This window comes from Columba livia, chromosome 2, assembly GCF_036013475.1.
Source record: "Columba livia isolate bColLiv1 breed racing homer chromosome 2, bColLiv1.pat.W.v2, whole genome shotgun sequence".
NCBI lineage: Eukaryota > Metazoa > Chordata > Aves > Columbiformes > Columbidae > Columba > Columba livia.
The window spans coordinates 20235302-20357197 of NC_088603.1; the positions used below are offsets into that span (position 1 = coordinate 20235302).

The window sequence follows — 121896 nt, forward strand, 5'->3', positions numbered from 1 at the left end:
GTGTGCCATTCTGTGCATAGTCCTCTCCTCATGTTATTTGATCATACTTTGGTTTCTTGACAGTCTCTTCTACTTTGGAATTTGTAAATTCAGGCTCTTACTCATTTTGCTCCTCCTTTTCTGTCAGAAGCTGTGGGTATCTCCTACCCTTCTGCAGTCTGTGTGTGACAAAGACCATCTCTATGAGAGAGCAGAGCCTTCTGAGCCCCTACTTTGCTGTTATGTATTTTATAAATATATATATATCTAACACACTGTCTTGTAGTTGCTTAAATACACTTTGCCATCGTAATTTTATGATATTTATAAAGAACTTGCATTTCCACAGGTTTTTACAGAGATGGTTACATAACCAGGTAGTCCTACTGATTTCTATTAGCTATTTCAGCAGATGACAATCTCACTTTCAAGAATTCTGCTCTATAACTTAGTTGAGCTAAGCAGAGGCTGCAGCTCCAGGGATTTTTTTTAAACCACCTTTTAACAATTTTGATACAATTTTCTGATCAATGAGGATTACAATATGAAAATGCTATGCTCAACATTTTGGTTTCTGGCATCAGGTTCTGGTCTTTTTCTTCGGCATACTGTACCACTATTTTTATGATCATATTGTATCTATGTTTTTGTCAATTTGCTGTGAATTTGGCTTTCTCTTTTGAGTACTTATCTACATCTGTCTTTATACTGTTGTGTACTGATAAGGAAGCAAAATTACCCAGGTGGAAGATGCACAAACCCAGCCCCATCCTCATTCCAGGCATTCAGTGGTGAAGGATTTTGTGGCCCCATCTTAGTAGCCCATCTGGTTTGGAACAAGAACTCAGATCCTTGTTTAAAGTTATCTATCTATCTATCTATCTATCTATCTATCTATCTATCTATCTCTTTATAAAAATAACTTTTCTACAGAATGTACAGGGAATTTCAAAAAGACAGACCTGCCTCAATGTTGGATAGGTTGCATGGGACCCCAAGACTTGGCGTTACACTCTTGGTCCCCAAGCTCCCCAGACATTATACCCTACAACATATCTTGTGGGGATATGTCAAAGACTTGTGGTTTTGTACTGCCATGAGCAACTAATCTGGATGACCTCAAAAACAGAATCATGGCAGTGGTGACCTTAGTGGAAGAAGACACTTTGAGAGGTGTTTGATATGAATTCAACTCTCATCTCAATGTTGTCTGTACAGCAGGTGGAGGGAACATAAAGCATTTGTAAAAAGGTTACTAAAACTTGATAACTCATTAAAGTGTTTGTAAATTGTTGTGTAATAGTAACATGTTGCCATCATGAAATACACCACTTTGAAATTGGGTTCATCTTTTTGAAACACACTGTATACATGTACCCATAGATGTATGTATATGTGTATGCATAATGCATATGTAAATAATGTGAAGTATAGATCTTTTTCTTCCATATCTATATAAATACAGATATAAATATTGCTCAATTTTTCAACGTATTTTGGGCCAAAACTTCACCAGCTGTTACCTGCTTCCCTTACTTGGCATAGACTGCTGGCCTTTCCCCTGAGGAACCTGTTTTTCCACTTCTAACGGCTGCTGTTGTCTTAACCGGCCCAGGGAAGTGCACATCCCTGGCAAGATGTTCGAGGTTGGATTCAAGTCCTGGACATGTGGGGATCACTGGTGTTGTCTCTGAGAACACTTAATGAGGAAATCAGAGGGTTCAAACAGCCTGGAGAACAAAATGTCCAGCTGACAGCTCTTGGATTCGTTCATGTTTCTACAACCTGAAAGAAACAAGTTGTTGACAAAGAGACTGCTGGCTCTTAAGATGTGGTTTGGTCAGATGTTGGCCTACAAAGGTTGGCTCTTCACCGTTAGCTCAGACCACGTCTTCTGAGGCCTCCTGGTTTGGAACAGCAACTCATGTCACTCTCCAGAACAGCCATCAATGATATTGTTGAGATCCACAATGGTACTCATTTTGTTCCTTCCGGACCTATTCATAGAGAGGTCCTTGTATGCGATATTGACTCTCTCTTCAAATAGCTTCTGTTTGTGTCCTAGGGTTTACCAGTTTCCTTTGTATCATTAAGTGACTTGGCTGTTGATTTGTCAGCATTTACCTTTTTAATCTCCTCCAGAGGAGAAATTAGAGGACTCAACTCACAAGCTCTTCCTCATCTTCCCCGGGAGTCAAGAAAGCTTTCCCCTCTTTTGTTAAATATTCCTGGAGGAACTCCTAGCTCCATAAGCAAAACCACAAGGCGAAGATCACAGGCTCCTTATATACTGACCTGTCTTTTTGAAACAGGACAGAGTAAGGGAAGGAGCTTTATTTGGTGGGTTCTGCTTCTACAGGGTTCTCAAGGCACAAGAGGAGACTGACAGTCTCTCACTCATTTTTACTATTAGGGAGCTGTGTTATCACATTACTCATCCACACTAACATGGCCAGAGGAATTTTGTGTGGGCTTAGATTGACTTGTTCCTTGTATAGACCTAGCCCCTTCAATCCATCATTAATTTTAAAATCTTTCTTTGATTAATAAGGATACTTTATGTACCTTTAAAGAAGTCCACTGAATCATCTTGGTGAACATCCTCTGCCACCAGGCAGAGGTTGTTCCCTATGCCTTTGGTGTCCACAGAAAGGACCAGTCTTTCTGCCCTAGAGATGCTTGGTCTCTCTAGTTCTTGTTAGATGGCTTCTTGACTTTTCAGTTAGAGGAGTATGCCTTCCCAGAAATTTCTTTCATAACCATGGTCATCCAGTAAGTAAGACAATATATTCTTCAATAGCCTAAGGCAGTTTTTTCTCCAGTACTCCTAAGCTTTTGGTACAACTCCCTAAAACGCTGCTTTTAGTGCCAAGACCTCTTCGTGCTGAGCTTGCTTCCAGTCAGCCATAGGCAATGGCTCTCTGGATTACAGTTTACCTGGTTGGTGATACTCTGATAAACAACAGTGAAGATTTCAGCAGGTACGTGCAGCAAGCGTACTGATGCGTGATGATGATTTATAGGACAGGACTTTCTGGCTAGCTTGTTTGAAATGCTCCTGACAGCCATACCCATGTTGTGTCAAAAAGTGGAGGGTTTTCCACTGGGGTTCGCTGAATGTTTTTGAAACTCCGCAAAGATTCCTCCCATCGGGGGCTTGCTTCCCATTGACTTGTAAGATTGTCTTCACATCTTTGGTAGGACACTTTCCAAATCTTGTTCCATTCTTCGTTTCTCAAGTGAAATCAGCCTTGCACTTATTTCAGTCAGGAGAGCAAAAGTAGACGGTAGCCTTTATATATAGGCTCCTGTATACTACCTTTTGCAGAGTTCACCCTTTATACCCATCCTAAATACCTTCTTAAGTAGTGTCAGAATTCTCTGTTAGTTGGGAGAGTGACTTCGATCAGCTGTTCCTAAGCTACATGCTTCCAGGGCTGAGCTGCCTGGCATACCTTTGGTAGTGTGTCTCTTGCATCAATGCAAAAATCATCTGGCTAACTGTGCTTGGATATAGTTACACTAACAGTATGAGTGACATTCAACCACATATCTGAAAGAAAAAGAGTTACAGATAAGCTACCTTTCATATGTTACTTCTCTATTCAATTGTCCATTTCATTATGATCTGCTTTCTCTTTATATTTTTGCTTTCTGGACTTATGTTTTTCTTCAGTATTTGCTTTATCATCCAGTATCTGACATTTCCAGTACTAAAAGAGATAGAGTGCTTTACTTTAGAAATAGCTGCAAATGTTAACTTTTCTGAATTTTGTCTTGCCTTGGCTTGCAGTTCACATTAACCACAGCACAACTCATATGAGATGAGATTTTCTTGTTTACATTCAACACAATTAATTTCAAAAGTCTTGCTGAAACTTCAAATGTAGTATTACCTGTGTGTTATGTCCAACAGTAAATAGCATGCAGTCTTTTCATATTCAAAGTGATAATCCAGTCTTTGCACGTAGCAGTTTCCTGCAAAACTGCTATGATTTATTCTTTCTACCTCTTCTTTGCTTCTCTTCAGCTCTCATCTGCAGAATTTTGTGGAATTGTTCTAATTCTTACAAAGATAATGGATTTGCCCACAGGATGCTTTGGTCTATATTTTATTTCAAACCTTTGTGCAACCTTTTACGTGACTTCTTGCAAATCCACTCTGATTGCATTTTGTGGACTTTTCTATAGAATCTTCAGTTTTGGTTTGCAATTGCATTTCTTTATGGATTTATAGTTTAATACATATAAAGCATCACACATCTCCTTTTTGATTTCTTATAAGATACTGATACTTCTTCAGCTTTGCCTTCCTGCAACTGAAGAATGCTCTTCATTTTTTTAGTGCTGTGTAACAGCTGTCTTGTTCTTTCTCACCAGCACATAGGCTATTTGTCAAATCTGGTACACCTGACCAGCAGTATTTTTAGGCCGTTTTTTATATTCTTAGGAGAAAACAATACTCCACTTTGCTTCCATTTTCTAGTGTATTTCTGAAAAATTAGAGAAGTATTGTAGTTGTTACTGGTTTGTCTAAGATAACGTTTACTCACTGTATTTTCTTCTACTTGTGCATTTACCCCATTGCTGGTGCTACGTTGTCATCTAAAGTGGCAGTGAAACAGAACTCCAAATCAGGATGTAGAAGTACAACAAATCATTATTATAACTAAAGAGAAATTAATGCTGGGGAAGATCCACATGTTCTACTCCATCAGACGGAGAGCGCTGACCGAGTGTAGCAGGAACTACTTTAAACCAGAATGCTTCTTAAAGTGCCTTTTACAATGAGTGTTATTTCACGTTCATAGGTGTTATGTACTTAAAACTGTCTCTGAAGTTAAATGAGGAAGGAATTAAATGGTATACTTACACACCAAATTTAAAAGACCCAGGTTAATAATTGGCTTGTAATGCCTTACTATTTAGAAGTTCTTACATTCAGTTAAGTTATTCAGTGTTGTTTTTTATGGAGATATTCCAGAAAACTGCTTTCAGTTCTGGAATGACTGATCTCTTTTTAACTGAGTGAAACTTGGCAAGCCTCAGATCTCCAAGAAGCACAAAGAGTACAGGTACAATAATTTGCTATTAAAAAGATTTAATTAAATTCTGTATTTCTAAAAGCATTGTGGCTGAGAAACCACCATTTTGTTCTACTTATTGTTCAGGAAAAAGGCAAAACATAACCAGAAAACAATAAGATTCGATTTGCTCATTCTTCAGCTGCAAAATCTTTTTTTTCCAAAAATAAATCTTTATGCTGCTTCTCTCTCCTTCTAATGATTGTTTTGGTGACTTGCTGGTGAAAATGAAAACAGGAAGAAAGACAATAGTTTGCAAAGAGTCTTTTCACTTGGGAAATATTGCTTTATAGTAGCTGTAGTATAATCTGTCATAACTCCAAATATAACAGAGAAGTACAAAAAGAAAGCAACAATGCTAAGTGCCTCCCTGGGTATTTCATGGTAATTACAGCTTTCTGGCTGAGAGAGCTGATGGCTGAAGGCAATTTAGACATTTAAACTGACCAGTTTGATTTCTGTCCTTTTAGGTCAAGATCACTCTATTAACAGGCACATAGACTGATGCGTACCCAAGATTTTCTGGAGCGAGGTGCAGTTTCAGGAGACGGCCTTCAAAAATATAGGTAAAAGTGACAGAATTAACCATATGATAACCGAGGTGTACCTAAATGACAGCCAGAAGAGTATCGTGACCACCATCTACAGTTTACCTTGACTGCCATTGCTGTTTTGTACAGTTCTTAAAACGGAGGAGATGGTGTGTCTGGTTGTCCTATACATACTATTGCAAAATGTTCACCAAGTGTTCTTTTCCATGAGGAAAATATACTTTACGATGTAAATTAACACACTATTTTCTTCAGCAGTGAGCCATGGAGTGAAATTTTAGAAAGCTGACTACAACAGGATTTAACATTTTCTATAAAGACACACAGAAATTCCAGTTTAGGAGAGACCCATTGCTTCACTTATGCCTCTTTCCAGATCAGTTTTGTTTGCAGTATTCCCTTACTGTAAAAAGACTCCAGAGGTGACAGGATTTTGGTGCAGATAGGAAGCACCGTGGTTATGGAAGTGCCATCATTTTGGTGAATTTTAGTCCTGTGTCCAGTGGGAACAGGGAAAGCAGTGTGGAGAGCAGGGGCAGAGTCCGCTGGTGGGCCTGAGCACAGGGCTCAGCTGTGGCAGGTTAGCCTGCTTTTAATGGCAGAAAGGCCTAGGTTACATTTTTTAATACTCCTGGGAAACCAGACAACAATAATGGTCAGATATGTACCCAAGGGATAAGTAAAAATCATTCAACATCGAAACAGAGACTGAAAACCCACAATTAATCTTTTATGCAGAAAATCTCATTATTTTTTACCTCCAGTGCCTGAATGCATTTTTTTGTGTAAAACTTCAGCAAAATACTAGAACAGGATTGTTTCTATACCTGCCATGAGCTACAGCATCTGGAGAGCTCTTCCTCATCTCTGTCAGCCATTCAGAGGGCAGGTGGTCACAGACACATGTCCTGCTCCACTGACCTGCTCTGGCTTGTTCTTCATGGCCGGAGTACTCAATCCATTCTCAGCTGGACCTGCTGACAGAACAGGCTGGTTTTGCCCCAAAGTCCACAAGCTCTCCTGTACATTGACAGCAATTAGCCTCACGACCGCAGCTTATTCGGACATGCTTGGTTTGTCTGCTTCACCTGCCACATGTGTGATCTGCTGTGCCTGCAGTGGTGTGCACACGCAGCGCAGTTAACTGGGACCAGCCCGGCTTTGTACTGAGGATCTCCAGCCCTGCGTTTGATAGGACTGCAATCACTGATGCTTTGTGGCACATAAATTGTCTTTCACTGACATGCAAGTTGTGGGAGGGCAGCGTGTCCCCAGCAGGAGGTACTGCAGAGAGAATTCCTTCTGCCCTTTCCTCTAACATACTGCGAGAATAAATCACCTACTCAGCTCTTTGGTGCTTAAGTGATACCATGGAGTCCTTCACTGACCTGTAGACAGAGATAACAGCACTTTGATCTAGCATTGATTAAAACTGTTAGTCTGATGTTTGTCTACTGTTTCAGAATAATTATATTACAACAAAAATAAAGTTGAAAAGTAGAATTTGATTATAAAAGTAAATCTGGGATGAGTGAAATAAGGACAAGAGGACTGTTCTTTAACATTAATATTCAAGGATATCCTAAAGGCATGCAAGAGACTTTGACATCAAATTCCCTAATATTTGCAGAATATAAGAGAGTTTTGGAGCTTGCATTATGAGTCAAAAAATAAGAGAATATTTGTTTGGCCTCTGCAACACAAGTGAAACAAATTAGTGGATCTGTCATTCAACTATTATACCCATTAGCACAGCTGTTAAAGGTGGTTGCTTTTCCCAGATTTCACAGATAGTTTTGGTTTGGGGAGGGTTGCCATGCCATTGACAAGGTAGTAAATATAGTCCTTTTGTCATGTAATTTTTTACTACTCTGTGCTGAAAGTATGACTCATTCGTACAACACATAAAAGTGGATCCAGATAATGTCACTGCGCAAGTTTCTACTCTGTGCTCTGCAAGCTACCTTCCCAGCCTGTCAGTGACAAAGAATATATATCAGAAACATCCAGTAACTAAGTGATTTCTTTCTGTACGTGCCACATGGAGGAGAAGTCAATATTTATACCTCACACTTGATGGAATTCATTAAATATATTTTGCTAAATAACACTCTGTATTACATATTCCTTGTCTAATATTTGCCCATGAAGAAGTATTTGTTATGTGAATTGAATGCCTGGTTAAGAACTAAATGAGTACAACATATTTAATATTTATTTGGTAGCACAACACAGTAGACACAGGGGAGGTGAGAGAGAATGTAAATACAGGAGGAAGAAAAAGTTATTAAAAGGCACAGAGAGAAGATGAAATATTTCGACATGACAACAGTGATTCTGAGAAAAGTAAATAAGAAGACAAGCCCAGATCTTTGGATTTTAGAATTTAAAAGTGAAATATTTTCAGTAACAAATAATATTTAAAGAGGACTGTAAATGACTATGCACAGCAGACATGATTTTTCTAAAAATATATTGCTTCAGGAGAACTCCAGAGGTGATACGCTTCTCTAAATCTGGACCATTTGAGTTCTTCATGTTTAGGGTACCTTTAACCTTCAGTGAGAGGTTCTTAGTATGAGAAATCTTTATTTTTAATTTTCTGTTGTTTTAGTCTGTGATGTAGTGAGTGAAATTCATACCACGGAAAAATCTAATAACAACAACAAAAAAATCCCCACATTGTTGAGAGCTGTTAGTGCTCTGTTGAAGACTACTTACTGGGGAGGTTAGTTATGGAGAAATGGTACTGGCTAATGGGACTTGGTGAGAAATTATATTGCAGAATTTTGGCAAAGAAAGTGCTTTGGACAGTAATTTTTTTTTTCCCTGAAAATAACATTTCACACTTGTAATGAAAGTAACATGACCTGCTCTATTTTCTGAAATATATTTACTGAGAGCAAATGGAAGTCACAACTGTATAGGCAGGGGAAGGATTTTGGCCATTTATGTCATGATTTGAAAAAGCTCAAATATAATCTACCAGCAGCAAGATGCTGTGATACGCTTAACACTGAACTTTTGCTGTTATAAAAGTGACTGTAAGAAGTAAATAAATCTCTATTTGATATCATATAAATGTAAGAAAAGCTACATCAGATATTATAATGTTTGTTTTAGCAGATATGTGTTTGCCTGGCTGTGGGTAGGGTTTCAGAGGTGTCCTTTTAGTAAATACAATCATGGAATAATCCAACCTTATTTCCTTATATTGGTTTCTAGCTATGTACTTCTGCTGTGTAATTGTGATTATCCAATCCAAACTGGCCTTCCTAGGAATTTCTGTTTGGTATCTGCATAGACTGGAATTCCTCTGGCATCATCTGTTTTTTTTTTTCCTATCACAATTAAGTGCACTGTTATATTTAGTGTGGAATTTGAAGGGTTTAAAAAGGATATTTATGTGAAAGACGTGTTTACATACATCATGTTGATGGTCTTCACATGCTTAGTTCTGCTGTTTTGCACTGTGTAACAACAGTCTGCCAACTTTGTTAATGTAAGCCTGAAATGCGAAAAATACATCACTTGAAATTTAATTTCTTTATGTGAATAAAGCGTTTTGAACATCTTGAGCAAATGTCAAAGTTTTATCCTCAGTTTTGAACTGGACAGCAATTTACCACAAGCAAATTCTGTGGTACAGAAACACCAGTCTTGAGTAAATATTGTAGTTTACATTCATCTCTCACAGCTTGTAATTTACTCTCTGAAGGGACTCAATTGTTTTATTGAAGTGATACCTCAAAACTCAAATGTTGTCCATGATTAATTCCTACATATACTTGCTGTAATAAGCTCTTTCCCTCGTACTGTTGGCATGTCGTGCTTCTGATTGCACAGTAGCTCTGTGCATGGTCATAATTACATGTACTAATCTATTTTATGGTGATGTGGTTTTGGTTTTGGATTTGACTTTTTTTCGTCTCCAGCTTGGTGCTTAGGAGGGTATCTTAGCAAATATCACAAACACACATAACTGCGATTAGTTCTGTACTAACACATGGGATTGTATCATCTGAGATTTTCTCTCTTCATAACAATAAGCAAATTCTCTGATGATATTTAAACTCATTCTTTTCATTTGCCAAATCAAATTATTTTTTAAATTACTCCTAACATCAGCTCTGCTGTGGTAAGGAATACAAGGAAGGACCAAGAAGGAACAAAACATTGCTGAAAGAATTATGCAGGGAATTAAAAACAACTGAAATGGAATATAAATGTTAGGAGACTGGTTGCAGGTATCTCTGAATTACTATTGTTACCTTATTTAGCGCCTAGATGGTTCACATTTTTCCTGTACAAGACACAGCATAGTGCGGGACCTGACAGAGACACGGCGAAACCACACGCACACAGGGGAGCGAAGCAGCCCTCATGTAGCAGCCATCTTGTATCACCTCTTCATGGTCCTCTAGTTTGCTCTCCCAGCTCTTGTCTTAATGTTAGAGCAGGTAAAGTTGGCAAAAATGGTAAAGATATTCCTCTGAGGTATTTTAGGTCTGCACACTTTTTTTTTTTTAAATCACATCGGCAATTACTGTGTAGTAGAAAACAATCTTGGAAGGGTCATGCATCTATGAAACTGATATAAAATGTTCTCTCCGGATAAATAGTTCTTTGCCCCCTGGTGGTGAACTAATTTTGAAAGATACTACAAAACACTTTTAGGAAAATTTATTTGAAATTAAAGAGAGATACTAATTGCGTCAGTGAATACAGGTAAAAGTAAACTGCTAACCAATATGTAGTGTGTCAAATACAATTAAGGAAAAACCTGCTACGAACAAGCTCCATCAATCTTTGATAGTCACTGAAGAATAGAACAAAAGGAGTCAACATCATAGTTTGAAAACCTTCAACATTCCAAAATCACGTTTCTTATTTTGCTTTTTCTGGGGGAGGTTAACACAAATGTTTTGACAACACAGTGTAGCCTTGAGAGTCCCCAGTTTCCAGTGTTCTTACATTGTGGACTGTGGGAATTACATTCATCTGCATGGCATCTTTCAATATGCCGCTTTCTGGAAATCAGTAACGTAGTTCCACACAGTGAGAGCTCTCATTATGGGAAACTAGAATAACACTCCCTGGACGAAAACGTTAAAGGAGCTGTACATATTTCTAAAAGTTGTCTAGAGGTTTTTTCAGCTTGTGTATGCTGAGCATCTCCATATGTGAATGGAGTACCAGGATGTCGTTCTTGGTAATAACAGAATTGACATTGCAAGTCATACCCTTGCAGTTTAAGCCACAGATCATCTTGAAAGATGTCAAGAATACATTGTTTAAAAATATGGCATAAGCTTTCTCATCACTGATTTTGTTTTGTCTTTTAATTCTTGTGCCTCCTAAACGTCTGCATAAGACAGTGCTTGCTGATGTTCTTCTTTGGTAAAATACATATTGCAATACAATGAAAGACTACTGCTGTGTCATGCAGCAAACCATCATGCATTTATGCTGAAAAAAGGCCATTTATAATGATTAAGGCTTCCATATGTTGGCTTTATACAGCTGATATTCTGAAAATGAACTTGCTTTTCCTGTCCCACAGCCTGTGAGTCATCTTGTATGATGTCAATGTGGCTTCAGGTAGCACTTTGGTTTGGAAAATAGCATCACAGGGCATGGCATGTTCAGTAGTCAGGGATTATTCGGGTTTTGGCACTAACGATGTAACATGAGGAAATAGAGGATAAAAAAAAAAAAAAAAGAGGAGTAACATAGCTAAAAGAGATGACTGAGCTGCCCAGACCAGGCACAAATTAGCTGTTTCCTAAATAATATTCTTTCATGTCTGATGGACCGTAATAGCTTTCTGTTTTTAGCTCTGTTGCTTCTCTTTCCATTCCCACATTTCTTTCTCATTACTTTGACTTATGTCTGGCCTAAGGTAACAGCTGGTCTACACAAACGGCATATTCCTTACAAATCTTTCAGTGAGCAGGGTTGCTATAAAGGGACGCTGTCCCCGCTTCTTTTCCCACTGCCACGCTGGATGTTGCCTTCCCTCAGTCTCCATTCCTCTGCTTGTGTGGCTATGCTCTAAACTGCATTTGCAAAATGATCTGGCTTTAAAAAAGTCCCTTAAAAAGGCAATAACCAGACCACTTGCCTATCGGGGAGGAGCACTCCAGGACCCCTTGGAGCAAGGTTACTGCTGTCTCGCTCGCCGCTTTTGCAGGAGAACCCTCTCTTCCGCTGCAAGTCCTCAAACGTTCCTGCCAGCTGTGAAACAGAATTCCTCCCTCCGCTCTGCTTAGCCTCACTGCTTGGGAACAGCTTGCTTTCAGCTCTCCGGCTGCACTTATACAAAGGTTTTTTCCAATGGGAAAGCCAGTTTAAGCCAGGCAGTTTCCTGCCTGTGCCGCCCTCTTGTTCTTGCTCCTTCACCACAGTTCGCTGTCCCCTTGATTGTGCCGATGCAGCTGTTTGTGGGATGTGCTGTAAACCGGATCACTGAAATAACTCAGTTTTTGTGTGTATATGTAAATGTGTGCAAACAGCTTTGTAAAAAAAAAAAAAACAAAAACAAAACACAAAACACCAAAACCCCCCAAAACTGGATAATTTCAGTCATTTGATTTATAATGTGGCCCACAAAGAGTTGAATTAGCACAGTTGAGGAGGCAGCGAACAGCAGCACAGAGGTGGGAGCAAGCGCCTGGGCTGGGGGAAGGGCGCAGGAAACTCTTCAGCCAGCTTTGTTAGCAGAGAAAACTACTGCTAATACACAAAACCACGTAGAGCCACTAAACTAAACAGCCCGAATAGAAAACTGGAATAGCCTGCAGAATAGTCAGCCTCTCAAATGACTGGAGATAAGGCTTTATCTTTAGGAAGAAAAGGGGTGGTCCCTTAATAAGCTGTTTCCCCTCAATGTCATCTATTCGAGACATGGAAATCGCAGGGTGTTTAGTTATTCAGAATATGATCGTGTGAATCCTACTGGGCTTATGAAACACGTTGGCCTTTCAGTGCTGTTAAAAACGCTAATAACAACTGGTTCATGCCTCAGGCCGTGGGTGCTACTGTCAATTAGTGTCAGAAGAGAGATTTATTTAAACAAATTATTTCTGTATATGGTGCTTTCCCTCACGGTTTGCAAAGGAGAGCTTCGTGATTCAGTGATACCTGCCTGTGTGTGCGGGCAAACTTGGGGCAGAGAAAGAAAATGCCATCCTTGCCTTTATAGCTCTCCATATTAAAGTAAAGGAGCTGCCGAGCTGTGGACACTAAATACAGAATTCAAAACCTTTCTCTGATCCTCTAGCCATTTAACTGTCATGATTGAGTCACAGAAAAAAATACTAATACCTCCCAACGCGAGTAGTTTTAGACTGTAATGAAAAAGCCGTGCGTAATCCTCTACTTTCTCCTCTACATTTGCGTCAGAATTCTCAGTACTGAGATTTCAGTCGTCACCACTGTTCACCCAACTCACCCATCATGGCACGTGTCACTGGAAATTTCTCGTGTGTATCGTTGCAGGCTCACAGCAAAGGCAAGCCTTGCTGAATTTGATTATGTTTGGTTTGTATTCTAAAGCTTTCTCTGAAACCAGGAAAACAGACTTTTAATTTAACTGATTTATTTTGTATTGTGGAAGCCTAGTGTGACTTGGATTAATTGAAGTGTTGGAGAAGAGGGAAGGACTCCAATGACTCACCAAGAAAAAATAATGTCTCATGACTTTAAAGAGGAAACCAGAAAAATAAGATGATAATAACTCATCATTATTATAGTGGTACTTATGGAATTCTAATAGAATGTAAAGAATTTTCTTCCCAAAATGTCAGTATTTATTATTGGAGTACAGAATGATTTTAATGTAAACATTTAAACTAATCTAATAGCCTAGAGTTAAAAGAAAAGTCCTTTTTAGAAAATTTATATGTGGTATCAGGCCTTCCCTTCCATTGGTTTAAGGAGCAAAATAAAAATGAGTATTCAAATTTTCCACATTGTTAAAACCCATTGGACTTAAATGTGAGATATCTCTTAAACATGTATTTTAAATAATCATAATCCCATTATCATCAGTGCATTTTTCTCCTATTATTCTTCTTAAATTCACATTCCTCTTGAATGAAACTGTAATTTATCTGAAGAATTTCAAGATGTTTCTTTCAAAATTGCTATCATCAGCTGTTGTTCTCAACAGGACTGAAGCCACAAGACACCTGCAATTGGCAGTCAGTGTTAGGACAGTTATTCCTAGGCTCAGCAGAACGGAATAGATCACCTGCATCTATTGGGTTTTTTAAGGCTATTTTAACAGCTCCAGCAGGAGCTGCAGAGGTGGATTTTGAAATAACAAATGGTTCTCTTCGATGTTGATCATTGCACTAGATCAACCTAACTGAGGAGCTTAGAGGCTAAGGAGGCAAGATGCAGTAGATATGGAAAATACAGAATGACTGAGAAGGTAAGGAGGGTTTGGAAAGCGTCTATTAAGGGGAATGGACTGTTGTTAATCTCACATTGAAAAAAATCTTTAGCCTAGTTTAAAAATAATATTACCTTACTGAATTCTTCATTTGTTTCTGAGGGTAATTTGCTTATTTAAACCTTGTTCTACAACCATATGAGTAGGTAACTTTTGAATCCAAAGCTGGTATGTTTATGCAAAAAGGCTTGAAAGCAAGAACAACATAGATATGCCAAGCAACAAAGGGAATTTATGCTATAAATACTGGCGTGCAAACCAGTATTAAGAAAACAGATTAAGAAAATAAGGAAGAGGGAATTGATCTATATTAGGTGCAGTTACTCCAGCAAAACAAAGCAGCTGATAAATTAGCAAGTCCATGAATTTATCTTTACTTTGTCATTCTCTAAAAAAAAACGTTGTTTTTTGGCTCTGTGATCAAGTGAGAGAAGCATTTTTTTAAGATGATCAGAATGAACAGTTAAGCGCGCCTTTTTAAAAAGGGTGAGTTAAAGAGAGCCTACATCTGGCACTACTGGTTAAATTATCATTTCCTGGCAAATGGGTTTAGGTGTCTTTTCAGAAAACAGAGCCGGAGGCAGAATCATGACCCTAACAGCCCAGTGGGCATCCATGTGGGATATGGAAACATGAGTTTAAATATCAATCTAATTAATATTTAAATAGTTTGTACTGAAGGGAACAGTTTCAATAGACGAGAATACCTAAGACTACTCTATACTTTATGAGTTGGAAAATTGATAATGGTTACATTGATTCAAGTCCTTACTCTGAATTAAGCAGGGCGTACTTTAAAGGCACATCTTGCTATTCCCATAAGATATCCAAGGCAGTGCTTTACTGTAAAGAGATTTTGTAGATGGTGCCTGCCTCCTCTTAGGTGAATTTAGATGCATATAAGATTACCACCTGGGATTTTTTTGTGCTGGAAAAACTATTCTCTGGGCTTGATTCAGTTCATGGATACTTTTGGGGTGAATGAATCTGCCTGTTCTTAAGAGATGATTCTCACAGTGAGTTACTGACCAGGCCTTGCTTCAGCAGAGGTAAACAGATGGGCTGTCCCAAGGAGCCTGACCAGGGAAAAGTGAGTTAATGTTAATGATGTGTACTGTCGAGCCATTAAGTCTCCATCTAATTTCTCATCTGGCATTCACGCTTAACGTTAATTTAAGCAAGGACAGAATGAAAGGTCCAGGGAGAACATCTTAAAAATCGAGTTCAGGTTGACAGCATGGTGGAGTGATTTTAGGGCAGAACAGGTTACAGTAATCAAACGCGTCCTTGAAGAATTAATAAATTCAACGCATTTCTGAGAAGAAATCCAGCGCGCAGGGCCCCGGGGGCAGCGCCGCCCGCTCCGCCGCGGCGCTCGCCCTCCCGCGGGCACCGGCCACAGCCACCCCGGAATCGCCCCAGCGCTGCCCGCACCGAAGGCAGCGGAGTGCGGGGCGCCGGCTGCCGGCCCTCAGGACCTGGCTCCCTGGCCGAGTAAAGGCTGCTCAGGGCAGGGGCTCAGGGCGGGGGCCCAGGGCCCGCTCCCGGCCGCCGGGGAGCTCGGGAATTGCGCTCGGGGTCACCCGGGGTGCGGGGGGACCCGGGGAAGGGCGGGAGCGCGGGGGAAGGGCCGGCAGGCGGCGCGGGGCGAGCGCGCGCACCGCAGCGGCCGCGCGGGGACCGCTCGTGCCAGAGCGGCGCTGCCGCGCGCAACTCGCCCTTCCCCCGCAGCCCATCGACTGCGCGAGCGCCAGCGGTTGCCGAGGTACCTGACGTCACAGGCTGCAGAGGCGGTGATTGGCCAGGCGCAGAGCGCTGTCTCCCCCGCCGCGGGACGCGCGGCCGGCGGGGCCGGGCCTGTCTCTTTCCCCTCAGTGCGGAGCCGCCGCCGGGGCGTGCGCGGCCTCAGTGGTGCGTCTGCGGCCACGTCCTCGCTGCCGCCGGGCGGAGGTCATGGGCCGGCCGCGGCCCGCGCCGCGCCTCCGGCTGCTGCCGTTTCTGGCGCTGCTGGCGCTGCTGGCGCCCCGCGCCCGCGCCTGGGACAGCGGCGACCTGGAGCTCTTCGACCTGGTGGAGGAGGTGCCGCGGAACTTCTATGACTTCCTGGGGGTGCAGCAGGTGAGCGAGGGACCGGGCCCGCCGCCTGCCCGGCTCGGGCCCTGAGGCGCGCCGCCCCGCCGCCCCCCTGCCCCGGCCCCCTCCCGCGGGCACGGGCCTCGCCTGTCACCGCTGTCCCTGCCTGCACCGAACATGGCTGCGCTGCCGCCACCCGGCTGCTCCCGCGGCACCGGGCATGCCGCCGGCGCCGAGCCTCCCCCCCGGCGCTGGTAGCCGCCTCCTGCCCTGGCAGCCGTGCGGCGGCCAGGCTCTGCCGCTGCAGCCCGGGCTCACCCCGCGCCCCGGCTCCCGAGGCTCAGACACGGCTCCTGTCCCCTCCCCAGCCTCTTCCTTCTCTCTGCAGTAGCTCCACTCTCCTTCGGGTCCTTTTATATTTTTTTTGTCGTTCTGCTCCAACCATGAATCATCCCTCCAGCTCCCACGGTACCCTACTGCCTGTTGCTCTTCTGAATATATCCATTTTTCTCCAAATGTATCTATAGCTAGTCAAAAGTAGCTCGTGGTCTTCTCCTACTTCCCGTACCTATCCTGGATGTGGCTATTTCTCATCTTTCCCTCATTCTGCGTAGCTGCTTGGTTCCTTATCTTATTAAGACTGTGCATCACTGTGTGTTGTGGCTCCTGTATTCTTTCACATGTGCTATGTGGTAGACTGTGACCCTTTGCCATGGTAATGACTTTTAGGTTGTTATACTTGTTTACTTTCCATGTGTCTTGGTTATTGTGCATTGTTTACACCTCCCTTTGCTAGGCAACACTTAAGATTACCCTTAAAAAAGCATTTATTTTGCACCTTCAGGTAATTTTCATGCATGTGTAGTCAAAACAGGAACTCCTGTTCCGAACACTTTTATCCTATATTTCTTGTGTATGTATTGGATGTAGTTGCTGTTTTTGCTGCCACTTGGCACCTTCAACTTGTGTCACTTGTCCTGACTCCCACTTGATGGCCTTCCTCAGCTCTAGATGCTCTGCTCTGTGTGTGTGATCTTGCTTGGTCTCTCTTAATACATTTTAGCAATCTTCTTGTTGTTTCTTCCACTCAGTATTCCTCTCATCAGTAGTTAAATATGCAGTTCTTTATAATCTGTTACTTCACCCAGAGTCCCGCAAAGGACACTTTGTTCTTTCTTTGTCTCCTAGCACCTAAATGTTCTGGTGGGTGATCCTGTTATTTGAGTGGCTTCCCTGACAACGTTAAAGTTTCTGGTGTAGTTCTGGTAGTTTTTCAGACTAATAGCTGTATTTTCAGGTGCGTTTCATTAGAGCCACGTCTAAAAGAGAGGGAAGGTTTCGGCAGTATGTAAGAGTCCTGTTTTAGAAACTGCTGGCTGTGGTCGTTAATGATATTTGGGGGACTGTGAGTCAGTTTCATCTTTCTTTCTTTTACTCCTTAAGTATCTGTGGAAGCATACTATGGAATACCATAAAATACACAGCACAGCAAATACTGATACCCAAGTTTCACTTTCATGAGCCTAAAAATCTAGATGTTCATTCCTCAAAGGCAATTTTAGTGTTAGATAATGTAAGGATACAAAATTTTGTTCGTTTCACTTAGTGGTGCTCAGATCTGGTATGCCACTCTCTGTTAGTATCTTCCACAATCCCTTTTTTCTAGGGCAGAGTCTGTATCTTGCACAATAAGTTTAGAAAAATACAATATTACTTTTAGCAAGCAAATATTTTCCCAGTTCACACTTCCAGTCTTAATGGAGAACTTGAATCACTTTTAATATGTGAGCAGGGAAAAAGTTGGTGGAAGTACAACACAAATGAGAGGAATTTTGCTCGTTATAAGCATATGCTAGTAGCTTATAATGTAATTATACACAAGAATTGAGGTATAAATAGTATTAGACGATTTGCACATGCAGCAGAATATAACAGAATTACTGAGTACAGTAATAAAGCATACAATGTTGAAGTTGAGCTTCAATAGGAATTTGTAAGCATTGGAAGATGCTGTATAGGTTTACAGATTCTTCCACACTGTATCCTTGTCCCTGGTGCTTGCTTCTCCAGCTCTGACCTATACCTGAAGCTTCAAACCAGTTACTGAAGTGGGGTTCTGACTTGCAGTGACTCCTGCAGCTGTTCAAGTTACCATATGGAAGGGTAACTGATCTTGTAATGGGGTTAAGGGAAGTGCACAAATCTTGAGTGTGCTGTATCCTACCTGTGTCTTAACTCAAAGCTGCCTTCTACTATAATGTCTGTATGTGCTGTTTGCATGTTTCTTCAGGTTTACTGCTCTTTTTAAAAACTATGTCTTAATGGAGCTTACTGCCTATTTTGTATGTCACTGTTTTAGTTGGGATGCCTTTGGCTAGAATGCTCTGGTTAACTTATTGTAGTTCTGGTGCTAGTGGTTTTATTCCCTGTGCTTAGATGTTTCTCTTGGCCTTTTAGCACAAGAGGGTCAGAATGTGTGTGACAGTGGCCTTTGTGGCTGTGTTTTAACTGTGTCTGTGACTGTTTAGTAATCTTTAATTCATCAAAGTTTGCTTTCCCCTGTTGTGCCCCTCTGTATTCCTCTTGGCACTCATTGCCTTGTATCGTGTTCTGATAATCCCTTCTTCATTGTGTACTTCTAGAGGAGAAAGTATTTCTCCCTTATGCAAGATGTAACTCCTTTGTCTGAGATATGGATGCTCAACCATGTCTGTTAACAGTAGTATATCAGGGCTGCCAGATTTTTCCAAACGTGTCATCTTGTGTTTTGAAAAAATACATGGAATGACTCCAATGCCTCCTCAAGGCATTAAAGCAACTTAGGTTTTGATAGTAGAATTGTGGTACCAGCTGTTTGTTGAACCTCATACGCCATGTCAGAAGTTGATGTTGACCTCAACTGACAAGGTGCAGAAGGCATTCTGGAGAGTCCTGTAGCTCTCCGGCATCCTTTGATGAAGCCTCTGACTGCTGGATTTTTCCCTGGAATTGGAGAGAAATGATTTTTTGTTTTGTTTTGTTGCTAGTCTATGCCTATGCGAGTAAGGGTCTTGCGTTTTGTCTTTTTGAGGGCCCTGTGGAAGCCTCCTGGCACTGTCAGGTAGCTGTCATCCAGCATTGCCAGGGTGTTAGGTTTGAAACTGCTGTAGCATTTTCCAAGAGCAGTGACTGAGTTGGAGGATGATCTAATGAAAGCAGTTTTTGTTGTGAATGTGGAATGACTCGAAGAGAGTAAGGTTGTGACTGTTTTGGCTATTAGAATAACTGTCCTCAGAGCTTGACTTCAAGGAGGTGTTGGTTGAGAAATATGCAAATACTCACAGGATGGTTGAGATTGGAAGGAACCTCTGGAGGTCATTTTGTCCAACTCCCAAGTGTTAGGAATGAGCATCTAGATTAAGAAGTATCAGATATTTACACAAGAACAGTATGTATGTATTTGCTAATCCATCAGATGGAATAGAAGCTTAGCATCTAAAAGAAGTTTTGCATTGTTACCGTTGCTGTTCTGAACAATGTTGGAATTGTTCTACCTTCCTAGTTTTTTGATCTTAAATTGATTGTTCTTAAGTTCTCAAGAAGTTTGACCTAGCAGAATGCGGAGATAAGATAACCTCTGACTTGAGAAACCATTACATTTCCATGTCCTTCAAATGGTTACTGAAGTTGTGTCAAAATGAAGAAAATAGAATCATAAACTCTTGACAGATCAGACTAAATAGTATTAATCTAAAAACTTGGATGAAGCAGCAGAATTAAATCAGAGGCTATGCAAACTCAGTAATAAAACTACCCTGTTACCTGAGAATGAAAACATGTAAATGTGAAGTCAGCTTTTTGGAAAAATTCCAGGAAGATCTGGGGAGCTACAAGCTTGTGTGGCAGACAAGCAAACTGATCCAAGTTATTTTTATTATCTCTTACAGCCTTCAATAGCTGATACCTCCATCAATATGATATGCTCTGGATGAATCAGTTAGGCACCGGTTTGAACCTGTGGACTTCCTTGTCAAAATATGCTTTTGCTTATAACTGTTTATGTGGCCTCAAGGGAATTACCTGCTCCTGTACTCATTTTGGCTTGCAGTCAGGAAAGCACTACATGCCTCTGAACGTATTTTGAAACTTTTTGATATGGTTCTTCCATACCAGGGATCTGATCAGTAAATTTTTAGGAAACATTGTTTGTGAAGATGTGTTAAAATGCATGAGCTGTGTTGCTAGAATTGGCCTGTGCAGAGCAGTATGTTAGGTTTCAGTGAGGACCAAGGAATTTCTGAGTAAGGTTTTGGCTTCTACTGGAAATCAGATAAGGGAACAGGTTTGCATTGAAAATTGTGCTAAGCCTGTGCAGTGTGTGAAAGGAAACACAGAAAGTTTCTCCAAGTACCCTTTCAGGGAGCAGAAGAGGCTCTAGGAGCTGAAGTTGCTGAGGGAGAGTTAACACATGGGTAGGGTTTGCTAGCCAACACTGCAGATAAATAGAAAACCCCCGAAAAATATTGAGAGAGACGTTTTCTTCAGTATGAGCTTATGCCTTCCTTGTGGCACGTGAGATTTATTTTGAACCAGGCTCTAATCCATTAATTTGGCTTTACTGTAGAGAGCTAAGAGCGTTGTATCCATGTAATTGCTAGATGGTAGGTTTGCTAGATGATGCTGCAGCACAAAGTCAAAACTGCACATACAGAACCTGATTTTGGTCGTTTAGCCTGTGAGACACTGCTATGTTAGCAACTCCAAGAAAGCGCAAGGCGTGAAAACCAAGGAGTCAGATTTCTTTAGCTGTGGGAAGCTACAAACCCTCCAGATGAGCTGGATGTATTGGGCTAATAGGCTCCTTTCAAGAACACTGGAACAGAAGAGCTGTGTGTACCTTGGCAAATAGCAGGGTCTGACAGTCTGTAGAACGCAGTGTTTGGTGCTGAGGAACTGGTGTCCATACTGTTTGCATTTCAGGGATTTTTTTGTTGTTGGTGGTGGTGAACTAATTCCAGGTTGGCTGCATGGACTCAATGCCCGTTTTTGTTGAAGCATGCTGTCTGTGCTCCTGGTTTTACAACTTACAGTTCAGTTCTGTCCAAAAGAAATGTAGTTCATCCGCTCCAGGACTGCTTCATGATGCACAGTCAGTGGATACAATACGGAAATTGCGCTAAAAAATTGAGGTAGATGCACCTTTAAGACTATAGTTTATAGTAAATGGCTGAAGCTGAATTTTATGTCTTGGCATTGCCCTGTAAGAAGCTTTCCTGGAATAAGCCCCACGACAAATTGTGTGCTTTTATGGTATTACAAGGCATTATGGGAGACTTAAGAAAATTCTCGGTAGTAGGTATTTGTGTAGTTTTTTTTTATGCAAGTGTTTTGACTGATGACATGCAGTGCCTATATCACAGCAGTTCTAAAGTTGTGAATTCATATGTTATATAAGTAAAGTTCTTTGACATAGATTTGGGAACCTATTTTTCAGAAAGAATGGCAATCTCCAAAGCTGTCAATGTTATATTGTCTGGCACTGCTATAGTTTTGGCTTTGAATGGGCCACTGTATAGAAAAAAAAGAATCTAGATAAAGCTATTTTTGCTGTAAAGCTTTTTGGGAACTTTGAGTAGACAGAGCAGTCCCCTCAAGTAGGAAGAGTCACGTGAGGGAAAGCTGTATGTATTCAAGGAATACTCTCAAATCCTCAGCAAGAACAGCCTACTTGTACCGACACAGGTCTTCTGTCTCCACTGGCAGGCAGTGTGCATATAAGGAGGACAAGGAAGGGCAAATAATGAGAGATATCCCAGCAACTCAGCAATTTGTTTCTTCTTCCTAGTGACAACCTGGATCATACTCCAAAGACTTATTTTAGTTGTTCTTCTAACGCTTAAGGCAGTTATCCTCACTGCTGCTTTTTAAGGTTAACATATGTGGGTGCAGTGTTACTAAAATCCTGGAGTGTGCATCATCTGCAAATGTTTTAGGGAAAATCTGGGTTGATAATACTGCTTCAGTCTTCCAGGCTTTGGAAGTATTTGATCTAGTGAGACAGAGCTTCACACATATGCAATTATGACATCACTTTTTGAGATGATTGTGTCAAAACTATGAGCTGTAGGCTTTTCTTGCTTTGTTTGGTAAGATGATTTTGTCTTTGCATGACAAATAAGATATTCATTGTGACCTTTGACAGTATTGTGCCATGAAGTGACGTGAGCCATATAGCAGCTTGATACTCAGTAACTCCTCTTGGAGGAATCAAAGTTGTTGGGCTAGTGATTAAACATCGTGTCTAATAGTCTAAGCCTATTTCAAGATTGTTTTCTACTTCGTGTTCACAGTATTTGTTAAGCAGGTCTAGTAGTTTTGGAATGCATTAGATTTTAAGGCAATGTCAATCATAGCATCGGAGTTTTCAGTTGGAAAGATGAAATACGTTTCAACTTTCTTGCTCCAAACTGTCAAAAATAATTAAGTTCTGTGATACACCAACTAGGTGATAGAAGTCGCAGACCTTTATTTAGACAGTGAGGGATCATAATAATTTTTGAAACTGTACGTGTATTTAAGTGATGGATGAGGGAGTGGTTCTTCTAAATTGTTTTTTTTTGACTTCAGGAATTGGCTACTATTATGCAGTTACAGCCAAAAAAGCCCCCCGAAGTCCCCAAAGATACTAACAACATTGAGGCAGCGATAGACTTCATTGCAGTAGTTCAAACAAAAATAACATTAGAAAATCCAGATTTGTTTCTAGTGGCTTTAGCTGTAATCTCAGTATATTCAAGAAAAGTAATTGTGTGTTTTTCTCAGTATGTTATTGAGACATAATTCAGCATCCCTCATGGTTTTAAACTTCTGATTTGAGCCTGTTACTTATTAGTTATACAAGGAAGCAAGATTTCCAACAGTTCTGGAAATTCTGCTTTTCATAAAAAAAATATTAAATTGTGTGAAGTCATTGTTGAGATTATTCACTTGGATCCTATAGAACAAAGTTGTTCCGAGCTATTGCGTAGTTTAATTGCTCACGAGAGTCACTATAGAGAGCACTTATGGTAACTGCTCACATTTGTAACCAAGGATGGTGCAGGATATGCGTTGTCATGTGTGTGTTCTGGTTGTGTTTTGTTTTTTTTTCAACAGTGCTGAACTTACATTCTGTAAGTGCTCTGACATGTATCATGTGTGCGTAAGGTTCCCTAATGTTTTTGTTTACAGTTGCTACATTTAAAAATGATCAAGACATCTAAACTTGTAAAACTTGTATTTTCCATAAAAATGAGTTTTCTGTGTTGTTTCCTATTAAATTTCTGTTTGGATGTTGTCCAAGGAAATCCTGGGTTTTTTTGCTTTCATTGTTGGCTCTTTTCTTAATAACACAAAAGTGTTTCAGAATCTACCCTTATAAGTAGTTTTAAAGACATTTAACTTTCCCTGACAATTCATTCATGTAATATTTTCCCTATTTCTTTCAGATAATATTTTTCATATTTTTCTTCTTTCTTGCTATGTAGAAGGACATAAAGCAATAGGAAACTACCGTGTTTGGGAACCCAAGGGAACTAACAGCATGCAAAGTGCTGTGAAAAGGATAAAACAAGCAGTCTTTTTTTTTTTCCTGTCTGCAGCAGTAGTTTTTCAGCTGTTCCTCTCAATACTTCCAGCTTCACTAATCCTTTAAGAATGTATCCATAATAGCCTGATCTCCAAATAGGAGAAATAAAAAATGGGGTGTATTTCTTCCTAGAAGTTCTGTGTTTGGCCTGTAATTCATTGAAAGGAGTGACCAGTTTCTTGGTGAGGAATGGTAGGTGACGTGTGCTGATGGCCTCTGGTGTTTACACAAGGCTGTATGTTTTATGCTTGTTTCAAATTCATCTCCTTTGCTGAAGCTCTCATGGATGTGCCTGTGCTGGTATCTAAAACAATAATTAATCTAACATACACATAATTAATCTAACAAAAAGTTTCGTAAATGATTTCCTAGTGGGCTTTTAACTACTTGACTGCTACGGATTGTAGCTGTCATGTTTGTAAAGTTGAGTAAAGAAAAATCTTAGAGGCAGCCTTAATTTCATTCTGCTGAATGATAAATCTTTTATGTTCCATCTAGAGTCATTTTACAGTTAAGGTTAACACTGTTTTCTAATCAAATCTAGGGAAAACTATGGCTTTAAGGGAGATATTTGGAGGTATCTATGGTGCTATTTGAACTTTTAGTACTTGGTAAAATTTAAAAAATAAAATGAAAATTCAGCATGTAGAATGTTCCTTAGTTGGGTTTGTGCTCCTTGTGTTCTCAGCAGAACCAGTAACAAAGAGGATGTGGTGCTGTCACACAGTCAAGCCAGTAAGAATGAGAGTAGAAGTGATAACAAAGGGTTTTTCATCTATAATAATAAGTCTGATATTAAAATGAATAAAAGGAGAGGAAATTAACGTATATCTGAAGTGTTTTTGTTTTCCATGGCATCCTAGTGGGCTAACAGAATTCATGCAGTGTATCAAAACCTGCAGTTTTGCTTTTCATTTGCTTTTGCTTAGCTGTATGCTGTGCCTGTTAAAAGTTTGCTTCCCTCAGTTTTGGGTTCCTAAACAGTAGTATATATATATATATATATATATATATATATATATATATGTTTTGGTTAGTGGTGTTTTGTTGCTGTTGTTGTGGGTTTTTTTGTTTGTTTTGTTTTCACTACAGCTTAGAATTGTTGTTTTTCCCCAAATTATGAGGAGATTTGGGATTTCTGAGTTTCTTTAGCTTCTTGTTTGTTTGTTATCCTTGTTTAGATGTTACTAGCTCTGTATAATAGTGATTTGTAACCAATCTTATGTATGTGGTAATGTGTTGTACACATGGTTTACATTACAGTTATGTAAACAATAACAGTTTGAGTGTAACACTTTAAAATAGAGTTGTGTATTATGGGGTTCTTATCTGATGGATTGCTTAAGTGCAAATTTCTTAAATGACCTGGTTCACAGGCCTTACAAAACTGTTCATGATGTCAAGCAAACAAGTAGTGGAATGAGAAGAAAATTCGTAAGTGGTCCTTCAACTGTGCTAGGTCTGAAATTCTTTCTTCACAGTGTTAATCTGGAAAACAGAGCAAACGAGAAGATGCATAGGAGCTGTTGAAATAAAGTCACTGTTCAATCTTCCTCTGGCTAAAGAGGGAAGGAACAACTAGGGGAGACTGTCTTGCTTTTATACATGGGCTGCAATTCTGAAATGCTGCTGTCTCCAACACTGTAAAGTACTTCTGTTGAAGAAAGCATTCAGTGCTGATAAGGACATGAGAAACATGTGAAGTGGCCTTATTGCACTGATTTGGGGTGAATAGCCCCTTCTCCTTGAGGGGGCAATAATTGTTTTTACCCCTGAAAATATGGCAAATGATTCTGTAGTCTAGTTGATCAATGACTTATTAAATTTCAAACTGATTTTGACTGGCTTTTTTTATTTAATAATCACCATTTCATAGCCAGTGATTCCTATAATGTTCTTTTATGGGATAAAAATGCTGTAAAAGGAGAGCAGAAGAGCTGTATGACATTTGATTTTGTGACAGTTTATAATCATATTGGTAATTTCTTTACTGGATGTTGTGTCTAACAGTGGCTACTATGATGTTACAGTAGAAAAAAAAAGTGTGTAAAATTTCATCCTATGTAGAAGCTTCTTCCTACTTCCTATTAAGAATTATTTAAATTTTTATTAAATGGACAGGAAAATTTAGTCAATTCAAGCACTTCTTTCAGTTGATTAAAAATTTGAAATAAACTTGTTTTCCAACTTACGTCTACTTGTTTGTTAAATAGAAATTATTTCTTCTGTCAGTTTGTAACCTGTGTGGTACATAGTTTTTGTTCTACTGAATATTTTCATTCTAGCTCCAGTAGCTTTTCAACACTACAAGCTAACCTAGCAACATTCGAAACAAAATAGTGAATTTGAATGTTGGACTGTATCTGTTGAGATAGTATTTCAACAGTTAAAATACAGGTTGAGGGTGTCAGCTAGTCGGTTGTCTTTTGCAACTCACAATGGTGAAAGAACAATCCTCTTTTGTATGTAAGTTATGTACTATATTTAAAAATGAAGTATAACTGACTTACATTCATGTTCACTTACACAGTACAAAGTTCACATACTGGAGCACACCAGTAGACCATTTAGTTAATCTTTTTGGTCTTTCTGTTTTCTGGTTGAGTAATACTACTAATAGGTGTTTAACCAGAAAGCTGTGTTAATTTTTTTTGGAAAAAAAAGTCCAATCCTCTGTGTACCAGATAGAGACTAACCTATCACTGAGTTACTGACTTGCTAATTTCATCAGTCATGATGATTTATGCCTTTTGCACACTTATACTTACCTTTCTTACCTACAAATGGATATGATTTATAGACACTTTAATTTTCTGGTGGAGGCGCAGGCCACTAGTTAGTAAATGTAGATTTAAGGACAATAAATGAACCAGATCAGCAGCTTACTGGTTTCTGGGGCCCTGCAATTCATAGATTAAAAATCGCTGCCTATCCCTGTGTAGTTAGATATTCTTTTTATCACTGTCTCTGTGCAGTTAGATATTCTTTTGGTCATTGGAGATACCTACTTCTGTTTTATTTTTGAATTGTTATTTTTTCCTCCGTAGTGCCACGCAGTATGACTTCTGAAGAGGTTTTATTTTCTGAGTAAACATGTATCAGTTAAGAAATAATGTTTGTTTGTCTGTTTGTTTTTTAATGTTATTTGCAGTTGAGAGTACCAAACACCTTTTCCTTGTCTTGATTGCAAATGTTTAGTAATAGTCTAGTATTTTGTCTCCTGGTGCCTGTGAGGGCCTGCTTCGATTCCCTAGTCTTCTTGGTCTCCAGTTAGGGCACCGCTCCTTGGATGCCTTTGAGGACTACTGGTTGCTGTTAATGTGCTTTTGCTGATTTCTACCCTGGTTTCTTAATATTTATTTACTTCTGTATAATCCTTTCACTTCTTTGGTAAATAAAAATAATAAAGCCAGTGGCAATAGATGGTGTTACCTGGGGAGAGCATGTGAACCTGTCCATGTTTTGCAGTCCTTTTGCACCTCATTTGTACCTTTCAGCCGCCACAGTTTCTGATGAGTAACACTAAAAGGTTCATTCCTGGTGGTGCATTTCAGTCATCTGGTGCTGCACAGTCAGTTTGGAGAACTGTCAGCAATGTGTCTTGGATTGCTCAATGGTTTGTAATTGCCAGCTTCAAGCTCTGCTCTGTGTAGGCATGGTTTAAAGGTGACAGACTCTTACCTGTTTTTTTTCCAGATCGCTTGGTTTGGCATTTCCTTGCTAGTGTCTAGTATCTACCCAAAATGCATAGTGTCACGTAAGGACTGTGAGATTTCACTGCATGCTCTGCTCTTCAGGTTGTCTTTGCCAAGTACTGAATAAAGCCAGTCCCAGCACCGATCCCCCAGCAGGAGACCTTTCAGCTGCCTATTCTCTCCCTCAAAACTGACCATTAAACCTTGCTTTTTGTATCCTTTTAGTTTTCTATTTGTAAGACTGTTTCCTCTTCCTTGATAACCTTTGGTGTGGAACTTTGACAAAAACTTTTTAAAAATTGGAGTATACTGTCTCTGCCAGATCCCCTTTCTCTATCCTGATGTCCTCTGATGAGTGGGGTGGGTTTGTGAGGCACGGCTATGCAACATCTTTTCCAACAGACCATGTTTGCCCCTGTCTACAGTGACTTTATTTTTATAGCCCCTGCTGCTGTTAGTAAGGATGACGTCAGATTTTCTGCTCTGTAATTCTCTGTGTGTTGTGTGTGGGTGTTTTTGGTGTGTGTGTGTCTGTGTGGATGGGAATCACATTCGCAGCCTGCCAGCTCCCTGGTGGCAGTCTTTGCAGTTCTGGGTTACCTTCCTCACCTGCAGGTCTGCAGCTTTGTACATAAATTTTGTTCAGCAATCTCAGGTAAAAGCCATGGTCCTGGCAACTTCTTAACATCTAATTTGCCTGTTTGAAGCAATATGTCTGTATATTTATTTCAAGTTGAATTAGGTTCTTTTGACTGCAAAGAATGTGTTTGTATGGGAATCTCTTGAACATCTCCAACACGAAAGACTCATTAAATAAATTATTAAATTGCACAGCCATAGCTTTATTACTGAATGAAACTTTTTATAGTTTTGTCATCAAGCAGTCCATAGCTAGCATCCTTCTTTTGTTTACATTTAAAGAAGTAAAAGCATTTTGAAAGTCAAAGAAATTGGTTGGCTTGGACAAATACAAAAGTCTGTAGTAAGTTAGAAAGAAGTAGTAAATTATTTTTTTTAAGCCGTATTTTCCACAAATGCTACTGAACTGGCACAAAATCCACCACGTTGCCATTGTAGTTACTGTTCGTTAGGAGGAAGAAGAGCTGCTGTTATGCAGTTTTCCTGTTCTACTAACTGTTACATGTGTATGATTAAGCACATTTTCTTAGGAGTTCAGTCTTTTAACTGAGATATTCTGAATGACTTCAGGAATATATATATCATCTGCTCCTGGTCACTTTGCTTTACTGATGAGCATTAACTCTGCAACACCTCAGTCTTGGACAAGTTCTCTTTTCAGAAGGTAAAATGGAAGGCTTGGGTTTGGATTATTAGTGAAGATTTAAGCAGAGTCGGTTTAGGGTTTTTTCCCCTCCTTTCGACTTATGGTATCTTTACACCATAGTAATTCTATGGATTTATTAGTTCCTATTAAGGTTCTTACTGTGATCTACTGAAGTTTATAGTTTTGGAAACAATCAATTTTATGTTTTCTATCGAATGCTAGCATAGTGAGGAGAAACATGAGAGGGTTTTACAAAATGCCCTTGCTTCTAGAAGTTCTTAAAAGACAGAAACTTGTAAAACTAAATTTTGCAGCAGGGAACTTGTTTGAAATGCAAGAACTTAAAGTGAACATATTAAAGCTAAAAGTTGTATTGAATTTCAGTGCTTTAGTGCAGTTCTTTAGTGTACAATCTATTTTCCTTTTTCTGCTAAATAGAGTTGATCTATTTATTGTTCAGAGACTTGATAAACTCCTACTTGTGGGTACTATCTAAAGTAACAAAACCCTGTATCTAATCCTACCTGTTGCTTCTGTGCTGTGCATGTGCCTTGACTAACGCCAAGAGACGTGAATTTAGGGCAGACTTGGCTACTTGGTAACGACATTGCTGAAGTGACCTCGGAGAAATCAAGTTAGAGAACTCAAAGAAACAATAACTAGAAAAAGTGAAAGATGAGATCAGACTGCATTTTCTGGGAAGTCTAGGTTTGGAGGTACTACGGGTGCAGAGTTCAGATGGACAATTTCATAAGGGAGGTGTTGGTGATAAATATTTCTTAGTTTGAGAGACCTTGACAGTTGGATCTAGGACTGACTTGTGTAGGCTTCACTTTGTTATAGAGAGATAGCAATTAAAAGACATAGCTGCAATGAAACCTCATTTAGTATTGCAGCTGATTTTTATCACAGATGTCTTAGCTTTATCTTAATTTGTGGTAAAACCATAGTGTCTAATTCTATCGGTCTTAGAAGTTGTAAGTGTGAGTATACTGTATTTAAATCTGAAATGTTTAGGTAATACAACATTGTCCCTATAAAAGGGTTAGAGTTTGAGAGAAATGTGCTTGAAGTAAAAACCAATAGCCTAATAATAGAGAACTTTAATCCTGATGTTACATTTCCTATTTTAAACCATGATGTTTTAAAGATTTCAGTACAAAGCATCTGTTTGCATTCATTTTGTAGTGTTTGAAGTCTATAAAATTAATTGGGACACTATTTTTGTTTAAAAAGTGGTCTTGCATAGATTGTCATTTTTCATTGCAAAATGTAGACCTCTTGCAAATGTATTTGTGATTGTAAACACTGCTTAACATTCAATATGTATAGCCATATTTTCCTTCTAGGATATAATTTTGACTTTTATGTGTTTGCCTTCTTCAAAGTTCAGATTTTTAACAAGAAAAAAAATTTTTTTTAGAGAAAACTTTTCTGGTATTTAGAAAACTGTTAACAGGGGCATAGTATCTTCTTAAATTTCTGACCTAAAGAAAGCAGAAGGCTGTAAAATGTGCGTTTCTTCACTTCTGGAATATGTAAGATGCATACCCATAGCTTCTGTGCTCTTTTCTAACAGATTAACTCAAAGACACTGTCATTGAATTAACGGTATCCCATTATTATCAGGGTAGTGGTTATCCTGTCTGCTGTCATGAGATATGAGAGCCTGACATGACAGCTGGTTAGACGTGATCAGGTTGATACCATAGCCAGGAAGGACAGTACTGGACTAGGTTGGTTTCTGAAATTGATTTCTCAGTCAAGATAGAATTGTATCTTGATCAGATATTCAATATTTTACAGTCCAGCTAAGACAAATACACAGAGTATTTCCCATTCCAGTTGGAAGAGCAGAACTTGCTATTAGCATAAAAGCCCACCACCACCCCCAATTTACACAAGGGTTGCTTGTGGAGTCTGAGACTGTTTGGCTGCAAACCTTAAAGAGGTACAGTTGTTTCCATTCTTCACCTGAGTATCAGACACACAGGACAATTTTGTAAGATAATTATTTGGGTTATTCTTAAGGGGTAGTTTGCTCAAGCAGAGGTTCCTTTTGAACTCTCCCCTGGTAGGGGGTGGGTGGATAGAAAAAATCCACACACAAAAACCTGCCATATATTACTGGATTTAGTCATGAAGATAAGAATGCCTAAAGGGGTCATATCTGGTATAAGATGGCAAAGCTGAAAAAAAAGAATAAACTGTCATGGTAAAAACTTGGCCTTTTGTCCAGTTATATAATGAAACCAGTATGCTATTTAAAGATGAGGTGGTATGAGTCGTGAAGTGGTGGTCAAAAGAAAAAGAATAGAGTCTCTGAAATATATTGATTGCTCAGATACCCTAAAAATAAAACATGAAAGTGTGTTGTGAAATGTGGATTTAACCAGTTCTGCTTCCCCCATATTGGCTGTTTTTTTGTGTGACAGAATTAATATACAAATTGTTAATTTGTATAGGCTATGATAAAAGCATTTGAGATAATTGTTCAGTCTAGAAAACGTTGTTCTGACTCTCAGCCCAGTAGTAACAGATTCATACACTGGCAGTGCGCACCTTTAAAAAAGGGCTCATTTTCACAAGGTTCTTTCTTGTAATGACCAGGTTAAGGAAAAAATGTCATTATAAGAGGTGAAAAATTACTCTAGATGAGTTACACTAATGTAAAATCTGTCAGTTAAGTGAGACACAGTGTGAGAGAGCACTTTGAGTCCCAGGACGCTGGCGAGAGGAAGGAGAATCCAGAGAAGGCTGTGTGTGCTTAGAGTGGCAAGTCACTCCAGGGAAGGTTCTTATGGTCTTTCCAATTGCCTAACAGGTTTGAGCTTTCCACTAAATTTTTAAGGTAAGTATTGAACTGGTGATTTTAGCAAGAATCATTGCATGTGCTCTAGCATAAATGTTCTAAAATTGTGTTTCATTTCAAGCATCAGTAATCTTGAAAATATACTGCAGTTGCTAATATAGTCCAAGCAAAGGATCCAATCTTCAAAATATTCATTGCTAATCTTTTGATGATGTTTTAAGTTGCATCTGGCTTATTATGCCATCCTTTGAGTCCTATTTAAGTTGGAGCTTGGTAGTTTTATTTGGATAAAGCATGAAAGCCTACCCCGTTCTTTGACAAAGCTGGGTCCAGACAATATTCTGGATGAGTTGATCTTTCAATTAATTTCTAGGCTATACCTTCCTTCTAGTGATGTTCCCACCTTGACAAAAGAGGACAAAGGCAGGTTTCCTTCCAGCTACTACTAGAATAAGCATTTGTGGCCCAAAAAAGGGAACAGATGCTTGCTGTAGACTTCCTGCATGTTTTGTTTTAGTTGCTCTTCTTGTTTACTTTACCCAGAAGAGATGCAAACAAATCCTCAAAATGAATGATCTGTGCTGATATTTTTCCTCTTCAATTTCTTCATTCTTCACTAGACTTCATAGCAGATCTGTTTAGACCTGCCTACCAGGGCTTCATTTGCTAGATTAATATTTGGCAACAGGTTTACAGTTTTCACTAGCCATTGGCTCACTGGGAATAATGTATTTTATTTTTTTTACCTTCTTCCCCCCAAACTAAATCCCTGTCTTCAAACTGTCTTTCCTAGAATAATGATGGAGAATGAGACGGTTTCTTAAGTGGCTTCTTGTTCTTTGCTGTGTCCAAAGCTTTATTTTTCACCAAGACAGCCTTGTTGCTGGGACTGTTTTGAGGGTTTTAGTGAGGGCAGTATGTAGGGTCCCTGGTGGCCACAGCTGAGAATTGCTGAGCTGACCGCGATGCTCGAGTATTGTTTGGGCTTTGTAAATACATTTTAGGAGCCTTCTGCATGGCAGTTCACGGTGGTTGTCCATGCAGACCCTGGAGCAAATAATTATTCTCTCTTCTTTGATGACACCTTCCATAGCTTTTGTGCCTTTTTTTTTTTTCTGTTCTAATTTTCAGAGGCTAAGAGAGTGAACAGCCTGACAGCCCTCTGTCCTACTCGAGTATATACTGTACTTTATCTTCTGCTTCCTCTTTTTCCTTTTTTTTGTCCCCTCATTAAGGACTATAGTTATCAATCAGGGATACTGTACAGGGATACCTGTAACTTTTAAAGCACCCTTTCTCTGGTTACCTTTTCTTATCACTGTATTTGGTACATCCTTTTGAGAATCTGCAGTCAGCTTGAACTACATGTAATCATGTTTGGGAAGAAAAACTAAGGATTATTATTATTTTTTTTAATCTCCAATGTCTTCTACTTCTGTTTGTCACTCTTAATCTTGGAGGTCATCTTTTCCTTTTATTGTGTGGTTGGTTGGTTTGTTTTTAAATGTATTCCTGCTGCCATCAAATTTTACTGTGGCTTTCACTGCTCATCATAAATTCAGTCCTTTCAGCTCAGGAGCTAAAGTGGTTGTATGCACCCTGGTTAACTTATATTTCAATTACTTCAGGAACAGCCTCTTTGTCTAATCCCTATGCTTTCTGTAACTAAAATGACTGTCTAAAATTGGTTTTGGCTTTTCAGTTGGACCTCGAGATTGAATTGCCAAGCAACAGGCAGTTAGTGTTGCCTTGAGCTTAAAGCTGCATGTGACTTTAGGCTGCATATTGTAGTCCCTCTGTATATTCCCCTTTTTTATTCCTTTTTTTTTTTTTAATAGTCACATACTGTAGTTGGTGTTTTGTGTAGTGGGGTTTTCATTATTTATTTATTTTATTTGCTTGTTCACTGATTTCTAGATCCTTTCTGTTCAGTTTCTTACTCATGCCATTTCTGAAGATCCATTTTTACTTGTGCATGTCAGTACCAGTCTTATTATTCCTTTCCCGGTGTTGCAGATGAAATAATTGTCCTAAATTTCAAAATATATACTTTTGTTATTTGTGGCCTTCTCCAGTCAGTTTCAAACAAATATTTGTTCTGGTCTCAATTCAGTATTCTAGGTGTTATACCGATTATTATTTTGAAGGAGGATTTTTTAAAACTATATTTGAAAATTGCTGGTCTAGAAAGTCTTTGGATGAGCAGGCTGGGTTCCAGGGCCAAGCAAACACAGAAGTCAGACCTTTCAGACAGACCTTTTCCAGCTGGCAAGTTTGGCTGTCTGGAGGTTGCTTTCCCAATGGCCAAGTCTGAGCAGACTGCTTTGTGGGAGCCTGCTTTTCAGCAAGGAGCTGGCTCTGCTCAGTTAGAAGTAGGGAAGTGGCCACCCAGTGCTTACACAGCGCAGATTTAATCTGCAGACTGGTAGAAACAGGATCTGATATAGTTCAATAGTTCTTCCCTTACCAGTGAAGTATTGATAGGACACAAAATATCTCTGGTATGGAGGATGTTATTTTTTTCTGTTCATTTTAATCTGATAACTATTCCTTTTTCCATTTTAAAATTTCTGTCACAGAAGTTGAATTCTTAAGCTCTGTTGCATGTGCTAGTCACTGTTCTGTCTAACAGGACAACACCAAGAAGTCTTTGTACTTTTATCTTCTGCCATGGACAAGATACCCAATTGGAATAACTGCTGAAGAGGAAGGATAGTAAAATAAGGTTGTGCCGCATGGAAGTGCAGACAGAAATAGTTAATGTAGTTTCACTGTACATATACTAGGAGGTTTATTTTGGAGGTATTCCTAGGCCTGGTGAAGACCTTGTGGGATTTCTGTAATTCGAAGCATTGTATGTGGGAGTGATGGGCGACTGTGGGAGTAGTTGTACCATAAGTCATTCAAAGGATTGAGATTGAAGGTCTTGCAGCTTGGCTCCATTCTGCTGTTGCTTTATTAGTTCTTTTTCCTATTTATTTGATCTAGACAAACCTCCCAGTTTTTTGGTGTGTTCTGTGCTTGTTTCCCTGTAGGTCTCTTTTGAATGTAGTGTGTTACGACTTCTCCTGATATAACAAATATCCACAGTTGATTACAGCTGTGGAGCACAAAGGGAGAGACTGACATAGCTGCATACTTCCTGCATTAGACACTGCCAAAGAGATGGGCTGCTGCTTCGCCCTTTCTTTTGAGATACTGCCAATAGGCAACACTAAGTCTGAGGAGCCATTTACGCTGTTCCTTCTAATTATGTTGTAGTATTCCTCCTAATTGCCAAATTCAATATTGTTGAAATGTTAAGAATTACATACATTATTGCTTAAAAATTGTGTTACTGTGATGCCTTTTGTTCTAAATATAATGTTGGGGAATGTGGATGTAGATTTTTATTATATGCAATCTGAAGTAAAAATGAACCTTACAAAAACAGATCTGAAACCATTGCTGAATTTATTGTGTGAGGCTGTGTAGTGATCTGGAGTATAGATATACCAGAACTTCAATGAAAAGAACAATAACGATTTTCAGTATTTATAGTGGTCTCTATACTATGCTGATTATTTAATCCGATTATTGAGATTTTACTTTTAAGTTCAGTTTTGGTTTCTTACCACTTGATGGCAGTGAAGGAGCTAGTGTTGCCAGGCAAAGGTTCAGGGCAAGAACCCATTATGAATAACAAAAGAGGAGGTACAAAGGAAGCCTCTGACATTTAATATTGTTCACATTTCTAGGTGATATTACATATACCACAAATGACAGTAGAGGAAGAAAAGCCTCTAGATGGAGCTTCAGTACTTCCAATGGGGGACAGATTTTTATGCTCAAGTTGTTAGCTCCTATTTATAATAATTATTTCAAACCACGACTTTCCCATTTAGGAATGGAATGATACCAGAGATAATAAGTAATGTCAGTGCTTTTGCTATTATAAACATGTGGTACTTCTTGAAGAGCATGCAATTCTGACTTTTTTCTCACACCTCTGTTCAGAAATCCTACAACATGTCAACATTCTTAGGAATTCTCAGATATTGTTAGAAATGTGTGACGTAGATTAAGGATCAGCGTAATTATTCGAGCCTTTTAAAAAAAAAAGATAATTGACCAAAAAGAGAAACTTGAAAAATACGGTTCAAATTGGCAACTGCCCTGCAGTATGTACTGTTTCGCATGGTCTAGTCCCAGTGACAAAGTGTTTGTTGTAACATTAGATATTACAATGTATGGGCGTGTGTTTGAAGCACTTTATTAGTGAAGGTTCTTTTGCACTTCCTACACCCATGTGCACCTCTTGCCAAGCTGGTATGGGGAAATGAACCATATAATGGCCCTGCTATAGTAATTGGCTCCACATGGGTGGACTCTAGCGCACAGACAAAACCTTATTTGAAGTAATTGGTGCTTTGTGTAGGTACAAGGGTCTGTACATGCAGATTTATTTTGGATCCTGGGTCAAACCTTGGCATTAGTAAAGGTTTCAATTTCATGCAGTGTCTTTGACATGTAAGTGATTTTGAATGAGTATCAAAAACATCCATGCAGATTATAGCAAGGAACTTGATTGAACTTGTTTGTTAAAAATACACATAGCTAGTATTTTGCAGTTATGTTTTTGATTGAATACTAAAGAAAAACCTTGTTAAGGTTTGTGAAAGTGCAGCCTGTTAATAATTTTTAGAAAATATTTTAAAAGCAAATTATAAGTTTGCATAATTATTAAATATCTTAATAATTAGCAGTATTCTTCTAGTTCTGTAACAGGCAGTACTACATAAACTCACAGTTGTAAATAAGTGAAAATTTACTGGAGGTATCAAATATTTACTTGGGTTTCAGATGTCATTCTTATTTTTAAAAAGCATTTTTAAAAAGCATTTAAGCATGTTATTGCTAATATTAGCTGGCATCTGTTAGAGTAATTGAAAGATTGCTGTTGCTGGTTTAATGTAATGGCAGCCAGAGCATACTCATTGGGCAAAATTCAAATTTGTCTTACCAAATAAGTATCAAATAGATAATCTGTGTAGTGGTAAAAAGAAAGGGTTAGAAGATGGAGTTGAAGATAGTGCAGCGTTTAGAATGATCGTTTCAACCAGTGGAGACTCATTTACTGGAAATGCCCTCGTGAGATTGTAGCATTTCTTCATCTGTGGCATTAGTTCATCATGTGGTATAAAACAATATTGAAATGAGTTTCTTGTCAAGATTTGCTAGAAAACAGTGGAATTTTACTTCATTATGTGATATGGCTGCATTTATTTTAATGTTAGTGGAAAATCTTAGCTACTGTGGTGCAATACAATTTTAAGATAACCCAGTGCAGGCTTTTCCAGCTGCTACTATTTGATTTAGGGGAATTTGAAATTTGAAAGGTACAAAGAAAATTATCACAGCATTTGGAACATGAAATCAATTTGTTTTAGGAAGTTAGTGTTAATCTTGCTCTGTTTGCTTTCCAGGCTGAACAGCATAATTGCCAAAAACGAGATATGGGAAGAAGACATATATTTGTGCAAAATAAATTTTATTCTTCTAGGTGATTGTCAGGAATTTTAGCAAATGTAACTTCAAAAATAATCTGTTTTGGTTGTCTGGTTTTTTTTTTTTTCAGCTGAGATGTAAACTTAGCTAGCTGCTAGGCAATTTATTCAGGGATTTATGTTATATGACTGCATGCAATTTTTAAATCTTGGGTTCAAAAAGGTTTTTTTTTTATAAAAGCGCGGGGAGGGAGGGAAGGCTGTGGGTGTAATGCAACTCTCACACCTTCTGAAGGGTAGCTTGTTGGTACAAAATAGTTTCTGTATTAATTAGTGCAGTAATAGCAATGCCCCAGAAGAACTGTGTTATTTTTATTTCTCCTTATCTGGTTGAGAGTTGCAGGTAATAGTGAAGGTCTCAATTTCTAGGTTTAATCTCTGTTAAAACTGGCACATTCATATTGATATTTTAAAAATACTTTGGCTTTTTTGTCTTACTGTGCTAACACTTGGGGGTCATTTTTGCCCTGAAATTGTCTCTTAGTTATATCTTTCTATTAATTTAATAATTAAAACTTTGAGGTTCCTTGGCATTGAAAATAACGTTGATTATATTTTTATTTATCCCTGACTGCTAAGCAAATCTCAGAAGGTGACTTCCTATTTGGATTGAAGGAACAAGTGAATTCTTGGAAAAGGCATAAAATTGCACAAATTATAGCAACTTATATATAGAGTAAATTTCCTTGAATATTCCTGGATTCACCACTGATGTGTATTTTTAACAAATAATAAATTCTGTATCTTTGGGCAATGCTTAACTTTGTAATTTGAAATTAAAAATACCCTACCAGGACTGAAGACTTGATACTAATATAAAGTTAATTTTTACCTTAGCTTACTTTTTAATAGTGATGGCAGAGATTCAGTAATTAAAACTATTGAATTAGTGAAAATAATCAGAAGGTTGTTTTCTGTGGAGAGATCTTCTAAATTTTATTTTACTTTATTAGAATCAGAAAAAAGCTGATAAAACTGCTCATATAAAACTGTGCAATGATAAGCATTTCTTGTTCTAATGTTTAGTGAGAGCAGAATAAATATGAAGAACATAAAGTTGCTCATAGAATTAACTCTTCATGTTTTTGTTTTATTTTGCCATAAGAGAACCTTTCAGAATTTGAATTTCATTGTGTTGCAACTCATTAATGCAGCAAGGATTTTTTTGGTATGCCTTTATTTGATATTCACCTAAATTTCAGCCCCAATTAAAGATTTCTGGAGACTCATTCAGTAAAGAAAGTAAAAAAAAAATAAATCCTTTTTTCTTGTTTTATTAGTAAAGCTTTTTCACTTGTGTCTGGATTTGTATGTATCTCCTGTTAATATTAACAACTGAACAAATATCCTTGACTTGTGACTTGTTGTCTTTTAAAAGTGTTTTTATTTTCACTTTTTTTGGTACAAATATTGATACAAAAATATGGAAACTAATTATAGTTGTATCTTGGTGGACCATATCCAAATTTTCTTTTGTTGTTTTCTCATTTTTGAGAGTCGCTTCTCTCCCTTAGAATCCTTGCTTGGTCTTATCTAACATTATTACCTGATTTTTAAAATTTTCTTAAAGTTTTTCGGGTGAAGATCATTACATCAAGTATATATATATAGTATATATATAGTTTATAACCTGTGCATGCGTGTGAAGTCTGTCTAAATTAAGATGATTATGGAAAATGCCCTCATTTCAGTTTTTCAAGGAATGCTTGCTATGCTAAGAATCCATTATAAACAAGACTCTTCCATGCAACTCTAGATCAATAAAAACAGAAAGGTAAACTGTTCTCCCTATGTAGAGTTGCCTTGCTTGTAAAGGTGCCTGTAATTTCTCAGTTCAGGGATATTTAAGTCTGAATCTAGATCTATAAATATTATTGAATAAAAGCTTAGTGTGCCTGTCAGTTTATTTGGCAGCACAATTCTACTGGTATTTAGGCAGCATGACTCCCATGTAAATACATGTCTTAGGATTCCTGGAAACTTCTGGAGTTGGAATTTTAATCTTTAAAATAATGTTGTTTCAACTGCATGCAAATTTTGATTGCCCTCTGTGATAAGAGTCTAGTTCTTTGTTTTGAATTAGTCCTTTATTCTTACATAGACTACATCAAATATAAATGGCTACAAATACCTTTTTTTTTTCTCTTAAGAGAAGACTTGGATTATTCATATTTATTCAGCCCTAATGGAGTTTGTCTTCCAGAGTATATAAGGCTTTTTAATTCTTACTCAAATGTTTTACATTAAATGTGGTGATAAAATGAGATAGAGGTGGCACAAAAGCATTGCAAGTATGTCTTGTATTGTTAAATGCTAACAAGACCATTCACATAAGAATAACAGTTCTGGATTTTTTTATAACTTCTGAATATGAGCCTCACAAATTGTATTTCAACAAGATTCCAAGTAATTTGGATAAAAAATGGTTGCAGTCATTTACGGTCTTAAAGTAGAGATCTCCATTTGTACTTCTGGAGTACTGTCACACGTAGAGAAGTACTACTGAATTATTAAGGAAAAACTTTGTTGTACCATAACAGAATTGGTGATTAAAACGCTCACGCAGTTTCTCATGTGGCTGCCATTATTTTTAGAATCTCGTTATTTTCATTGTACTTGAGAGATTTTGCAAGGTGCTAGGTCTTGTGCTTCTTTGTCTTAGATGATAAAAATACGTACACCTTGCAGAAAGTGCTTGGTAAATACTTCTGGGTCTTTTGAGACAAAAAGTACACTTTCCGGTAGGAGAACCATCGGTTGCTTGGACACTGTGTGTTTCAGAATTGGCCGTCTACACCTAGGCTCATCTGCTTGTAATACGTGCAGTCTCCTTCCCCTTCCTAATTGATGCCCTGGGTTTACCGATTTCTCCCTGCCCTTCTAAAATGATGTAGCATATGCTGGTTTTTAGTTCTGTGCAGATGCCAGTCTACTTCTGCATATCTTTCAGAAATGCTACACTTATTTTAAGGCATAATCTATTTTATGTTATCTTTGTCTTAAGATTTGTAATTTGAAATAGGCAAGCTGATAACTAGCCAGATCATTCTGCAATTTAGTGAAGCCTCTTAGAATCAAAATGATTCTTCAGAGAGCTGGGGTTTATTTGAAAGGGGGAGGAAAACCACTGCTTGTGAGTTAGTATTATGAAGCGGGTCTGCATTGCTTATGCAAATATTTTTTTCCTTTTTGAATCTACTTGTTTCTCCGTCTTTTTTGTACAACAGCCATGTACCTTAATATTGCTCTCAAAGACTAATAACAAATTTCCAGGACTGCATACTGTAAAATCAGGGAATGTCAGTTTTCAGAATGTTTCAAATCTTAATTTGGTTTCTTTGTGCTTGTTCATTGTGATGATTTTTAATTCACTACATTATATTCTACAGGGTCTTTACTTATTCAGGCTCAGGGAGAGATCTGGCCCCAGTGCAGCTTCAGGCTTATGTATTGAAAGAGACTGTTGTCTGTAAAAACTGTTTAACCTGTAGATGTTGAGGGTATGTAGAGAGTGGGGGAGAAGATTGCAGGGGAAAAAAAAAAGGTTCCATGGGTAAGCCAGTCAGACGGAAAGTGCCCTTGAGGATTGGGTTCTGTTCCTCTCTCTGCCACAGAATTCCTATGTGATGCTAGGCAAGTCGTTTAAATGAAACTTTTCCCAAGTGGTGACTAATTGATTTGAGTGCTCTGCAATTCTGGTTGCATAATTTGAGATACTAGGGGCTTATATGCAGAAATGCTGAGGGTTTGCAGCTGCAGCTGAAGTCGATTAAAGTCTGTGCACCGAATGTATGGAATGTTGTTTGATACTGAGCACTTGGAAAAATCATATCTGAGATAAAATTAGCACTTGAGATTACTGAATTTTTACCTTAATCTGTGTATAATTTTGTAATCTATAAAATAAGGAAAGTAATGCACACTTGGCTCTTAAGATATTACAATGGTGAATAATATTATTGATGAACTCCGATGCCATTATGATGGGCCTCAAAACAAATAACCACGGCTTCCAAATGTGTTTGAACAGCATGCAGTTAAGAGCAGATGAGGCCACACATGAAAAAATGTGTGGAGGAAAAGACTGAATAGCTGCTCACTGGGTAAGCAGTCATCTTCTATGCGTTGCATAAAGACAAAGCGGCAGGAGTAATGCCGACAGATTGTAGTTTCTTTTCAGGGAACCACCGAGTTCTTCCCAAATCTCCTTTACCTGCTCAGAATACACATTATTGTCTGTAGTGTGTATTATCTTTTTCATATTTTTGTTATCCCTTAATTTTTCAACTGTAAATTAATATTTTAGATTTAATTAAACTAAAATCTAATCTGTTAACAATCTCATTTTTTAACAATAGCTTCTCTTCCTACTTAAAAAGCCCCAGATAGCATTCTTTCTCTTGATTCAAAGAGCAAAAATAGAACTTGACCAAAAATTTTTATCTTTTTAGTCTGTTTGCCAACAGCATGCTCTTCGTCGATATTGCCACAGGGTATACAGCTTCTACTGCTGGCATCTGCCTAAAGTTGGCTCTGGGTTTGTATGGGATTAATTGGAGGAGGGAATTAGATGAGGAAACAGACTGATTTTAGTCCCCTTCTTCCTTTCTTCTTCTTTCCTCAGTTTCTTCACTGTGCAGTAAATATTATTTTTTTTTATTTTGGCCTGTGATACTTACCATGACTTTTTTTTTTTCAGAAATAGTTTTTCAAATTTCTGACACTACTGTTTTGTGTTTGTGTTTTTTCCTTCCAAAAAAGACAAGTTATGAGAGGGAGAAATTGCACCTGATTCCATGGATGGGATTATGAGACACAGGCAAATGTGTCTTTGGCCTATTATTGATACTTGTAGGATTGTCAGTAACAGGAGGTTTGTTCGTTGTTTGTTTTTCTGTGTAGTAGTTTGTGGATTTACAGTTTCAGTACTTTCCTCTCCACCTGTGTCAGAAGTTACCTACTAAATATATTTGTGCTTGCCTGTTGATGTTTCTTTTAGTCTTGACTATATAACTTGAAAACTTGGGGCAGAACCCATGTTAGAATTTACCTTTGCTTCATTTAAGTCCCGTGGTCACAAAACTTCTTGTAGATTTTGCACTTAAAGTATTCTGCATTTGTCAGTGTTTCTAGTTGAGGCAGCAGGACCACAGTTTTATCTTTCACTGTTATCTTTGATGCTGGTAATCCTGTAATCCCATGTTGAGAGGCAAGTAAATGAATTGGTAATAGCCACTATCTTCTGCCGTCAGTTGTCTGAAACAGATTTTCTGGTAGCATAGTTAATGGCATGTAACCTGTGCCAAGTTTTCATTGCTGCTCACTCAACTGCTCATTCTTCTTTTTCCCAGGCACAGAAAAAGTCATGCTCTTCCCCTTTATTTTGGTCCTTTCTCGTTTTGCAGTGATTGTCTTGCTACCAGCTCTTCTCACCCAACTTCGTAGTTCCTGCAGTTGGCTGTTGCTCCTTGTCTTGTTCTGTACTGCCTCCAGACTGAGGAGCTATCCTTAAAATACAGGTGTCAGAAGAAAATTCCTCTTATCTCTTACTTCTGCTTATGATGATGATAAGATGAAAATAGGGATGGAGGAAGCAAGAGATTTCTTTTCAGCTGTCCAGCTGCAACTCTGCTGTTGTGACTTGTGAATAGGTCTCTAGGGGTGGATGAAAGGTGATGGGAGGCAAATACACTCCATACAACTGCTGCCTTTTAATATCAGTGGCTAAAAAACGGACCCTACATTTGCCACTTATTTTTCTCTCAGGAGCAGGGAGCATTTCCCAATCTGTTTCACTTGTGTCTTCAGAGCTAATATTGGGTAAGAGCTGTTACTTTGCCTCTCTTAGCCCTCTGATGGTGGTGACAAGCTATTTAGCTTCCCAGCAAAAAAGGCTTGTTTTTGCTGAATTATTTTTGTGTCTGTATAAGGAGAGAGAAGCAGTGACATAGATGTGTCTGATACCCACCAGCTTTTGTAGTGATGAGGTTGTTGGGTCTCGCACTCACCTAACTGGAGAACGATTAAAGCAGATCAGGAGAAGTGTTCACTTTACACTCATCTTCTCAGCATTTTCTCCTTGTGCAGAGCTGCCCTCTGTCTCTTCTGGACTTGGCTGGGTTTTCAGAGCATCTGGCTCAGCTGCAGCCTTGCTGTGGGTATTACTGGGGGGAGTAGAAGTGTCATTTGTGGTGCCTCTACCCGCTGCTACCTGGGCTGCTTATGTAGGGGTGTGTCCTGTTGTGAGGGTCTCCTAATTTGGGCAGCATCTGTCTTCCGATCTTTTTCCAGCTCTTGCAGGCCAAGAGAGAGGCAGCTTACGGATCAGTGTTTCTTACTCCCCTCCTTCCCTGGTGCAAACGATGCTTTCAAGGTAGTACTGGAAGAGAGGAACAGTAAGCGTTTGCAGGGAATGGCTTTGTGAAAAGCAGGGACATGATCTTTCTGCCTCTTACTTGGGCCTCTGTGGTTCAGTTCAAACGTTTTGATTTGAAAATCATAGAGAGCAATTCAGGGAACAGTGTGCCACTGTGTGTAACAGTATCTGCCCACAGCTGCCATAAATCTTGAGAGGTAATTATCTTCCTTAAGGATTATTTGGCTCGTTCTCACTAGAAATAATGTCAGATAAGCATTTATAGTGACCATAGTACCAAATTTCCATACAAAATTGCTAGTGAATGAAGGGCTGTCTTCAAGTCAGTTCCATCACAAGTCATTGCATATATGTGGCTTTTCTAATATGGGCATGATTTTAAAAATTTAATTTTATTTAGCTTTCAGTTGCTTATAAATTTTATGTGTCAATTTTAGTTGATAGTACCTAACACAAAACTTGATTTCTTTATCCAGGTACCTTTAAACATCACCTGACTGATTTATGGCTAAGGCAGACTCTGGCAGGTTTTGCGAATAGTCTTTTGGGATGTTAGCGTCCCCTGCCTTCTACCCTGGCCATTTGTCAGATTTGCCATGGTTTATGCCATCAAACTGTGAGTTGCAGCAGTCAGGCAATGCTCCTTCTTTCAGGTCACTTTGTTAGGAACGTGATAACTCTTAGCAAAGTGGTGGGCCACACTACGAGGTAATCTGTTTAGCTCATTGGAGTTTAACTGAGATGTTTGTTAAGTTTTAGGTTTGGATGTGACTTACGCACAGAAATTTTGCTGACGCTGGCATCTGTGCTGCAGAGGGTGATGGAGGGCATTCCTATATTCTTTCAAGGAGGCTATGTACTAAGTCAGCAGTGAATTACTATATAGGTAGTGGCATGTTACAACCTCCCTGAGGTCTTCCGAGTCCCGAGGTAGTAATAGCTCATTAAAATGGTAGTTAATGAGTATAAAGGGATCATTATGCAACTCTCCTACATGACGGGTAGGGCTAAATCCTAACTAGTTCAGTAGAAAGTATTCTAAGTGAAGAAGGAAGGAATTTGATAAATGCTGCTGGTGGTTCTTTGTTAACCTAGCTATTTAAAGCAATGCATTTGGAAAAACAATCTTATAATTTGAATAAATTAATACAGGTTTGTAAATGTATTTTAGGGCTTTTAGAGGTATTACTATATAATCTCAAAGTTACTTTAATGTAGTCTGTAATGAAGCATATTTAGTTAAAAATATGCAGTGTTTTGCCACCTCTGATCAGTTGGGTTTGAGGCTTAAACAAAAAAAAAAAGATATATATATATATGTATATATTTTTTTTTTTTTTTTAGAGCTCGAGATTTGTAAATATTTTCTGTTCTATATGCTAAAAATAAATGGTAGAACAACTTCTTGAAGGAGGAGAAAAGTAATGTTCCCCTAACATGATTTTGTTTGTGGAAAATACAACCACCTCACACATCTTTTTCATGCCTTTCATTTCACTATGGTTATTTTGTGGAGAAAGGTATTAATGATTTATCCAAACTGAACAATGTGGATTTTGTAGCAGTGAGATGAAACACTTCTTGATGTCTAGTGAAAGCTTCATGTCTTCTTCCAGGCTCTGGAAGGACAAACAAATGAAAGACTGCAGACTTGGGTACACCTACATCTCAAAGCTAAAGTTCAGGGGACAGGGCTATTTTTAAGCCTCTTTAAACGAAGAAAAATAACATTAAATGAGTCTTTCAGAAATATCATAATATGGTCCTAGGTAAACAATAGGACAAGGAAGGTGGAAGCAAATATAAAATATGTTAAACATATTTATAAATATATGTAAATATATTGTAAACTTATAATAAATATATATGTATGATTTTGAAAGCAGTGCTTCTGCTTTGTGTCATAAATCAAGAAATTACAACTGCTGTGCCTGGATATGGTTTACTACAGCAGCTGAGCAGCTGTACCATATCCTCATATTAGGTGTTTATGTTGCATGAATTAAGTATGTATTTATAATAAACTAAATACAGAACATTTGAAAAAGAGTAGTTTAATTTAAAATTTTTTGATTATATTTGTAGAAATTCTATCTTGCTTTTCTTGTTCAGTCTCTTTTTTTAATCTGACCTTCTCAAGGAATGTTGCTGATCGTATCTGTTCTGTATTACCTTTCAAGTCTAAAGCTGATAACGGATGGAGAAGGTATTCTAAACTCAAATTATGTGCATGACTTATTAGTGGTCATCTACTACAGAATGACTTTCTTGGTAGTTCAGAGTAACTGCTGTGTAACAGGATAATAAGCCTAATGCCTAGCGGTCCAAGTCATAGAGCAGGGCCCCATGGGACTTCAAATTCATAGCAAAGAAGTGTTTCCTGCCACCTCTTGATACTCTCCACTCCTTTCAAAGCCCTTTTAGGTTTTGTGAAAATCTCATTGACTCTTTCTCTTCCAGCATGAGCATCTGTCATCCTCAGAGCGACAAGAATACTGTCTTTCAGCCGGGATCTTTTAAACTACATAAACAGATGCAGTAAATCCAGTTGGAATATTTTCAGAGTAATTATTAAATTGATCATCAAAAGTATATTTAATTTCTAAAGTATAGGACTGTTAGTGACCTGCTATACCCTGCTGTGACAGAACTGGTTAAATCTAAGTCATGCCTGAAAAATGTGTGTAAGACCTGCTTGTAAAGGAGACTTCAGCTGTCTGTTCCAGTGATATACTAGTGATGCTTCTAGGAAATTTCCTGGTACCTAACTTGAATTTCCCTGTGCTGTTACCTGACTGTTACTGCTTAGGCCTGATAGATCAGACAAGGCAATTATTCAGTTTTTCTTTACTGCTATTTTTTAGGTATTTGAAGATGTTATTTCCTTGTGTCAGCTGCCTTATCTTTAGGCTTAAGTCACTCTTGTTCTTTGAGTTTCTCTGAACAAGTCACTATTGTTTTTCTCCTAGACCTCTTATTATTCAGATTTTTTTTTTCTTATCATCTGAACAGGCTTATAGCTTGCTTTAACCACATTGTTTGAACTGGACGGAGCAATCTGCTGAGGTCTTACCACTGCTGTGTGAAATGGCAAGGTTGCTCGTTGCTGTACTGCTGGTGTCATGGTGGGCTGTGCTGCACAGAGGCAGCATCGTGCCACTGACTCATGTACAGCTTGTGACTCACCGATAGTTTCTGTTTAACTGCTTTTTTCTGTCCCCTGTTTGTGCAGTTGATGAATTCTGTCCAGATGCACATCGTTAGTCTTGTACTTAGGAAATTAAGTCACTTTTTTTTTTTTTTTTTAGAGCAATTGTCCAGTTTGTCTGGATCTTTTGAAATTCTAATTTGCTTTACCAGCATCTTTGTAGGTTTTCCCAGGTTAGCGTTAACTACTAGTTTAATAGTGATCCTGTAATTCAACTTGCTGGTTATATTATTGAGTACCAGTGGACCTGGGACAGACCTCATAAAATCCTGTTTGATGCACCTTTTCATTTGTGAAAGACACTTTAACTCTTCGAAGTATGATTTCTTTTCTTTCCGGTTTGTTTTGCACCTGCACGAGATGCTTAATTTTTGTCACTTGTTTAAAAACATTGTGCATTAAAAAACTTTACTTAAGTCAAGATATGAAAACAATCACTGTCTATTCATTCCTAGCTTATGTAACAGCTTTTATTTAACTGTGTTCTTAAAATATTTTGTGAAGTTAGCAACAATTACAAATTAGAGCATTGTATAAATGTTTAGGTCTGCTGGGGAGGTACACTTGTTTACATGTGTTTTTTTTATTAGCGTCTGTGTGTGTCTATGAAAATATATATGATGCATTTGTGTGGGTGTATGGGCATATAGATTGGTGTCCTTCACTGCTGATAGGGCTGAGGAGGTTCCTAATAAATAGTGGATGCCTGTGGGGATTATTCACCATGTAAATGTTGTGTTAATGCATAAGATAATGGGTAGGTTTTTGAAAACTTCTGTATTGAAGATGATTGTTCTCTGTTGGCTTCTTGTATGGCTTTATTTTCTTTTCAGCCATACATCCTATATACTGTTTCTCGTATGCCCTTTCCTCATTTTTGGACACCAGAAGGGAGGGTAATAAACACCTTTCAAAAATATGAAAAGTTTTAGAGCTTACAAGTCAATTAAAGATATAGTCACAAAAGTGACAGCAACAGTTAGGTGACACAGGAATTCAGTAATTAGTAGCCCAAGCGTTTTTTGGGGAGACCAGAGTCTGTGGTCATTAGTCATCTCCCTCCAAAAAATTATGCTTAAATTGAGATCTGTGAAGCAGTTGTTTGAAGAGACAGGCTGGGTATGTGGGAACGTATGGGTCAGTAATATCAGTTCTGGTGGAAGGGTGTAATGAGAACAGGATAAGCAAGAGGAGGAAGTTTTAAAGACCTGGCATGGATGCAGCCTTGCTGATTCTCTAATTTCTTTTATTTCCTTATTATCTTGAATGAAGCTGGAAACATACTAAAGCTGAAATTTAGCAAGAAAATAATATAAAATAGCGGCATATTTTTGGCCTTCCGTTGTAGGAAGGATTGGAGCTTATCAGATCCAACACTTGAAAATCTTCACTGCCTTATGCTGATGCTCCTCAGCGGTGAGTGTGGGCTGCATTCAGCTGTCCTTGGGTGTAGTGTCACCTCTCTGGTAAATCGGGGGGCTGTGCTGTCTGGGGCAAATGCATTGAGCAAGAAATTCTACAAGTCTTTGCCACAGGAAACACAGGGAAAATAAACTTCCTTAACAAAACCCACTGCAGGGGACATCACATTTTGCTTTCCTTGCCAACCTGGACTGTAAAAACAGTGGTCTTTCTTTGTAGCAGTTTAGTTCCTGTGAATATGTTGAAGGATCAGGAATTTTGTGCATAGTATTTTATCTGAGAGCTGTAGACTGGAAATCTCTAATCCAATAGGCAGATTTTCAAGAGAACTCCCTAGAAACCACTTTCTTTAGCCTAAAAGGGAATACACACAGGTGTATATATAAATCAATAAAACAATATTATAAAAGTATATATAATATATATAAGTATGTAAACAAAAATGTAATATATGATATGGAATAAAAATAAATACGTAACAGTGTTCCTGGAAAAATGTGAAATAAATAAAGTATACCTAATCATTCCTTCATTTGAAGTACCAGAATGAAAAACTAAATGGAAATAAACTATAACAGTAGCAGGATTTTGTATTAGTCAGTATTGACTTGAATAATGTCCTCAGTTGTTGTTTGATAGCTTTTTGTCATTTTGAATGTGAAGAGTAATTCTAAAAATGTTGAGAGTTGTTGAGTGTTCTCTGCATCTCAGAGACAAAGCTCATGTTAAATCATAACTTATGGTTATACATGACAGTGTTCTCTTGGGCAATCTAATTTTTCCTAAATAATCAGTTTCTGAAAATCAGAGTAAAAAAGGTAAAAGGCTAAAATAGTTTCAACAGAAGAAAAAAAATTACATATAAATACTGCTGTTCAAATTGGTCAAGAAAACCTAAGCATGTGTAATTGTGCACATGTGCTGAGGCGAACACTTTTTTTGGTTTCTCAAGCATGAGGCAGCAGAATTTTCATTCATTTGGCATGCTAGGCTGAAAACAGAGTCTTCTTTCATTTGACACACTCCCCTGGAAACAAACATGCCAGTGAAGGGATTGTGCCAGTTATCAGAAGCTCACAGGAATACATTGTGCTGGTTTGTATTCATTTTCATTTCATGAATTGCTTTAAAACTTAGCAACATAAAAAAGCATTAGAACATCTTTTTAGCATTATTTTTAGTTCCTACGTATTTCCCTGCTGTGCTGTTATTCAGTTTAAATCAATGGAATGTTGTGAGACACATGGCTCGGTTTGCAGCAGAGCACATCTCTCCTCCTGCCGGGGTATACTTGGAGCATTCATCTGTAGAGAAGCAGCAAATTTGAGTTTAACTCATTTTGCATCCTTGAAAAAGATGTATGTCTTAAAAAGAAGTTCAGTAAAAATAAAGGGTGAATTGAAAAAAAGTTATGCAACAAGGAATTTAAGCCAAAACTCAGCTGGCATCTGTTAACTATAAAAGTTCACAGATAATGCTTGGTCTTCTGGGAGATACTTGCTTTTCTTTCCTAGAGCAGGTCCTTCCCACCTCTGGAATTTGCTACAAGGCTCCATTTCCCTCATAGATGTTTTTCCAAGTGCAAATTTGGCAAACTCAGGTGTACTTCTTGGAACTAATCTGGTCATGGGAGCTTAAATTAGGACCAGGTTGCAGTGGACGCATGTGAAACAAATATGGAAGTGGTATTTTAATCAAGTTGGATATGGCTGAAGATTCATTTATTTCCTTGTGCTGTTGTGGCTGTTAGAGGAGCAAGCATGTTGGCTATGGCTATGTCTGCTTTAGGTAGCTCTTGCTTTTCTTCTTGGTGCTGCTGAGTAATTTTTGTGTGTAGGAACAGCATGCAGGTGTGATTTGTTTGTGTTTTGATTTTTTTAAAGGGAAATTACTTTCTGAAAAAGGCGTTTAAGAAAACAGGGATGCTTGTGATTGTGCACAGAAGATATGTATTATGCCATTTAAGTCTACTGGTACTGATGGAGGGACTTTTTTGTTTCTAAGAGAGTCTCATTTACTTTAGAAAAGAAAATAAAAAAGGTAGGAAGTCTAGAGTGAATGAAGGCCATTGAATTATATAGTTTTTGTGATAAACTTCCAGAGTCAGAATGGCCTTCAAGCAGGTTGAAGAGGTCCATGCTGAACCAAAGTGGGGGTGAGAATCGGGCTGGAAGACGGGTCACGGCTAAGCAGTTTCTGTCCTAAGAATTACCTAGAGAAGGGTTGTGGAGTTGCTGTTCTGTCCATGTGAGAATGAGACATGATGGGTCACACTCTGTTCCTTGATGTTGCTCAAGGAATGAGGTCTGTGCATATTTAATTGTTGGCCTACAGTCATGTTTGCTTGGTCTCCGACACTTAGGGATATTAGTTTTCTGTGGACTTAACATGAAACAACCAGGTAGAAAGTAGCAATGGTGATATAATGTTTAATAGACAGCTGTCCCCTGCTCATTTTGTGAATTTTTGTGGGACAGCCTGTGCATTCTGCAGTTTCAAATCACGGAAGAAAAATATGTGGTTGTGTATTTACAAAGCTTACTTTTTGTTTCTTTTTCTGTGCTATTCTGCTTTGACTTGTATACCTGATGGTTACCAAAAGGGAAGTGGTGACTTATACACCTTCTTCTACACAAAAGTTCTGAATGGAATATTTTATTGAAGAAACCATATGCATTTGGGTTGTATAAGTTTGATTTATAATTTGGGATGGCTGTGAGTGGCTTTGTGAAGGCCTGTCTGCACTGAGGTTATTTACAGGTGTAAGGTTCACATTTGAAATACAGTCAGGTGGTGCTCCATACAATTGTCACTTCTATTTGGCATATAGCTTCACTAACATGTGCTGTGGAAAATTTTACACAGTTATTCAGCAGTGCTGCAATGAAACAGATACACCGATGTCATTCTCTTTTCACCCATTAACAACTGATTGGACAAACAGCAAGTGAATAGAAATGTGATTTCTGTCTGTATTCTTGGTCCTCTGGACCACGTGCCTTCCTATTGCTAATAAAGATAATGCCACCTATTTGGAGACATTGGCAGGCATATTTAAAACCCAAGATGAATTGAGCACATTTACTGTGTTAGAAGCAGTTGCTAAATTGTAAGTAACTAAGTCTTGTTGTATAACTGCATTGCACTCAAGGGAACAATTTAGGTTTTGAATTGTATATGTTGGTAAGTGAAAACTATGTAGACATTGATTATTTTTTCCCTTTGACCTAATAACTGTTTGCCTATGGCAATATCTGGTATGTTATGTGTTCACCAAGAATTGTCTTGGGACCTCAATGAGGCTTTTTTTTAGCTTCATTAGTAATCATAGTTACATTAGGAATGGAAAGCAATGGAGTGATGTACTGTACTACACCAGTTTTTCTATTTGTTGTAAAGGTTCAAGTGAACTTTGTAGCTGGGAGTCTGAATTTGTATAGACAAGAGGAGGAAACCAGATTTGAATTTTCATGCATTTTCAGCAAGGATTTAATTTTACAAAAATAGAAGGCAAATGCCTATTGAGATTATTTTTGTACGTGTTGTGAAAAAAATCCTTTCTTTTTTTCTTCTTATGTATTTCTAGTCTAATGATAGAACTTCACCAAGTCATGCTTAACCAACCTCATAGCCTTTTATGAGGACATAACGAGGTGGATAAATGATGGCAAAGCAGTAGATGTGGTCTGTCTTGATTTCAGTAAAGCATTTGACACAGTCTCCCACAGCATCCTCACAGCTGAAGCAAGGAAGTGCGGTCTGGACAATCAGGTAGTGAGGTGGACTGCAAATTGTCTGAAGGAAAGAAGCCAGAGTCGTGGTCAATGGGGCGGAGTCTAGTTGGAGGCCTGTATCTAGTGGAGTGCCTCAAGGGTCAGTACCGCGGCCAGTATTATTCAATATATTCATCAATGACTTGGATGAGGGAATAGAGTGCACTGTCAGCAAGTTTGCTGATGACACCAAGCTGGGAGAAGTAGCTGACACGCCAGAAGGCTGTGCTGCCATCCAGCGAGACCTGGACAGGCTGGAGAGTTGGGTGGGGAAAAATTTAATGAAATATAACAAGGGCAAGTGTAGAATCTTGCATCTGGGTAGGAACAACCCCAGGTTCCAGTATAAGTTGAGTAATGACCCATTAGAGAGCAGCGTAGGGGAAAGGGACCTGGGGGTCCTGGTGGACAGCAGGATGACCATGAGCCAGCACTGTGCCCTTGTGGCCAAGAAGGCCAATGGCATCCTGGGGTGTATTAGAAGTGGGGTGATTAGTAGGTCGAGAGAGGTTCTCATTCCCCTCTACTCTGCCCTGGTGAGACCACATCTGGAATATTGTGTCCGGTTCTGGGCCCCTCAGTTCCAGAAGGACAGGGAACTGCTGAAGACGATCCAGCGTAGGGCAACGAAGATGATTAAGGGAGCGTCTCCCTTATGAGGAAAGGCTGAGGGAGCTGGGTCTCTTTATCTTCGAGGAGACTGAGGGTTGACCTCATTAATGTTTATAAATACGTAAAGAGTGAGTGTCATGAGGATGGAGCCAGGCTCTTCTCGGTGACAACCAATGATAGGACAAGGGACGATGGGTACAAACTGGAACACAGGAGTTTCCGCTTAAATATGAGAAGAAACTTCTCAGTGAGGGTGACAGAGCACTGGAACAGGCTGCCCAGGGAGGTTGTGGAGTCTCCTTCTCTAGAGACATTCAAAACCCACCTAGACACATTCCTGTGTAAACTCATCTAGGTGTTTCTGCTCCGGTGGGGGGGGATTGGACTAGATGATCTTTCGAGGTCTCTTCCAATCTCTAGCATTCTCCTATTCTGTGATTCTGTAACTCTTCTTGGTAGTAGTAGAGAATATGAAAATGATGCTGAGTAAAATAAAATTTAGTAACCTGTTTTTCATTGTCTTAATTGAACAAACTGCCAAAAGTAAAAGTCATAAATAGTAAGAAGAATGTTTTCTCTTCTCCCCTGTCTTTGGAAACTGTTGTATATCACCATTTAGACCAAAATTACAAATTCCAACAGAGTACCTTAAGAAGTGAGTTTAACTGCTGACATATTGTTGACTCCTTCAAATGGTAATTTTGCTTGTGTACTAAAATACTTGTTTGTAATGTAAGGGATTATGCAAAAAAGTGTAAAAGATGGAACTTTCAAGTTCTGCCTAGAGGTCATGTAACTAGACACGTGGACACTCTGCTTGTTCAATAAACTGTTAGCAATTTAAAAAATGCCTTCATAAATACTTGCATATTTGCACGCATAAGAGGCCAAACCATGGCCTGCCTAAACATAGACTTGCAGTTTGGTATTTCTGAGAAATAATTCTCGAAACACCTTTTTCTTCATTAACTCGTCTGCTATGCACATTTTTTCTAGTTATGCAGCTGACAGCTGAGCAGGTTCTACTTAGTTTAGAGCATTCATCTTGCATTATCTTTTAATGTAAGTGCTTATATTATGCTTTGTCTTTCAAAAGATATGTTATGTAGTATTGCGTTTTTTCCTCCTGAGCAGCAGTGACTCATATGAGAGTGGTCTTCAGCATGTTTGGAACATACAGCATTTTCCGGTGTTGTGTTTGACACTATGGTGGAGAATCGATTAGTGGGCAGACTTATTGTTGCTTTAGAAATTTATATGGACTAGGTGTAATTAAATAATTTACAGCAACATCCCATATTTAATTACTTATTGGTATTATTGTCCTGTTTTCAACCTCTTAGGGGGTTAATTACAATTAGCTGATATATTCATAGAGATCGCTTTCAGGGTTTAGCTAAAACCATGGCCAGTAAACTATTTCCAGATTTTTATTTGCTATAGTAGTGTTGAAATATTATATTTTGTTTTGAAGACAATTCCACATTGTTTTTGAAGTGGCTGACTGGGCTGATACATGAGGAGAAACAAAACAATCTCTAAATTATTTCTCGTAACTAAAATGAATTGTAAATGTTTTGTAAATGTTTGTTTTTTTTAAAACTTCTGAAGGTAAAGCAACATAAATATTTAAGCAACTTTATTCTTACAGAGTTGAGTTGGGATCTCTTGCTTTTCTTAAGCATGAAACAGATAAGCTACCTTTTATCCTGACCATTTACACAAATAATTGTGCTGCTGCCAAATAAGTTTAAATTGTTTGGATACAACTGTATTTTTTTTGCTTGCTTGTTGTCTGAAGTTACTGGAAGAATACTGTGGGAAGCTCTTTAATACGCTTTCATCATGTTTTTAACTGTCTATCGGGAGTGTACCAAAAATAATACCATGCACGTCTAAATGTGTGGTAGAGAAAGAGTAAGATGGTGGTTTATCCAAAATACATGGTCTGGAGGTAGTAATTTCTTGAGGTTATCATGGTCTTAATCCCTACTTTTTAAAAGATTTATTTACTTTACATTTATTTCATATAATTCTGTTAAGTCTACATCTCAAGGATTTGTTTCTTTTTTTACTTAGAATAGATATTTAGTCACTGTCTCTTCCTTCCCCTTAACCAAGAGTTAAAAATAAACCTATAAAACAATGGCAGTATGAAACAGCTCACTGGCAGTAATCAAGCTGGAAGCAAGCTGGTACTTAACCTGAAGAATTCTGCTTTGGTGGGCATGGGCCTTAGAAGGAGCTGTTAGAAAATTTTAAAATGAAAAAATGCATATGCAGTCTTTTCAGGAGAAATGTTCCCCGTGAGTAATAAAAGCATCTTCCTTTGACAGACAAGAGGCTATGGATACTGGTCTTGCATTAGGGGATAGTACTAGCTTTCTTAAACTGTAATTTCAAAGCTGAATTTTCTCAAATTATGCATTTTTCCCCTGCTTTATCCTTTTCCCCTTCCCCTCCTCCAGTCTTTCTCTAATATTCACTCCTGGCCCAAACTTGTACACACTGAAAATTTTGAAATGAAAATAATGATTTGTAATAAAAAGCGTGACAGTCTAATTACAGTATTGCATTAATTATTATCTTATTTCAGCTCTGTTCCTCTCACAGCTAATTCAGATCTGTGTTTTGGTGTTTTTTAATCCCCGTTGACACTGTAATTTTGAGAGAGAGAATGTACTGGGGAACAATATATATAAAATCAAGAAATAAAAATTGTCAGATAAACAGTTGTTTTCTAAAATGTTGCCCTGGACATGTTAGTAATAGAATGCAAGTAATTCTGTTTAAATGTGATGCTTTGTGGATCTTCCTGTGAGTGTAACAGCTATATACGATATCATACAACTCTCAAAATGTTCTATTTCTGGATACCTTTATAGCATGTACTAAATAGTGGTCATTAATTCAGAAATTTGTACATTTTGCAGCCAGGTTCTTACATAATTTATTCATTTTACGTTCCAAGCTTGATATTTTCCTCCTAAAATGTGCGCAATTCTGATAAAGATTAAGGTATAGATTGGTGTCAGTGCTACAGTATAGCTTCAAGACTGCAATTTGAAGCTACTTTAGACCAATGCTGTTCTTTAGACATGGTGAAGCTGAAGTTGAATGGAGTCCTATTAGTGGTGAATTACATGTTAATATTAATAAGGGAAGAGTTCACAGCAAGTCCTGAGTTTGGGAAATTGAGCATGATAATTTGCTGAAATGATGTCTGCCTTGAATATATGCAGATGCAATAATTTTCAGTTTTTAGTTGAACTTTTGAATAGTGCATAAGGTACCCGGGTTAGTTTTTAAGGAAGAAAGTGTTTGGAAGTTTTGGCAAATATCATTGTAATGGATGTATGGTAATGAAGGAAGTTAAGGTGAGAGATGAACTGAATGGCTGTTCAGTCATTTAGGCTGGTTGCATGGCTGGGTTGTGAGACATCTCAAATTACGTTGCTGTAGTTCCGGCACTTGGTTGCCGCTCTTCTCGTCTTAACAAAGTTCTGGGAATTAGTTTCTGATGGTTCGCTTTGTTTTCCTTTTCCAGGATGCTTCGTCTTCAGACATTCGGAAAGCATATCGAAAGCTTTCGCTAATTTTACACCCAGACAAGAATAAAGATGAAAATGCAGAAACGCAGTTTAGGCAAGTAAGTGCAATGTGTGGCAACAGAAGTTTTAGGGAAAAAGGAATCCAAATTTTTTGTGATTGTCATTTTAGTAAGAACAGTAGTACAGCTTTGAAATGACTAAGCTGAACATTGAATTACATTTTTCCTGATGTAGATGGATTAAAAACAAGTTCAGTTATTCGGAATTAACTTGTTGAATAACTCAGATTTAGTATTTACCTGTGTATTAAAAATAATTTTAATGTAATATTTAGACTTATATTCTTAGGAGGAAAATATGTTTTGCACTATTTGTAAGACTGTTTATAAATAGTCTTTTCAAAAGCAGTGGGGAAAATTTCTGTTTGGTTGTCAATGTGAGTCGTATGTAGGCGTAATCTAATGAAAACAATTCATTTTACTTTTTGATTTTTCACATTTTGAATCTTTACAAAATGAAACCATGAGACTGTAATTAGCTCTACCTTTAAAAATAGACTTCGGTTGACTAAATTACAGGCTACTTAATTAGGATGAAATGAATGCTACCTTTTATTTTTAAGATGTAACTGAGACAAGACACTGCTAACTGTGAGGAGGAAAAAAACCTCTTCTGTAGAAGTTACTTGTTTGAATATCTCATGACACTTTGTATATGAATATGTCACTTTCTTTTGCATGCTGAGTTTGCTTCTTAGTATTGTAGGGAAACATGAAAACTAGCAAAGTTCATTAGTTGACAGATGTAAAAAATTATACTACTATGCAGATTTTATAAACTCAGTCCTAAAGTAAACTGTGTCTTTTTCTGGTTTTGTTTTAGTTGGTGGCCATCTATGAGGTTTTAAAGGATGAAGAAAGGAGGCAGAGGTGAGTTAATTTGCACAGGTTCTTAAATAAAGCGTTCATGCCAGTGGTATATTAAAGTACTATTTGTTTTACTTGTAACTCTTCAGGTGACTTTTTGCATAATTTAAGTTTGTCATTCCTATTTTTTTAATTAAAGATTGTATGTGACTTAAAGGAGAATCTGGTGTATATTTTTGTGTGACATACTGATTATTATTCTTTAAAATGAGTATTTGGAAGAACTTTAAAAGCTAGCTGTCATTTGGAGCACTTTTTTTAACACTTAAAAATTTCATCACTTTTTGTTCAGTTGTGTCAATTATCATTGCTTGTCTTATTAAGGCTGTGCTTGAAAATATAGGCGACTGATTCAACCGTCTTTCCTATCTCACTATATCAATAAAAGATTTGTTGCATTATATTTAGGGATTATTTCCAATGTTTGCCTTCTTCAACATTGTTTTCTGCTGCTTAGGTCATTGTTTTTTCTCTCAGATGTACTATCTATAATACTGTAAACTTTGATATACATAGCATAATTTTACATTTTTAAGTAAATGATAGTTGGTCCTTGATGCTTCAGGAGCAGGTCCAGCAGTACTTGAAGGGGACAGGATTAAGAACTGAAAACCTGGGGCTGATTTGCCTTCTAGAAGACTATTTTGAGCTTTTTTTTTTGAGTGGATGACCATTAAAACTAATGGTTATAAGGAGAACTGAAAGAGTTTTGCTTCTGGGTTGGGGTTTTAGTAAATCATCTTTCGGTGTTCATGTCTTTAAGCAGGGCTTGGCGAGATGTTTCTTGAAGGGTCTTTGGCTTTGTGGATTTCTTGGCAGGAGTCCAGGTTTTATAGTACAGATTATCTACTTTTTGATAATCCTCCCTTGAAGTGTAATGAAAATGTACTTCATAGAAGTACCTTTGGAATTTTTTTTTTTTTAATTTCACCTCTCACAAGAGAATTTCATTGTGAAGTTCTACTCAATGAAAGTTTAAAAAGAATTGTTAGCTAAAGGGTTTCAGATAACTTGAAAAGTGAGTTCTCCCGAAAATTTTCCCATCTTTTTGTTTATAACATCGTTTATATCCACTTTGTGATATTGCCTCTCTAGAACCTATTTCCAGCATGGAATTTCTTTGCAGCTGTAGGAGCAGCTTTTTGCTCAGAACTGTGGTGCAGTAACATGTAGAAATCATGTTTTTAAGCCCTGTATACATTACAAATGTGACTAATTCAGCTTGCTTGTGAAAAAATTGTTAATTAGTGCAGCAATGTGATTACAATTGAGAAGTTAAAGCAGTAGTAGGTTGTTCTAGCTTAGACTGTCTGTGTACAAAATGAACTATTGATGATGAAATGAATGTAGCATTTCTCTTGCACAGTGTGGATGTATGGTTGATATCGCTTCTGTAGTTGATTAAATATAAATGTAGTGGATAAAATACTATTTACCTTCAGATAATTTTCTGGAAATAATATGCAGTGTTTAGAAATAACATAAAGAGTAGGAGAGCTATATGGTCTCATTGCTTTGAGAAAACCTGTATTGATTTGATTTATTACAATCTAATGATAAACTCTCAGTTGAGCTTGTAAATGGAGGGTGGTCTGTCCTGGACCCTGTAAGGTGTTCTTGTAGCATCTTTAAAACAAATCTAAGTAACTGCTCCCCTGTAATATTGTTCCTGTTGTAAGGTACCTCACGGGTTTCTTGCAACCATATGGCAAAGGAGAGGGCAGAGTAGTGGCTTTTGGGATCTCCCAAAATGTTGGTATTTGGCTATGTGCTGTGTGACTTAGGGGACTATGTGTGGTGGACTTAGGGGAAGAGGCTCAAAGTTTACTGTCATGCCCATGCAGTGAGTAGAAACTATGCTGTACCCTTTGTCCCTCAGAGCTTATGAACTCTGTTTTATCCTGGTTCCAGAGACACCTGTTTGGTTCTGCTGTAACAAGGCTTTCTGCCAGATTTCTTGCTCCTCCTTGGCCCTTGGCAGTGTGGTAGTATTTATTCCTAAAATAACTGAAAGGTTTGAGGGGATGAGATGGAAATTAGTTCCGTTTCTTACAAATTAGCTCCTGAGGAATTCTGGCAGTTTAGCTGTGAACCCCTTCACAGCTGGACACCTGGTTGGTTTGGGGCGTGGGATTGCAGCACCGGTGAAGTCAACTGTACCTGCCTCGGTGTTCATCGCAAAAGGGCTGGGCCTGCTGGGTGTGCAGAGAGCACAACCAGGAGTGGCAGGAATAAGGTCCTGCACTGTATGAGTGAGTGATTAACTCATTTTGAAACAATAAAACTGGGATTAATTGGACCCTTCCTTCATGTCTTGGTCAATGTCAGAGGTGTTAAGTGTTTGTGTGCGTGTGCAGAAACAGCATTCTAAGAAGACAGATCTGTTGGACAGCTAGATGTAATTATTTCTCTTAAATCTTTGTATTTTCATATTTATCAGTGAATTTCTACTTTATTTGATGGCAGAAGCCTTTCTTAAAATATTATAGTTCCTCTACTGGCAATTATAATACAAGGCTTCATAATTAAAATGTGGTTTGTTTTTTTTTTTGAGAAAGTTACATAGTTGCTTGTAAAATATACTGATATTATTAGTAGTACTATGGAATATAGTAATGTTATGGTGCTAGTACTTTTCCGGTACACACTTTTATAAATAATCAAAATATTCAAATATTCTAACATGAAACATACATGCAGTATAGTTTAGTGTGGCAGTGATTAACATTAAACACATGCAGCAGAACAAAATACTTTGCTTTACATACACACTGCAGCGTGTGTGAAATTCTACAGAAAAGTTTATCTTTAGGGGATGTAGAGAAAGGTGCATTTCCTGAAATACACATTATTTTAGGGCATTTATTGGTAAATCAACTTGATGATAATAAATTTTATTAGCCTTTGATTATTTCTAATTTATGAAAAAGTAGATCATTTTACATACTTCTATTAATTGTAATTAGGCAAAAATTGTAGATTTTAATGTCATTGTTTGTTACCATTTTAAGGAGCTTTTTTTACCTACCAGGCCTATCCTCTGTAACAATGTGGGCTTGATTACAGGAAGCATTTGCAAAGGAATTAAGATACACTTGTTTAGAGTAAGAAAGATGTTTATCTTAGCTCTCATTATAATTAAATGTCTGTATTCATAGGTATAAATTGTTCTGGCTGATGTAGCACTGGATGTCTTTGACAGCTTGAGGAAAAAAAGTCCCCAAAATAAAAAACACCAGTGCAGTTTTCCCTTAGTTCAGAATAGATCTCATTAATTCAAGGTAATAGTACATAAATGAGATCAGATCTCTGAAAGTGTTTGAAATATGAAATGCAATGGCTCTCCTAAAGGGAAAAGTAAATTATAAGTATATTAAAATAGATGATATTGTAATTAGCTACTACATTTAATGGATTATTTTTTTCTTACAATGTAATTGATTCTACAACGAGCTCTAAAAACTAATTCATGAAACTTTACAGAGGAATGAGATTTTAATAATCTTTCAATTGGTTACTTGTTAGTACAAAACTAACAAGTATTGTATAGAATTCTGAGTTTTAAAATAAAGATTCAGCTTAAGTTATAAATGGGGATTTTTGGGGGTCTTTTTGTTTTTGGACTGGTGCTTTGGGGTTTTTTAGCTTGCTGACTGCAACATTTTAGAGACAACTGGCAGGCATACTCGTACGTCAAAGATTTGCTGTATTCTGTGTACATATGTCTGAGGAAAAAATACTGCGGTTGTACTTCTCCTTTTCAGCTTGATTTTTCTTCTTTCTTACATAGAGTAAGAATTAATATAGGTTGTCAAAAGAATAATGCTTTGTAATTAAATTTTGAATGTAGTTCTTGATGCACACGAATTAACTGTCTTTCATAGTTAATATAGATTTCTATAAAGAAATAATTTAATGAGAAACCTGCTTTTAATTAAACCACAACCTAAATTTAGAAATCAAGATTTAAAAGTTATGGGAAGCTTCTGAGTTTCAGTAGGATCATTTTCCAGTTGAAAACCTAAAAATCATTGATATCTTTATTTTTCAAATACAGGGCTTAATTACTATTGAAAGCAGTGATTTATCTTTTAACAGTATATATTCTAAAAAGTGGGTTATAATAGAAGCTATCTTCCCTTAAAATGGCCAGTCGTGTGAGCCATAATGCTCATTGATAGTAAAATCAATAGAGCATTGATTCTGAGACTTAATCCTTGGAGACTGTTGTTCCGAACAGCAGACATGGCCTAGTAAATACACGGTGCTGTTTAAAGTGTTTAATACAAGAGTCTCTGCTGTCTTAATTTATTTTTTCTTAACAGATAACTTGGAACAGAACATGGTTGCCAAATGTTAGTTTGCAGTTGTGTTTTACATACTACTATGTTGTTACCATTCACATATATGGACCTTATTTAAATGGTAGCTACATGTTCAGTACATCAATTAACAAGCCTTAGTGTATAAGAAAGGCAAATGCTTAATAAATTTGTAGTAGTATTAAAAAAAAAAATCTTTCTTGATTCTACATATATTTGTCTAAAGCTTTCAAAGAAAGATCATCTTTTGTGAAATCTTGTCATCAGGGTTATTTGTTTTAAACATGGTTTTCTTTCTAAAATATTTTCTTTATTCAAACAATAACATAGTTAGCAAATGCATTATTTTTGACTGATAAAACTTCTACTTAATTACTAACAAAAAATTAAGTAGAACTTTTAGTTTTGAAATAACATCCTAAGAGTTTGTGTTAAGGCACCGGTAGTTAATCCATTCTGACCTACTGGGAAAAAAGCAAGTTAATACTTTGAATTTTACAGTAAAGAATATTAATCTTAGTATTCTCACAGTTGTCATAGAAGATAAAATTTTCTAATATGAATTGTACTTGTGGTAGCATTCAGAACACTGCAGAATCATGAAGTGTTAAATCTTTTGCATAGAAATAAGCGTGTCAACTTGGACAAATATTTTATCAGAAGTCAGCTTTTTTAGATGTGCTGAATTAAAGTATATTTTTAAAATGGAAAACCATTGCCACCTCTTCTGCTTAAGAAATGAATTTGCTTGTTGAAATTTTTTTTCAGTGCATCTCCAAGGTATCAATTTAATAACTATCAAAGTAGCTAGTGCAGTTGTTGCATTTAAATTGATTTACATGTCAAGACTGGCAGTTTAGCAGCTGCGCTATTATTCCTGGATCGGTCAATTTACTTGAGAAAAACCTACTACTGAGTTCTACTGACCTGCATGACAATATAGGCCCTATTTCTATTCCTGTAATTAGGCCTGCGACTAACTCAGAATATTTTTAATTAAAATATTTTGGTCAATGTGTTGCACCAAATTAGGCCTTTCAGTGCAGATTTAATTCTGGAAACAGTGTGATTAGAATGTGTAATGAGTTGTGTTCAATTTAAGATTAACAGGTTGTGCATCTTGAACATACAGGTTTTTGAGTTTGCTGTAGAGATTTTTTTGTTTGAAACTTTACTCTGAATAGTTAACAAATAGAAGAATCTGTTTTGCATGTCTGTGGTTTATTTTTAAATTGATGATAACATGCTGTAAATAACAGATGCTAGACACACTGAGACATTTCAAGACATTTATGTGAAGAAAAACTGACAAATTTTCCTAAAATGGTTTCTGTACTGTCCTTAGTGTTAGTAAAATTAAACAGTTTTAAAAGAAATTGATTTTGAAGACAGCTTTTCAAATAGAAAATCAAAATCATCTCGCTGTGGGGAACTTTGTTTTCTAACATCGAAATCAAACCTTTAGGTTAAACCCGTATCTGACACAGAATGGATGTTAAGTCTGGCAGCATTTTTACCTAATGAACTCTGTGCTACTAAAGGACAAAACAAAAGCGAAGTTACCTCTCCCCTCCCCCACACACTTGTGCTTTTAATTTGTAAAAGAAAAAAAGGTTTCTGGTGTTTGAGACTTTTGCTCTTTGCTACTTGTTTAGTAGTTTGTGGTTTGTTATTTACTACTGTCATGGAGATCTGCCCACTGGTGACCGGGCAGGTAGAACACATCTACATCTCTACAAGTCTGTTATTTAAAAGTGAATGAACTGGGGGGGAGGTGTTTTGGAGGAACAATTGAATTTTTTTTCTCCAAAAGACTAGATAAGTTTCCCCAGCATTTGGTTCTGGATTCTGTTTGTTTCCAGATGCAAGCAAGCCTAGCAGCTGACAAAACAAGGCATTGCTCTACTTAAAAAAACAACAAAAACTATATGATCTTGTGTGTGTGTGTGTGTGTTGTTCAGGCAGTCTGTGGGTTATCATTTGTTTTGTTTTATAATTGGATGGTTTGGCTTATTTCATTTTTAGCTCTCCATGAAAGCCTGTTATATTTGCTACTGTAGGTATGATGATATTCTGATCAATGGACTACCAGATTGGCGACAGCCTGTATTCTACTACAGGCGGGTGAGAAAAATGAGCAATGCTGAGCTGGCATTACTCTTGTTCATTATACTCACAGTGGGTCATTATGCTGTGGTTTGGTCAATCTACCTGGAAAAACAGCTGGTAAGTATTGGTAATAAATCAAACTTGCTTCAATTATTAGTATTGAATTTCCTGCAGAAGTTGGCATTTTATAGGTATCTCTACCACTTCCCCTGTTTTGAATTTGGATTTTTTAATATTTTAAAAGGACTATATTTAAAACTGTGATAATTATAGAATGAGATATTCAACGTATCAGAAATAGTAATCTAAAAACAACTTAATTCTTTTAGATTTGGTAATAAACAGCCAGAGTTGGTTCTTTGGTTTTTAACTGGAAGGAACAAAAGGAATAAAAACTCTTCTGTCATCTGTTGATGCAGAATCATATGCTACTGTAGTTGTGTCTGTGGTTTTCCTCAAAGTTGTTTAGAAATAACCAGTTTTTATTCATTTAAAAGTCATACTTGTTTCGCCTTTGTTCTTAGCTAAATGCTTTTTTGTTTTGGGTTTTTGTTAACAGGATAGGCATTGGTAAGCTGTATAAACCACATTATTTTTTGATGGCTTCATTTTTTGTCATATAAAAATCTATTGCACTCAGTACACTAAAAAAAAACCCTAAAAATAACTTGAGAAATATTCATATATTAGCATCTATTTACTTTTTTTATTTTCCACTGCATTATTGAAGTTGATGAATGAGAAAGGAGGCAAGTTGAATGCTTTCTCCTCTTAGAAAACTTTGATTGCTATGGAGATACACATGAGTGACAGAACTGGACTTCATGTGTGTTTAAAGACTGGATACCATGGCAACAGTTATTGTTAAGATAGATCATTTTACTTAATCATGTAGGACCCCTAGATACATTTGCATAAATGCTACTCTACTGTTTACCCTTCACAGAAGAGTCCCAGTAACATTTGTGGTTTACATGTTAATGATAACCTGTAACTGTCGTTCTTTCTGCCTCAAGGATGAACTGCTTAGCAGAAAAAAGAGAGAGAAGAAGAAAAAAACAGGCGGCAGAAGTGCCGATGAAACCAAACTTTCTGCTCTGGACAAAAATGAAAGGTGGGAAGGAACTCTCTTGTTTTCCGCATTTTAAAACATTTTCTCAGCTCCTGGTTTAGTTCTGTCGTTTTCTTGTTGCATCTTTGAAACATTTTATTAGGAAAAAATAACAATTTGTAGGACCAGTCATTGCTGATATAAAGTGTGCCAGTTTAGATGTGTTTTCAGGTTTTCATTTGTGAATAAATGCATGGTGTTTATTCAGCAGATCAACAACAATTGAAAGATTGAGGCTGAATTAATAGTTTTGGGCTTATAGAGGGGTATTATTTTTACAAGTTGATTTTTGGAAGATTTTACAACTTTTTCCATCTTTGAAGATTTTTGCCTTTGATTACAGTTTAAAAATTTCAATTTATCTAAGCTTTAGCTTATTAGCATACCAAGCAAGGGGATTTTATAGGTTTTAATGCTTGCCTGATTTAGTGCTTTTTATCTGTTTAACTTAAGTATGTTGGTAAAGGCTTCTAACACCATTGTTTATTAAGAAATGCATAGGGAAATAGTGACTTTTAGGACACTCCAAAAGATACCACCATTTCTTCTATTGAGTCATAGAAAGAAATAAAGTATTTAAATAGTTCACACAGCAGGGGCATGAACTGGATCAATGCAGGATGGGGATCAGAGACCATTCTGCCTGTCGTCTTTCTTGATGACATCAGTGAGTAATGCTCCAGTGAACTGCAAATGACATTAATTTTTATGTATTGTTTTGTTTATGCTACAGTCTTCATATCTGGTTGTCAGCACTTGTGAACACTTGGTTGAAGCTGGAGTTTTTTTTCCTGCCCCCCCCTTTCTTTTCTCTCCCCCCCCCCTTTTTTTTTTTAAGTTTTGTTTGTTCGTTTGTTTTTTGTTTTTAACTTAAAGTGATTATGTGGCTCACGAATTTATTTTCTTGAAAGCAAGCCCTTTTAAAGAGATTAAAATACTGTGATGATTGCAAGTTAGCTGTTATGTATTTTGAATTAAATATTCAAAATGTATCTTTAATGTTATGTGGTTACACATTTTTATAGGAGTGGACAAGTGCTAATCGTCTTAAAGGATAATGGGAAGGTTCTGACTTTAACATAGTGTGGCAGTAATGAAAAACGTACAATTTTATTTGACTACAGGGTCCCAGACAAGCCACAGTGGCATGACTTGCTTCCATGCAAACTGGGAATATGGTTCTGTCTCACTGTGAAAGCTTTACCTCAGCTATTTCAGGTAATAGTAATGATTTTAAGTTATTTTATTTTTCTTGATGGTGTTATTATGCAGAATCAGATGTGTAGCAGTGTTTTTTATGGATTTTCTAACTCAAGCATGTACAATATATCTATGCATATATTAAAAAATTACTCTTTGGAGGCAAATTTAATGTCATAAGTTCATCAAAATATGAAAATATTTTAAATGGATATTAATCTTAATGTGTTACAGAATTCAGCAGCAGTTCTTGCTAAGCAAAACTACCAGAATGAATGATGGGGGAGAAATGCTATAATACATTCAATTAGGAATAGCAATGTCTTTTAATCAATGTGTTAACAAAAGTGTTTTTATCTCAAATAGGCAATGCTATGTTGTCATAGGAAGTATTAATATGTCATTTAAATTTGGGGGAACAGTGTAATTTTTTTGATTGAGTGAGCTTTTTTTTTTTGAGTCACTGGAAAATGATATAAATTGATACCTTAAATTACTAAGGTGAAGTAACAAAGGTATGGTTGTAATTTAGAACCATAAATGTGGTGGACTTGCCCACTGTTGTGGTTTTAAATCTAATACTATGAACTGTAAAATTTAGCTGATATTAATCCAGTGTAAGTTAGCAGAATAACTTTTTTAATTTCACCTGCTCTTTCTTTTAATTTCCTTTGAATACACCCATTTGCTTTAAATACCTTGTCTCTGCTAATGAATACAGATCAGGAAGTGCAAGGTGGATTTTAAATAGGACTTCTTATAATCTTTCTAAGGTGTCATTTTCTCATTTTTATGATATTAAGATAACAAGTCAGTGTAACAGCTTTCAGATTTTCCTGTTCAAAAAGCAGGTCTATGTCTGCCAGAATAGGCAGAAAAGATGAATACAACAAATGTGATGTTTCACACTTTGTAGACACCTAGCCAGTGCCTTTTCCTGTAGATTTTAAATCCATTAAATTAATGGTAGTGGGAAAAAAGCTATCAAACAGCTCATGGCAAATTGGAGCCCCGGAAAGCAGGGATCTGGTGGCAGGGAAGTGGAAAGAGGGGGAATTCGGAGCAAGGAAGAAGCCAAGAGAGAGGTTTCTAGAGTAAATTGTCCCACATATAACTTACGTTACTGCTTAACTCTAGGGTTTGTTTTGTTGTTGTTTAAGATGACCTGCTGATTAAGTAAGTTAAAATGCAGCAAAGTACAAGTAATCTTCAATTTTGAGCATATTCAGGACTTCATGTTCCTGAAATGAGTTACTGTGGCATAGTAGTTAACAATACTTAAAGAAGTATTATCTCTTCTGAAGTACGTAAGAGCAGCAGTGTCTTCGTGTTGGAGATGTTTTCTGAAATGATGGTACAAAAGATACCTCTATGTTGTAGCTAGTTGGACAGAGATGTCTGGGCTCTTTTTGAGTTGTATTTAAGGTTTTAACAAGTTCTGCCTTAGTTGTAATTACCAACATATAACAAAAATAATAGCTATACTTCTGTGATTATGCCCTGGTACTGAGATCTTGTTTCGAATATAAATGCTTTTCTCTTCAATAGTATGCTAACACAGGCTTGAGATTTCAGAGTATTTCAGGCTTTCAGCATAAGTAGTATCACTGGGGCAGTTCATCTGGAAGATAAGAGTCTACAGATACTGAATAGTGTTACATGTCCTAGTTACACATGCAGATTATTTAACAAGGTGTTGACATAAGGATGGCTGCTATAGATTTTAGTTGTTTAATGAGTCAGTGTAAATGATTTCTTCAGTCATTTCAGAGCCAACAAGTCATTTTCAAAGTTGGCTGTCATTCATTTGCTACTAATGCAATTGTAGATTAACTTCTAAAAATGCATCCATATTTAAATGAGCTACGTGTGGGACAAAGAAGGGTAAGAGTTAGCAATACTTTTAATTAAATGTTGCTTCTGCCACTAGGTTTTTTTGAAGCCCTGTCATTGAAACAGCTGAACTGCTTCCTCACATGAGAAAAACAAAACCACCTGCCTGTGTACACAAGGTCTTCCTCAAAGAAAACTTCATTAAGACCAAAAAAACCAAACCAAAAACCAAACCCCACACCCACAAAACCAAACGAACAACAGAAAAAAGAACATACCGAAAACCATAAGGAGAGGTCAATTTAAACTTTTTGCCACTTGTATTGATTCCTTTTACCTGCCATCCATCTCTTCCCCCCACCCCCATCAGTTAATGTGAATATTCTATTTACAACTGCTCTGTCTCAGGATTCAGGTTGCTGAGCTTCTGCCTATGCCTGGCTCTCATTTATCCAGTTGAGTGTCTTTCTCCTACTTCCCCTCCTCCTTCAAAATGCCAGATTTCAGAAGGAGGCACTTAAAATAATTAAGGTGGGCCTTTACCGAAGAAAAATGCTTTGTTTGTATGCCCTTGTGGTGGCCTATGCCATTTTATCGTAGTCTGCATTTTATGTCAAGAAACGGGAAGAAAAATGGGTGAGAGGAGGGTGAGAGAAACTAAAAACTGATTGGTTTTTTTAAACTGTTGACAATTGTATTTTGAGAGAGACTATATAGGCTTTTATATCCACGCATTTAGTTTAGTTAAATTTGGGGGTGTAAACAGCATCTTTAAGCTTGTTTGAAGAAGCAAAGGGAAAAGAATACATAAAATGTATCATAAATCAAATATCTGTGGTGTGAAAGAAACATTAAATGGAGTGTAAATTACATTGACTATTACCAAGTTTAATTCTTATAATGTAGGCTCAAGGAAAAGATAGGAAAATAATGCAAATTTTTTCTAAGGTCATTTATAGTTTACTCTTTCATGAGAATGACCTGAAAGAAGGCTATATATTTAAAAAAATAAAAGATGAAGAAGAAAGGAAACAAAACTCAATTAAAATGCTTATTGGAACTGGAAATTGTTCTTACAAAGAAATAAACCAGCTAAATACAGTGTACAAGAATTTCAGTTCAAATGGTGAGAGCAATACAGAATAGACAGTGGTGGTAGGTATACTTTTCTTTTGTGGGAGAACAGTCATGTGTAAATTGCAGTTTATTCCCAAAAGAGCTGACTAGAGTTTTTCCTTTGGATGCGCAGACATACAGCTTAGGAAGAGTAGTCTTTCTTAAAAATGTTGTTAATTTTTCTTCACAAAATTTCTCCTTCAGAAAACTGAAGATAGGAGTTTTTGATGGTGTTCCTGTCAACTACTTTTCCTCCACCTTAATGTGCTGAAGCGTAGCAATGAATGTCTTTACTTTTACACGGACCTCACCAATGCTGGTTAGCACTAGGGGATGTGTTTATTAGTTAAATTATAATCTTGCTGTTGTCCTCAGTGTAATGAAGCAGAAGGCATTTTTGTTTGTTTCAGACAGAAATGGATTCTTAAGAAAATAAAGTTTCCTGTTACTTTCTGTCCATAATAGCGTAGATGTAGCTCGTACACCTGAACAGTGAACAGTGGGCAGAACTTCTGGTGCCTCAGCAGTAATGAGAAGGCGGTTCAAGCCCAGTACATAGTTGCACTGGGTATAACCTAGTTAGATTATCAACAAAGCTTTCAATTGCAATTGAAACTGTTGTTTATAAAGACCTTTGTGTAGCACGAAGTGAATTAAAACAAAAAGGCCAGTAATTTATTTTTATGTAGACTACCAGATGGTAATTACTGTAGCTGATTTAGTAGTCTGGAATAGATTCAAACTAGTGACCCAGAGGTGTTTAATTTCTTGGCATTTTTTCCTCAGGTTTTCTTTTAATCCTTGATTACATTTCAACACCTGTTTAGAAATGGTTCAGCTTTGGCCTTAAACGGATTGGCAATGTGTCATTAAACTCGAGAGGCTTTGCCAGCAGGGCATCTCCTTTGGCAAAGTTAGCTTCTAAGCAAGATTTGATTAGGTCAGCAAACATTCATGTGGGTTGTTTTTGTCTTCACATATGACTTTATATAAAATCGTTGTATGAGATTAAAATACAATTTATTGCACTTAATAATGTATGCCTTTAAAAAGATTTATTTTTTTTTAAGGGATTTATTCAAGTCCGTAAGGTTAAATATCTCCTTAACTCCCAGCTTTACAGGGTTTTGACATGTTTCGACTTAGTGTACAGCACCAATGTTGATGTCATTTGTGGGGAGCCAGCAATTGCAGGTTGTGTGGCACAAGTGATTGCCCATTTGCTCTGCTTCTTGCTATCTTGCAGCTGCTGGAGAACCAAAGTAGGGATGAAGCTCTTGACCCTGAGGTCAATTAGAAGCTTAGAAGCAGGTCAGAGGAGAGTGGATGGTAAAACAAGTATTCTGGGTGTATGCAAGTGAGCAAAAATAATTTGCGTCTAGCCGGGTACTGTCTGAACCTCTGGAGATGAAATGTGCTTTCCTGCATAGTAAAAGTTTCAAGTAAACATAAGACATTAAAGAAATTTTCCTTTAATTGCCTGTTCTGTGGCAGCCAGTTTTGTTCAGCTCCTTTGAAGCACTTGCTGTTGATCTGCATATCCCAGCACACACGTTAGAGGAGTGGAGCTCCAGAGTAGTTCGTGTGCCTGAGGTGACACTGGCTCTCGGTTAACGGGGCTGTTCTGTTGCGGTGTGAGCCTGCAGGGGTGTCACTGGGTGTCACTGGGTGCCAGGACGCCTTGCAGCATCGGCCTTGCTTGTCCCTTCTGGCTGCTATTGTTTCACTAGCGTGGGTGTGGGATGCCCACGCTTCAGGCTATGCCTGGTATTATTCCAAGGTCAAAGCATTATTTTGTGATTATAAAGGAAGAAGTAAGAAAATTCCGTGTTTATTTGCTAGTTTGCCGTTGAGTAAACATGTAAAAATGCCAAAGAAAAATATAAATCATAATGTTTAACATTTCTTTAAACATTGTTTCTTACCATAACACATTGGTGTGACTAGTTTATAAACCCATCAAAAGAGTGGTTTTGCTCTGGTTTAATGGTTGGCGTTTTTGTTGTGTAGGAACAGCAAAGTGAAGGTCAGATGTTGTGGTAATTTTAATTGTACTCCTTTTGTTTTTTTTCCTCTGTTTTTTGTACAAGCTGTACAAGAATACTGTACTCAAAAAGAGAAAAAATTAGTTCTACAACTTCATCCAGTTATTTCTGTATAAGTCTACAGATTGATGTAATAACAATTAATGCAAAGAAAATAATTTAACTATACTGATTTTAAGTATGCTTGTGTGAAAGTTTCCAATTAACTCTAAATTTTGAGGTGCTGCATTTTGTTTGCACTGGACCCTCGCCCAGAGAAGTAAAATGTAAAGCTGATTCTATCACAAAATCTGTAATGAAGATTCATATATGGCCAATACAGCAAGTTGTTTCCAATGTTTGCTTTATTTCTCCTCATCTCCAGTATTTCTGAGGTAGGCCAGAAAGCCAGGAAAATTAACCGGAGGGGAAAGAAACCCACAAAGCAAACAAACCAACATAAGCTCATCACCCTATCCAGAAGTCCAGGAGAGGCCATAGTGGCTGAGACTTACTCAGAACTGAAGGTTTTTGTTCTGGATTAGTACAGTTTGAATAAATACTGTATATGTTGATTTAGAATCAACAAACAGGTGAATGGAAATAAAACATAAAACCTCAAAACCTCACAAAAAACCTCAACCCAGCCCCCCAAACAAAGATTAAAAATCCCTTAAAAATCCAGTATCAAGAATTTCTGTATTTCTGCATAACTCAAGTTCAGCTTTGTCTTTGCAGTCTCAAATTTATTGGCATGAGGTGATGCTGATGTAAAGAGAAACTGAAACAATAATTTTTCAAAATTCTTAGTTCTTAATTGTGGTTAAAATATTGAAAATACGTTAATGAAGTGTTTGTCAATTGTTTTTGCTTCTGCAACACTTTTTGGAATTTTCACTGAAGTATGAGGGTAATCACAGGAGTTTCCTATACATGGCAGTTGAACTATCATTTGGAAATAACAATAGCAGAATTTTACGTTTCTACTACACATTTTTCATTCTGTTCGAAATCTTCGTATAATAAATGAGCATATATTAGGGCTCCTTTTTTTTTTTTTTAACTACATACATATTACTGTTCTGATGGTGAAGAAAAGTAATGTATTTGTGTTGATATTATTTTTTGGAAAGTTATAAAATTCCTCCAAATGAGAACAAAATACTTTCTATTAGGTAAGCTGGAGCTTTTAGGTAGAGCAGTTGCAAGGTTGGTGTTTGTGTGTCTCTTTCCTCTGTCCCCTTCTACCCCCAGAAGGACAAAAACATTGCTTTTCTTATGTTTATTACTTATGGAAGGTAAAGAATACATCAGGTGTAAAATTCTGATGTGTTGTACATGTTTTTAGCTGTTTGGGAAAAGATCCTCTAAAAGAAAAATTATTACTGAATCGGGAAAGAACATTAGATTGGATCGGAAAAGGCTGTATCTGTATTGCCATTGTTTTTAGGGCCCTAAAATGTTCATATTGAGGCAAAATGACTGCTTAAATGTATCACTTTGGAAAAATAAAAAATCTGAACATAAATCTGTTTTGAAATATTCTTACTACCAAAACTGAATATGCTTGAAAACTAATATTCTTGTTTACATGGATGTTATTGAAAACTAATGAGGTGTAAACTGAAATGTGCTTATTTATGTTAAGGCAGAAGTTCTTTCTTCAAAGAACTTCCTATTTTAAACTGTTTTCCAGTGTTTTCTTTCATTTTGACAAATAAGGGCTAATACCCACATAGTTTGTGTCTGTGGCTAAAATCTGTACTCAGGAATGTCTTTTATTTTTTCTTTACAACCTGTAGAGCCATTTCTTATGCTTTTGTGGGAACTATTTGATTTTCAGATCTTAAAAATCCATTTTGATTAGATTTGTTTGGTTCTTTTTTCCTTTGCTTTATATGTATACATTTTTATCTGTGCTTCAAAATGTGCAGTTTCCCCTTTTTTAGTGATTATGGTATCAGCCATAATAAACTGTGATTAATGAGATAAAAGACTCACGTTGCCTTTGTTACCTGGATATTGTTCCTTTTGCAGTGGTAATCCATTTTATATCTATAAAGCAAGAATACTGCTAAATTTCATTTATGTGCTTCTGACTAGTTTTCTTTGTTGTTCAGCTATTGTGTCTCATTTTCATCTGAGCCACATTTCCAATTGTTCAGTGATTGACGTGCTGGAGAGATTGACAGTTACCCCCTAGTGCCTGCTGTCTGGAGATCCCACAAGCAATAATGGATTTTACACCAGAATTTAGCATCAAATATTGGCTTTCAGTGTCAAATGGGTTAAATTTAAATGGCGGTTAATTGTAGCCATTTTGAAATCATAGCCTTAAACAAAAGCATTTTTTGGATATCAGTATGTCTGAGTCCTGTATATGCCACGCAACCCAAATGCCTCAAACTTAGAGCAGAAGTTAACCATTACAGTGATGGCTCTTTCTGTTTCTTAATGATGCAGAGAGTCCAATCTGGGGAGTGCAAGGAAAGTTTCTGTATGTGGTAGAGAATTCATATTTCAGGTAAACTGAAAACCAATGCCGATCCTGATTTTGTCATTCAATGTTATAACATAGACACAGAATACGTTTCCTCAAAACCTTCATATCTGCTGTTAATGGTTGTCTTCCTGTTCCTACACATGTTTTTTTGCCCCATTTCTAGTAAAACCACCCAAACCACCACCTTCTCCATCTCCAAAGCCAAAACTGTAAGCACGTGTGATGCTCTCATTGGCTATGTTTCAGCAGCAAAAATTATGTAAAGCCTTTAAAATTTCGTCTGTGCTCTGTGATCTTCTACATAAACCTGTCAAATAAATGGAACTTCCCATTTCCTGTACCCAAATATAAAGACAAATAGAGAGGAAGTTGTTCTTCAGCCGTGCTGGTCTGGATCAGTGAGATGTCTCCAAAACCTTACAAAGTTGTGCCCAGAACTGGGTTATGACTCAGCCTGGTGTTGTCCCACTTCCCACAAGTGTGTTTGAAGGGGCAGATGCCAGAATAATGCAAAGAACAACTCTTGTGTTGTAGCATCGTTACAGGAAGCAATGTTTTTGGATGACTTCTACTGCTGGATGCAGCAATAACGACTGCTTACCTCAGTTTTTATTTTCAAAATGTATTAAGATGTCTTATTTCCTATTTAATGACACCAGATTTTGTTCAAACTTGTAGGATTATAATTGACATTATAAAAATATTTACTGATATTTTACAATATATTCTATATTAAAATTTATATAACCCTTTGTGTATAAGAAGTTGGACTGTTAATATAATGACAGCAATACAGTTATTTTTGGCTATAAGGAGCTAAAGTTAGATTTATCTAACACTATAATTAATTTTGATTTAATACAATAGATGGTCTGTGTGCTTGGAAATGATAAGTAATAATTTGTGTATTTCAGCATTTCTATTTTAGATTCATTGCTTTGTTTTAAAATGCATATAGAAATTTCTTAAAATAGTAAGTGAGAGTAAGAACACTCTCCATACCTCTTACTTCAGCAATCTGGTTGTTAGTATTGGGAAGATTACAATGCAAATCTTTAATTAGTGATTCATCCGAGACTGGAAATGTGTAACTTATTGTGAGATTTGTGACAGGACTTCTAGTTTTATGTGTAAATTTGTCAAATAGATTTCAGATTAGAATCCAAACTTTGCAGAAAAAAAACTTGCATAATTTCAACACTTGAATAGTCATGTGGTAGTTCATTTTAAAAAAGGGAGAGAGGGGGTGGAACAAGTTGGATTTTGGAACAAGCAGTTAGTGTTACCGTCATGAGTTCACTATAAGACAACTGCTGCCTAGCAATTGCCTTTGTCTGCCCCTGTACACACTAATTAAAAACTTCTTGTTTTCCTTGAACTTCCAGATTGCTAACGTGAGCAAAGCTGTAGGCAGTGATCAGAAATGTTTTTCTAACAGTTTTGCTTTTCAGGTTCTCTGTAAGCATCATAGTCTATAATATCAACATTATTACATTTGAACCTTTATTACACAAAAGTTCTATATTCTAAACAAATACTTTCTATACTGAGAATAACTGTAACTCAAGGAAATGAATGAACCTTAATTTATTTGTGAGGTTAATTGAGAACTTAAAACAGAGCCATTGCAATAACTTGTTTGTATAAGGATGCTAATGCCATTGCAACGTTTTCTTAAAGGATGCCAGACAATTATATGTAGAATATAAAGAAACAAAAATGAAGGCGAAAGAAGATGCCCTGGCTAAGGCTGAACTTGAAACACTTCAGAGTGAGTTTTTACCACTGTCTTAATAAACAAAGATGTAATATGATTTGCCTACTACACAGGATGTATGTGAGCAAACATTTTTATGATCTTCTAAAATATGTGCTTTATATCTTTCTGTACTGCTGTTGAATTTAAATAAGCTCTTAATTTTGTGACTAATTTTGCAGTAGGCTGCTGGTAGCAACAAAAGCATACTTTGCTAGAAATGTTGCTTTACAGGAGAGGGAAATCTCAAATGTATAGATCTCAAAGTATACATTTCCAGAAGTGACCTCTTGTATTTTGAGCATTCTTGTATTCTCTTTGTCTATAAATATGTTTTAAATAATATGTTTAATAATTTTGTGCATATTGAGTAATTTTTTAATATAAATTGAACATAATTTAAATTTCCAAATGCATGGATGTAGCCTTCAGAGACAGATTCATGCTATTGTTGAAATAAATGCCTTAAAGTCTTTACATTCTTACAAAAGACCAGAGAAGGCAATTAGCATTTCCCTTCATAAAGCATTCAGAATAATTGTAGGTGACTTTTAATTTTTTTCTTTCACTTATTTGCTTTTGCCAATTATTAAACCTACTCTCTTCTGAAGACAATTTTAAAAGTTTTGCTCTGTGTTTGTATGTGTGTGCTTGCTTTATTTACTGTACTTAAGTGCATGCTTTTAAGTTCCTTTATTCTGACAAGTGCATTGAGTGGCCTATAATAATTTACTAGCTTTGAGTATGTGTAAGCCTTTAGACACTTAAAATACAGCTGCGTTATTTATATTTACAAAATAGCTTAATTTTGTAAAATCAGCAAAGACATCCAGTCTCGGTGATAATTTCTAACTTATCTGGAGCTGAATCTGTTTTGAGAAAATGGATAACATTCAGCACCTCAGTGAGCATCATGGACCCAGGCCAAATCTAGCAAAATAGTGCATTTAATGCTTGTTAGGGAGGCTTGCCATTATGTTTGAGATACCTACCACAAAATGGGCCCTTGAAAAGGGTCTTGACTTGGGTTATTAAAAACTTGTTAAATTGTCAGATAGTAACGTATTGCCTTTGTTCAGAATAGCTGGCATTCATTCTTCACTGAAATCTGTGAACTACTGTTTTAAAGGGACTGTTTTTTTAAAACAGAAGTGCAAATGAAAGTGTAAAGTCATTAAAATTGTAGTGTGTGTGTTTCTGTGTTTCACTGAAAGACCACATGTGAACTTTTCAGGGTTTCTCCTCTGCCAGGTGTCATGTGAGGGTCACTTTTTCTTGTTATCTCCAGCAGCAGTGCCCACAGGTGAGAGGTGTGGGTTTGGCACACCTGCCCTGCAGGTCACCCCCACCTCACAGAAGCGCCACCTTGTCCCCTGTCATGCTCCCAGCTGCGGCCTGGTGTGTGGCCCCATGCCTGCCAGCTGACCCAACGTCACTCATGTGCTCATCAGTCTCACTGGTCGGCATCCTGCCCTCCCATGGCAGACCTGCTGGCAGGATTGAGAGTGACCACCTGGAAACAGCAGAGGTTGAAAACTGGCTCGGATTTAATTTGGTCAGCCATAGCAGTGCTATTGCTGGACAGCAGAATGAGCTGTCGGTTAACTTTTTTTAAAAGAAATAAGGCTCTCAAGAGAAGAACAAGACATGCATCTATGTTAGTGTAGGCAAAAAAAAAGTATAATTTTTTTTCCTGAAGCTTGCATGCAAAGCATCTCTTAAATGTGTTTATTTCATTATATTGTTCTTCTGCACTCTCACTTCACAATTAGCATAGAAAGGTTGTAAATCACCAAATGTGCATTTTGTTTGTCCCCTTCTTAATTTTAGAAACCATCCGTGGAATGTGAGTTCTTAATAACAATTCCATCTATCTAACTGAGTAAACGTATCTCATGCAGATTAGCAATTGCTGGTTTACAGTGCTTGTTTTTTCACGACCTAATTGCTAGTTTACCCCCATGTCTCTCTGTTTTCATGCTGAAATAGTGCAATATTCTGTAGGTGGCTTGAATTAAACCAGAGGAGGGTACTGGAGGAGGAAAATATAATTTGCGAAGTAGGAAAGAGAGGACAGCATTGAGGTGTCATTAAAGTGCTGTATTTGTAACAAGTGTGAAAAAGTACTGTCTTGGTGAGTCAATATTACGCACAATTTTAATTTAATTTTCTGGCAGTTTTGCAGTGGTTCTTATAAGTTCTTGAGCCATTCAAAACTGTCATTACTATCTTAGTAAAATATAGCAACTGTACAACTTTACCTTACAAAAAACATAGTGACTTACAATACAGACATTATGTTTTTAGGAAATGTGGTTTTGTGTGGAATTACAGAGACCAGAGTTCTTTATGTGGAAAAATAGAAATGGTGTGCTGTATATTTTCTAATGCCCTTGAAAGTGCTTTAATTAATAAACTCTCTTTTAACTTCTGCCTGTCCCGTAGTGTCACACATGCATGTAATTCCTGCATTAGGGAATGATTCTGTAACAATAAATAGCCCTGTTCTTCATAGTCATAGGATGTAAAAAAGAACATTTATTAGCTGAACTGAGTAGTCATTAAACTGAGAAGACTTAGGTATACATTGTCAGGACAGATGACTGCCAGTTTTTAAAGTTAAATTGCCAGGTTTGAGTAGTTATCAAGACAAATTCTAGCAGGTCTACTGTTTCTTTTCTTGCATGGAATACGTCTTTCAACCACATCCATTGTGGGGGAAAATGCATCTATTTCTCATTCTTTATACTTAGCCTTGGTAGTTGTCTTACTTTCTGTTCTTATGTTTGTTTTTCCTGACCTTCCATATGAACACTTAAATTTATATTTAAAATATGCCTTTTGAAAGAAGTAGCACCTGTTGCAAGTGAACTCTTCACTGGCATCCCAGTTACCAAACATATTTGCATTGTATATCCAGACTTCTTGCCCGGATGTACAAGGTGTCTGGAACAGTCCATGGCAACAAACTGTTTTGTTTCTATTTATAAACCATGTTGAAAGGTACTTAGTTGTTTTGATTATTTTCTCACCCCCATCATTCAAGCTTTAACTGAAATACAAAGTTACCAGCCCCATGGCTGCATTCCAAGCCACCTTTCTGTATTGGGGTTTTATGATGATATCTGTAGAGTTATTTCTACCTCTGTAAAAGGCTTTATAGTAAGATGTGTCGTAACTAAGTGCCTGTGGTGAAAAATCCAGAGCAGTAGTGAAACCTTCAATGCATTTGATTGTTTTGTTAGGCTTGGTGGCTCTCCCTTTCCAGACAGTGTGGAATATAGCATGTTGCTTGACTAGCTTTTAATATTGTTTCATGAAACTTAGAGGTAGAAGACATCAGTGGAAAATAGTGATTCTCATGGCTTGTCTTGTTTGACTTGTACCAGTGACGCACTTCAGCATCTTTTTATGCAAGAGAAAATATTGATCAGAAAACCTTGAGATGCCTTCTGGTTTTCATGGTTTGTTCAGACAGTTAATTTTACTGTTGTATCATTATAACTTAATTTCAATATGGCTTTCTCTAGCTGTAGCTTTCGGTTGTTCATTACTAGCATTTTTCTGGGCTTAAAAAAAACAGTTTTATTATCTGGAGATTTTCTTTTTGTAAAGCATTTCTTTAGCCTCTGGATTTTTTGTACTCTAGTTTTCCAATTTAACTGTAAGTATTGGACCCTGAGTTTGTATATAGTATTCTAATGTTTGTCATCTTCTGATTAGAAAATCATGTTTCATCTATAATTGCTGTTCTGTTTAACAGAATCATAGGTTACCTTAGTTTCCATTGCACTCACAGCTCATTTCAGCTCCTTTGTCCACCGTAGCTTATATCAAAGGTTCCTGTCACACAGTGCGGATGTGGCGTAAGTTCCTTAACCAAGTAATTCTCAAAAGTGCTTTTGATTTTATTGGTCCCAGACTACCAGCGAGTCCATGTTCCTACTTGTTCCTGTACTTTCCACTTCACTACAAACCATTTTGATCCAATTTTTATGTAGTCTAGCACTATACTGAAGGTGTCTTTACGTTTACTTCCGAATAACTGATAAATATCTTAGAAACTGTGTTTAGCATTGATCGCTGCCAAAATGCAGTGATGATTTGCTGACAGGCATGTTCAGAGAAAATTCATGTAATGCATGCTTTTTTGGTCAGCATGGGTATGAAAGTTCTGATCACTTAATTGTTACTTCTGAAGCCTAATTGTGGCAAACTAAGTATCATCTGTTTCACTGATTGTTCTGGCAGGCCTGCTGGAAGGATTGGGAACTTGCAAGCTCATGTGTTTTTTCCAGTTGTTTCAACTAGGCTATATGTGCTTCACCCTGCAAAACTTCCTTCAGAATTTGTGAAAAATATTGCATTAATTTACAGTGTCACAAGGTTCCTTGAAAGAGGCATGTGTGTTTCATTATGTGTTTGTTGGAAGGCAAATTAGCTTTCAGGTATTGAAGGTTTATTTCTAACTCTTTCATATTATGGGGATGAGGGATTTGGGGGGTAGAGGAAGCTTTGTGGTGGGTAGATACTCAGCGATGAATATATCCTCAATTACAAAAATCTTCTCCCATGCTGTAGGGTTTGATGTCTTTCATTTTTTTCCTCTGAGTATGTTTCTAGTCAGTTTATTCAAAAAAACCCCTTGCTTCTAGGTCTCATTACAGCAAACGTATCTGTCTCTAACTTGTGATGCATTCATATAATCCCATTGGCTTTATTATGAGTACAGAAGTGTTTGGGGTTTTTTTTTTAAAGCATATGAGTGTTTGCCCCTTATTTGCGTTAATATTGAATATCATTTACTCCTTTTTTTCAATGGACTGTCACAACCTTATTTTTCCAGACTTCCGGGTCTCTTGTGTTCTATCTGACTGTGTTGCTGTACATGCAAGTGAGTTTTTTTCTGTCATGTTTTAAATGAATTTTAATGCTGTAAATGCTTTGTTTATTTTCCTAGTTACATAGGTAAGTGAACAACATTGGAAAAATCTCAGTGCAGCATCTTACTGACTTGCCAAAAGGATGTTTGCTATCTACCTCTGTATGTGATTGTATTTCTTGCTTATCAATGCATGAGATACCAGTCAGTCTGTCCTTTTTAATTCTGTGATTTTACAAGACATCACTGTCTTTTTTGACCATATTTTCTGTGAATTCTGTGAATTCTTTTTCATGCTTAAATCTTAGAAGCCTGGCAGAGAGAGGGAACTCCAGCTTGATGTGTTATACTTTCTTTGCAGAAGTTCAGCACTTGTTTTTGTTTTGATTCTCTCTCTATAAAGTGGTCATCTTTTTTTCCTGTGAAAAATTCTCTTCTTTCTTTATATTTGCGTCAGCTGGCAGGACCTCTGATATTTATTATGGAAAAAGCACCACTGTTTCATTACATGGCTCTTGATCCAAAATGCTAGCTGGTTCCTTATCTTCTAAAAATGACAGCTGATATCTTAAAGCAAATAACCATTAGCCAGATATTATTAATTCTGCAACTGATTAATTTAATGTAGTAACAAGGTGGAAGGACTAAGGTTAAGGTATCTGCTTATGTGCAAGTAGTTCATCAAACTTCAAAATCTGGATCATGGCACCATAAACTACTAAAATGTATAGCCAGTGCTGGAATAGTTCTGGAGGCCTTTAGAAATGTAAAGTACTGTACTGGTAAGGGAGTTAGCTGATTGTTACCTGTTAAAGCCTAGGGATCCCAGTTATGGGGGTGCCTAAATGCTCTCCAAACATAGAGGACAAGTTACGTTTCTCTTTTTTTACTTTTAAACTCTAAGTTGTTAGATACACAATCAAATCTAGTCTTCTGGGAAATAACTTGATAGTTCTAAAGGTGGAAAATACTCATAGAAAAATTAGTATCCTTGCAGTATAAATTCAGCAAATGATAAAATTTCTTCTGCTACAGAAGGACTAGAACTCTGTAGAAGTCATAACTCATGTAAAATACTAATCACTTTGCACTTTGGTAGGTATCAAACAATTTCCATGGTGTTTACTATCTCCAGTTTTCCATTTCTGCTGTAATCTGTTTTAATTCTATTTAGTAAACTACAAAAGTTACTACACTGTAATTTGGCAAATGGAATTCCTAATGTTCCCAGAAAATAGTAGTGAGATTAAGCTCTTCCGTTTACCCAGCTGAGCTTGAAGGCAGGCTCTGGTGTCACCAAGACTGTTTCTCTCCACTGCATTTAGTTGTGTGAGCACCAGTAACTTGAGTCAAAGATAAGGTCTGCTGGCTATTGGTGTGCATGGGGCACAGTGGTCGGATCATGCCTCCAGTGGACAGTGAGTAGGCTGGCACTAAACTGGGAGGAACATGTGAAAGCTTTTTCTATATGTTTTTACTGCATTTCAGTTAGGTTTATACGCAACAATATTAGAACAATATCTGAGACTGGAGGAGAAAAATACATTTTTAAGCCTGTTTTGGTATAGTAGACAGCCACATACACTAAACCCAGCACCATTAGAAGATGACACTTAAGTGTCACACAAGACTTGTGTTTCAATTGCAGCTGCAGTTGTCAGCACCATCAAACACATCCTTGCTTCAGATTGTGGTGGTGATAGCAGCACCAGCTTCGTGCCTGACTGTCAAGCTTTAGCAGATGTAGGATTCAGCTGTCTGGGCATCATCTACTATTTGGAAAACCTGATCCTTATTCTCTTCAGGGGAAAGCACCAGGTCAGGCTGGAAGTGTCTTTTGAACTGCTGATTGAATTGCTGAAAATGAAAATATAACCTGGAAAGAGGATTTCTGTTGTTCGGGAGAAATAGTTTCAGTGATCTGTATTGCTTTCTCCATCTTCACCTAAAAGAACAACAATACTTGGCTGCCTTCAGTTGAGGCATCATTACCTCTGAACATAACTTCTGAACTTCCGCTATCTAAAATCCTTTATGAAGTTACTGTTAAACAACTTTTATGTGCTTTTGTATTCTAAGAAGTGGCTTTCAAAAATTCTGAGGTGAAACTGTTCTCAACGTGTTATTGGGAGCCCTGTGTCAAAGGTTCTGTGACTTAATTCTATTTTTTAATTTAATAAAACAGCCATTGTGGTATGTAAGGGATATGCTGAGCTCCTTCCTTCATCTTTTTGTATGTGCACAGGAGACAGTAGAGACAGGTTTTTAAATTCTGGTTGAGTGCTTGTTTGAGATTGTACAGTCATGTTCTCTAGGTGGGATTTCTCGTTCCTTTGATAGTCAGCAAACCGCAAGGTGTCTTATCTATGTTAGGTCTTCATCTCTCACTTAACTGGCAGAATAAAGCCTAGAAAATGTCTTTGATACCTCATCTTAAAGTGGAGTGCGGTGCCTTCTGGAAATACTGTTACAGAATTAGTTCTAAAACTACAGAAAGAGCCTAGATGACCTATTTGCAGGCAATTTTTAAATGTTAGTTAATTCCAAGTGAACACATGCAGTGTGCTTGATTATTTTGCAGGACTGAAATGCCATAGTGGAAATTGTAATTTAGAATATTTTTGCCCAGTATATGTGTTTGCAGTAAATAGGTGGTGAAGCCATTGTTAACGTATCCTTGCAAATCTTCACTCTGACTACAGAAGCTGTTACATATGGCAACTTTGGAGAAAAATTAGATAATGGTTAATAAATGTGATTTGGTCATAAAATCACCTTTTGAAATAGAGAAGAATAATTTTGGAGCAGTATTGTCTTTAATAACATCTCAGCAATAAGCGAAATGCTGGTTAAGGTGTTTGGGCTTTGCTTGGGATTTAAGGGATCATATGTAATTTAATCATATTTACTATGCATAGCTATAGAAGGATGCTCTAAAACATACAGGTACAAGTCTTTGTTTAAGATTTCATTTATTGAGAGTAATTTGACCATTATAAGCAAAGTTAGAGATTTTTCACTAAAAGAGGTCTCTGAACAATGTACGTTTAGAAGTTTAAAAGATTGACAGTCATTCTGTTAGCTTTCAACATTTGTATGGGTTTCCTGGTCTTTTGGGACTTCTAAAAGTTGCTGTGAAACAGTTCTCTCTCCATTTATGCTTTTCTGAAGTATTCAGTTCCTAGGAGTTTCTCAAGTCCGTTGAGTCTTCTAATTGTTCTGTTCCTGTGCATATAGCCTTAAGAGAAGGCATTCTGCATCAGAGTCTGCAGGGAAGAGTCCTTCTATCCTCTTTAGGATTTTAATTTTTTTTTTTTAAATAATGTTTTAATGAAAAACAGATGTTTCTTCTCTGGTGCTCAGAGAAGTATTATGGCATGACTGCACAGGCAGAGGAGCTGATCTGACAGCCCACTGCTGCTGAGAAGTGTCGGTTCTCCTTTTCCTTGCCCACAACCTTTAAAAGACTTGGATTGTGTCTTGTCGTTTGAGTGTAAAGGAGAAATTTTCTACTAGATTAGTGAATGGAATGTTTGCTAAACGGTTGGTTGACTGTCAAAGCACAAATAGGAGAAGAGCACATAAGCACACAGTGGAGAGTGGAAAGGTGGAGGCGGAGTAGAACTTTCCTCTTTGGGCTGCAGTCAGCCATTAGATCAGCTCTCACTTTAGTAGGATCCTTAGGAGCATCCAGTTACTGTGAATACAGCATATTTTTAAAACTATGAGGAAAAACCAGGAGTCCCACTTGGTTTCTGGGTGCTTTCTGAGTGTTGAAGATTTTCTGATCGTCATCCTCTTGTCTTCCCTAAAGTTCTGGGAATTTTCAATCAATCTTAAATCTTTCTTTTGAGATCTTCCTATATAGATGACATATAGATAAGTCTTCAGTTGCTGGGCTTTAGGTTGTTGTTGTCCCTCCTTCCTGTCCCATAAGTTTGCTGCTCGTGTTTAATACCATTTGAACAACAGAAAGAGCAGAAAACAGTGATCAGATTGAGAAATTAGATCCAACGCTTAAATTGTCCGAAATCCTAAGTGCTAGAACAGAGCTATTTGTAGTTACAGAAATCTGAGAACAGAGATGCTATCTATTTACTCAGAAGCTTTTATGCAGAACAGCTGACCATACAGCAATACAAAATTGTCTAAAATTCACCTTTCTACCTTTGCCGGTTTCTTTGAAGCCAGCTGGACTTTCAAAATCTTTTAACAACTCCCTGTGCTTTTGCCTGAACTAATCTAAATTGCCAGCAGCGACGAGACCTAACTGTGTTTTTGAGGGGCTCCTCATTTGGCTCTTTAAGGCATAGTTCAGATAGGGAAGGAGCTAAGTAGATGCATTGCTATTTACATTTCATAAAAATAAAATTACTGTGCAAAACTCTGAATTCTCTTTTTAAAAAGAAATTGAAGCCCCTTCCTTAGTGGAAATCTTAATATAAGATTAAGAGTTGAGGAAGTAAGCCTGCTTCTGAATTATATTTCTCTGCAGTATTAGTAGCATTATTTTTTCTTCTTCTTTTACTTTTTTATAGAGGAAAAGAAGCCTAAAGTCAAGAAACCAAAACCAGAGTTTCCTGTATACACAGTTCTGAAGTCAAGTGCATATGTACCATCGTATGATCATGGAGCTTCAATTGAAGAGATCGAGGAACAGATGGATGATTGGTTGGGAGGCAGGAACAAAACACAAAGAAAGAAGGTAAGTTCAAAATCTTTCATGTTGGAATATACTTAAAATGTTGATTCATTTGCTTGCCTCTTAAGAAAATGTAATATTGTGTGTATACCACCACAATATTCATATATCATTAAGTCTAGAGAAGTATTAATTGTCAGGCAGACATAATGGAAAAGATTATATTGATGTTCAATGTAATTTGTGTAATGATACTGGAAATGTTGTTCTAATAGGATGTTGTTGACTAAAATATATGAAAGCTCTCTATGGTTCCTAATACAAATACTACTCTTGTTCACTAGAAATTAGTAGAACATAATGCTGTCAGGTTATATGAAGCTTGGTTCTTTCTCTTAGTTGCAGTTAATAACATTTTGCTTGCAAGAATAGATTATTCTCTATTGAAAAAAAAAAAAGGCAAAGGAAAAAGAAAGAAGAAACCTTTGCTTCTTAATATCCAGATGTAGAATCTGTGGAACTGCTTATGTACTTTATGCATTTTATTTGACTTACAGAAAAGTCCTAACAATTCGACCTAAGCCTATTGTTAAGGTTCTTTCTACTTAGCAGTAAAGGTTGTTAGTGGTAGTTAGTGTAATTATCTTCTGGTGAATTTTATTAAAACATACTGACTTGAAAATATGACAGAAGAAATGTTCTAACTTGGTCTCCTAGCTTGAAAATCTGCCTTGCTTGGAAGACTGAGATGAGAAGAATGGTGTCTATGGAGTGGAGTTAGGGCAACACATTGACTTCAGTGTCAAAATAGTGAAAGAAATTCCTGCTGTCATTTGTTTGATTCCTCTGTGCTGCAGATTTGCTTTCTGCTTAGTTGTTTTCAAGCCTGTAGAAAAATACTCCCTTCTGGTTTTAACTGGACCTAAAATTTTTACTAAAATAATTCAACTTTTGCATAACCTGTTTAATCATCTACCACAACTGGATTCCGAAGCTTCATGGCTTCCCAGTTGTCAGTTTTCTCTTGCTGTTACTTTTATCTTTCTGTATGATTTAGTACATCTGCATTATGTTTACTTTTATATCTCTGTAACAAACCCGTTCTGCAAATATGCTTAGCTTTTGACTTCTCTGTAAGGGATTGACACTCTAAATCCTTAAACAATGGAGCGTATTTTCACACACTTAGTGAAAGCAGGAGCTCAAGTCCTTAATTCTGTAGCTGAGTTGCCTGGGAGTTCAGAGCACAGGTACAGTCATTGCTTTGTTTACCTTTACTCAAGAGGTGCCTGTGGATTGGATTCCTGTTTGTTGCATCTCTGTGCACCAGCTTTGCGTACCAGGCCGTGTGGGCAAACAAAGGAGAAAAGATGTATGTTTGTTTACGGTAGCTTGGCTTGGTTGCATGCTTGGCTATCTGGATCCCCAAATTCACCTTCTTCTCTGATGGGAATTGTCTTTCTTTGGATATCTATGAAAATGAATGAATTGGATAAGACTGAGTCTATTCCATCTTTAATTTCACACCTCCTACACAATAGAAGTTGTGTCTTCAGAGATACTGCTAAGAGAACAAGTTGGAGGTACATTCTTTCAGGAACAGCAGTCACAGCGATTAAAACTTAACAAAGAAAGTGTAATAATTAAAAAGTAAGTAACGGGTTTTTTTCCTATGCTTACACCTGGAGGTTCAGTATTGCATTTCGTAAATTTGATCCATGAGTTCTGTTACAAATGTCGTTAACATTTTAGGGACAAGCAGGCAATTTGCAGGTGTACTGTCTGAGTAAAGTGTTTGACATGAACAAACTGTGATGAGATCTGCTTCCTTTCCTTGACAGCTAATGCATTACCACAATGCAACATCAACATTTAATACGGTAGTGGAGAGAAACAGATTCATAAACTGCACAGAGAAATAGAGAATATGCATTACTGACTCTAGTAGCCTGTAGGAGCCATTTGTATGTCAATACAAGAATGTCTGTGTTATATGATTTGTAATAAGCTCATTGGGAAAATGATTCTACCACAAGTGAATTGTTCCTAACTGTCATTTGACACGTTTTCCATTTTAGAAAGATGACTTTTGCTCCACTACACATTTTAGATATGAACTGGGACAGCATCCCTCTTCTGCCTCCCTCTTCTGTTTCTTGCATGGACATGCAAGTTGTGTGTAGTATTCACCTCTCAGTTCTGCTTGTTTTTGTTAAAAGTTACTCTTTCATAAATAATTTTGCCATGAGACTTTTTCTTGGCATTGTCATGCATCACTCATGAGAAAGCTTGTTAGCTTTTTTTGTTCTTTTCTTTCGTGATAGCTCGGGGATGTGGACTGTGTACAGTCAACCAGACTGGAGCGTGGTTATCCATGGGGAAAGATCAAAGTAGCTTGATGAAGTAGTACGTTACTATGTCATCCATCCAGAAATAAGGAAAGGGGAGTCCCTGGTGTTTGTATCCTGAGTGTAGATGATTACAATGCATTTGATGTGGTTCATGAGCAGCTTTGCACTGTAGACATTTGTACTTTAGGAGGTGCCTGTAATCTGTGGATTAGTGTTTTGGAAGTGCTGTACCATGCAGGGTGCCCAGTTTGGTAAAAATGTAGATTGTGTTCAGTGCTTAGGTTGAAGTCAGTCCCTGTGATTTTTTATTTATTTATTTTTTAAATACATGATGACATGTGAATGCTTAGGTTCCTTTCATTTTGGGGTTGTTGTGGCTTTTTTTTTTTTTCTTTTTGGTGGGGGATTTCTTGATGTGTGTGTTTGTTTGGTGTTTGTTCCTGTAAGCTGTTTACTAATGTTTCTTCCAGTTTGGAAGAGTACATTTGTGCTCTTTTCTTAGAAGAGTGCATTTGGAAGTCTAAGGTTATACATTTAGATGCATCAAAGCTGTATAAAAGAAAAATTATGATTTTTATTTTGTTCCATCTGCAACTGGAATATGAATATTTTTCTGACAGACATTAATCTAGGAAGTAACATTATCATAGACTAAATAGCTCTGTAAAGTAGATTTGCCAACATGGAGAAGACTCAGAACTATCTGACTCACTATTGTTTCATTAAGTTTACTTAAGAGCTCTATATTTTATTTGTAGAGCAATAGTTTGGCTTTAGGACTGCAGAAGAGTAAAATAGCAATTTTCTTTGTAAAATAATATTACTAATTATTGATAATAACTGGAATATTGTATTTGTAAAGAATAAAAGGTTATTTGTGTTCTGTTAAGGGTTTGATGGATTTTAAAATTGGTTTTTTCAGAGGACAGTTTCCTGGGCTCCAAAAAGAAAATAAATAAATAAATAAATAAAATCACTTTTGTTTGCTGATATTTTCAATATGTCTGATAAGTCAGGAGGTATAGGAATAAGGTGCAACTTGACAAAAGTTAAACTGTTGTATATTGTAACTGAATAGAAGAAAAAGGTAAATGTTGATGTAAAGAAGTAGGTCAAGAGGAACTGGGCAGAGAGGCTGGAATTGAAGTAATGATCTGGGGATATCTTTGGAATAAAATGAGTAATTTGCTTCAGTATTTATTGAAGAAGATCTTGAAACTAAAGGCTAAAGAAAATTGCTTGGAGATGAGAATGAACATCTCTAATGAGGAGATCAAGTTTTAATCTCAAATTTAGAAGACTCTGTAGGCTGGTCCTCACCACAGAATTCATTAAAATATCCTCCTTACTGAAGAGCAGATGCTGTCATTTTCAAGAAGGAAAAAAATATGTACCATTGTCACCCTACTAAGTGACCTAACTGTCAGTTCAAAATGAAATAGCAGCAATGTAAAACTACGTGAAAAATAATAGAAAATACAGTTTGGGAGTACCAGTGCGGTTTGGGATTGGTCTACTAATTTTTATTGATAGTTGCTTAGAAACATTTGGATTTTTTCTGTCTGGTATCTGAATATGATATGAAAGATATTAATGTACTGTTGATTGCTGCTTCCATAGGGTTTAAGTCTTGAAGTAGATAAGGAACAGGCCATAGAGAAGAAAACAGCCTCATTCTTAGGCAAGGTGAAATGATCTACCAAGGGATGTAGAAAGAGGAGTGTTTTCTGATTTTTTCATAAGGCTACACAGCTGGCTGAAAATGTGCTTACAGTGTAGTAAAGTTATTCTTCTGTCTTGGTTTGAGAACACGCTACGTTTATGTCCATAAGGGGCTTGTCTTGCTGTGTTGTTACTCTCTACTTAGAAATGAATATTAAAAGAAAATTAGCTATTGGGAGACATTCAGATGATATTTAGTATTACAGAAATGAGATGTAATTTTCCTACATCTTTCTGCAGCAGTGATCCATCCACCTTAAGGACTCTCTGTAGTTTTGATGACTGCACTTTCCAGAAAGAAAGAAAATGAGCAGGAATACCCAATGAACAATCAAGAGAAATTTAGAAAGTCATATTTATGAGGAATTGTTAAATAGATGGAGTTTTAGACCAGAAGAGGGAAGCTGTTGGGGAATAACTGAATGCATAATTTTTCCAGTCCACTCCAGGCTCTTTTAGGTAAAATGATAATAATTTATCGTTGCTTACTACCTTTCATAAATTTGGAGAGAAAGAAATATTCAAATTAATTGCAGCCAGGATGTTTAAATTCAGATTTGGGCGCACATGTAGGGGGAATGCATAACTAGAGCATGTTACCTAGACCATTTATGAAACCTTTCTTTGACCATTTATCCTGTTCTTAAACTTCATTTATTGAAAGTAGTGTGGGCAGACTGAATTGTATTTGAAAGCATGGAAATGATGCAAGGAGACTCCTAAGGTTTTCTTTCTATATAGGAAATCATATACTTACCTGGCACCAAATCACATATTCATGTAGCACTGTTTACACTATTCAGCTGAGGGAAATTACTAAAAGCTCATTCTCATACTAATAACAAAGCTCATCAAAGCAAGTACTGAAAAAAATTATTTCTAAACTTATTTTTGTTTTGTCACTGAATGTTTGTACTCCCGGATTAGATCTTTCAGGTTGTTAAGAGGGGTTAAGTAGCTTAATTTACTTAACTCGAGCTTCTGATTTTTTTTTTTTTTCTTTATCTGTCACCAATAGCTGACTGGAAAAAGTGTTGTGTATATGCTTGTTAGGAATTAAGGGAATTTAACGGGGAATGTTACCATGGGCTTCCTTCTAGGTTGCATTATTTTGTGGCCTGCATTTGTTGGTAAGTCACTACTGTATTGCTTTGTAGCCGTTTAACCATTTACTTTCTTGTGGGCAGCCTATTATATGGAGCTGGAAGAAAATAGAGCAACTTGTTAGAGGACATGTTTTGTTACATCTGATCTTGTTCTGTCCTTTCCGCAAATATTCATGTGAGAAAATATGTATTTACAATTTCTGGAATAATTCTGTTGATGAATCATTGCCAGGTAATTTCTCTCCCAGTGGGTTTTCTCTCCTGTTTTTTGTTCTGATTTGATTTTACATGATTTGTGACACACATTGTTTTCATGAGAGTTCATTGTTTATGTGAATAATGTTGTTGTTGCATGAACATCTTGGGCCTTGAGGTATCAAGGGGAGATATATTGTTGTCATCAGTGGGACCAGGATTATAATTTCTTTTGGTTTATAGATTGCTCATCTTCTTCCACTGGAATCTCGTGTTCGTTCCATATAATTATTTGACTCATTCGTCTCTGAAGATAGAGTTCCAAGTTGTACCTCAATGAGGGTTGAATACTTTTGACCTTTTGATATTTGCTTGCTCTGTAAAGGGGAGATAAAGGTGGAGAAAGACAGTGCCTGATCCCTTCCAGCTGGACCAGATGTATGGATAGAAAATCATGTTTCTCATTATTTTTGTTTTTCATGTTGTCCTGCAGCACTTCTTGGCATTTGTGTGTTTTTGATATTCCAGGAGCACCTGGCTTGATTTTACTGAAGCAGGAGTAGTAAAAACTATTTTTGTGCACAGAGCTTGGGAAGCTTAAATGGATCTCCTGCATTTGGTACACTTTACTTTTTTGCCCTTAAATTAGGATTATTAAAAATACCATGAAACAAATGTACACATAAGCATTGTTTTTACACAGTTTATTAGTAGATGGCTGGAAACATATTATAGTAGTTACCAACTGTAGTTTTTGCGATTGTTGGACTGTAGGCAGTGGTCATCTTTTACTGAACTCTTTTCTGGTTAAAATGCAGTTTGTGTTGTTATGTTTCTCAACCTGGGCCATCAAAGCACTGTGTTTCATAGATAGGATATTGATAACTGCATGAGCTTTTTAATCATGAAGGATTTATTTGGAGACTGGCTGTGGAACAAAGATATAAAGTGAGTTAGCTTTAAATGTACAAAGGAGGTCTCTCTGCTTTATAACATTAGAAGGCAAAATGCTATACAAATGCTAAATTATTAATTTGTTAGTTTAAAAAGTATAGTTTTGACAATTAAATCTTAATCATTTTATAATCTTGCACTTTTCATAATTGCCAGCTAGCCTGCCACCTGCTCTCTTCTGCCTTGAATCTTCCCACATCTGTGCTGCTTTGAAATCCGAGTATGCTTTTTCTTTAGTAGCAAATAACATGGTGCTTGTTCTAATCAGACGTCATATGACGGATTACCTGAATACAGTTTCCAGGCTTTTAAAAAATGTTAATTCCTTAAGCAAGCAGTTTGTATCTTTGCAGGATTAAGGTGCTGCGTAAATGAGATGCTTTAATAAATTGGTCTTCAAGGGGAAGGGTTATTCTGTTTTAGTGTGCCGCCTGAGGTCATCTAGTTTTGAAATAACTTAATTTTCTTTTTCTAAGCAGTGAAACAAATATGGTATCTGAAAAGTATGTCTGTGTTTTAAATGTTTTGTTTATGAGACAGGTGCAAGTAAGGAACTAGCAGTCTGAGGTTCCTCCTGGTGTCCTGGCAGTGGTGTGTCTGGAGCGGCTGCTGTAGGTCAAGAAAGTAAATCACTCTGTGTGCCCATTGAATTTGAGGCTGTATATTGAGACTGCCAGCAACCATACCTGTTAGTGTCACTTATGAAACTATTCACTAGGAGCTCGTCTGAGCTCATAATACATTTTAACCTGAGCTCCAAACTCTCATCAAATGGTGATGACTTTGAGTCACTATTGATCTGGGCTATATTGAATTCAGTAACCCTGAGGTGAAAATCTGAGTATGCTATTACCAAACTCTTCAGCAATATAGCGTCACTGAAAAGATACTTCATTTTTTAAAAAACACCCCAAAATCTGCATTAGAGAGGCACTGAAAGTGTTAACTCAGAAGACTCCAGGCTTTCCTATGGTTTATTATGCTGTGTTTCACTGCAAATGTGGACTTGGCCTGAGTAGAATTTGGGGTTTGTATTTTAAAATAACTCCACAGTTTATGTCCTATAGGTAACTTCTACAGGAAACTTTATTTATTCTTATATTTATAGAAAGCAATGGTGTGTTTATAGAATATGTAATTTGTCAATATTCTGCTCCCAAATGCGCCATGCTCAGGCTGGCTAGAACTAGTTTGGGTGGAGAGGTGGTGTAATCTATGCAAGAAGGGAAGTCATGCTATGAGCTTTCAAGGAGAATATTAAAAAGCCTCTAAATGATATACAGAAATGATTTGCTATGACAGCCAGGGAAAAAGTTTTTTGGAAACAGTATGTTTCACAGCACAAGCAAAGTTCAGTCTAGATTGCAAAGGAAACAAACAGCCAAAATACATATTTCTCTAAGGACATTTCCTAAAGATAGTAACAATATGTTATATGAACTAGTTTTTAAAAAAATCAGCTATGCATATGTATTGAATTAAGGCCACTCAGTTGACATTTGCCTGATATTTCCTGATCTCTACTGAGTTTTTAAACTTTGTCTAATTAAGTATAGTAGTGTAGATTCTTGTCTTGTACAGGCAAGTAGAATAATACATTGATTTCAACACCATGCTATAGATGCTGTGGTGTCAGAGTCTTGTTTTCAATAGTTGTACAACTGAATCTGTACTCCAGAAGAAGTGATTGATGTGACTTGCTGCTGTAATTCAGTTTGACTAGTTTTACATGTGTGTTTTCTGTTTGTAGTCCTCAGGTTTGAGTCTGTCAGTTGAAAACTACCCAAGAGCTCGAGTTAATTGTGCAAAGCATGAATCTGTGTGGACAAACACTCAGGGTTTTTAAAATGCAGCTCTGTTTCTGCACCAGGCAGCACTGTAACCTCTGTTTAGACACCTCCTTGGGTCCGAACTAGGGCTATAGCCTCTGTTATATTTACTTTATAACTCAGGTTTGACTTCTTAATTAACCTCAGTTCTTGAGTCCTGTTCAGTTTCTCAGATTGACACACTAGTTGTCACAGAAAGACAAGATAGTTGACTAAAGAGGAACTTTGTCCCTGTGAGGAGAAACAAGAGCTCTTTTCCAGTCAAGCATTGAAGGTCTGACTCTCTTCCTTGGGAGTGGCTCTTCTGTCCTAAAGCTGGTATCCGTTTTACATAAATTTGCGAGGAGCTGTGCGTTGCCTTTGTAAATATTAGTCTTCATTACCCTGGTTTTGTCTTCCTCTCAGCTTGGGAGAGATGTAGGAAAACATCTGATGGGACCACTCCGATGTAGCCCAGTTGGGGTTTTGGGGTGGTGAAAATCCTGACTTTGCTTGGCAGCATTCCCGCCCTGTCACCTCCCAAAACAAAGTGACTCCTGTCTCAGCTATGAAAGGAGGAGCAGAAAAGCAGAAGGAAGGAACTGTAGCTGCACATACAAGGAGTAGAAGCTGGAGGAAGATGTGAAAGCTGCTTAATCACTGTGACCTTGTCCCACTTGCTCCTGCCCATCTGACAGAAGGGAGAGAGAGCAGTCCAGCGTGGACACAGGTTATCCTTGGAATTTTGCCAATAAATGAGAGGCAAGGATGATAAATATCCCTGAACTGGGATTTGCACAGGATCCACAACTTAGGGGTCAGAAATAATTTGCAGTTTATGGCACCAGCTTCTGTAGTACAATTCACTGCTGCTCTTTTTGGCTTTTTGACATGAATTTGAAAAGTGCAGACTTTTGCAAAGTAGTTACTTGCTTTTCTTCATATGAGTTCAGCTGTCTTTAAATTTGAGAGTAGAGTTAGCTTCAAATAAATCTAGTTTTATTTTATAAATGTAAACAAATATTGATGTTTCTATATCATATTTTCCAGACAAACCAATTAAAATCTGGTTAGATTCAGCATCTTACTTTCTTTTACAATACACAGAGCTGCTGCTTTCCTTTCCTTCCTGAGGCCATGACTATAGTGGGATTTGGTCAAATTTATGTATAGGAATTCCCTAGAAACTATAATCTAGGGTAAACTCCAGCGACTAAAAATAAACTGAACAATGTGAGAGATGTTTGGCTTTTGTTTTCCCAGGAAAGATAGATGTGTAATATTGCCTTGCCAAGGAAAGATTTAATACTGCTGACATAAGCATTTTCCCACTTAGGAATTCTGAGAGAATCTCAATCTTGTTATTAGCCATTTTCTGTATAGTTTTTGACAGGCAGGATGCAGTCTTGAAAAAATCACCATTAGTTTCAGCACACTTGAGCATGCAGTTGTGCTCCATTTAAATGGATAGGAGTTCTGTCCATATTTGGAGTTAAGTACACTCTGAATTGGGATGCAAATTATTTGCTCTGAACCGTTCCATATAAAATGCGGCTGGATAATATATTATTAATAATTATTAATACCCAAATATACAAAAGAGAAGGGCACTCCTAATGATGGCACACAGTATGAGAAGTGATACACTACAGGTGAGATTTGTTTGTCAGATTGGTGATGGCACTTCCCATAACCTCCAGAAGGCAGAACTTCTTGAATACGGTGACTATCCTTGAGATGCAAATTGTGAAGGAATGGAGGGTCTTGCATCGTTTGCAATTGAGCACTGCAGAAGATCTGTGTTTTGCTGCAGCCCTCATGCTCTCATAAAGTTACCATGCATTTACAGCATTCATTTACTTACAAAAGTAGCAGGTTTGATGTGTTGTAGAGCATCAGACTTTTTACATAGATCTCTTCAGGGAACATCAGCATTCTGACTATTCAAAGTTCTCCTAGTGGTATTCTCTTTTTAATCAGGAAATAAACTGTGTGCCTAGATTCGTTAAAACACACACACACACGGACACAAAAAACATAATCCTTAAATTTTTACTATTTACTAGGTGGTACTTGTAATTCACCGTGGAAGTCTGGATTGTAACAGCTCTATAAAGAACATAATGTCAACAGAGAATCCAGTTAGTAAGTTAGTTACTTCTATTGTGTGTGTGTTTGCTTTCTTTAACTATGCTGGCCTCGACTGGATACCTACCAGTATCAGCAATATTTCAGCACCCTGGACTTTATTGCCCTTCTTTGGAAGACTTGCCCGGTAACAAGACAGTGAGGGGGGAAGGAGAGAGACTGAGGTTAATGGTATATTTTGAAATTGCTTTAAAGTATGGGAAGGGAAAGCTGTGCATATGAGAAAAGCTAAGGCTAACTTTGCTTTTTAATTAGCCTAGACTTTGTGGTTATATTTGGGAATTCGACAGGCAGATTGAGTGTTTATAAGTTAAGCACTTTAAGTAGTGTTACCCTTATTTTCAATTACACAAGTACAATTTCATGATAATTAATGATTTTGTTATTAGCAGTTCTTTTGGAAGTGTAGTTGCTTGAGGTTGCCATCACAGATCTGTGCTTTATGAATTCATGAAAATGTCTCAGATTTTTTTTTTCTTCTGATATTATTACATGACAAGTTGGACTGTTGGAAAACAGAACTGAAAATCTAGTTTATTATGGGATGTGCTCATGACATTTTCCAGGTAGCCTGTTTAGGGTCGTAAATGCATATTGTTTCTGATTCTTGCAGGCATATTCAGGTGGGATAGTATATCTCCCCACTCCTTTTTCTTTCTTTGTGCCCAAAATTCACAGCTGCCTTGAGCCACGTCAAAGTATCTGTTAGCTGGCAGGCTCGATAACATTCTCTATTTTGTTTTCTACCAAAGAGAACTTGTACACTGAAACAAAATCTCTCAGTTTTGGTATTCTGCTTAGCAGAATTGCATTGTCTTAGAATTTCTTGTCCATTTGGAGAAGGGTGCTGGATTTTTCTTTCGGGTTTAAACGTACTGACATACCTAACTTTATGAGCCATACTCTCCTATAGAAGAAATATTTGAATAGCACTGGTGGAGCTAATTGCTCGGTAGTTGTGCAGTATGTTGAGGATGCACAGTGCCTCCTGCATTTTGGTTAAAAATGAAGAGATCAGAATATCCGGGCTGATTACTTGCAGAGGAAGATAACATTGCTAGTGAAGTAATTTAGTTTTCTTTCATGTGGAATAATATTTTTTTAGATATTAACTGTGGTGTTGAAATAATCCTTATGGAGACAGTTGAAGCTATATTGTGAAGAAAGGCAAGGGACAACAAAACAAAACCTTATTTTGGATAAGATGTTTAAGGTGAATGGAGGTAGCAGAAACAGGTTGCCAGCAATAGATTAAGATGTAAAAAAAAAAAAAGAAAAAAAATCCAGAAGTTATTGAGGTAGAGATCTTATGCTAAAGTGTGCCAGGAAGCAAGATAGAAAAGCTGGGCAAAGGCCAGGAGAGGACAGGGCTGTGGAGCAGCCAGTCAGCAGGATTAGCAGTGTAGTAGTATCTTCATTATGACACAGTCTGTGAGACTCAGGATGGTTTAGTGTATTGTATGGTGTTTGGTTTTTTTAATACCATATGTGAATGTTTTCAGAATACTCATAACATGCTATGTTATACTGAAGTGGTTTGAAGAAGAGTATACAGCCCAATATACAACAGCCCAGCGCTGTTACGTATTTGACACTTGCTAAGTCTGCTTAGTATTTCATGAGACAAATAATAACCTTGCAATGAAAACCAGTCCTTACTGATAGATTAATCAAAAGCTTTAATGTACCTGCATGCCTTTGGGCTTATCCTCTCTAGCAAATTTAACAGCATGGCCAAAGACTTTTAATTTATTAAGTAATTATGAAAAAGTTGGCACCTGTCTGTTGAGGACTTACTACCCTATGCATTTATGTATTAAAGTTTATGAAAGTTACAAAATTGTTTTCCTGAAGAATTCATTGACCTGTGTACTCTAGACGATTTGAAATTTCATGTTCTCTATCAAATGAAAATACTTTCCCAACTGCATTTAAAAATCCAAATATAGTCATGTTTCGAGAGAGAATTAAATGAAAAACATTTATTCCTGTTATTTGGGAATTTGTCTCCACATTAATGTATCACAGGCCAAACCTAATTACCTATTCAACATATAGTTTATTTGATCTGCATGCCTGAGTGTCCTACAATCAAATTTACTGAAGAGCTTCACACTTTTTACTGCATTAAAACAATTGCCTTGAAGCAGCTAACAATTAAAAAATAAATGAGTTAACACTTTCTGCTAAATGCTACCATTTAAGTTGTAATATGCAATTAAAAACTACATTTTAATTTCTGTTCAATTACATTGACTTAAATAGTAATTTTAGTGTTATATTTATGAACCATTTAATTGTGACATTTTTCCTCTGGCTTGCATGATGGAAAAGTAGATTTGATTTTGAGAATGCAGCAAGAAATAACCTTTTTCCCCCCATGGTTTTCTGTAATGATGAACAGAAAAAGACAAAATTAGCTGGGCTTTGTGTAAATACAACAGAACAATTTAATTTCAAAAGCCATAAAAATATGTCGTTATTTGAATTATGCTTCATGGTTTTGAAAACTATCTGCTTCATAGGAGGAATATTCAGATTGTTTTATGGTAATGTAGGTGGATATGTGAAACATTCCTGTGTGTATTTGGTCGTGTTAATGGTTGTAGTTTAAAGAAAGCCTCATATTAAGTCTAGAATCAAAGCCTGGTAGAAACTGAAATGTGAAAACATTAATTGTAGAGCAGTGGCCTTTTTCAGGTGTGTATTGCTAGAAGCAGGTGCTTTACTATTTTTTGGCATTAGCGCTTTAAAAAAAAATTAAAAAATTGCATTTTTATGTTAATACTAGAGGGAACTTGCTATGGAACAAGCTCCATATTAGAGTGGATTACAATGTTCTCTTCCCCTCTGAATGCAGCTCCCTCCGGGTCTGAAAATCACTGTGTTTGAAGCATTCTCTAACTTCCAGCCTAAAGTTATGGTAAATGAACACTTGAGTGCTCATGTTCCACTTCTGTGGTGTGTTAGTGTGTTATGTGTGGGTAACTGGCTGTATGCCTGTGAATGGGATCAGAAAACCATTCTAGATTTTGTAAAACAAAACCTGGCCTAAAAAGCATGTTTGTTTGGGTTATTTGTTTCTTTTCTAAAGCTGGATGTCTGTATCTCTAAACAGACCTTATTTCATCTATTTGACAGTATCTTTTGCTTTTTTCTTTTCTGAATAACGCTAGGAGTTTATAGTCACCCTTCTACCAGTAAACCTGGCTCTTTTTATGTCACTGTGAGTTGATGAGCTTCCAACTTACGTGTAAATTGAAAGGATCATGCACTTTATTCAATATAATCCCATTTGTATTACCAGATTCATAAAGTACTTAGATATGCTGATCTAGAATTTTAAAATACGATTGTTTTTTTTTCTAGTGTCCAATCCTGGTGCTATATTAATAGAACAAGAGATGTTTGTTTCATGAAAATGTATGTCTTAGGGCTGGAGTGAATCTTAAGACATCTAGTTGTGTTTCCTCCTGTCAAACATTATTTGTCATCATTTTAAAGCAATTGAAATTGCTCTACTGACAAGAAAATATTTTTATTAAAGTAATTTAGAGGGTTTTTTTGAGGTGTTTGTGTTGTGCAAAACCTGAAAACTACAGCTCAGCATTGCTTTCCCCTACAGATTCTTTATGAAAAACTGGAACACTTCCGTAGAAATTATTAAAAAATGCTCTTGGCTCTGAATTCTCGAAGTGAGAATAAAGAATGAGTAGGAAAGTGGAGGAAAGATCAGCTCTGAATGGCTTTTTGTAATTTGGGGATATACGTGGGAAGAAGTGGAAAACAGGCATAAAGAAAGTCTCTGGAAATTGCTCAAGGCTTGGAAATGGTATCTACTGATACTTAGAGAGTGACCTTTTAATAGAGCAGGTGCCTTCACGGGAGAAAGTACTTGATGTTAAAGGGCTGCTCTGTCTGGAGGGACACACGGAGGGGCCAGTGGCTGCAAGTGACGGCCAGAGACGCTGCAATGAACGTGGTATCGCAGCAGTCGTCGTGGGGATACAGCTCAGCCAGTGCTTCGTTTTTAAGTCACCATTTGCCACCTTTTCTGTCAGATGACTGATTACTACTGTTATTCGAGTATCTGAAACTTCCTGGATATAGTAATAACTTTAAAAATAGTCTTACTACTTCGTGGAGCTGGTTCTTAAATTGATCTGTATTCTTATCCTCCTCCCTCACTTTTTGTCTGTCTGTTAGAACACAATTTTTTTAGTCTTAAGATAGGGCTTATAGTAAATCTAGGAACAGCCCAGCAGCACCATGTAATACTGCCAAAGGTGGCAGCAGGAGAATCTATTATTCTCTCTGGCTTCCTGCTGAGGCTAAGTAAGATATATAGATAGGTACATATAGATGCCCAGTTTAGGAATGAGAAAGCTGAATAATAATTCCTTGTTGACCTGCATTAGCTGTGAAATGTTCTTGCAAATGAAGATTTTAGTTGATGTTTCTGAATAGATGGCAACTGGTTTTGCTTTCCCAAAAGCATAGGGGAGCTGTTATATTGACATCATACACTTATGGATGTCTTTGCAGTCTGGTTTCTAATATGCTTAAACTCTCGGAATAAACTTAGATTTTGTGTGTGTTTAAGAATCACCTATTGACATCCAGTTAGGTTGGGTTAACAGACTGCTTGAAGTCTAGAAAAAATTGACAAAATTGTAAATAATCAATATGGCAGCTAGTGGAAGAATCTCAGATATACCCATTTTACTGGAATTAAGTTATTCTTGTCTCAGACTTAAAAGTGAAGATTTCTCTCTCCTGCATTCCACATAGAGCCGTAGAACAGGGCAGAAATATGCTGGATGGAGAAATGAAAAGGCAGCAAGTACAGTGAGAAGTGAGAAATTGAATGTGTGTAGAAAGCCAACTTATAATGTTGATTAAGAGCAAAAATGGCCGACAGCTTCATTATTTGCCTTGTAACAGAAAGCGATTCAACTTCATGCTTAGGAAGTCCCTAATCCAGGCTGGAGGCAGCTGGGACGAAAAGAATCTCTCTGTACTAGAACATTTGCTGCATGTGGTAGACGACTTGACTTGACTCTTCTTAGGTTCTCACTCTTCTCTAAGAGCTCTTGTCTGCTTACATTATGTATATTGTTTAATATTTTAATGCTGAAGGCCTTCCTGTGTGAGGAATAGTATAAACAAAAATTACTATGGTTAGGTTATTATCTTGACAAGCTTACGATATATGTGAAGATAATTATTTGTATCTTCGTATTTACATGTAGTTGCTTTGAAAATTCTGAAATTAATCTCTAATGTTCTTTTAGACCTATGTAATATATTATTTAAGATTAAATTATTTAAGTTTCTGGGACCAGAGGATGTGCAACCAAGAGTTCAAAGAAAATTTGAGGATTAAATAATTCATTTAACTGTTTCTTTTTTGGGTGCCTGAGGACTGAAATGGCAAATGTGTCATTCTGTTTATTTATTAAGTTGTCAGTGGAATTCGAGGGTCTTTCCAGGCCTGTACATCTGACATCTCTTTGGGGAAAACTATCAAAAAATGCAATAAAGAATAGAATTAGTGAGCACCGCATAAATATGACCTGCGTGGAGTCTTGAACTTTGCTTCTATAAAGGGGAGTCCTGACTTAAACCTGCTGGACTTCTTTGAAGGATTAACAAATATGCAGGGAGAAGGTGATCTGATTGATAAAGTCCACTTGATTTTCCTGAAGAGTTTAACAAGGCTTGTAGGCTTTTAAGGAAAAAGAGCAGTCATGGGATAAGGGGAAGTATATTTTCCCAGATAAATAATTAAAGGACGGGAAATGGAGGGTAGAAATAAATAGCTCTTTCAGTACACCGAAGTTAGCAGTGGAGTTTGGCTGGGTTTCTGCTGGGAACTGTGCTGCTCAGTGTATTCGCGTAGTACAGTTAACGTGATAATATAGTAAAAAGGTGAGCTTTGAGGTGAGACAGTTTATCAATGACAGTATTATTTGGAACAGAGAGCAAACCAGACGCATCTGTATGCAACTGTATTAACTTATGATTAATCCTGCTGTGTGCAGTTCGGTACCTCATTGTAAAGAGGTTATAATGGAATTGCAGGTGCGTTAGGAAAAAAGCATACTGGGCGGTATTATGCATAAAATGGTTTTTACATGAAAAACGAGCTGGCTAGATCAGGAGGACTCTTTAGCCATGAGGAGACAACTTCTGGAGGAATGCTGTAGAGGGATAGTTTGAGCAAAGTTGTGAGTGACATGGAAGTCAGTAGACATGGGCTACTTGCTGGGTCTTCACTTGCAGCCAAGAGCTCAGTGTCCTCAAAGCTAGCAGGAGCCAGGGTTGAATTAGACACAATAAAGTGGTTCCATGTATAACGGATAGCAGATGTGTGCAACTCCTCATGAAGATGATGTTGCAAGTCCAGAAAACTTAAATAGTTTCAGGAGAAACTGGAAAAAACACTGAAAGAGAGATCTACTGAGGGTTCCTAAACAGAAAAAGATATTTCAGCCTACAGAAATTCCTGGAGCTGAAAATAATTGAAATTAGGGAAAATATTAGGGGAAATGTAGGTAAACTATATGCTGCCTTCCTCTTAGTATCTGCATATGGCCCTGTTTTTTCAAAGCAGAGAGGGACTGGAAAGGATGAATAATAAATATAGTCCTTCCTGTTATCACAAAGTATGTGCTGAAGTTTTCTGCAGCTGCACTCCCTGAACACAAATGATGAGCTTACTGGCCCACCTTGACCATTGTGTGAAACAGTATAGCTGTCCTAATGGTTTTGTTACCTCAATTAATAAAGAAATGTACTGATGGAAATGGGATTTGAGTTACGGCTTTGAAGGAACAAAGGGTTATGTGAACATGTTATGGCTTTGAATAGGAGTTCAGATCTTTAGAGCTTCACAAGAGATCTTTAAAACTGTAGCAGATCCTTAGTGTTCAGCCAAAGCTGGATCACAATGCCAGATGTGTATTAGATTTGATAAAACAAGACTGACTTAAGACTTATTGTAGATAAAGTAAGAATATGGAAGAGTAATGTAAGAAGAATAAGACATTAAGAGCAAGAAATAAAATCAGGAATACTTTAACATTGTTTTTATAGTTACTGTATAGAAACGCCACCTTCTTGTGGGTTAAATGTATCCTGAGTTGCAAAACTGTCTGGGATTATACTAGGACCCTTGTTCTATAAACATTTACACAGATATTTTTAAATAGATGCTGCCTCATGGTTTATTTGCAAGATCATGGACTATACATAATAAAATCGGTGAATCACCCAAATTAGATGAAGCTTAGTACAAAGTCCTAGCCAGATTGAAAGCATTATCCAAACCTCCATACAACAGTGATTTTAATCGAATCTACAGTATATGGATGACAGGAGGAAATGGTCTAAAGCTAAAATTTAATCTAAAAAAATCCAATTATCTCATATTGTCAAGTCAATATAAATAACTTTTAAAGTTTCTTTATAAATTCTCAAGTTCTAGCCACTTCCCAGTTTTACTGATAAAAGGGCATATAGTTTTATACCTACATCGTGGTTTATCCCCAGCTGGCAACTAAGCACCACATAGCCACTCACTACCCCCCACAGCAGGATGGGGGGGAGAGAATTGGAAAGGTAAAAGTGGGAAAACTTCTGGGTTGAGATAAGAACAGTTTAATAAATAAAAAAATAAAACAATAATAATAATAAATTGAAATTAAAAGGAAAATAAAAAAGATAAAGAGAACCCAAGAAAGGCAAGTGGTGCGAATGAAAAGAATTGCTCACCACCAACTGACCGATACCCAGCCAGTCCCCGAGCAGCGGCCCCCCTGGCCAACCTTCCCTCTAATTCTGTTGTTGAGCAGAACATCATATGATATGGAATCACCCTTTGGTCAGTTGGGCCAGCTGTCCCAGCTGTGTCCCCTCCCAGCTTCTTGTGCACCCCCAGCCCACTCGCTGGTAGGACGGAGTGAGAAGCAGGAAAGACCTTGACTCTCTGTAAGCACTGCTCAACTGAAACATCCCTGCATTATCAACACTGTTTCCAGTACAAATCCAAAATGTAGCCCTGTTCTAGATACCATGAAGAAAATTAACTCTACCCCAGCCAAAACCAGCAAGACTTATTAATGTTAACAGGTCTAAACCAGTCAGGCTGTTTTCTTGAAAACAAATTCTTTATTGTCTAAAACTTTGCTTTTAATGTAATTGAAAATAGAGTTGCTCATATTAAAAAAAAGTATATATATACATATATATATATACTAATAGTGTAAAACTGTCATGCTGAAAGGGGTGGTATGGAGTTGCTAAGTGCAGATACACATGTGAGAGGGATGATAAACAATAAACCACATTCATATTTATTTTCCGTAGAAGGTGCAGAGTGGTTTGGTGAGCTAATCCTTTGGTATTGCCAGCTATGTATGATAAACCATGTTAAAGGATTATTATTTATGAGAATGCTATGAATTTTTTATATCTACACTTGTAGTTTATTTTCATTTTAAAGACTGTAGACCATAACTCTGTACTTTTAATTTTGTATTCAGTATGGGGAGTTAATCCCAGAATGAGGCTTTTTTGATGCAAAATCTGAATGCTTGTGTAGTAACAACAGCTGTCCCCTCACCATGTGGTGTCTTCCATTGCTTTGCTGTAGAGATGAATTTTGGCCCAGTGTTTCAGGAATATTGGACACACATGGTTTTAAGTGACAAAGCGGTATGTTTATGCATTCATTTGACTCTCGCAGTTACAGTTGGCTACAGATGAGAACAGGGAGAACACGTTCACACCATGACCACCCTCATAGCTGCTTGTAGGAGTTGAATCACAGTAGGTGCTGTTGCATCTAAAGACACAATTAACTGTTGCTGAGGAATTGCAAATTCACAAAAGCTCTTTTACAGCTTTAGCTGTTGAGAGTGGATTTTTCTAAAAGCTTTTTCAAAGGTTTTCCAAATTTAGAAATCTTAGATCCTCACATTCTAAAATTATTGTCAGCTTGAAATAAGATTAACAAGTTGATATTTTAATGTAGTTAATGAATTTTTGTGCTGTGAATTAGCTGTGTAATTAGCTACAGATCTACAGAATGACTGTGGTTTCGTCTGTTATTTAGGAAGATAACCTTATGAGTTCTGTAGTATTTACAAATGGTTAGTAAAGTTGTGAGCACATGGGAAAATCAAAGCTTACTGGAAAAGTCTGAAAATAAAACTTACCAGAAAGCTTCCTATGTGTGTACATCACTGAAAAGATAATCTTGATTTCTATGTGTAATTGCCTAGATACACTTTGGATGTGGTCAGACAGAATAGATGTAAATTTACTTAAAACCAAATAAACAAAACAAAAGCAAAACCAAAAGTAAATAGCAAATTGCAGTAAACTGCATATTAAGGCTAATGTTGAGGTGTGAAATTTGACTAACTTTTGAACAAAAGGCTTTTAACCAAAAATCTTATAAGAATTTGTTATTTAAATTACAGTGATGAAAATTTTTGTAAGTAGAACATTAAGTACCCCAGATCTTCCCTCCTAAAAATCTATGAGAAATATTTTAGTATGAAATACGTATATGGAGTATAATAAAAAATATGGAGTATATTAACTTGTTTAATACAATAAAAGTAATAAGGTTATTGTGTAGTGTGGAGATTTTCTGTGTATTTGTCACTTCTTCTGTAGGACAGAGTGTAATTGTATGATAATGCATATAATGTATGTGCGAGATCTCACACATACACACACATTATTTAAGCATCTTGCATTTGAACTGTCATAGGTAATTCATTTTATACTGGTATTAAAAACTATCTGAATATGAAAGTCTAAGGCTTTCAGCGTTGAATAAAGGACTACATGGATCCAACCTAGGACGATTGATGAAATCCTTGCTACTATTGGCTATTATTTACTGTCTTTTAAGTGGCAGGTTGTATTTATGCCAATTTATCTGCTTCAGGGAACACTCTTGATAGCAGAACAAAGTGAATAAAAGTAGTTTGCTTTGCAAATGAATGCAAATGGTGGAGCCTTTCGGGAAGCCCTTTAACAGGAGCAGTGCACTTTGATTATGAGTGAAGCTGCCATTTGGACATGGTGAAAAGAGCACGCTCGAACCATTGATTGGGGGAGACAGTAAAAAGTCAGGCCGGGCCCCGCTAAGCTGGCGGTGCGGCGGGCGGATGTCAGCCTGGTTGGAGCTCAGTGGGAGAGTGACAGGCGGGATTAGTGTCAGGGAGAAGCTTTGCTGGGGCTGTGGAGATGGTCCCTGGGGTCACTCACCTCTGACTGTTGTTCTCTGCTGATGGCTCTGTAATGCAAACTGCGTGATATCTGCCGGGTCCTTGTTGGGAATGGTGATTAGAAGAGGTATGTCATAAAGGATTCCTTAAAAATAAATAAAATGGCAAACTACTGATGGTAACAAAGATCCGGCTCTGCAGTCGTTGCCAAAGATGCTGCAAATATCAAAGGTGGTTGCTGCACTTGCCTTCTCAGGCAGGCGAGATTCCGTGACGTATACGGCTCTAATTGTGTATTCCTTGCTTTGTTCGCTTTTATTTGGCTGTTATGAAGACAGTTATTTTTAAGAGATTGTCGTATGTAGATAGACCAAAACATTGTTATAGCTCTTGGTTACTGGGTGGTAGAAGCATCCGCTTTAGTTTTGTGGCATGACCATGTTTTTTTGGGGGGAAGGGTGTTGTTTAGTAGTCTTCATGGAATATTAGAATCAACAGATTTCATTCCTGAATCATCTCAGAATGCTAAAACATACGGTGATTACAGTAAAATGACTGTTATGTTTTATTTAGAGGCTTTTTAAAAATGTAAAAGTGAGGATATTTTCGTTGTCGCTGAAAAAAATCTTACATGTACAATTAAATAGATGGCTAAAATTTTGCATCTTAAACTGTGATTTCATCTTTGATAAAAATGTTGCTTTTTATCGGCTGCATTTTATAGTGTTATGTATATTGTATAAATATTAATAGAAATTTAAAGTGTTAGTCTATATAATATACAAAATGCATTTTTGGGGTGTTATGGATTTTTAGTATCCTACTGTTGCTCTGTTGTTTTTCTGTGTTTTTGGCAACATCACAGGCAGATGGTACCCAGTTACTTAAACTATTAATATTTTTTAATGTGATTTGATTAATTCCTTTGAAGATATTTTTTTTTCAGTATATTACCTCACAAAAATATGCCCACTATACCAGTGTAATGAATGTTTTACAAATGTTTTACAGGCACCCGAATGGACAGAGGAGGACCTCAGCCAGCTGACAAGAAGTATGGTTAAGTTCCCAGGGGGGACCCCAGGTCGATGGGAAAAGATTGCTCACGAATTGGGTCGATCAGTGGCAGATGTGAGTTCACTCAGATTTGCATTGTGTGGAGAATGACAAACCAGAACAAGACAGGCAGTGTCGAAGGCAGGCGTATATGGGGGCCGACATTGTCTTTTGAGAGAGGCTACAATCCTTTTAGGACCTGGAAGTGAACCATTAACTAACTATGCAAGAAGCAGATGTCAGCCAGTCTCTCCCTCCACAATTAACAGCTGTAACTGATCAGCTGGATGGGGGATTCTGGTGCTCACAGACCTGAGCTACTGTAACCCAATAACAGAAAAACAATGCGCTTTGGATTCTGTAGTAACCTCCTTTCACTGCAGGCGAATGTTTGTGTGACTTGGTTAAAGATTACATTTCTGCTCAAGCCAGTCCTTAAAAAATGTAGATGAGCTAATGGTGTTTAGACAGGTGTTTTCCATTAATTAAGCTGAAATATCTCTACAAACTTTAAAACGAGTTAAACATATGATACTACTTCAGTTCTTTTTTCTGGATTATAACGCGGTTAATAGTGATACTGTGTAAAATGATTAATATCCTTGTTATTTCATATTTTATAGTATTGTACCAGATATCAAAGAAAGCTTGTACTTATGGTTTTTAAGTGTTATGATCTTAAAACCCTTAGGGGCTAGGCCGTAAAAGACTTTTCAAGCAATAGATCACTAGAACATGATGTAGTGTCTGCTGAGGACCATTTGAAAGCCCTTTCAGCTGACCCTATTTTATAGGCTGTGGAGGGGTTAATGAGAATAATGTTTAAATCTGTTGATGTACATTTTGAGATTAGATGTTCTTTATTTATTGTATTTCAGGAATTACCTTAAATAATGGTACATATAACCTCTGGCTAGGCTGAAGTGTAACCATTATAGCCTTCTGGGCAATTTGTGTACTTCTTAAGTGTTTTTTTTCCCTGTTAATTAATCACAAAAATATATTTTTAAAGTTAGTTTTCAAGAATTACTGCAACTATACATTTCTGTTAACTCACATATACTAGAAGATAATCTATTTGCATTCTTACCATTTTAGAACACCACATATTATTTGCAAATAAGTGGATGTAAGCAAGAAGTTACAAACCTGCTATGCAAATGAGATTGTATTTTTTTTTAATTCTGTTTAGTGTTGTCTATCAGGCTCCTGAAGTATTCATACTACTGAGGTGGAGTGACTTTATTAAAAAGATGCTGCATTTTACTAAGCAGATAGTAACAGCACATGGCTTGGTAGTATGCAGTGTGCGCGGCAAAGATCTTTGGAGATTGCTTTGGAAAAAATGATGAGTTTGCTTGTTCCTGATAATACAAACATGTGGAATGCTTCCACATATACGCATTACAAAACTAACACATCTTAACACTGCCTTTTACACCCATTTTCTGCTTTATTCCTTGAAGCAGGTGTAAAAACATTATTTATTAAGAATCCTTTGCAATATGTATTTGGCCACCGTACTTGCACACAACCAGGACTGGAAAGAAAAAATGAAGTTTGTTTGCTTCTTCCTTTAGGCGAGAAGTCTTGAGCAATGTGTGAATTGAAAAGAGAAATGAAGGAAAGGTGTATGTTCTAAGAACTGTCAATTTCTTGTATGAAAAAAGGAATTTTCAGGGATGGTTATGTGTAGAGAAAGGTCTGAGCGTAATCCTTTTTATTTCCAGTGACCTCCAACTATATGTTTAAAGTAAGTGTTCTCCACACAAGTTTTTGCTTCTCTAAAAATTTTCCACTGTTGATAATGCTGGGGCAGCTTTCCTGACACAGACTTATTAGAGTTTCTGCTGCTTTTATCATTGGATTGCACAGAGTTACAGTTATTAGGCTTTAAAAGGAAACACTTAAACAAAAGCTTCCTGGAAACTTCTCTGTATTTTAAACTGTTACTGAGAACTACTTCAGATATATCCATTCAGCTATTGAACAAGATGTACAGCTTATCCGTTATATTTGCTGAGGGTGACATAGAATAGCATCTAAATTTACAGCAAGGTTTCTTATTTTGCCTGGGCATCACCATAGTTGAATAAGAAATGTTACACTAAAGCGGCAGGAAAAACGTCTGGTTTTGTTGAACTTCGTGTACAGCAAAAGAGGTGTTGGCCTGTGCAGGCAATGTTTGCTGCCCAAACAGCTGGTCCCTGTTTCCACTGGGAGAGGTGCAGGGGGTACGTTTTGGTGTATGAGGTGCTGTTTTGAAATAGTTTGTGTAGCAGAGTTTGAGGATCCCTTGCTTACAGCTGATTTAACATCAGTCAAAGTCAGAGTTTGACGTGTGCATTGTCTGGCAAATGCACTAGATCATAAAAAGGGAAAACATTCAAGGACAAATTGGAATTTGTTTTTCTGACATTTTATGTGACACAGGAAACTCTTTTTAAAAACTTGAGACCACTTTCTGCTTGTTTCTTCTCCTGTTAAGTATCAAGAGCATTAAGGCTTGGTTTTCCTTTCAGGTAGAAAGCTGTAGTAGAAAGGACTGACAAGGTACAGTGTGCTTGTTTCCATGGGATTTTAAGCATCCAAACCCTTTCTAATAGTAGATTAGCTAAACAGGTGTTAACAAAGACATTTAAAAGTAATCCAGTCCCAAATGATCACTACATTGTTGGTTCTGTCTCAAAGCCGCCTTCCTCAGCAAAACAAAAACAGGTAGGAAAATATTTCAATACTTTTTAAAGAATAAGCTGAAACCGTTTGTATATGCCAGAAGAGCATCAGTGAAATTCACTCTGACCACCCCAAAGAAGTTTCGTGTTAAATTGTCTTAAACTCCTTCCTTTTTTTAAGAAGCAAATTCCTACATTAATCTGTCTTCATTTCCACTGGCAGTGTTTAAGCAGGGTGAAGTGACTTGAAGAGAGTGTTCTTGGCTTTTGTGAACTTTTTAGCTTTGTGGTGGTGTTTTAACTTAGTTTTGTGGGTTTATTTGTTTTGGAGGTTTCTTTAATATATTTCTGAATTTTCCTCCAGGCATTATGTTAATGAGTTTTGGAACAGTATGAAGCGGCATTTCTAATGCATGGAGCTTTAATACTGCTTTTTCACATATAAAGAAGGCCCAAAAACTGTGTGTGTCTGACTTTCCAGAGAGGTTTGTTCAGCTTGGAAAATTCTTCATTGATTTGGCTAGAACATGACTTTGATACCCTAGACTTGCTGAGCACATGTAAATATTACAAAGCTAAGTGGAACTGGAAGTATATTGCAAGAGCAGTAGAATTCAAAAAGGTTGGGACAAATTAGAAAAATAAGATGCAAAAAATAGGGCGAAATTAAAAAGATAGTTTATGCAAGGACACACAGCAAGATGGTGATCAGGTTCACAAATAAAAGAAATCAAACTACTGGCTAGGGGTAGCTCCCAGAAAGCAGGAGGAGTGCGGAGATAATGAGCTGGATAGAAGTGAACAAATAGTGAGTTATTGTGAAAGAGGCGAGCGTCTTGTGGAGAACATATAACCAGGAGGATGGTAAACCTGCATCTGCAGCCTTAGTTTGTGTCTAGGTTTCAGTGTTGCACTTAAACACGTGATAAAGAGTCCAGAGGAGAATAAAGAGAATAGTACTTCTATAAAGTATGTCTGACAAGGAAAGATTTTGAAGGAATTCATGTTGAAGGACTGAAAGAAAAAATGAACTGAGGAGGGTAGTGTTCTCCTGCAGAAAAGGAGAACTGGAAAGAGGAATGGGCTTGTGCTATGTATTGGTTTTATAGGGCAAAAAGTAATTACCCCAAATTTTATCATGTGCTGCAAAGTTAGACATTGAGGGGCAAAGAATTCCAGTGGAGAGGATAGAGCAATGGAATAAGCTGCTGTGGAGTTTCTACATTGGCAGCCAAACATCTGCAAGAACTGACATGAATGCAGTGATTCTGCCTCAGGTTAGGTCCTGCTCCTCACAGGGCCTGTGATTAGACTAGCAAGTGCGAGCTATCTAGGAGGAAAGGGGGAGGAAACAAAACCTTCCCTGCAATTGGAAGCATGTGTGAACTCATATTAAAAAATGGGAAATTAAAGCCAGATAGTCACCATAGTTGTTTAATAATCTCTGCTTATACCTTAGCTGGATTGTTCTTAAATTCAGTAATTCCTACTAAGTGTTCTTTCAGATTTTTTTTTATTTTCTACTAATATTCAGATTGAGGTTTTGTAGTTTGTTAATTGTGTTATTTCTGAAAATATTGCACAAATAAGGCTTACTAGAAGGCCCATTACATGGGTGCGTCTGCCAGATTCCCCATCCAAGCAGGTACATCCACACGATGGGATGCAGACCACTGGGAAGGTGCCAGCCGAAATCCAGCAATAACAGCTCTGTCCATGCTGTAGTGCCCCTGAGCTCCTTCAGCTCTGCTGCTTCTGTCTATGCTGCCTCATGTGATATCAGCATAAATATCTTTGCAACAGATGCGTGTGCTTTTCAGCTCAGACTTAGGGTAAGTTTGCAACTGTGGTGCAGACACGCTATAAGAAGGTTTATTACTTTAACTTTTGTCATGTTAAATATAGGATATGTTTATCTTGTCTGTCTTCAGAAAGACAACTCTTAACAGCCAATGAATAATCAACCCAAAATAGATGAAGCTAAGTTATGCTTATTTTATCAGTATGTTTAATTATTTGTCATCTTAATATGTGCATGTTAGGAACTTAGGAATCTTTTTCCCATAAAGATGATTTTCAAGTGGCTTAGTGTAACGAAATCGCTTTCGCAACTGAAAGCTTCTACAGCTTTTAAAAGTCATTTTTATTGCAAATGGCTGGTGTTATAAATTAGATTTTCAAGTATTTTGATTATGAAAGGGAAATGGAGTTCAGTTAACTCTAATCAGGGTTCCTGCCTGCTGACCTGGTTACCTGTACCACTGCTCTCTGTCATACTCTAAACATCTGTTCTTTGACCCATTTTCCTTGCTGAATTTGTTGCTCCAGGGTTAGTTCTCATTCCTGTCCTTGAATACTTAAGGAAATAATTGACCTTTTAAAACAAAATAGAAAAGTTATGTTTGAATTTCCTAAGCACTGTGAACACCCTATAACATAGTGTAAATAATGAATGGAATGGAGTTGCAAGACTACTATTTCTGCAGAAATGATATTGTTTGATTTGACAAATGCTAAGCCTTATGAAGATTTATAATAATGATTGTCAGCTTTTGCTGAATTAAAAAATTGAAAAAAAGCACTTAGATGTGAGGTTACGGAGGTATATTGTACATGACAATAGCTACCCTTATAGATAAAAAAAAATATTTGCTGAAAGGCATAAATTAATTTCAGTAACTACAAAGGACCTTCAAATTGTAAAAATAACAGAGGAAGTAAAAGCTGTCTGGCATGCCAAACAGACTTTAATGTGATTATTAGGTACAGGTTTTTTAAATTAAAGGCAAAGAGATCTCAGATTTCATAGTTGTGAATTAATATCATTCACTTGTCTTTCAGGATTTAAACGGATTCTGTTTGCTCCTGCAGTCACTAATCTCATGCATTTGTGTTGCAAAAACCGCCTGATTGGGATTTGCTGATTGTATAGAAAAACACTGAGGTAGACAGCATAACAATAGACAGGTGGATATATTTGAGCAGACCTTCTGGATTATCATGAAACCCGAAAGCATAAGATTTGAGTGGTGCTGTTTTTGTGGTATCTCTTGTATGTCCATGCAACAGTGTCAGCCTTTAACTCATCCTCATTGTCCTTTATATTCTATTCTAAAATAGATTCCTTATATTTGACAAATGCAAGCTCATTACTTTTCCACCAAGAAAACATCTATATGATAAATGATCCATATGTTCATGAATTTATTAGGTTTTTTGCTTCTGGAGATGAAGTGTTTTCCTAAGTCTGTTTTACATTTCATTTTGTGTACTCTGTGTTAACTCAGTTACTGTGCTCTCTAGTTGTGGGTATTCTGAAACATTCACCTCTAGCAGCTTGCATATATTTATGTAATCAATAGTTCTTCCAGTTGCCTATTGAAGTATAAAGACCTGGCTCTGGATCGAGGTCCAAAAGAGGTTATGAATATCTAAGATGGGATTTAGATCATACATAGGTCATGTAGATCCCTCAATCTGAGAGTGAAATCTTTGAAACACCTGTCAAATCCCACAGTCTGTGCCGATGCTTGGAGGGGAGGAAGAGGTGGTTGCTCTTTACAGTTCCCCTCTTGCACACAGGTTTATTCTTGTGCTCTCCTACAGTTGCCCCTACAGTTTTTATAGAATTGGGCAGCACAATGCATCTTATAACCCAAATGCAAAATAGATTGATTTCCTTCTCATAAAGCATGACCAGGGCTTTAAAGGAGAAAGATTTGCACAGAAGACAGTGGGACACCAGCTTTTAATTCAAATAAATGGCTTGTGGTCAAGCCAGTGCTGCAGCAGCTTTAAAAAGTGGCTTGAACTAATGTAACATCCCACATACATCCTGGTGAGCTGGGTTTGAACTCCACTGCAGAATTCAAATCTTGTGACTCTTAGGAAAGGTGGTGCACTTTGCAACAACAGTCATGAAATAAGATGTCTGAGTAGTTGTTGCAACAGGCATTTGAGCCAAACTTCTCTCTTACGTGAGTGCCCATAGTATTGAGCTACAGATTTTCAAACATTGATTTTAACTGCCCCATCCCCCCCCCAAAAAAAAGCCTAGTATGAAGTCTCCAACATCATGACAATTCTAGTTGTCGAGTTCTTCCTCTTTCTGTGTCCTGAATAAAGGAGTAATTCTTCTGCTGTTTTAAATTAACTATTTGGGCACTTAAACTGGAAAGAGGCTAGTGTTCTACATCTGGTGATTTAGGCCAAGTTTGCCTCTCTTAGTTCGTTCAAGAATAAAAGCACATTGTCCATAAAAGAATAATTTGTTATGTTAGCATTAAATTCAACATGTCATTTACGTAGTGGATAAAGACTAGTTCTATTACATACTTTTGAGAAAATTGGTAACAATCTACTAAGCAATCTGTTATATGCAGTGCCAAAACAAAGGTATGTCTTCTAACCTGAAATACTTTAAGAGATCAAGTAAGTTGCAAATAAGGACACATGCAAAAGATGGAGAACAATATGGCTTGATGTTTCAGTATTTGAAGCTTCACCAATCTGTTTAAACTGGAAGACAATTTTAGCAGGTTTTTTTTAGTGTATGTAGAGGAAGGAAGTTTATAAAGCAATAGATTTTGAATATGTCATATGAAAATAAAGGGATGGGTCATTATTGTTGTCTGACTTAGATCGCACAGTTCTTGATGTAGTTGTGGTTGCTACAAAAAAGCTATTTAGATATAGATTGGAAGAACAACTCTGTCAAGCAGATAATGGTTGTGAGGAGAGAACTTCAAATTTGGCAGTTTACTCTGTGCTGTTCTGGAAGTTTAGACCTGCAGAAAACCTGCTCCCTTGACCAAGCCAGGAAGGCAATAAAGTCCTTCAGTGTCTGGCTGTCCTTTGTGAGGAAAATGTGATTTTAACTCAAATTAGCCTCACAGATTCAGGAAATTCCTCACTGCTGCATGTATTAGCCTCTGCTACTCACAGACTATGTCCACGTTATTTTTTTTCTGTAATTCCACAGATCTTGGTATTTTTGCATGACATAACTGGCTGGAGAGCGTGCAGGAAGAGAACAACGGGGTGAGCAGAACGCTGCTTCTGGGACAGCAAATTTATGATAGCTGATGCTGGGAAACTGTGGCAGCTTTAGTAGATATTTGAAGAACATCTGCTCAGGAAGACGCTAAGAATAGTAAACAATTTTATCAGGACCTCCAGTTTTCAGTGGTACAATAACATGCCATCCTTCTTTGAGAGAAGGTTATGTATGTTTGGGAAGCCAAGTGACCTGGGTTATCTCTTCCTCTACAAAAAAAACCCCACATTATTTTCTCTGAATGTTGCCAGAACCCAAGAGATTTGTACTTATGTAATTACCTGGTGCAATCCTGATCAAAATAGTATCTTCTTCAGAGAAGGAAGGCAGCCTGCCATGTGAGGAAATGCTGAGAGGACGGGGCTTGTTCAGCCTTGAGAAAAGAAGGCTTAGGGGAGACCTCATCACCGTGTTCCGGTATTTAAAGGGTGGCTACAGAGAGGATGGAGACTCCCTTTTTACAAGGAGCCACATAGAAAAGATGAAGGCCAATAGGTACAAGCTACTCCTGGGGAGATTCCCATTGCACACAAGAGGGAAATTTTTCACTACAAGAACAATCAGCCGTTGGAATAATCTCGTCAGGGAAGTGGTGGATTCCCCAACACTGGACACTTTCAAGGTTCAGCTGGACAGGGTGCTGGGCCATCGTGTCTAGACTGTGTTTCCGCCAAAAAAGGTTGGACCGGATGGTCCTTGTGGTCCCTTCCAGCCTGGTATTCTGTGATTGCTGTCTGCAGAAGAGTGCCAGGAGTCAGCAAAACGAGAAAGGCTTTCCAGCCCAGTTGGCTGTGCCCGGTGGAGCCGGGCTGGTCGTGGTGCCGGAGGGTCCAGCTGAAGTGATGGGCTGGCGGCTGCTGCGCTGGGAATGGGGAACTGCTCTTCAGCTTGTGCAGAATTGCTCTTTCTCTGTTTGACATCAGTAGGATGACTGTACCTGACTTCACTGGGTTTTCCCTCTAGGTCTACCACAATTCTGTGCTTTTATATTCCTGCCTTCCCGGCAGGATGAAAAGTAGCTTCTCATTCATGTCAGAGCAAAATTTGCTTTTGCCTGTACTACTGAGTCTTTTAAGTTGACTCTGAATAATATATTTTTCTAATCCTGTGTGTCTCTGAAGCATCAATTGTCCCATCTGAAAGAGGTGGCAGGTGTCCAGGGTAACAAGAGCTTTGACACGTGGATAGTCACGATGAGGAATGTTTTTACTGCTAGCTGTCTTGTTGAGTAGCAACTAGTCTTGTGATCTGGACTAATTGTCAGCAGTACAGGAGAAAACCAGCTCTGTTTGGCTTTCATCGCATAAATTCGTCTCACTGACTCCACTTGCTTTCAATAAAATCTTTTTGTAGCTGAAGACCTATTGAAACTCAATTCAGAAGAGAATTCTCAGAAGCAGAGTGTTCTGTGGCTTCTTTCTGTAGGTCCCATAGTGAGATGGTTTGATTTCTACTTCAGCAATTTGATTGCTTGCATCCAGCATGGGTTTTTTCCTAATCATCCTTCTCTGTCTAAGAAAATCTGTTTCACTGTGCATGTGATTGCCTGACTTGACTTGTAACTTCTGTGATCCCTGGTGGACTACAGGGCTGCCTGGGTTGTTTGGACATAGAAACAGCAACATTTAAAGTTGATTCCTACCAAAAAATGCCGTGTGTCTGTTCAGTGCTACAAATGCTTGCAGGAATATGAGATCTACCCTCTTCTGTTTTAAATCAATTTAACAGTCTTGATCCTTGTTATTTAAGGTGTCCCCAGACCCGGGATTTCTTAAGGGCTCGCTAATGCTCTGCCGAAAGCTGTTGTCAATAACAGAAGGCTTTTAGCACAGCTTTTCCACAGTCATGATAAAACTCGTAACTTAATATATACGAAAACTGTAATTTTAAAGTATTATGCAGGAACAATCTGCAATGATAACTAGAAGAGTAGTTCTACGACTGCTTCATACTTTGGATATCAATATTTCCAAGTATGTTATGTGTTATCATAACTTGCTTTTGTTATTACTTTTTCATTAGGGAAGAAATTGATTAGAGAAAGCAATGGAACAACTTAGGTTGCATAACTCAGTTGTTTGGGCTGTTTGTTCTTTTTCTAAATCACTGTTAAGAACTAGGTGGTAGATACTACTACTCACCGCAGGAGAGGAAATTTAGATTGATATTAAGGATGTCAGAAAGCATGGAGGAACTGGCAACTGAAAAGTCTGCAAGTTTGAGTGGCAAGATTAAATTCAAACAGATCACATTGAAATACAATGTAATATGTTCCTTAGGTTGAATTCATAATAATCCTTAGTAGTTTAATACTAACATGTTATGATTCTTGCCCTGTGTCAGCATCTTTAACAGCAGCGGCAGTTGAAGCTTATGGACAAATAAATCTTAAGTCTACATAAGAGACACCTGAACTCTCAGTGAAATGACCTGGTGTAAACATGAACTTTACATAGCACCTGGAAAAGGTGCAAAATCATCCATATGAAGAAGAAAGCTGACAAAAAAAAAGAGTAACAGACAAATAATCTTCCCCTGTAACCTGTGAATGATGATAGTGAAGTCGTAAGAAGCTTGATGAGTTGTCAGACTTATGTCAACTGAAGGTGCTTGTTCAGTGTTTGAAATTGTAGATTTTCAATATCTAAACCGTACACACAGTTGTTATTTCCAGCTTACCTGGTGGATGTTCAAATTGAAAGTCCATCAAAATAGGGACAGGTATCATAATGCTTTCAAATGAGAAAGTGTTGGAAATATTAGATGTCGTAAATGGAGTAACTTGCTGCAAATGCTGCATCTGGGTTCACCAAGTTATTATGGTTGAATCTATCCAAAATTAGATAACCTACAACAAGAGTGTTGCTTCTGAATGCTTTACATGTAGGGGCAAATGTGAAATGTCATTATGATCTAGGAATAAACCAAAATCCTTCACTGTTCTAGTGGAAAAGGCTGTTTCAGATTCTAATTCAGTTACACGTAATACCCAGCAGCTCCTCGTTCTGGGTGGAGAGAAACCCTGTTTGTTGCCTTATTCAAGTAAAAATAAAAACGCTAAATCCAGTGTTGATTTTCTCCCAGCACACAGATTTCAGTATGCATGGAGAGACCGGGGCAGGCAGCTCTCCATCCTTTGGATTCTCAGGAATAGGTGTCTTTGCTGATCTTTGGCAGGCAAGCCGTTGCCTTTTATGTTGGGACTGAATGCCTGTCCATTAGTGTGCTTCAGCATCGGGACCTGTGTGGGCTATTTTGTTATTTTGTTCAATATTATAATAAGAAACTAATATGTAGAAGATAATTGATTTGTTTCCTTTTTTCTCCTCTCCTCGTGCGATTTTTCGGTTAGAGAATTGGGGGTTAACAATGAAAGAAAATAAAATTTGAATATCAGCTGTGATGTATTATGGTGATAGGAACAGAAGTGTGTAGCATTGCTTAGATTAATAAGCTAGGAATGTTTTAGGAAAGAAAAAATTTAGAAAGGTACTTTTTGCAAACTTGGGATCCATATCTGAACAAAGCCAGCAGAACAACACCAACCCCAGTCTATTTAATGTATATTCAGTGTTGGTATTTTGCAGTAAGCTGCTAATGAATTCTTCAATAGCCCAAACAATGTAATTTTTAATAGTCCTTTATTTTTTTTCCTTGTTTCCATGCAGGTTACCATGAAAGCCAAACAACTGAAGGATTCTGTTACACATACACCAGGTGTGTGCTCTAGATCCTCACTGGTGCTTGCACAGAGCGTGGTGTCTGGATTCTGTCCATGCAAACCCAGCGTGGTTTGTACCTTTCGGGGTTCGCTTTGCATCCTTGCCTTACGGCGAGCAAACACCTGACGGGAGTTCTGAGGGGATGTTTCCCTTCGCTACCTCCTCCCAGCCTGGCTGACTCAGTTTATTGTGGTTTTGTTCATTTGTTCAGGCTCTTCTGTTACGTTTGTTTGTATCAATGTGATAATTTCCTAGTACTTCACATATGCCAGATAAGATCATAATTGGCGAAGTTCATTGTTTCATAACAAATACCTTGATATCTCAATAAGCATTTTCCTTAAGTTCTTCATGCAGAAGAGCCTTTTGTCCTCTCTGCATTATTCCTGGTGTCTTTTATTTGTGGGCAGTTCCCTGCTTGTTTGTGGTTTTATTTTTTTCACAAGTGTAACAACGGTTCTTTTAACAGGTATCATTAGGCTCTCGGAGCTTAAAACGCTGGCCCAGAATTCCAAGAATGTCAAAGTCAACGTGAATTTGCCCGACCACATAATCACCCAGCGAGAACGGGAGGAGGAAGAGGAGGGGAACTACGGTCAGATCCCAGAGCAGACGGATGTCCAAGCGGATCAGGAGACCACAGCAAGCGAAATGAGGCACCGCAAACGGAAAATTGTCAGAGCACCTGAAGTGACTCTACCAGCCACGAAAGAGGCACCAGAAGAGAAGGGCAGAGGAAGACGCCAGAAGGATTTTGATAACACCGAGCAAGAGGAAGAGAGTGATGATGAGAGGAGGAAAAGAGAGAAAAGCCGCGTCCCAGAAGAACTGTGGACTCAAAATCAACAGAAGCTTCTTGAAATGGCCTTGCAGCAGTATCCCAAGGGAACATCGGATCGCTGGGATAAAATAGCAAAATGTGTTCCAGGAAAGAGCAAGGTATGCTTAGCTTTGTTGGAACTGTAGTATAAATTGAGGGGAAGCAGATTTTCTACCGATTTTATGATCACCTTAAGAACGGAGGGTCCATGCGGAAAGGTGCAGTCTTTGCCTAGCCTTCAGTCCGGGTGTAATCAACCCAAAGAGCATTACTGTCATGTTTGTTGTTTTTTATTTAAAAGATATTTCCATTTAATTCAGTTTGCTTGATCTGTTACAGAAAACATTTCAATACCTCCTGTTTCATTTAAAATACCTGCCTCTCCTCTGCCTTTCAGATCTTCAGTTGCAGGACAAATTAGATTTTAAAACAAATTTTGATTCAAAGTTAGTAACCAAATGTTGGTGAGCCGCTTTGCTTACACTTTTACAATACCTTTCTCAACCCATCTCAATGAACAAACTAAGTAATCCATCTGCAGGTGTTAAATGCTCAATAATCTGTCTAATGTTCTTTTTGTAAGCATAATCTTTTAAAAATAGTGTTCATTGTGATACAGTTGGTTTGTGCTAGATTTCATAGTAGTTGTGATTGATAGCTCAGTTTGCTTGCATTGTAGCTTCAGAAAATCCTAATTATGTGCCAAACGTGGAAACGTGGGTGTGGGCTGGAGCGTTTCTGTGGCGCAGAAGCTGCTCAGCAGCATCTGGTGTCTGTAGGTGCCGGGTTAGTGACCGCAGGGGCTGGTCCTCGCCCGGCTCACCCAGTCACTGCCCTGGCACAGGTGCCGCCACACAAGTGCTTAAGAACTGCTCTTGCGGTCGTTGTCAACAAGCACCAGGCAACCTTTTGTTGGGTTTGTGTGCTCTTTAAAGAGAGAAAGTATCCATTAAGAAATGTAAATTACAAGTTCATCTTTCTGATCCGCTCTTCACTTGATGCAGTTTCTCCTTCTGAAATTCAGTGCACAACTTAAACAAACAATAAAGCACCATCCCCCCCCGCCCAGCCCCCGGAACCTGGCTCTGCTAGGACAAGGCAGCGTGTATGGAGTTAAAGCAATACCAAAATATCAAACTTTAATTAACACTTCTGTTTTTCCTTTTAGGAGGAGTGTATAGCAAGATACAAGTTGCTTGTTGAACTGGTACAAAAGAAAAAAATGGCTAAAAGCTGAATGCTCTGAGCAGAAGAGATGTAGCTCATCTTTGTCAAAATGGGGTTTACATCTCATGTGCAGGAAACTGCATTTTTGTACCTCACTATTTCTATACGTCATGTGCCTTAGTAAAAGAAAATATTAATAAATAATCTTATACCATCTTACCTACTTTGTGTGTTGAAGAATGAAGGTGTATTTTTGCATTGGAGAGCTGCTTATGCAGAGGTGTGATAACAGTGTCTTAAAAATTGCTGGACCTTCAGGAGAAGCCCCACTGATAACTGTGTACTGGAACTGGTAGGTTTACAGCTACACAATATACACAATATAAAGAACCTTATATCTTGTTTTGAAAATTAGAATTGAGCTGAAGCTGTTAAGGAAGGACGAGAGTCATGGAACTCTGCACTCGTACTTTTTCTCTCTTGCAGCTATAAATAGAAGACAATGTGCTCACCCGCGTGTCTGCTGCTGCGTGAAATGTCTGTTCCTTCCATCAACATTTTGAAAGCAGCAGTATTTCTAACTGTAAATTCCGCTTACATTAATATGCATGTGCAATACCCTTCCCTTTTTAGCAGCTCTGCGGAGGAATGCACAGGGATATTTGGTAGTGCTGTTTTTCGGAAAAGTTGAAACGGGTGAGAACATTCCAGGCCTCTCACAAAGATCCATCGGGCAAGGGCATCCTGACCAGTTCTTAAGTACAGAACAGGGCTTAAAAGATGGCGTTACTGCGGGGGGCGGACTCAATATAGTTGGATTTAAATTTGAAGAATAGGTAATAAGGGTTGTGAATTCATTACTTGCTACTTTGTTTTTCATAATTTTGGAGAAGTTTTACGAAGCCTAAAATACTGCACTGAGGGGCACTTAATGGGCTGTAACTTGGAACAGCGATCGCAGTCTTTTGCAAGAAACATTTAGGACTTGCTTTTTTAAAAGATTTAAAACTTGTTCTGATTCAGTACCAGGATTCTAATAAGTTTTTGAGCATTAATTCAAAATTAAAATGGAACATCAGAGGATCGTGTATCTGAATTCAAAATCAGAGCTTGGTGGCTGAAATCTCCCATCAGCTTTCTGCCATTTACGCCACTGTAACTGTTTGCAAGTTGTGTGGCCTCTGACACATCAGCATTGCACAAAACTTCATCCCCGTCCCATAAAACTTTGCACTTGCATGATCTCTGTGGCTCCCTGATTCAATTTATACAGAACTGTTCTATGTGGATCATAGGCTATGTGGCTATGAGGAATAATAATGGGCTCATTTTGGGGCAAGAAATAGTTTAGGGGCAAATGTCATAAGGATTTGGGGGGACATTGACACCTTTTATCATTGGAAATCTGAAAACTTATCTGTGCAAGAGCAGCTGCTTGAGACTCGCCCGCATCCCTCCTGTGTATGCGGCAATAGCTGCCCGCTCCCCACGCAACACCGGCAGATTCCATCTGCCCCAGGCTTTCCCGAGGGAGCTCTAAGGAGAGGGACAAGCACCACTGACGGTAAGAAACTGTTGTCTCTTTTCTGTGTTTGTAAGAACATTCACACCGAGAAACTTAAAGCAGTGTTCCTGACAAATGCAGTGTGTCTGAAGGAAGACCAGGCTGGGCAAAGATGGTACATGTCATTGTGTCACACTGCTCAGGTTGGGTACCTGAAGCAATGGATGTCAGTGTCTAATCACAGGCACTGCTCATGCCTGGATGGAAGTGAATTGATGGATTGTGTCCTTATTGCCTGAAGAATCAAGCTGCCTGCAAGCAGAGGCGAGCTGGCAGTGAGAGAAACACACGGGCCTCTTCTGCAGGGGACCTGCACCGTGAGCCAGTGGCAGAACCAACTGGCTCATTGTCAGGGACTGGAAAGGCTTTGCAACACACTGGAGTGTGATTTGGAATGGGAGGGGTGCTTCACACTGAGTGCTCTGGCAGTGCAAGTCTTGGTGAGGAACGTGAGTCAGTGTCCAGGCTGGGTGGATCTGACCTGCAGAGATACTGTGCAGGTAGGAGCCTTCGCGCAGTGCTAAAGTGAGAGCTTTGTCACGCCCCATCCAACCTTACTGCACGTTGGCTTCCCCAGGGGCCAAAGGAGTTGGCCCAGCCTAAGCTTTGGCTTTTGTTTGGCTGGGGGGAGGAAGGTGGCATAGGTGGAGTCCAAGATGTTCAGGGCCTCTCAGGGTCGTCTCCTGTGGGTCCGAGGTGTGCTCTGCATGGCGAGACAACTGGCCCTTCTGGCAGTGGCTCTCATCTGTGACAGTGGAGGTCAGATGTGGTGCTCACTAGAGAAGTGGTAAATCAGAGCCAGGCTTTGTTTTCTCAGGGTTCTGGTATCCACCACCAAACCTAGTTTTTC

At 37.6% G+C, this 121896-nt stretch overlaps 1 protein-coding gene across 1 annotated transcript; it reads left to right on the plus strand.

Annotated features, from left to right (window-relative positions):
* Positions 1-15886: 15886 nt before the first annotated feature.
* DNAJC1 (DnaJ heat shock protein family (Hsp40) member C1) lies at positions 15887-119701 on the plus strand. The gene is made up of 12 exons (XM_065050812.1): positions 15887-16190; positions 56028-56129; positions 56914-56960; positions 63340-63505; positions 64405-64502; positions 65624-65717; positions 74856-74946; positions 84352-84518; positions 105998-106117; positions 117442-117490; positions 117965-118434; positions 119484-119701. The coding sequence occupies exons 1-12, from the start codon at positions 16026-16028 to the stop codon at positions 119550-119552; spliced, it is 1638 nt and encodes a 545-aa protein (XP_064906884.1). The 5' UTR covers positions 15887-16025; the 3' UTR covers positions 119553-119701.
* Positions 119702-121896: the final 2195 nt, after the last annotated feature.

Bases quoted from the DNA above. Each gene is read 5' to 3' on its own strand.
- DNAJC1 (XM_065050812.1), top strand. From the start codon at position 16,026: ATGGGCCGGCCGCGGCCCGCGCCGCGCCTCCGGCTGCTGCCGTTTCTG. The intron at 84,519-105,997 runs GTAAGTTCAAAA...AATGTTTTACAG, and splicing joins ACAAAACACAAAGAAAGAAG to GCACCCGAATGGACAGAGGA. The intron at 118,435-119,483 runs GTATGCTTAGCT...TTTTCCTTTTAG, and splicing joins GTGTTCCAGGAAAGAGCAAG to GAGGAGTGTATAGCAAGATA.